At 44.1% G+C, this 144,179-nt stretch overlaps 1 protein-coding gene across 1 annotated transcript; it reads right to left on the reverse strand.

Annotated features, from left to right (window-relative positions):
* Positions 1–3,019: 3,019 nt before the first annotated feature.
* On the reverse strand, positions 3,020–104,873 carry OTULINL (OTU deubiquitinase with linear linkage specificity like). The gene is made up of 8 exons (XM_075828491.1): positions 104,623–104,873; positions 57,112–57,253; positions 56,989–57,026; positions 56,811–56,902; positions 46,395–46,544; positions 42,362–42,490; positions 10,431–10,700; positions 3,020–4,503 (listed from the first exon to the last, which is right to left on the reverse strand). The coding sequence occupies exons 1-8, from the start codon at positions 104,762–104,764 to the stop codon at positions 4,324–4,326; spliced, it is 1,143 nt and encodes a 380-aa protein (XP_075684606.1). The 5' UTR covers positions 104,765–104,873; the 3' UTR covers positions 3,020–4,323.
* Positions 104,874–144,179: the final 39,306 nt, after the last annotated feature.

Below are 144,179 nucleotides of genomic sequence, written 5' to 3' on the forward strand. Positions count from 1 at the left end.
TGGTTTCCGCACTCTACACTCCACAGAAACTGCCCTTACTAAAGTCTCAAATGATCTCTTGGCGGCTAAATCGGACGGTAAATCCTCTCTCCTGATTCTTTTGGATCTCTCTGCAGCCTTTGACACTGTAGACCACAAACTCCTACTTAACATGCTCCACTCTATTGGCCTCAAGGACGCGGCTCTCTCTTGGTTTTCCTCCTATCTCTCTGACCGCTCATTCAGTGTGTCATTTGCTGGTTCCACTTCTTCTCCTCTTCCCCTTGATATCGGGGTTCCTCAGGGATCAGTCCTAGGTCCACTCCTCTTTTCTCTCTACACAGCTCCTATTGGACAAACCATCAGCAGATTTGGCTTCCAGTACCATCTCTACGCTGATGACACCCAATTATATACCTCTTCCCGCGACATCACCCCTGCTCTAATACAGAACACCAGTGATTGTCTGTCCGCTGTCTCTAACATCATGTCCTCTCTCTATCTGAAACTGAATCTTTCTAAAACTGAGCTCCTTGTGTTCCCACCATCTACTAACCTCCCTAAACCTGATGTCTCCATCTCTGTGTGTGGCACTATCATAACTCCTAAGCAGCACGCCAGCTGTCTCTGGGTTATTTTTGACTCAGATCTTTCCTTTACTCCTCACATACAATCACTTTCACGCTCCTGTCATTTTCACCTCAAAAACATCTCCAGAATCCGATCTTTTCTTACGGAGGAAACTGCCAAAACTCTCATTGTTGCTCTGATTCACTCTCGTCTTGACTACTGTAACTCATTACTAGTCGGTCTTCCCCTCACTAAACTCTCCCCTCTCCAATCTATCCTCAATGCAGCAGCCAGGCTCATCTTTATGACCAACTGCTACACCAACGCCTCTAATCTGTGCCAGTCACTGCACTGGTTGCCCATCCCCTTCCGAATAAAATTCAAACTTATTACTCTCACCCACAAAGCTCTCCACTGTTCTGCACCTCCTTACATCTCCTCCCTCATCTCTGTCTACCACCCTACTCGGGCTCTACGTTCTGCCAACGACCTTAGATTAAAATCCTCCATAATCCGAACCTCCCACTACCGTCTCCAGGATTTCTCTCGTGCTGCACCCGTCCTCTGGAATGTGCTACCCCAGACAATCAGATTAATTCCCAATATCCACAGTTTTAAACGTGCCCTGAAAACACATCTATTTAGACAGGCCTATAACATTCCCTAATCTGACTCCTTTCCATGGCCCTCCATTTAAATTAGTCATCAGAATAAGATTCCCTCACACTCCTTCTCTTCATGTCCGTCATACACGGATACTGGCTTGTGACCGGCTCATGCAGCTTTATGTTACCACCGCATGTGTATAAAAATGGCCGGACCATTGTACAGAACAAACACTATTACACTTTGTGTCTCCCTTATGTCCTCATAGATTGTAAGCTCTTGCGAGCAGGGTCCTCACTCCCCAGGTTTGAATTGTAAATGAACTTTGTCACTATGTAATGTCTGATATTGTTTGTTTCATGTTCCCTCTAAATTGTAAAGTGCTGCGTAATATGTTGGCGCTATATAAATAAAGATTATTATTATTATTATAAGGAGATCTTGGACATTAAAAAAGTAAGAGGAAGAACCTTTTATTTAGTAGATTGGAAGGGGTTTGGTCCAGAAGAGAGGTCCTGGGAGCCAGAGGAGAATCTCAACGCTCCTACCCTCTTTAAGAGCATTCTCTATCATTCTGGTCCCAAGAGAAGGGGGCATAAGAGGGGGGGACACTGTAACGTCCGTGGTCGCTTACCTTGGACTCCTTCCATCCAGTCGACGCCCTTCTCTCAAGAGATGTCTGCACATACGATCGTCCTGCTCCTCAGTGACCACCAGGGTGCGCTCACGAGCTCAGTCCAGACTTAAGAAGCCAGAGCGCACGCATGTTGGTGATTTGAGATAATTGCTCCAGAGCACCCTGGGCTATAAGAAGGTCCCAGCCCCATCCTCCCATGCCTGAGCTTTGTTGTTGTATTCCAAGTCTGTCTTACAAATGGTCCCCTAGTGTTTCCTGCTCCCAGTGTTTCCTGTTCCTGTAACCTGTATCCTGATCTAGTGCCGTGCTGAGCTGTAGCCGTGCTGTATACCACACCTGTCCTGCTTCTCCACGCATGAAGTCTACCTGCTGTCTAGTTCCTGCCAAGCCTTCCTTGCTACTGTCCGAGCTGCCACAGGTACCTTATATAAACTATAGACTCTGACCTGCGCCCTGTTGGCCAGCTGCCATACCGCCAAGGCGTTACAGTTCAGTGGGTCCACGAACCCTACGTGACAGCTGTATTTGTGCTGGTGCTGTATATATGTAATGAGCTTGGTTCTGGGGCTGTATTTATGTACTGAGCACTATTCTGGTGTTGTGTATAGAACTATATTGCTTGTAAAATGTACAAATGTTTTTATGCTCGAGTTACATATAAAGAAATGTGGAAAATAAATCGTCGATTGGTAGAGAAAACAAACATGGCAAGGAGGAAGGAGATGTCGGGAAAGAGGTATGGGGGGGGGGGGCAAACTGAATCTTTGCCCCGGGTGCTGGAGAACCTAGCTACGCCTCTGGATGAGGGAATAGCCCATGCAGCCCATTAAATAGCTTTTGAGATAATATTCCAATTACCTTTGGTCCCTTGAAAAAGAGGCAGCTACATATTAAAGATCTGTAATTCCTAAACCCTTCCTCAAATTAGGATGTGAGTACCCTCAAATTAAAGCTGAGAGCCTGCACTTTGAACGCATATTGATTATATAACTGTATATTTAATATATCCTGACTAAAATGCCAAAAATTGTATCACTGTCCAAATAATTCTGGACCTAACTGTGTATGTGTGTATATATATATATATATATATATATATATATATATATATATATATATATATATATATATTTATTATCCTTGTTATATAATAATAATTATTACTTAATATTACCATAGTTTGAAAATAGACAAAAGTCCACCAAGGTTAATCTTTTATTCTGCAGCGTTAATCTAGTGAAAGTCAAACTAACCTCTATGAGGCAGAAGCTAATTTTCCTCATATAAGGGGAAAAAAGTCCTTCCCAACTCCAAGTATAGCAAACAAGATCAGTGACCCCTCTTCAGTAATCTAGTACAGATTACCTGAAAATATTAAGCTGTTTAAACTCTTTTAATGAAGCAATCATCATAACATTCTGTTCTATAGTTCCAATGCTCTTACAATAAAAACCCCTTCCATGTTCATTTTGAACCCTTCTTTCCACCGGACATGCTTGATTAGTAATATATTAGGGCACATTTATAAAAAGTGTTATTTTGCCAACAGTGGTTTAGGAAATTTCTCATTTCCAATGGTTTCTTTACCTGAGCGACCGTTTTTCGAAATGGAAAATGTTGCACATGTTTGGCACACACTAGTGAAACATTAAACCTCACTCAAAAATGAAACTCGAAACATGAAGAAAACATGCAATAAAAGGTGGTCAGGTACTATATAAATATGGGGAATTAGTGTGCGTCATTTTCAACTCTATATCTAAATGTTTTTTTAAAAAATGTGCCACATTATATATTTTTTCAAGTGTAGTCTTTATTACAGTCCAGATCTGGGGATTAAGGGCTAGTTAATTCTGCCTAAGGGCTCTTTATATTTTAATTCCAATGTTTATGAAGTGATTTAGTTACTATAGTTTTATCACCTTTATGCTCAGGTATTGAGCCCTTCTGGTATTTTCTAGGCTTCTTATTTGCAGTCCTTGTATAAAAATTTTCACACATGTACTAAGGCACTACTGAAAAACAAATATCAACCATTTATATACATTGTTTGCAGTGCCAATTTAAGGCCAGAATCACACACGGTTTTGTTGCAGTTTTTGTGGTTTTGTTTTTTTTTTGTTTTTTTTTAACAAAACACAGAAGTGGACACAAAAGAAAGGAAAATGTATCCGTCTTTTCTTTAATTAATTCTGGGTTTGCTTTTGGCTTTGACTGAAAAAACTTGCCCAAAAACTGCCATAAAAACTGCATCAAAACTATCTGTGTAATCCTGGCCTTAAGCATATTTTGTCAAGTATCATGATTTACAGATTTTATACTAGATGTCAAGTGTATATATTTCAACCAAACATTATCTACCTGTTGGTAAAATAGGAAGTACATCAGGACAGTACAGTTTTTGTTAGGAGTTTATACCCCATTCAGATATATAAAGCTCTTGATTTTTGGTAAATGGTCTAGAATAAACCACTTTCTAACCAATTTCTAACAGGTGAAAATGTCTCTCTTGAAAACTAGTGGTAAATGATTTATTTGACAATAACTGGTATGTTACAGTGTAGATCGTCGTCCGTCATTAAAGTAATCTCATGCCAGTCTCGTTTGTGATCCGCAGGATAAATAATTTCAAAATCTTCTGTGTTAAATTTAGTCAACTGCAAAACTTTTATCTTAACTTCGAGAGCATAGCCCACCAAACATAGCTCAGCCTAGAATAAAGAGAAATAAAGTTACATAGTACATAACATACGGTTGAAAAAATACATACTTCCATCAAGTTCAACCTTGGATGAAAAGAAGATGAAAGGTAGGGAGAGGGGTAAACTTTACAACTTTGTTTAACTCTATTGATGCAGAAGAACATAAAAAAAAACATCATAAGCCAAGTGGCGATCAGACTAGATCAATATTCCAAGCAGATTATGTGCAAATAAACAATAATTCACCACCATTGTTCTTGGAGTTGTTGGAAGTCCACCATAAATCAGCCCAAGAGCAAGTAATATCATATTTTATTAGATCACAAATAATCCTAAACATCTAGACAATCTACTAATGCACTGGCCAATATCAATATTTATTTCTCCACTAGCAGGTAAACACTGAAGACAAATGGTGTTCATCGGAGGAAAGTAAGGAAGAAGCAATCTCGCCAGAAAAATATGGTTGACCATGAAAGGCTTGGTAATCACCAAAAAACTACTGGAAGAATGGTCTGTGGATAAATGAGTCAACGCTGTTAATATCTTTTCTTAAATGAGATGTTATATTATGGCTTGAGGCTGTTTTATTGCCACAGAACAAGTATGGCTTACCATCATTTATTGAACTACTGTACAGCAATTCAGTATTGTACCTGTATGTAAGAGCGTCAGTTTCTAGTGTGTGTGACCCTTGTCCCTGATCCAGTACCCCACTCGATGATGGTACAGTACAGTCATTGTGAACAGAAAATAACTTTACTCCAGTTGGGGCAACAAGCATAATGGGAAAAACATGGCACACAGCTTGGCGGTTATAGTATGTAGTACACAGCGTATTGGTTACTGACACAAACAGACACAAAGCGTGGCGGTTACGGTCACAATTAGGCACAGAGTTTGGCGGCTGCAGTCTCAAAATGGGTACAGAGCTTGGTGGGTTTCAGTCTCTTAATGAGTATAGCACAACTCACTGCACTTGTGGTACACAGAGACTGCGTTGCTTTCTTCTGGATGAGTCTCTGGTCATTCTCTCTCTAGCATAGATCCATAGCCTCCACGTACCGTACCGTACCGTACCGTACAGGAGCTCTCTCCGTCTAGCAGTGGTCTGTAACCACTTTCAGCAGACACAGAACCTAGAAATCGCCAGGGCCCAAGTCACTTAGAGTAGCCAGGTCAGATCAAGGTAACTTGTGTGTACTGCCCAGCAGGATTTACGGGGTCTGCCTCTTCAGCGACGTATGCTGGCACAACCCAACTCCTCTCCGCAGATCTTCCTCGGTCTCCGCTATACAGTATCTCCTCGTTGCACCTGAAACTTTCTCCCCAAAATCACTATGGCTCTCTCTGTCATGCATACGGTAGCAACACCTTAACTAGACTTGCAACACTACGCTCAAAGGTGGTGGGGGCAGTAGGGGAGCCCAAGCTGAACATTTGCTCCAGAGCCTATATGCCTTTAAATACACCTCTGGCTATAGAAATTCCCCGTGGATCAGGACCTCAGTTTTTGGCAGCGCATAAGTGTCTTTCAATCTCATGCAGGGCCCGGCATTCCTTCTACACGTCTTCTGCAGGTAGCACTAACTGCTATACTTCTCTTTGTTCTCTGGACACCCAGGCTCGTTAGTATAGCACCCTGCCCCGCGCAACCAGGCATTTTTGTTATTTAGCTATACTTCTGTCGTCTCGAGGTCAGCAGTTCCCTTTGCTGGGCAGTTGGCCAGCACCCTGCTTTCAACCAACAATATAACTGTTGAAGGTCACGATCAGCCCACTGCTGATCACTTCTCCAGGGTGTAGAACTCCCGTTAAGCAAGATGTTGTCCTGACAGGCTGGGGCTGGACAGTTCGGGGGATTCTCTACCCCTTCTACTTTTCTATCTTTATTACCCACAGACAGGGCCATAGGCTGACTCGACAGTGCATGGGCATTATTATCATTATTGCTGCCTGATTTGTATCAGATGACATGATAAAACGGGCAAGGCGGGCCACCCACCACTCTTCCAGGGCAACTAGTTTAGCCATGCTAAAATAAGCCAAGGGGTTGTAAATCTCTACCTGACTGCCAGTGAGATATTCAATAAACCTCCAGTCAATACAAGAACTGTGGTTCCACAATTAAATATATATTCAGCATGTTTTACGGCTCCAAGTGTAACGCTTAATACAGACACTATTATAGCAATAGCAAGAGACAACAAATGCACTTAGTTTTAAATACTTTAAATGTTTTTATTTTGTTAACTAGTGTCTCTATTCTTTTTTTTTTGGGTAAGCCCTTGCCAAAGATGTATCCACCATCTTTTTTGCATTATGTTCATATAGACGTTCGTTACTACAAATTTGTTTCATTCGCAGTAGCCTATTAATTATAAGCAGTGCATGAAAGCTCCGATAATAAAGCATATTGTTTATGAACTGTTGTTTTTTTTAAACAAATTCGGTTCCAATCCAGACTATGTTTTTTGAAATTTTTGCATCCAAAAGATTAATGGTGGATTTGTTATATTCTAAATGAATTTGATAGTATCATGAGAGGTATTTAATGTGTTATTGAAAAAGTATAGAGCCAGTAGCTAACAAAATCAAAACATATAACCCACAAGGGAAACATAACAATGTGAGTGAAAAAAGAAAAACTCGTATTTGTATCTAACTAAGACAGTCATGCAAATTTACTAAAATATTTAAATGTGCTAAAACATGAAGAAAGCTGGGGCGGACATACATTGGTGCAACCTGTGCAGCTGCACTGGGGCCCAGTAGATAAGGGGGCCCACAGTAACCTTAAAGCAGCCTTCTTCTGTCTGTTAGATTGCATGTAAATGCCTGAGATGATGAATTTAATGGCTAACAATTAATGATGGATTGTTAGAGAGACATAAGCGGTGATTTATGATTAAATATTGTAGAGCAAGGGGCCCATATACTGTTTCTGCACAGGGTCCCTCAGCTGTCTGTGTCCACCACCGGATGAAAGATATGGTAAAATTTGGCTGATTTAAAAGAGTTCTCTGAGAAAGAATTCAGAGGCGTGGCTTGAAGCTCCTGGGTCCCAATGCTAATTTTGTAACAGGGCCCCACCTACGATGTGCTAGATATAATACTGGTGTCTTCTTATGCGGCATAGGGACTTTTGGGCCCTCTCACTACGGCCTGGGGAGACTGCTATTTTTGCGCCTGCTATAGCGACACTCCTGAACTTATTTATTTTTTAAAATCTGCTAAAACGATCTCTCACAGGTACGAAAAAACAATCTTTGTGATATACTTATTTATATAATCCTGCACTATTTTTCCCTGTCTCATGTGACCGCTCTGCTCTGGGTGTTTATTGCATAGTAATCTGTTGCCCATGAAATCATCAATTTTTGGGAATGCAGGGGCCAGTCATCGCTATGTGCCCTAACATGACTAGAGAAGTAAACACCTGGTACAGCAAAAGAAATGGGAGGTGGAAATTATTAAGGCAAATATATTACATTTTTTTTTTACCTATGGTGAACCCCTTTAGAAGCTCACAGAGATCTGGTTTGCTTACCTTTCCAGACATTTAATGCTAAAATCAATAAATGAATGAAAAAGTATATGTTTCTGCATGTTACTTGATTTATTTTTAAGACTTAGGTAAGGAGAAATGCAAACCTCTTAAAATTTGCTTTGCCATAGAGAAAGTCTCTTACAAGGAAATGTAGAATATACACATACCATATCTACAGCAATAAGTAAAACTCTATACACAACCCACTCCTGATGAAAATGAACACTAGTGCTGTTTCCATTTTATGCAAGTAGGAGTAAGGGTATGTTCACACGGCTTATTTTCAGCAGTTTTCAGTCCGTAAATGCCCCGATAAACGGCTGAAAATACGGGGGTTGAACGCCTCGAAACATCTGCCCTTCTATTTCAATGGGAAATACGGTGTTTCGTTCCCACGGGGCGTTTTTTTTTCGCGGCCGTTTGTAAAAACGGCGTGTAAAAAAATGCCCCGTAAAAAAGAAGTGCATGTCACTTCTTCAGCCGTTATTGGAGCCATTTTTCATTGGGTCAATAGAAAAACAGCTCCAAAAACGACCGTAAAAAACGCAGCAAAAAACGCCCGATGCATAAAAAACGGCTGAAAATCAGAGGCTGTTTTCCCTTGAAAATAGCTCCGTATTTTACAGACATTTTTTGTTTGCCATGTTCACATACCCTCAGGATCAGGGGTGTAGCAATAGGGAGTACAGAGTTAAAGTTACACCTGGAGCCTGAGGGGGTCCAAAGGTCCTTCAATTTCATAAGAAGACACCAGTATTATAAATGGCACACAGTAGGTGAGTGCTCTGTTACAAATTTTGCATTGGGATCTGGAAACTTCTGAACAGAAGTTACACCTCTGAACAGAATCTGGGTGACAATTAATTATGCTGTATATAATACACCCTCTGTGTGAAGTACAGCAGATGTGGGTGTTGGTGTTAAAGATGGAAATAGTAGTGGCTTTTGGTAATAGTTAGGTTTTGCTCAGTTTATGTCACAGATACGGCCGACCGTTCATCAAGTATCCAGACATTCATTTTGATGAAAGTATTTATTTATTTTTTAAGGCTGGTATTGGAAAAAAAATATTTTTTTAAAAAAATAACTGTTTGGTTTAAAAATGGTACACCTTTAAAAAAAACATATTTGGTATCGCTGCAATTGTAACGAGCTGCAGAATAAATGTATTTTATATTCATTATATTAAAATTTTATTTATACATAATTTGAATGACAAAAAAAATTGCATAACTGCAGTTTTTTTGCCCTATTTTTTTTTTTCTAAAACTTAATTGATACATTATACATATTCCAAAATTGAGCAGTAGAAAAATAGAACTCGTGGCACAAAAAAAAAACACCACTTATATAGCTACTTCGACTAAGAGAAAAAAAACGTTATGCCTCTTGAAATGGGACAATGAAGAAACGCAAAAATGCGTTTTAAGGCAAATTGCCTCTTCAGATAACATATAAGTCTTTCTTGCAGTATCAAGTAGAAATAATTTGATACGAAACACGTTTTTGAAAAGATACTGAATAAAATTTATAAATATAGAACTAGAGATCTCATTCTGGTGTATGTCCTGCCAATTGTCCCTTTCTTGCTACAACATTGATTGTTCAATATGATGACCCAGGGTAGTTCAAAGCGGGATTGACCAGGAAGATTGCTGCTTTAACCTCTTGATTTTCCCATGAGAGAGTCATTTATGACATATGCAAAGGATATGTCATAAATGTCAAATAGATGCGGGTCCCAACTCTGGTACCCGCACCTGATTCTGTAACGGCCCCTAAACCCCGTTCTGCCGCTCTGTGTTGCGGCAGGAGCAGGAGAATTCCGACCATGAATTAGGAAACAGTAAGTCCCATTGAACTGAATTGTACTCACAGAAACAGCGTAGCTCGCATGCTACGCTGCTTCTGTAACTGCCATTCACTACTATGGGAGTTATGGAAACAGCGTAGCTCAGCATACTGCACTGTTTTCATAACTCCCGACCATATAGTCAGGAAGTGGCCAGGGATGCAGCTGCAGCAGAAAAGGGTAGTACAGGGTTTAGGGGACCCGGTTCTAGAGATAGGTGCAGGTCCCAGAGGTGGGACCCACATTTATCTGACATTTGTAACATATCCTGTGGAAAACCCCTTTAAAACAAATTATTTTTAGCAAAAAAAAAGATAAGAAGCTATAATAGAAGCAAAATCAGCAGAACAAATTAGAAATATTGCTTTAGTAGGAGCCACCTGCATTTTTCCCCTAAAGTATCCAGTGTATTCTATAGACTGGTAAAACCACAAAATCAGGCAAATTAAATTGCTCATCTCTTCAGATAAAATTCATAAAACCTCATACTTATTTGTGTAAATATGCCTGAAAAAAAAATCACCACAAATGTACCTGTTCCAGATCTATGGTATCGCCAACCATGTTCAAATGGTTCATCATGTAGCTTAGAGGATCAGGAGACGTGTCTTGTGAAAAGAGAAACGAGTAGAAGCTGGGAATTTGTTCTTCAGTCTTCATGTTCTCTTGAGCTTCAATAACTAAGTACAACATGATGAATTTTAAAGCTTCATACACTTTATTCTCTTTGGTGTCATCTGAAAAAAATGACCTGCACATGTTTTTCCTTTCCGCTCGATCCTTGGTAGTGTAAAAATCTACCCACTAGAACAGAGAAAAAGATGGCAATCTTATTTATTGTAGAATCTACAGAATGCAACAATATTAGGCTCTGTTCACATCTGCGTTGGGGTCCCTTTCGACTACGCTATTGCTTCCGGCAAAACTACTGATCCGGTGCACAAAAGAGACAAACGGAAACTAGGGGCACCGGCTCCATCACTATTGAAATCAATGGTGATGGAGACGGAAACCTCTGGTTTCCGTCGGTGTCAGTTTGTGTCTGCTCGGGTCCCGTTCTGATGGAAACCTCCGCAGATGTGAACAGAGCCTTATTGAGACTAGGTTAACTTCACATTTTGGCTGACGTAAACATCTAATGTGCTCAAAGTCCAAAATCGAATGAGGTGATATTACAAGGAGGCTAGGCTTTACATTATCTGTATATATAGGCAATGTTTGTAAATAATAAAGCTTTATATAACGAGAGAGCCACGTTTCAAACGGAAATAACTGGTAAATCAGGGGTAATGCTAATATTACAATTTACCATTTATTAAAAGGCTATTCCAAATGTTAACATCTAGGTCTATAGGAGACAGGTCTTTCATAGGGACACCAGGTTTTTCATAGACTTGGAAAATAGAGTGAATGCACTACTTCTCTGCTGGCATGGTAACTAGCACCCCGTTTCAAAATCAGTGGGAGTCAGAGTACCTAACCTCCATTGATCAGACTTTTATGGTACAAGTTGATATGCCATAAACGTTTGTGGTGAAACTTATTCAAACATATTTATACACTAGATACATTCATGCATAGCGTGAGTGGGAGACAACGATGGATCTACTGTACATACTCATGCACAGCACTGGAGAGAGGGTTCCTATAAGAAACACAGTTATACACTACTCAACATTGAAATTGCAACACCATGAAGAAAAATGTTTGGAATTGTGGAAGTCACAGGATCGATAGAAATGTTAATGATATACAAATGATAAAAAAAATGGAAACAAAAAATGGAAACAAAATATTCAGTATCGAGTATGAGCGCCACACGCTGAAATACACGCACTTACACGCCTTGGCATGCTATCAATGAGGTTATTAATTGATTGTACTTGAGCATGCAAATCATCAAGATCGGCTGCAGGCAGCTCCCTTTGCAATTGCCAACCAATGATGTCCCAGATGTGCTCGATGGGAGACAAGTCCAGGGATGCTGCATGGTACCACGTTTAGGCCACGCAGGCTGCTCACAGTAACACGAGCAACATGCTACTTGGCGTTGTCCTGTTGAAAAACGACTTCTGGTACACTTCAGAGAAATGGCCGTACCACTGATCCCACTACCCAATCAATGTAATGCTGAGCTGTAAGTGTACCTGAAAGGGAGACTAGAGGGGTCTGGCTACCGTACATTATGCCATCCGACACCATAATCCCAGGAGTAGGACCGGCGTGACGTTCCCTTGTGAAGGCCTCTTCATGGCATTGCCCACGTGGCCAATCTACGGCTAATCTCCAGATATCATTGCGTCCAAGACAAAAGCTGAAGATGATAGACCTCTCCATTGTTGTTTTGTGCACCATGATAGCCTCGGACTGCCTTTCTTCGTATCCTGTTAAGCCCTGCCTCTGTATTGCAGTGTATTATAGAAGTCCCTAGGGGGACTAATAAAATGTATAATAAAAAAATTAATTAAATTTTTAGTAGTGTAAAAACAATATTAAAAGTAAAAAAAAAAAACCTTTTCCCGTTTTTACTCTGAAGTATTGGTATCGCCGCGACCGTAAAAGTCCGAAAATATAAAACGCTAGAACGTGTAATGACTGAGGGTAGGGAAACAGACAAGTGAGCCCTAATCTACCCGCCACTCAGTCCCTGCCTACTTGCAACGACCCGCCCTAGGCGACGGGGTACAACTGGGCGATGGTCCCTACGCTCAGTAAGTGCACGACAGACAAACAGACAAGGGTACACAAAGCTAAGGGAAATGGGGCAGTTGCCCACGGCAACACCGTGAGCAACAAGAGTGGTGAACGAGCCGAGTCAAACCAGGAGTGTACAAGGTACCAAACGCAGAGCAGGAGAGTAGTGAACAAGTCGAGTCAAACCAGGAGTGTACGAGGTACCAAACGCAGAGCAGGAGAGTAGTCAGTAAGCCAGGGTCAGTATGAAGCAGGGTCAAATAGTTCAGAAGCGGCAGCAGGGCCAGGAAACCAAACGAGAAGAATCACAAGCAAGGAGGAACAGGAAAGGCAGGTATAAATAGACAGAGGGCGGGAGCTAGCTCCGTCTGGCCAGGCTGTGATAGGCTCCCCCACTCCTAAGCCTGCCATCCTGAGTGGTGGAAGATGGAGTCAGTCTCACAGACATAGAAGCAGGTGCAGACTGATTACCTATGGGCGTTGACACAGAAGTTGTGCCTGGCAGATCCTTTACAGTACCCCCCCTTTTATGAGGGGCCACCGGACCCTTTCTAGGTGGACCTGGTTTATTGGGGAAACGAAGAAGGAAAACCTCCTGACCAATACCCCAGCGTGAACATCCCGGGCGGGTACCCAAGTCCTCTCCTCAAGCCCGTATCCTCTCCAATGGACCAGGTACTGGAGGGAGCCTTGGACCATCTTGCTGTCCACAATCTTGGCCACCTCGAATTCCACCCCCTCAGGGGTGAGAACGGGGACAGGAGGTTTCCTCGAGGGAGCCAAGGACGGGGAGCAGCGTTTAAGGAGGGAGGCATGAAACACGTTGTGTACTCGAAAAGATGGGGGCAACTCCAGTCGGAAGGAGACAGGATTGAGGACTTCAATTACCTTGTATGGCCCTATAAACCGGGGAGCAAACTTCTTGGACGGGACCTTAAGGCGCAAGTTCTTAGACGATAGCCACACCAGATCCCCGACCATAAACAAGGGGTTAGCAGAACGTCTTCTATCTGCCTGAGTTTTTTGTATGCTCTGGGACGCCTCTAGGTTCTTCTGAACCTGGGCCCAGACTGTGCACAGTTCCCGATGAACGACCTCTACCTCGGGATTGTTGGAACTACCAGTTGAAACGGAGGAGTACCGTGGATTAAACCCAAAATTACAGAAAAAGGGGGAGACCCCTGACGAGTTACTGACCCGGTTATTAAGGGAAAATTCGGCGAGGGGAATGAATGAGACCCAATCATATTGACAGTCAGAGATAAAACACCTTAAATATTGTTCTAGAGACTGATTAGTCCTCTCAGTTTGGCCATTAGTTTCAGAATGGAAGGCAGAGAAGAAGGACAGATCAATCTCCAACTTTTTACAGAAGGCTCTCCAAAACAATGAAACAAATTGTACCCCTCTGTCCGAAACAATATTGACAGGGACCCCATGGAGACGCAGGATGTGTTTGACAAACAAGGTAGCTAACGTCTTAGCATTGGGTAGTTTCTTGAGGGGCACAAAGTGGCACATCTTACTGAAGCGGTCTACTACAACCCACACCACCGACTTGCCTTGAGATGGAGGCAAATCGGTGATAAAATCCAAGGAGATATGGGTCCAAGGTCTCTGAGGAATGGGCAAAGAACGTAGTAAGCCCGCTGGTCGGGACCTGGGAGTCTTGGACCTAGCACAAACCTCACAAGCGGCGACGTAGGCCTTAACATCTTTAGACAACCCAGACCACCAATAGTTTCTGCCAATGAGGTGCTTGGTACCCAGGATGCCTGGATGACCAGATAGTGTGGAGTCATGATTTTCCCTAAGTACCCTTAGCCGGAATTGCAGGGGAACAAACAGATTGTTCTCAGGAAGGTTCCCGGGAGCTGAACCTTGATCAGCCGCAATTTTAGTGACTAAATCAGAATCAATAGAGGAAATGATTATACCTGGAGGCAAAATACAAGCAGGATCTTCCTCCGAAGGAGGGCTGGCCATGAAGCTACGCGACAGTGCATCAGCCTTAATATTTTTAGACCCAGCCCTATAGGTAACCAAAAAGTTGAATCTGGTAAAAAATAACGCCCATCGAGCTTGTCTCGGGTTTAGCCTCCGGGCAGATTCTAGGAAAACCAGATTCTTGTGGTCGGTAAGGACCGTTACCTGGTGCCTAGCCCCCTCCAGGAAGTGGCGCCACTCTTCAAATGCCCATTTAATGGCTAAGAGTTTGCGGTTGCCAATATCATAGTTACTCTCAGTGGGCGAGAACTTCCTGGAGAAGTAGGCACAGGGACGGAGATGGGTGAGGGACCTGGTACCCTGGGACAAGACAGCCTCCACTCCCACCTCGGATGCGTCAACCTCCACGATAAATGGCTCCATTAGGTTGGGCTGAACCAGCAACGGGGCCGAGATAAAGCACTTCTTAAGGACCTCAAAAGCCTGGACAGCCTCAGGAGGCCAGTGGAGGAGATCAGCACCTTTGCGAGTGAGGTCCGTAAGAGGCTTAGCGATGACCGAGAAGTTAGCAATAAATCTCCTGAAATAATTAGCGAACCCCAAGAAACACTGTAACGCCTTCAGGGAGGCAGGATGGACCCGTTCCGCCACAGCCTGGACCTTGGCGGGGTCCATGCGGAATTCATGAGGAGTGAGGATTTGACCCAAAAATGGTATCTCCTGCACCCCAAACACACATTTTTCGGTCTTCGCAAACAGTTTGTTTTCCCGAAGGACCTGGAGCACCTTCCTGACATGCTCAATGTAGGAGGACCAGTCCTTGAAAAACACAAGTATGTCATCAAGGTACACTACAAGAAATACCCCCAGGTAATCTCTTAAAATCTCATTTATGAAATTCTGGAAGACCGCGGGAGCATTACACAACCCAAAGGGCATGACGAGGTATTCGAAATGACCTTCGGGCGTGTTAAACGCAGTCTTCCACTCATCCCCCTCTTTGATGCGGATAAGGTTATACGCCCCCCGTAGATCAAACTTAGAGAACCATTGGGCCCCCTGAACCTGATTAAAGAGATCAGGAATCAAGGGAAGGGGATACTGGTTCCTTACAGTGACCTTATTCAAGTTACGGTAGTAAATGCATGGCCTAAGACCACCATCCTTCTTCCCTACGAAGAAGAAGCCAGCACCTACCTGAGAAGTAGAGGGGCGAATGTAACCCTTGGCCAGGCATTCCTGGATATACTCTCTCATGGCTTCACGTTCGGGACAAGAGAGATTAAATATCCTACCCTTAGGGAGTTTAGCTCCTGGTACCAAATCGATGGCACAATCGTATTCTCTATGAGGAGGTAACACTTCGGAGGCCTCCTTAGAGAAAACATCAGCGAAGTCCTGAACAAACTCAGGTAGCATGTTCACCTCCTCAGGGGGAGAAATAGAATTAACAGAAAAACATGACGTCAAGCATTCATTACCCCATTTTGTAAGCTCCCCAGTATTCCAGTCAAACGTGGGATTATGCAACTGCAACCAGGGAAGGCCTAAAACCAAATCGGACGATAATCCCTGCATCAACAGTACAGAGCACTGCTCCAAATGCATGGAGCCAACAAGGGGCTCAAAAACAGGGGTATGATGTGTAAAATAACCATTAGCAAGAGGAGTGGAGTCGATACCCACTACCGGGACAGGTTTAGGCAAATCAATCAGAGGCATAGCTAGAGACATAGCAAATTCCACAGACATGATATTAGCAGAAGACCCTGAATCCACGAAGGCACTGCCGGTAGCAGACCTACCACCAAAAGAGACCTGAAAGGGAAGCAAGATTTTATTAAGTTTCATATTTACGGGAAATACCTGTGCGCCCAAGTGACCTCCCCGATGATCACTTAGGCGCGGAAGTTTTCCGGCTGCTTATTCTTACGCCTAGGACAGGTGTTCACTTGATGCTTGTCATCCCCACAATAGAAGCAGAGACCATTCTTCCTGCGGAACTCTCTACGTTGTCGGGGGGACACGGAGGCCCCGAGTTGCATAGGTACCTCAGAGTCTTCCGTGGAAGAGCGAAGCAATGGGACCTCGGGAGGCATCATGGGGGAGTCAGAGGGGAAAACACAAAAACGTTCAAGTTGTTGTTCCCTGAGACGTCGGTCAAGTCGTACCGCTAAAGCCATAACCTGGTCTAGGGAGTCAGAAGAGGGATAGCTAACTAGCAGGTCTTTCAGGGCGTTCGACAGACCCGACCTAAACTGGCACCTTAAGGCAGGGTCATTCCACCGAGAAGCTACGCACCACTTCCTAAAGTCAGAACAATACTCCTCAACAGGTCTCTAACCCTGACGTAAGGTCACCAGCTGACTCTCGGCAAAGGCAGTCTTTCAGTCTCGTCATAAATGAGTCCGAGAGCAGAAAAGAAAAGATCAACGGAGGAAAGGTCGGGGGCGTCAGGAGCCAAGGAGAAGGCCCATTCTTGGGGCCCTTCCTGGAGCCGGGACATAATTATACCCACCCGCTGGTTCTCAGAACCTGAGGAGTGAGGCTTTAAGCGAAAATAGAGCCTACAACTCTCCCGAAACTAGAGAAAAGTCTTCCGGTCCCCTGAGAACCGGTCAGGCAACTTGAGGTGGGGTTCAAGAGGTGAGGTGAGGGGCACTACCATGGTAGCGTCAGGCTGGTTGACCCTCTGAGCCAGGGCCTGGACCTGTAGGTAGAGGCCCTGCATTTGCTGAGCCAGGGTCTCAAGGGGGTCCATAGTAGTGGGAGGGACCAGGGTAGACTAGGTATATGGGCTTGTGATTATGTAATGACAGGGGGTAGGGAAACAGACAAGTGAGCCCTAATCTACCCGCCACTCAGTCCCTGCCTACTTGCAACGACCCGCCCTAGGTGATGGGGTACAACTGGGCGACGGTCCCTACGCTCAGTAAGTGCACGACAGACAAACAGACAAGGGTACACAAAGCTAAGGGAAATGGGGCAGTTGCCCACGGCAACACCGTGAGCAACAAGAGTGGTGAACGAGCCGAGTCAAACCAGGAGTGTACAAGGTACCAAACGCAGAGCAGGAGAATAGTGAACAAGCCGAGTCAAACCAGGAGTGTACGAGGTACCAAACGCAGAGCAGGAGAGTAGCCAGTAAGCCAGGGTCAGTATGAAGCAGGGTCAAATAGTTCAGAAGCTGCAGCAGGGCCAGGAAACCAAACGAGAAGAATCACAAGCAAGGAGGAACAGGAAAGGCAGGTATAAATAGACAGAGGGCGGGAGCTAGCTCCGTCTGGCCAGGCTGTGATAGGCTCTCCCACTCCTAAGCCTGCCATCCTGAGTGGTGGAAGATGGAGTCAGTCTCATAGACATAGAAGCAGGTGCAGACTGATTACCTATGGGCGTTGACACAGAAGTTGTGCCTGGCAGATCCTTTACAGAACGGCTATTTTTTGGTCATTTCATATCCCACAAAAAATTAAATAAAAAGTGATCACCAAGTCTCATGTAGCCCAATATAGTACCAATAGAAATTACAGCTCGTCCCGCAAAAAATTAGCCCTCATACCGCTCAATCGAGCGACGGAAAATGAAAAACGTTTTGGCTCTCACAAAACACAAATTTGGCCAAAACACAAATTTTATTCTTAACACTTCGTTTCTTCCTTGTAAAAGTAGTAAATCATAAAAAAACTATATAAATTTGATATCGCCGTAATCGTATTGACTGGTAGAATAAAGTTAACATCCCATTTTTACCGTATGGTAAAAGCCATATATAAACGAAAGCCCTCAAAAGATTGAGGAATCACTTTTTATTTTCCTAATCCACCCCACAAAGGTTTTTTTTTTTTAGTTTCCCAATACATTATATGGTACAATAAATGGTGCCGGGAAAAACTATAACTCATCCCGCAAAAAAACAAGCCCTCATATGGCTTTATTGATGGAAAAATAAAAAAGTTATGGCTTTTGGAAAGTGGGGAGGAAAAGATTAAAACGAAAATCCCAAAAATGTCTGACAGGGAAAGGGATAAAGCAATTCAAAATATTTTGATGACATGCTATTTGAGTCTGAACAGTTACCACTTTTTAAATATTATTATTTATTTATTTTAAAGGTCCATTAATTCCAGGGCACTATACATATAAAAAAAAGGTTTAAATACATGACATAATAAAAACTAGTATAATAAACATGTGCTTAATTAATGGAAAACTGGTACAGAAGGTGAGAGGACCCTGCCTGCGATGGTTTACAATCTACAAGGAAGGAGGAAGGAAACAGAAGGTCAGGGTAGAAGCTGCAGTAGAGTAGTGGCACCAGGGTTATTGGAGGTTGTGAGCTTTTCTGAAAAGGTGGGTTTTCACGTTGCTTTTAAAGGTTTGGACGGTGGGAGAGAGTCTGCCGGGTTAAAGAGATCAAAAGTATTAGAGATGAACAGGAAAATCTTTTATGGACGATGATGTGAGGAGCAGATAAGAGAAGAGCAAAGCAGAAGGCCTTATGAGGACCAGAGATAACGTGTAGGGAGGAATCGGGAGATTAGGGCAGGGATGTATGGAGTTGACAGGTTGTGGACAGCCTTGTATGTCATTGTTAATATTTTGAGCTAGATTCGCTAGGCAATAGGTAGCCAGTTGATGGATGGGCTGAGGGGAGAGGCAGAGGGGAAATGAGGGGAGAGGTAGGTTAACCTGGCAGAAGAGATGAGGGTGGATTGAAGGGGTGCAAGAACGTTAGATGGGATGCCACAGGGAAGGATGTTGCAGTAGTCTAGGCGGGAGATAATAAGGGCATGTACTAGCCTTTTTGCTGATGTGAGAATGAGGAAAGAGACAATTAAGTAAATGTTTTTGAGGTGGAGGTAGCAAGAGATGGTAAGGGCTTGGATATGCGGTTTGAAGAAAGGGCGGAATCTAAAGTTATCCTGAAGCAGTAGACTTGTGAGACTTGGCAAAGTGTAAAGCCATTAAGGGTAATTGACGGACGTATTTCGGCCGCAAGTACCGGACCGAACACAGTGCAGGGAGCCGGGCTCCTAGCATCATACTTATGTACGACGCTAAGGCTGGGTTCACACGAGCACATTAACGTCCGTAATGGACGGACGTATTTCGGCCGGAAGTCCCGGACCGAACTCAGTGCAGGGAGCCGGGCTCCTAGCATCATAGTTATGTACGATGCTAGGAGTCCCTGCCTCTCCGTGGAACTACTGTCCCGTACTGAAAACATGATTACAGTATGGGACAGTTGTCCTGCAGCGAGGCAGGGACTACTAGCATCGTACATAACTATGATGCTAGGAGCCCGGCTCCCTGCACTGAGTTCGGTCCGGGACTTCCGGCCGAAATATGTCCGTCCATTACGGACGTTAATGTGCTCGTGTGAACCCAGCCTAAGAGTCCCTGCCTCGCTGCCGGAGAACTGTCCCGTATTGAAAACATGATTACAGTACGGGACAGTTGTCCGGCAGCGAGGCAGGGACTCCTAGCGTCGTACATAAGTATGATGCTAGGAGCCCAGCTCCCTGCACTGTGTCCGGTCCGGTACTTGCGGCCGAAATACGTCCGTCAATTACGGACGTAATGACCTCGTGTGCACAAACCCTAACTGTGATAGTTCTTGTACGGGGGTTCAGTGAGATGAGGGAAAGATGATGAATTCAGTTTTCTTTGTGTTGAATTTAAGGAAGGGAGAAGAAGAAGTATAGCTGTCAGACACTCTGGAACTCTGGAAAGCAGAACAGTAACATTGGGATTAGAGAGGTAAATTTGTGTGTTGTCAGCATAGAAGTGGTACTGGAGGCCATGAGCTGTCCTGTGCCAAAAGTGTACTTGGAGAAGAGCAAGGGTCTCAGGACAGAGCCTAGAGGGACACCAACATAGTGCGGGTGAGATACAGAGGTTGTGTGTGAGTGGGAGACACTAAATGTTCTGCATTTGTGTAAAAGGAACCAACTATACAGAGCAAAGCAACCACAAGATACATATCTAAAAAACAAGACACCGATAGAATTATGCCATAAAGTTTACACTAAACAAGCCAAAACTAAACTCAGCTCTACGACATCGGTTCTGTAAGGTTGCTTATTTTGAGTTTTCACCCTTTTCAACAAGCCATATAAAAATATTTGAACTATGGTTAATTTATGTTTACATTTATTTACATGAATGATGCAACTAGAATTACTACTCACAATAAATAGTGCTTCGGGCTCATGCACATGTATAAAATAAAATCTGTTTGTTAGCTTTTTGTCTGTGAACACGATTCAGATTATTTTGAACGACTGAAGCCAGGAAGAGTTTAGACGAAAGAGACATAGCAGGGGTCGGGGGAATAACAAGTAGGTAATGGTTAACTGGTGTAAAGGGCATGTTTCTTACCAGGATAGGTGGGTGGGGTTGATCAGGCAAAGATATGGAAGAGTAGTATTCTTTACATCTTCATCATTATGGAGGGAACAGCTTTTCTTCTTTGCTCCTGTTCCCTGAGGAAGGAATGGCAGACATGGGTGATATAATCTCCCTTTTAACCCAAGTCAAGGCTGCTGCTCAGCAACATGGAGCTGAGCAGCTGAAGGAGCAGCTTGGTGCTCTCTTGTGGTGTGGGCAAACGTTTGCAGCCTCCTCCCTGCCCAAGTAACATTTGCAGGTCAAGGCCTCCTGAGCGCCCAATGCACACCCCAGGATACGCTGTCATTATGGTAGCCCCATCAGGGACCCTTCACCTGTGGCCCGGCAAGTGTTCACTGGCTTCCTAATTTTCTAGACCTGGGAGGGATTTCCATTCACGACTGGATCCTCCCTAGCCACATGTCCTGTCCCGATACCTTATGATAGGCCGGTTGCAGTTCCAGTGTTAGTATCCATGATAGCCATTTCACTAAATGAGGTGACGTCTTATGAGGAAGCCTGACGTGGAAGTCGTGGAGGCAGGCAGGTCCGAACTACTCCGTGGGAAGTGGAGCGCAGTGCAGGCACAGGATGGAGTCTGTGTGGAGGCCATGGGGATGAAGGTCTAGCCCTTTCAGCATTTCCTAGTAATCGGTAACAAAGGTCGGACTGTATTGCGATAGCCTGGCACAAGGGAGTCTTCCACAAGGTGGTAATTCCTCCTCTCCTATGGCTCCAGTTGGTGGGGCTGTGGATTACCCTGTGGATGCAGTTATTGGCTGCTCCAAGGGCACCGGGGCAGCCCTTTCATCGGGGTATTGCCAGTTCCTCTGGAGCAAGAGGATTGTTGTCCTACTCTCATAGTTGTTTCCGCTGGTAATTCAATGAGAGCCAGTAGAAATACAAGCACAAATGCTCCAACGGTGGGGGAGTCAGCATTTCAGACAAGAGGGTGGCAGTGCTTTTGTTGGAAGGGTTTAGAGTTGGGTTTCGTATTCCTAGTACAGCGTCGCCCCACCTCTCCCTAGTTTTGCAATGGAACTTGAAGTCTGTCCTGGGGGGTGTCATGGAAAAGACTCTTAAAGAGGTTTCTGTGGGTAGAATGGCAGGCCCTTTAATTCTTTCTTGCTAGAGGGGCTGAGGTTAATCTCTGTTAGGGGTGATGCCTAAGAAGGAGTCTAACAAGTTTCATCTTATCCATCACCTTTATTCTCCGGAAGGTGCGTTAGTTAATGACTGGATTAGTCAGGATTTGTGTTCTGTCTCTTTTGCTTCTTTTTATGACACAGTGGCCTTGGTGCTACGTTTCAGAGCAGGGATCTTGATGGCTAAGACTATCATTGAGTTGGCCTTTGCTGCCAGTGCACCCTGATGGACTGTTGCCTCCCCATGGGCTATACTATTCCCTGAATCCTATTTGAAACATTCAGTCTGTTTCTTGAGTGGGAGGTGATGGAGGAATGCAGGTTGTGCTCGATACTGCCATACCTTGATAAATTTCTCTGCGTTTATCCTCTGGGGTCGAGAGTTTGTAGGAATTTAATTGCAACAGTACAGGGAATGTTTGTCGCTTTGGGGTCTCCTTAGTGGTAGATAAAATGGAAGGTCCATCAACAGTGAAGACATTTTGGGGGATTGTTATTTGATCAGAATTGAGCTTAAATAAGAGTTCAGGAGAGAGAAGGAAAGGAGACAAGTTGACAGTAAGCTCGTCTGACGAAATTGTCAGTGAATGGCATATAGCAGCTTGTAATGTAATGAAATACTGTGGAGCAAGATTTTTAACTAAACCAGTTACAATAATGTTTTTTTTTAGCAAATAATACATGCAATTCATTGAAAAAAAAACCCACACATTTTGATCCAATGGTGTCCATAGCCTTTAAAATTCTCATGCCACATCATGCCAATGGGGTGGGCTTTCTGCAGGCGCCTAGCTGCCGCTATATCAGGGTGCGGCTTCCAATCATTTTGTGCGATTGTCGATAGATCTGCACGTGGATTTAGCAATGTGGGAAGTTTTTCTCGAGCAGTGTAATGGGAGGTTGGTGTGAATGGGTCCAGTAGTGGCGACTCATGCCACTTGATTTATACATGGATGCAACAGAGTTGTAGGGTTTTGGTGAGTTTTATGATGTCAGTGATGTGTTGCAGCTTGGCCTGTTTAGTGGGAAGAGGCAGGTTTCCTTCGGAATCTTCCACTGTTCAATTTGTTCCCCATCATTGTTGTGTGGGAGTTGTGGAAGGAGCGATTGTGTGACAGGATTAGGATGGTAAGATTTCATTGTGACAATATAAATGTGGTTCTAGCAATTAATAGGCATCGTGATCTTCTCCACCCGTGGTGTACTTAGTGCTTTATTTGGTGTTGTTTTGTTTGTTTGAATAGTTATGTGATTACTATTTATGATTTTGTTGTGTGAAACGAGGTTGCTGATGCCTTGTGGATTCCAGTGGGACCAACTCCAAGCGTTGAATCAAGTGCCCCAGTCGGCTGTGTAGGTTACCATTGAAGTGACAGAGGATCTCACTGGTCGATCTGTGAGCAGGACAACTTGGGTAGCCTACAGCAGAGTCTGGTAGGACTGGGATCTGTTTGTCAGGAGCGTTGACATTTTGAGTCACCTTTTGCTATATATTATAGGGTCTGAGTATGCTAAGGAAGTGGCAGTTGTCATGATAAGTAGGAAGTTTGGCAGCGCTGTCCTTTTTGTTTAAATTGAGAGGTTAACAGTACTGATTGAAGTCCTTTTTAGTTAAGCAGTGGATGAAAGGTTTTTGTAATGAGTGTGTTGTTCAGCGCAATAGCAGGAGGACAGTGTCTTATGACCTTTTGGGGCGTTTGGGGCAGATGCCTGAGCCAGCATGTGTCTCTAGGTACGAGGTGACTCTTTTTCATTTAGTTTTTTCCTTTGCGTTTTTGGTATGTGTTGGATTTACAATCTTGTTTTGCATGATAGGCACTTTCAGGGCGGTCTGCAGCATACGGATGTGTGCAAAAGGGGTAAGAAAGTGGTGTATGCCTTGAGGATGTTAAAGAGGCTCTGTCACCAGATTTTGCAAACCCTATCTGCTATTGCAGCAGATAGGCGCTGCAATGTAGATTACAGCAACGTTTTTATTTTTTAAAAACAAGCATTTTTGGCCAAGTTATGACCATTTTTGTATTTATGCAAATGAGGCTTGCAAAAGTACAACAGGGCGTGTTTACAGTAAAAGTACAACTTGGCGTGTATTATGTGTGTACATCGGGGCGTTTTTACTTCTTTTACTAGCTGGGCGTTAGGAATGGGAGTGTATGATGCTGACGAATCAGCATCATCCACTTCTGTTCGTTAACACCCAGCTTCTGGCAGTGCAGGCACACAGCGTGTTCTCGAGAGATCACGCTGTGACGTCACTCACTTCCTGCCCCAGGTCCTGCATCGTGTCGGACGAGCGAGGACACATCGGCACCAGAGGCTACAGTTGATTCTGCAGCAGCATCAGCGTTTGCAGGTAAGTAGCTACATCGACTTACCTGCAAACGCCGATGCTGCTGCAGAATCAACTGTAGCCTCTGGTGCCGATGTGTCCTCGCTCGTCCGACACGATGCAGGACCTGGGGCAGGAAGTGAGTGACGACACAGCGTGATCTCTCGAGAACACTATGTGTCTGCACTGCCAGAAGCTGGGCGTTCTGAAGAGAAGTGGATGATACTTCTCGTCAGAACGCCCAGCTAGTAAAAGAAGTAAACACGCCCAGATGTAACACACATAATACACGCCCAGTTGGACTTTTACTTTAAACACGCCCAGTTGGACTTTAGCAAGCCTCATTTGCATAAATACAAAAATGGTCATAACTTGGCCAAAAATGCTCGTTTTTTTTAAATAAAAACGTTACTCTTATCTACATTGCAGCGCCGATCTGCTGCAATAGGAGATAGGGGTTGCAAAATCTGGTGACAGAGCCTCTTTAAACAGATTAGTTGGGGAGAGGAACTCATGTGGTTTGGTTTGCCAGGGGTTCAGATGTGCCTGTTTGGTGTTTTGATAACTTTGTCGGGCTTTGGCAGTATGTGAATGGATCCTTGCTGTTGCACGCTGATGGTAAGGTGCTGTCGCCCTAAGGGTATGTTCACACGGCGGGGGTCCGTAACGGCTGAAATTACGGGGATGTTTCAGCCTGAAAACATCCCCGTAATTTCAGCCGTACCGGCATGTGCAGGCGCTTGAACGCCGCGTCAATTACGGCCGTAATTAGCGCTGCTATTCATTGGAGTCAATGAATAACGGCTCCAATTACGGCCAAAGAAGTGACAGGTCACTTCTTCTACGCGGGCGTCTATTTACGCGCCGTCATTTGACAGCGGCGCGTAAATATACGCCTCGTGTGAACAGACAAACGTCTGCCCATTGCTTTCAATGGGCAGATGTTTGTCAGCGCTATTGAGGCGCTATTTTCGGGCGTAATTCGGGGCAAAAACGCCCGATTTACGTCCGTAAATAGGCCGTGTGAACATACCCTAACAAGTGTTTCAGGAGTGTCTGAGAAACTTGGGTTAAAAGGGGCTCATCCCTGGCCGTTATTAACAGGAATAACAATCCAACTTGCCATACAGGCAGCCTAGTAGTACTACAAGGCCCAGCATTCCCTGAGTGCACTGCAGCGAGGCTGATTGAAATTCTCATTCATTGCCATTTGCCAAGCCAGTGTCCGTGTGTGAATACGCTTTTAAAAGGGGCTCATCCCTGGCCGTTATTAACAGGAATAACAATCCAACTTGCAATACAGGCTGCCTAGTAGTACTACAAGGCCCAGCATTCCCTGAGTGCACTGCAGCGAGGCTGATTGAAATTCTCATTCATTGCCATTTGCCAAGCCAGTGTCCGTGTGTGAATACGCTTTTAAAAGGGGCTCATCCCTGGCCGTTATTAACAGGAATAACAATCCAACTTGCCATACAGGCAGCCTAGAAGTACTACAAGGCCCAGCATTCCCTGAGTGCACTGCAGCGAGGCTGATTGAAATTCTCATTCATTGCCATTTGCCAAGCCAGTGTCCGTGTGTGAATACGCTTTTATAAGGGGCTCATCCCTGGCCGTTATAACAGGAATAACAATCCAACTTGACATACAGGCAGCCTAGTAGTACTACAACGCCCAGCATTCCCTGAGTGCACTGCAGCGAGGCTGATTGAAATTCTCATTCATTGCCATTTGCCAAGCCAGTGTCAGTGTGTGAATACGCTTTTAGAAGGGGCTCTGAAATGTCTGGGAGAAAAAAGGTTGTGAAAGGACGGGGTAGAGGAAAAAACACCCATGCCGTCTCCTCTTCCAGTCCAAATGTTGGATCTGTTGGTGCCAGACCCAGTAGCAGCATTTGTGGCACAAGACATGTGCCCAGTTCCACTAGTAGCAGCTGCCATGTGCCTGCTCGTAGTAGTATCAGCAAGCCAGACTTGTCCATCTCCTCCGGTGGGCGGGTTACTTTAGACAATACGGCCATTGTGGACTGGTTGGCTGGCTCGCGGTCATCTCAGCAGGAAGACTCTGACGATCTGGCTTCAAGCCAGGTTTCGTTGTATTCCAGATCCTCTACAGTTCCTTGGCACGGTGACAGTAGTAATATAGGTATTTCTAGCGTTTCCATTCCATCATCTATGTCTTCGCTCCCCCTTCCTAGCGGGAAGCCATCTTTCCTGAGAGTCCTAAGAGACATCTCCTCGGGTGCGAAGGAAGATACTGAACAACATAGTGATGATGATGATGATGATTTTTTTTCCGCGAGTCAGCCAACGGAGTGTGTTGCGGCGGTGGTGGAGGTGGAAGCGGTGACCGAGACGCATAGCTGCGGTAGTGGGGGTGTTGGTGGTGGTAGCCGTGGTGGCAGACGCAGTAATGAGGGGGGGCATGGAGCCCGCCATGATGTCACATCACATTCACAACACAGTGACAGAAGTGGCGGGGATGATGAGGAAGGCTATGATGATGATGTTGTTTTAGACAGGACGTGGGAACCAGGTGACGAGGTGATGACGGCGTCAGAGGAGGAGGGTAGTAGTGGCGGCACTGGATGTGATAAACAGCCAAGCCGAGGTAGGGGCAGAAGTCAATCTGCAAAACATTGCAGCGGTAGGGTCAGCTCAGGAGCCGGTGACGGCGACACAGATGCTGGTGTAGGCTCCCGAAAAAAGCCTGCCAGACAAGGGGCAAGCTCGGGTGGTTGTGGTGGTGGTGGTGGTGGACGTGGTACTACCTCTTTACAGTACTCTGCCGTGTGGCAATTTTTCTGTACCTTCCCGGAGGAGGAAAACATGGCACAGTGCCGAATCTGCAAGCAGAAAGTAAGGCGTGGGCAGGGCAGCAATGTAGGAACTACTGCTCTACGTAAACACATGGAATGGCATCACAAGGCCATGTGGGACAATCAACATGCCCCACCACCATGTACATCTAATGAAGACCCCTCTTCCGCTGCTGCTGCTGCTCCGAGTCCCTGTCATCTAAGTAGTAGCCAGGCCTTATCCACCATGTCGTTGTCATCATCATCATCACTGTCATCTAGTGCTCCTCCTATGTCCCGTCAGTTATCCATTACGGAATCGTTGTCCAATAAGCAACAATATATACCCAGTCATCCACTTGTCGTGCGGCTTAATTCACACCTGGCTAAGTTGTTGGTGGTGCAGTCGCTGCCGTACCACCTGGTCGACTCCGCCGGCTTCAAGCAATTGATGGCGTGCGCTCAGCCTAGGTGGCGAATACCTAGCCGACATTACTTCTCCAAAACAGCTGTCCCTGCCTTGCACAAGCATGTGGAGGAAAAGGTGTCCAAGTCCTTGCAATTATCCGTGTGCAGCAGGGTACATGCCACCGTCGACACGTGGAGCAGCAACTATGGGCAGGGACAGTACATGTCTTTCACGGCCCACTGGGTCAATATTTTGCAGTCCGATGCACCACCGCAGCAATGCCAGGCATTACCAACTCCACGCTTGTATGTTTCTAGTTCAACTCCGGACACCAGGCACCTACCATCCTTCTCCTCCTACTCCTCCTCCTCCTCCTTGCCTTCCTCCTTGGAGGTCTTCCCGTCCCCGACAGGACACAGCGTATCTTCCACTCCTCCTCCCTCCTCTTTTCATAGGTGCAAGGTGAAGCGCCACAACGCTGTCTTACACCTGCTGAGCCTGGGCGAGAAAAGCCACACAGGGCAGGAGCTGCTGCTGTGCATCAAGGAGGAAATCGCACGCTGGCTGTCTCCTCTGAAACTCACACTGGGCAATGTTGTCTCTGATAACGGCAAGAACGTTGTGGCTGCACTGCGTCTAGGTCACCTGACACACGCTCCTTGCATGGCACATGTGATCAATCTGGTCATAACACGCTTCTTAAAGTCATATGTTGGTTTGAAGGGTGTGCTGGCCATGTCCAGGAGGGTTTGCGTTCGCTTTAGACGTTCGTATGCATTTAAGCACGCCCTCATGGACTTGCAGCGTCAAAACAATCTCCAAGAACACAGCCTGATTTGCGACGTTCCAACACGCTGGACTTCCACCCTGCACATGTTGGACCGTCTGTACGAACAGCGGAAAGCCGTGAATGATTTCCTGATGCAGCAGACGGGCAGCGTTTGGAGCCAGTGTAATTTCGAGCTCAGGCACTGGCAGCTGGTTAGAGACGCATGTCGCGTTTTGAGGCCCTTTGAAGAGGCCACACGATTTGTGAGCCGTGACGTTAGCGGAATGAACGATGTTATGCCGCTGATATTCATTATGGAGCAAACGCTCACAGCGATGATTCAGCAAAGGATGGAGGAAGGATCACATCTGGCTATGGATGTTGAGGAGGAGGAGGAGGATGAGGAAACAGGACCTGAAGAAGAGCTGGATTTGGAGATGGAATCACAGGAAGGGATAGGGGACGAGGCAGCCGCACAACATGACAGTGATGGTGGTGATGACGAGTCTGACGACGACCTTGATGATGGACAACCATGGCAGTATGGGGCGGAGATGGAACCAACCGGGCCCTCTGAAACGCTGGCCAGGATGGCGAGCTGTATGCTTCGTTACTTGCGCGCTGACTGTCGTATTGTTAGCATGAAGCAAAGAGATGACTACTGGATAGCCACACTTTTAGACCCTCGGTATAAAGCCAGAATGGGGGAGTTTTTTGCGCCTTCCGAGAGGGAGGCAAAATTGGCTTATTATAGAGAGAAGCTATGCAGCCAGCTTGTCACGGCTTTCAAACGGCAAACACCCGCTGCAAGCATGTCTGACCGGGGGGCCACTCTCCGCTCCCCACTGTCTCATCGTTCCACCGCCTCTGGCAGAGCTACCTCTGCAATAGGCGGCAGCCGCGGCAGCAGCGGCAGCAGCAGCAGCAGCCAATTCAGTTTGGAAAATATGATGACAACATTTTTACATCCAATACCCCGACCTGACACACATCGTAGTACTAGTCACCAAAGGGATGTTCACCATCTCCAGGTGCAGCACCTAAACAACCAGGTTCACTCGTACCTGGACTGTGCCCTTTCTCCGTCAGAAATGCTGATCCCAGACCCCATGGACTTCTGGGTCAGCAGATTGGATCATTGGCAAGAACTGGCCCAGTTTGCCATGGGTGTACTGTCTTGTCCACCCTCCAGTGTAGCGTCAGAGAGGGTATTCAGCGCAGCAGGGGGCTTCGTCACCCCTAAGCGAACAAGATTGTCCGCCAACAGCTTGGAAAATCTCACGTTTCTGAAAATGAATCAAGCGTGGATCGGTGAGGATTTTAAAACCCCTGTGCCTGATGCCACTGATTAGATCTGACATTGCTGCTGCTGCTGCCGCTGCCGCCTGCTACTGCCGCCTGCTACTACGGGATTCTGTCCTGTCCACTCTTTTTTTAATGTGCCGCTGTTGGTGCTGCAGCTGCTACTACTTCTACCACCAATCCACCCCAGTGCCGTCTGCTACAAGCAGGCCTGCCCCACCAGAGGGCTTTGTCCTGTGACTCTCCAGTCTCTTTTTTTAATGTGCTGCTACTACTGCTACTACTGCTTGCACCCTTGCTGTCTGTGTTGGCTACCTCGACTACTACCACCAATACACCTCCACTGCCGCCCGTCTGCTACAAGCAGGCCTGAGGCCTGCCCCACTACAGGGCTTTGTCCTCCTGTGACTGTCCAGTCTCTTTTTTTTAATGTGCTGCTACTACTGCTACTACTGCTTGCACCCTTGCTGTCTGTGTTGGCTAGTACCTCTACTACCACCAATACACCTACACTGCCATCTGCTACAAGCAGGCCTGAAGCCTGCCCCACTACAGGGCTTTGTCCTCCTGTGACTGTCCAGTCTCTTTTTTTTAATGTGCTGCTACTACTGCTACTACTGCTTGCACCCTTGCTGTCTGTGTTGGCTACCTCGACTACTACCACCAATACACCTCCACTGCCGCCCGTCTGCTACAAGCAGGCCTGCCCCACCACAGGGCTTTGTCCTGTGACTGTCGTCCAGTGTCTTTTAATGTGCTGCTACTACTGCTACTACTGCTTGCACCCTTGCTGTCTGTGTTGGCTACCTCTACTACCACCAATACACCTACACTGCCGTCTTCTACAAGCAGGCCTGAGGCTTGCTTGTTGCTTTTACATCCATGTATGGAAGAACCCCGGCAGGCATCTGCCAATAAAAAGGGTCAATTTTTGGAGGGCTTGTCAAAAGCCATTGCTTGTTGCTTTTACATCCATGTATGGAAGAACCCCGGCAGGCATCTGCCAATAAAAAGGGTCAATTTTTGGAGGGCTTGTGAAAAGCCATTGCTTGTTGCTTTTACATCCATGTATGGAAGAACCCCGGCAGGCATCTGCCAATAAAAAGGGTCAATTTTTGGAGGGCTTGTGAAAAGCCATTGCTTGTTGCTTTTACATCCATGTATGGAAGAACCCCGGCAGGCATCTGCCAATAAAAAGGGTCAATTTTTGGAGGGCTTGTCAAAAGCCATTGCTTGTTGCTTTTACATCCATGTATGGAAGAACCCCGGCAGGCATCTGCCAATAAAAAGGGTCAATTTTTGGAGGGCTTGTGAAAAGCCATTGCTTGTTGCTTTTACATCCATGTATGGAAGAACCCCGGCAGGCATCTGCCAATAAAAAGGGTCAATTTTTGGAGGGCTTGTGAAAAGCCATTGCTTGTTGCTTTTACATCCATGTATGGAAGAACCCCGGCAGGCATCTGCCAATAAAAAGGGTCAATTTATGGAGGGCTTGTGAAAAGCCATTGCTTTAATGCTTTTACATCCATGTATGGAAGAACCCCGGCAGGCATCTGCCAATAAAAAGGGTCAATTTTTGGAGGGCTTGTCAAAAGCCATTGCTTGTTGCTTTTACATCCATGTATGGAAGAACCCCGGCAGGCATCTGCCAATAAAAAGGGTCAATTTTTGGAGGGCTTGTCAAAAGCCATTGCTTGTTGCTTTTACATCCATGTATGGAAGAACCCCGGCAGGCATCTGCCAATAAAAAGGGTCAATTTTTGGAGGGCTTGTCAAAAGCCATTGCTTGTTGCTTTTACATCCATGTATGGAAGAACCCCGGCAGGCATCTGCCAATAAAAAGGGTCAATTTTTGGAGGGCTTGTCAAAAGCCATTGCTTGTTGCTTTTACATCCATGTATGGAAGAACCCCGGCAGGCATCTGCCAATAAAAAGGGTCAGTTTTTTGAGGGCTTGTGAAAAGCCATTGCTTGTTGCTTTCACATCCATGTATGGAAGAACCCCGGCAGGCATCTGCCAATAAAAAGGGTCAATTTTTGGAGGGCTTGTCAAAAGCCATTGCTTCTTCTTTTACCACCTTATATGTATGAACCCTGGAAGGCATCAGCCGCCTAAAATGGTTAATTTTTGTACCTTTTTTAACAATGCATTAAGCATACAACATGCACAAGTGCAGTGGTTTCTGTTAGTTATCTCAGTGTCCCATCCGTTTTCCTAGAGCCATACATGTTGGCGTAACTTTGACACTAACTTTGCATTAAAGACAGCTCAAAAGTACTTGGATACACGCATGGGTGACCTAAGAGTGTTATACAGGGCTTCTAGGGCTTTAAAACAGTGTTATACACGATTTTTAGGGGCTTTCTTGGATTACAGGTTCGGTCTGAACTAGTTCGGTCCGAATCGAACTTTTGCACGAAATTCGGCGAACTTGCCGAACCGAACTTTTCATAAGTTCGCTCATCTCTACTAAAGAGGTAAGAAACACCAAACAGATACCTTAGAGCAGGGGTCTCAAACTCGCCGAGTAAGTGGGCCGCACATAGAAAAAATGTGAAGTTGATGGGCCTGTATTACTTTCAAATTTTATAAAATACAAAATTATCGTTAATCAATTAGTTATTTGAGCTACTCTAACAATACTACATTACTATAATAATACCGCTAGGTTTTAACTTACAGGAAATTTGTGTGTTTACTCCACGTGCTTATTTTAACAACCCAGTTTTCCAGTTTAAGTGTCACTAAATGCAGTCTGGCTGCTCAGTTGGCAGCGTTTGGCAGACAAAAGAATGTCAAGATTGGGCAGCCCCTTTTTAGATAGTGCAACAGTGCCCTCTGTAGATACTGCCACCACCCCCCGTAAATAATGCCACAGTGCCCTCTGTAGATAATGCCACACTGCCCTCCTTAGATAATGGCATAGTGCCCTCTGTAGATAATGCCAACCCCCGGTAGATAATGCCACAGTGCCCTCTGTAAAAGGTGCCACCCCCCTAGAAAATGCTGCAGTGCCCTCGGTAGATAATTCCCCAATGCCGTCTGTAGATAATGCCACACACCCCTTTGCAGATAGTGCCACACACACCCGTTTGCAGATAGTGCCACACACCTCTTTGCAGATAGTGCCACACACACCCCTTTGCAGATAGTGCCACACACACCCCTTTGCAGATAGTGCCACACACACCCCTTTGCAGATAGCGCCACACACACCCGTTTGTAGATAGTGCCACACATATTCCCCTATAGATAGCTCCATTGGGGCTACCTCTAGGAGTGGAATCCCCAGCCAAAGCGTTGCCGGCACTTTGGCTGGGGATTCCTCTCCTGGAGTAGCCCCTAACGTCACTGTCTATTTATGGACAGTTACGTCAGAGGCCTCGTCTATCAGCAGAATTCCCGAACAGTGCATCGGCAACGCGCTGACCGGGCATTCCAGTCCAGGAGGAGGCACTGACTTTATTGTCCATATGGACAGTTACATAAGAGGCCTCGTCTATCAGCGGAATCCCCGACCAGAGTGCTCTGACTGTGGATGCCACTCCTAGAGGGAGCCCCAATGAAGCTATCTATAGAGAGGGGGGTGTAGCACTGTCCACAGGGTGGGGGTGTGTAGCGTGGCACTATCTACATGGGGGTGTGTGCGGCGCTTCTCCTTCGGCCTGCTCTCTGCTCTTCCGCTGTCAGCGTGCCACAGATGACAGCTTCAAGGGCCGCATGCGGCCCGTGGGCCAAGTGTTTGAGACTTAGAGCATCATGTAGATGATAACACTGCTGCCCAAGCTTCCTTACAGCAAGATATCAAAGACACAAGTAAGCGAAATATCCATTTGCAAAATAAATTTAAAGGACTGAGACCACGCTAGGGGAGGTAATTTGTACATCAGGGGCCTACCAGAACATACTACAGATGTATAATCCACTGTGAAAGCTATATTGCAGAAAATAGCCCCTAATATTCCGCTGGAACGACTGTAAATAGACATCAATCTTTGACCGTCAGAAAGGAAGGTGGGGCCATCCCTGATATAATGGCTAAATGTCACTAATACTGCACCAAAGAACAACTACTGCAAGAGACTCATACCGCCGACTCCTTGTCCTTCCAAGGACAAACATACCAGCTGTTCTGTGACTTGGCTCCTCCCACCATAGCCAAACAACAAGCATTAAAACGCCGTTTCTGAAAATTGTACAAGCAAAAAACATCAAACACCGAAGGGTGTTCCCCTTCAAGTTAACTTTAATGTACATAGACAAAATCCACACCGTATTGTCACCAGAAGACAATCGGAAGTGCTTTGCCCAACTAGGCTTTGAAGACCCCTCCTTAGCTTCTAGTTCAAGCCCTCATCGCTCCCTATGGGATGCTGATCACGCCAGTTAGCCAAAGAGAGACACGTCACAACTATATCTTCCCCTGATAAACAAGAGCTTGTTTTTCTTTTTGACACATCTAAAGATTTCAGGACTCTGTTCCTTTAGACACTTAGCAATTGCTCTCGTTTGACTCCTACTAAGTCTCTTATGCCGTGAGTTGCCAACTGTATTATTTGACACCTCAAGTTTATTCCCTCCTTCCTTTCTTTTTCCTTTCCTTCCTGCCTGGTCGTCAACCATGGAAGTTGAATAGCTACACTCCTCATCCAGGACTGACATGATCCTCATACCTCTGAATAGGGACTTGGAAAGTTAAGATCACCATCTGGACTCCGTGTAGCATTATTCCTACATCCCCTAACCATAATTATAATCAATGTTATGGTTTCTCTTCTAAATTATGTCTTATCTAACAATATGTCAACACTTGCATTACTACATTCGCCTACTGCATTTATTTACTATTACAAGTGCACCTAATCTGCCTCTATCCTCCTGAGATAGTCATGCTCACCCTTCAGACTAAGGAGGTTAAAGTAATAACATAACTAGATGCTGATGCCAAGGCTTTTCACCACGACCCCTCAGTGTGCGCTTCTCCCACCAGAGCCCGGGTAGAACTTGACTTGTACCTGACTGAGATAACTGAGAGCCAACTGCGCTGGTCTTATCATCTATACCATATTCTGTGGATTTTGTGGAAAACCTACCACCCCTCTGGCGAGAAGACTGTGCAATGTTTCCTTTTGCCCGTCTCCCTTCACACTCTGGACAAGACCTGGGTATCACTACTGCTAACACAACTACTAATGGTATAACAATTCTGCCATAATCTCTCTAAATTATAAGACCTGGCCTCAGCTGATGTTTCTTCCATTCTGTCTATCTCTGTACTTTACACCTTCTTTCAACATTAACAGACTCCCTTGGCTCAGATGTTGTCTCTTAAAACGAACATATGTCTGGTCCCAGAGGGCTTTACACTCAAATATTATAAGAAATTTCTGCTCGTCCCCCACATCAATAAATATATTTATGCTTTCAAATTAGAGTCTCCGCTCAATCCCACTACCCTACTGGAAGTCATTTCAATGATCCTAGAAAGGACAATACCCAATTGACCAATTATCAATCTTCTTTGCAAAATATTGGCCACCCGCCTCAACACATTCAGACATCATTTTCACACCCGATTTAATGCTGCAATACCTGAAAAATCTGGCCATACTCCTGTTCTTGAGATGCACAAGGCCTTAGATTCCCTGTCTTGGACTAAACTCTTTTCTGTCCTATACTATTGAAGCTTCCCTGATGAGTTCCTTATATGTGTTTGTGCCTTATATAGCTCAATCTCTTACTTTGTGGATGTAAAGTTAACAAAACAAAACCTTGGGACATACTTTGCCCACTAGCACAGTGGCAACACTAAAATCCTCTTTTCCATTCCTCTGGTCAACTTCCTCATTAGTATATTTAGGAATCCGCTTTACAAACGATATATCTTCATTTTATGCTATCAATTATCCCCCACTAACTACTTTTTTAAGGAAGTTACTCGATGATAGGAGCAAGTACCATATTTTGTGACTGGGCCAGATTGCTGCAGTCAAAATGATGCTACTCCCAAAATTACTATACTATTTTCGAGTTCTACCCAATCTCATCCCAGGGCATTATCTATGCACAGTCCAGAACATCATACTGAATGGCATAGCTCTATATCTGGAATCAATAGATCCAACTTACATAGACATCGTTTCAAGGTTAGTCTTGGGAATGCAAATCTCACAAAATATCATAATGTGGCCCAGCTGGCTCCCTAGTAAATTATCAAGCCACTTCAAAGGTTCCATTATGGCTTGCTTCAGAAGTGCCGGAGTGTGCCCCATCTGTTTAGTTTTTTTTTATGTTTTACTACTTTTACAAGGAAAAACCTAATTGTTAACCGTTTCCCAACCGCCGCTGTGTATTTACGGCTGGCGGTCGGGGTACTTAAAACCCGCTCCATAGACCATTTATGGTGCGGGTTTTAGCTTGCTGCCCGTGTGACTGCCGGGGACCCTGAGGAGAATATAGAAGCAGGTTTTGCTGCTTTTATATTCTCGAATCTCTTCTACACAGTGCTCAATGAACGATGTGTACATGAATAGAGGCAGCGGCAGGGGCTGCTGTCTCTATTGGTCCCGGTGTTCATGTGACTAGTCACATGATCGCCGGGCTGCCATTAGTGGCAGACTGCTGCTGGGTCTAACTAGATCCAGCAAAGCCCTATTAGTGACAATATAAGAGGGCTGATTTCCTCTGTAACTGGGGCTGCTGTGCAGCCCCAGTTACAGTGGAAACACATGGTGTAAAAGAAGAAAAAAAAATATCTAAAGTACCACAAAGGTCTCTTCTAACCTTTGAGGGACAGACCATAGTGATGATAAAAAAAAAGCAAAGTAAAATACCCACCCCAAAAAAAATGTTCCCCCGCCAATCATTGTCGTAACGCTAGCGCTGACCCAATTACCCTATAATAGACATGTAATCTATCAAAATTTACAGTAGACAATGACGATCACAAACAAAAGGTCTATTTTAGGGTAAAACTATGTTATTACCAGAAAAAAATAGCTAAAACATAAAAAGCTTATTTTTTTACTATTATTTTCAAACTTTAAGCCTAAAAATTCTAAAATAGCAGAAAGATGTGTATAAAAAAGTGATGAAAAAAGAAACCTGCATTGTCTCTAGAAAAAAACATCGCAAAAATCACGTCACTAGCCCAACAAATAAAGTTATAGCCATTTAACTAACGAGTGCTAAAAAGGGCTAAACGGTGTCAGGTCCTGAAGGATCAAAATAGCCCGGTCCCAAACCGGTTAAAAATAAAATGTGCGCTTTGTCATCATATTCTGAGAGCAATAACTTTTTGTTTTTTTCCGTTGATTGGTGGGATTTTTTTGAATATTTAATATTCAATCTTTTAATATTTTTCCTTTTTTTAATAAATATTAAAAATGCTATTACGGTATTTAACTTGCTTGCATGTTATACTGCAATACTAATTTATAGCTGTATATTGTTATACTGACAGTCTCCTAAGAAGAAGCGGGAAGCAGGGCTTCATAGGAGTACAAAAATGTCAGAGCTATGGGGCTTCATTAGGCAACCAGGGTGCCATAATGTCATGGCTGTGGGATATGAGGACCCACTGGGCTGCTTCGCCGTAGCGGAGTAGCAGCTGATCAAAGGAGAGTCCATAATAGTCTCTGGGATAAGAGCGCTTGGGTGGATGACTTGTGCAGGATAATCATAATATGGCTTGTGCCAGACTATCAGAAGCTGGCTTTTGCAGGACTATCAGAAACTGGCTTGTGCCGGACTATTGGAAGCTGGCTTGTGCCGGACTATCGAAAGCTGGCTTGTGCTGGACAACAGGACTTGTCTCGGACACCGAACACGGATTCTGAAGTCATCACAGACACTGGACTTGGCACGGACACCAAACACGGACACTGAAGTAATCACGGACACTGGACTTGGCACAGACACCGGACGCGGATACTGAAGTCGTCATGGACACTGGACTTACAGGATACGGGAAACAGTATACGGGATACAGGAAAACACTTGGGAATCTTTGCAGACCAACACAGGGGAGATACAACATTGCTCAGGCAATGTGGAATTGGGCAGTGTTCTTCTTAAAGTCCTGGGTGTGTTGGGATTGGTCAGGGACAAAGTTCCTGGTTCACACCCTACGGTCTTCAGCAGGAGAAGAGAGCAGTGTGCGTCGGCGTCTCTAAGGAAGGAGACATTGGCTAGGTTTTAGAGTCCTGCGGTCACGGTTACCGGTAAGTGGGAACGGCCGGAGGTCAGCGACCACGAACATTACACATAACAACCATCGGCACTCCGCGATCACAGGGGGGGGGGCGATGGCACATTGCAGAAGGCTGCCCCCCCTTATTTTAACGACTTAGATGTCGCGGTTGCTATTGACCGTGGCATCTAAGGGGTTAAACGAGCGGGATATCGCCATTGAACGCGGCATCTAAGGGGTTAAACGAGCAGGATGCCGCTCATTACAATGAAGTGTTGACTGTATGATACAGCCGACACGCTCATTCTATGGAGCAGGCACAGCCTTTGAGCGTGCTCTATAAACCCCCACCCGACGTGTGCCGAATATATACAGCGGATGACAGGAAGGGGTTAAAAGCAATAGCCTATCACTTTAATTACTTTAGAATTATTGGAAAGGCTACGTACAGCTAAAATATTTACAAAGCTTGCTCTAAGAGGAGAATATAACCTTTTTCGAATCCATCCTGGGGATTAATGGAAGACACGGGATGTATAGACACTTTGAGTATCTTGGACTTTATAATGCCCTAGCCACATTCCATCATTTTATGAATGATGTTTAAAGGGATTTATTGGAAAAACTTTGTAAATTTGCCTACCTGGATAATATCTAATTTTTTTAGACAATTTTGAGGAACATCACAAACATGTCTGTACTGTACTATAATGGCCTTAAGAACATTGCTACATTCATACATTAAACTTGAGAAACGTGAGTCTGAACAGACAACAATTAAATTTGTGTGATTCATTATATCTTCAGAAGGTCTGAGTATAGACCCTAGTAAAATCAAGGCTGTTGTTGGTGAGATTTTTTTTCTAAAGAATGTTAATTTAACACTTGTTCAAGATCATTGCACCATTTACTTCACTCACAAAGAATAATGTTTGTTTTACTTGGAAACCTGAGGCCCAGGATGCTTTCATTAAATTACAAACTCTCTTTATATATGCACCCATATTAATTCATCCAAATCCAGAGTTACCTTTTACTGTTGAGGTTGATCTGATTCTGCAGGAGTGGTAGTCCTGTCTCACCAGAAAATATTTTGTTGCACCGTTGTGTTTAAGGTTTTGATTGCCCATCTGGCAATTCTGGCAAATGCTAGTAGTGGGCCACTCAGTCAGTCACTTAGCCCCTGGAATCTCCTCTTTCTTCCTCCCCACAGGAGGACAGTGCTGTGCCTGCCGAGGAGAGGAGATATGGCCCCTCAGCATAAAGATCATCCCCAGCACTGGCAAGATAAGGAATTCTGGGGACTGCCCTCCTGCACAGGCTGCCACTGTGACCACACATCACACCAAGAATAGGAGAGCCCTGCTGTTCTGCTGTGCTGTGTATTTATTTATTACTAGGTTATGCTGGGACCTGTAGTTCCTCAATGCTCCTCTGTATACATATTTATTTATTACTATGTTATGCTGTGACTTGTATTGCTTCAGTGCTCCTCTGTGTTAGGGCCGCAACGTCCATGAGGTGAGGTAAGCTACTCGCCTCAGGCGACGGCCTGTTGCCTCTCTGAGGGTGGCGGCGGCGCCACTGAAAACAATCACCACCACCCCATCCTGCACTATAATTTTATCTGCGTCTATAGGAAGCAGATACAAAAACATAGATCACTAGCAGTGAATGGAAAAGGAACATTAGTTCCTTGCCCTGCCATTCAGCGCCTTTCAATGACTCAAGTGGCGCAATGACGCTATTGTGCCGCTTTGGTCATTGAAAGGCAATAAATGGCAGGGCAAGGATGTTCCTTGCCCTGCTATTCAGCGCTCTTCAACAACGCGAGAGACACGATGATGTAATCGTGCCACTTCTGTCATTGAAAGACCCTGCCATTTCAGCACCTTTCAATGACGCAAGCGGCGCAATGATGTAATTCTGCTCCAGCAGATATGGTCAGTAGAGACCAGGCCTGCATTGCTGGAGGACGACACAGAAACGGGATTAGGTGAGTATGTAAAGTTGTTTTTTTTCAGTTACCAATGTGAGTGGCATTATCTACAGGTGGCTCTATATCTACATCTACTACCTATCTACTATCTATATCTATATCTACATGGGTGCTTTATATACAGGGGAATCTGGGGGCGCATCATCTACATTTGAATCTATGGGGGCCGCTAACTATGTAGGGCTCTATGAGGGGCACTAACTACAGGGGGCTCCATGAGGGGCACTATCTACGGCGGGCTCTATGCGGAGCAGTATCTACAAGAGGCTCTATAGGGGGCACTATGTATGGGGGTACTGTCTACAGGGGGCTCTATGTGGGGTACTGTACAGGGGGCTCTATGTAGGGCACTGCCTACAGGGGGCTCTATGTAGGGCACTGCTACAGGGGGCTCTATGAGGGGACACTAACTACAGTGGGCTCTATGAGGGGGCACTATTTACAGGGGGCTCTATGAGGGGGTTTTATTTTTTGCATTACTTTAGAGGAAAAATGGGAAAAGGTTTGTTTTTTTAACATTTAATATTTATTTTTTTCACAACTAAAAACTTTATTTCACTTTTTTTTTACACATTTCAACAGTCCCTGTAGGGGTCTTGAACAAGCGATCTTTAGATCGCTGGTACAATACACTGCAATACTAACGTATTGCAGTATATTGTCATTTTTACAGGCATCTGTTAGCATTTTAGGGGTTAAACAGCCAGGAACAGCGTGATCGCTGTTCCTGGCAGTTTGTCCAGGGTATCGGCTGCAAAAAACTGACATATGTGAACACATAAATCATAGGGCCCAAAGGCAAAAGTTAGTATCTACCCTCCCTCGAGATCTCTAATACATTTACAAATTTTTCAATAAGTTAATGTTTTTGATAATTTTACAACAAATCTTTATAGAGGTTGAAGCTCTTGTTTTTTAGACATAGGAGGAGATCCGTAAATAGTGATGCACCAGGCGAGTGGCTGGTACTTCTCACCTGTGCAGCGTGTAACAGATTCAGCAACAGGGTGCATGCCCTGTTGATAAATCTGGCTTAGGCTAAAAACGTTAGGTCAGACCATTCCCAACACTATTGTGTTGAGGTACAAAAAGTTAAGGATTTTTTTCCTCAATACGTATGTAGGAAAAACTGGAACAGATACTTCATAAATTTTTTGATCACTTTTTATTAAATTTTTTTGGGACCTAAGTTGACCAAAAAACAACGATTTTGGTGTTTTAAATATTTTATTTTTTAAGGCGTCCACCGTGTGTTCAAAATTTTATGCACGCAGTGATACCAATTTTGTTAACTTTTTTTATTTTTTGCATTACTTTAGAGGAAACATGGACAAAGGTATTTTTTTAAGTTAATATTTATTTCTTTTTTTCACTACTAAAAACTTTATTTCACTTTTTTTTTTACACATTTCATTAGTCCCTCTAGGGGACTTGAACCAACGATCGTTAGATCGCTGGTACTATACACTGCAATACTGATGTATTGCAGTATATTGCCATTTTTACAGGCATCTGTTAGCATTTGAGGGGTTAAACAGCCAGGAACAGCGCGATCACTGTTCCTGGCAGTTTGTCCCGGGTCTTGGCTGTAAAACACAGTAGTCACCGGCAGCATATGGAGTGTGCTCAGCGCGTGAGCGCGCTCCATACATTTCCCCACCGCGCTACGACGTACCAGACACATAGTTTTGCAGGAAGGGGTTAAGGGCCACAATAGACTGGTCATTAAAGGGTCAAATTTTATCTGTGTTTTTAAAGAGATTGTGACACATTAATAATGTCTTCAAGTCTGAATAATACGATTTTAATTGATAAAAACAAAAAGCATATCCAATCCTAACGGGCTTTAGAAAGTCAAAATAGATTTCACCTCTAATTTTTTTTATTTTGTAGTATAGTGTAACAGGCTGCTCTTTTCTGCCTGCCAAAAACCTGTGGGAATGAATGCTGACTGAAACCAACTCAGCTATTGTAATTCTAAGCAACATCCAAATATCTACTGTATAAATAGATATGTGGCGCACGTCCTCAGTTGGGCTTTGTCTGTCCCACCCTTTGGCTCAATACTAAAAAAATGCTTAAAAAAGGCTTACATAGCTGAAACTTTGCATGACTGGGTAAGCAGTCAGACTTTGACTTGGATCACATGAGTGCTGTCTCATGTTTCCATGTTTGATGCCAACTAATGGCATAAATATTCCATTGAAATCTATGGGGCCACTAACTAGATCGGTTCTCTGTGTTTTTCTTGAAATAACAATGGAGAAGAATAGCGTAGACATCAATACAATGGTTAAACAAAGCCTTACAGTAAGCGAGTGAGTGTTATTACACTCATAAAACTTATTTTTACAGTTTTTTTACATGTTATTTTCCACGCTAGAATTACACAAAAACTGTTAATGAGCCAGGAAAGTAAATTAATAAAAAATAGGTGTTTTTGTATCAACTGGATTCAATTAAATTGTGATGTTTTTCGTTCTGCTATGTAATTACCTCATTTTTTAAGAGTTCTAGGCAGCTGCGTAATTTTCCATAGACTTTTGGGCCAGCATATTTTTCTGGTCCAAAGCTGAATTGCTGTATCCAGTTACATCCTTGTGAATATAGGAGCTTTTCAGGAAGCTGTAACAACAAAAAATATCTATATCAAATAACATGGAGAGTATTTCTTTATTGTTTTCTTACCAAATACAGCCCATATCTCACCTAATCTGTTGTAAATGACCCAGTGTACAATTTGCGAGCCACTTTAGCCCAACACTTTTGACACAATTTGGGTAAAAAAAAAAGAAGAGCTTGGTGGTTTGGTAAATATAATACTCAACCCATTCTTATCAATACATCTATGCCAGAAACTCGTGTATTTTTATTGATATTTATGCCCTAATGTATGTAAATTGAGCCCTATAAAATCCATAATATTTAGAATCATAAACAGTTCCATAATACAGGGCAGTAAGGTTATGTTCACACTGTTGCAGAATTTTCTACGAATATCCCATTCATCTGAATGGGATTTGCAGAAATCTATTCATATGCTGAAAAAACAACCCCATTCACATGTAAAGAATTGTTTTCCATTTGCAGAAGTTTTCTGCAAAAAGCTAAATTTAGTAAGTGTGCCCCCCCCCCAGATATCTGATATATTTACTAATATTTCAATAAGTTACTGTCTACGGTAATTTTATAAAAAAATCTTTATAGAGGTTGAAGCTCTTGTTTTTTTAGACATAAGAGGAGATCCGTAAATACTAATGCACCATGCGAGCGGCTGGTACTTCTCACCTCTGCAGCGTGTAACAGATTCAGCAACAGGGTGCATGCCCGTTGATAAATCTGGCTTAGGGCCGGTTCACATCAGCGTTGGCTTTCTGTTCAGGGGTTCCGTCTGAGGTTTCCGTCAGGTGAACCCCTCAACGGAAAGTCAAACGGAAACCTTAGCTACCGTTTGCATCACCATTGATATCAATGGTGAAGGAAACATTGCTAATGGTTTCCGTTTGTCACCATTCCGGAAGGTTTCCGTTTTTGTGACGGAATCAAAAGCGCAGTCGACTGCGCTATTGATTCCGTCGAAAAAACGGAAAAATAAAAAAAATCCTTTTTCTTCAATAAGACCTAGCTTTAGCGCAAATTTTTTAATTTTCTCAACAGATAAAGGAAAAAAAGAAACCCACAACTTCTAAAGCAATTTCTCCCGAGTACGGCAATACCCCACATGTGGTCATAAACTGCTGTTTGGGTATGCAGTAGTGCTCAGAAGGAAAGGAGCGCCATTTGGTTTTTGGAGTACAGATTTTGCTGGATTGGTTTCTGGGCGCTATTTCACTTTTGCAAAGCCCCTGTGGAACCAAAACAGTGGAAACCCCACAGAAATGACCCCATTTTGGAAACTACACCCCTCAAGGCATTTATTAAGGGAGCATTTTCACCCCACAGGTCTTTTCCATAAATGAATGCGCTGCGGATGGTGCGGAGTAAAAATTTAAATTTTTCCCTAGATATGCCATTTCAGTGGCAAATATGTCGTGCCACTGGAGAGACACACCCCCAATTTTTTTTTTAAAAGGGTTCTCTTGGTTATGGCGACGCCATATATGTGGAAGTAAACTGCTGTTTGTGCACAGTGTAGAGCTCAGAAAAGCGGCAATGCCATTTGGCTTTTGAAGCATAGATTTTGCTTGGTAGTAGTTTTGTTTGGAGTTTTACTGGTATTTCAGTTTATAATGTGGGGGTACATGTAAGCTGGGCAGATTATGTTATGGACATAGTCAGGTGCTATAATGATGGGGTAAAAAAAAACAATAAAATAATCTATAGATGCGTGTTACGCTGTGAAGCAATCCTTTATGCACAGGCCGGTGTCACACTTATAAATGGTGTTGTTTCTTATCCCCTTTTGGTACACACTCTGCACCTTTACAATTTGGGGAATTTTGCTGGGAAGCGTTGTCCTGGTATTATACGGGCACCCCCACATCCAACAGATATGTTTGGGCCCTACCCTTGCTGGTTCCCTAATTTTAGGGCCTTGATATATCGCCTCTTGAAACAGAAGAAATGTTCCCCTCGGGCCTGCTCAACTGCATATTCTTTATTTCCTGACTTATTGGAGCCTTAACTAATTACATTTTTTTCATACACGTAGTGGTATGAGCGCTGTTTTTTTTTTTTTTTGCTGGATGAGCTGTAGTTATTATTGGTACCATTTTGGGGTACATGCGACTTTTTGATCACATTTTATCCTATTTTTTGGGAGGCAAGATGACCAAAAAAACAAACAAACAGCAATTCTGGCATAGTTTTTTTTGTGCAGCATACACCATGCGTTATAAATTACCTGTTAACTTTACTCTGCAGGTCAGTATGATTCCAGTGACACCTAATTTATAACACTTTTTTATGTTTTACAGCTTTTTGCACAATAAAATGACTTTTGTAAAAAGAATGAATTTTTTCTGTCGCCATGTTTTGAGAACCATAACTTTAGACATTTTTGTCGACGGAGCTGTATGACGGCTTGTTTTTTGCGAGACGAGCTATAGTTTTATAGGTACCGTTTTTGGATACATGCAACTTTTTGATCACTTTTTATTCCAATTTTTTTAGGGCAAAGTGACCAAAAAACTGAAATGATGGTATTGTTTTTTACGGGGTTTCACCGCTTGTAATAAACAACTTAATATTAAGTTCAGGCCATTACGGTCGCGGCGCTACCAAGTATGTATGTTTTTTTCAATAATAAAGGACTTGATAAGTGAAAAAGGGAGATTGTGTTTTATTTTATTACTTGAAACTTATATTATATGTTTAACAACTTTGTTGACACCTTTTTTCACACTTTTTTTTAGTCCCACTAGGGGACTTGAAGGTCCAACTGTCTGATTTTTTTTCTAAAACATTGCACTACCTTTGTAGTACAATGTATTAGACCTGCCATCATTCGCTGACAACAAGTCGATTAGGCTTCGCCTCTAGGCAAGGCCTATTCGGCCTCTGTAATGGCAGAGCAGGAAGCCATTGTTAGGCCTCCCGTTGCCATAGTAGCAGTTGGCAGCCCTGCGATCGCATGGCAGGGCGGCTGATCTGCTACCAACCTCTAAGATTCACCGATTGCTTTCGATCGATGCATCTAAGGGGTTAATGGCAGGGATCGGAGCTAGCTCCGGTTACTGCCGTTACAGGTGGATGTCAGCTGTAATATACATGTAACGGGCCCTGGAAGGCTTCCCCACTAGGCAGACCGGGAGGCCAGTATTAGGCCACCAGTTGTGTTGTCATTGCAGCCAGCGGCACCTCGGAAATTTCATTGCTAGGGTGCCGATGAGCAGCAAACCGGTTAAATTCACTGATCGCTTTTGACCGCTCTGTACTAGGGAGACCGGGAGGCCAGTATTAGGCCTCCGGTTGTTATTGCAGCCACCGTCACCTCACAAATTTCATTGCTGGGGTGCCGATGAGCTGCAAACCGCTTAAATTCAGCGATCGCTTTGACCGCTGCATTTAAGGGATTAATGGCGGGGACAGAAGCTAACTTCGGTCCCCGCCATTACATCAGGGTGTCAGCTGTAACATGCAGCTGACACCCGGGGATGGTGGCACTGACTCTGAGCCATTGTCCACAATTTGTCGTATGGATACGGCAAAATGTGGGAAGCACTAGCTTTCCATGACGTATCCATACAACAAATGTCGGGAAGGGTTAAATCTGTTCAGTCTAATGTCAATGAAGCGTATTTATTGTATTACTATGTAACGTTCTAATATACAAACTGTTCCAACAAAAGTGTCAGTGTCCTTAGCAACCAATTACTGATTTATTTTTTCAGGATAGGGTTGACCTAGCTCAGAGGCACCGTCACCAGACTCAGAGGCCCCGTCACCAGACTCAGTGGCCCATTCACCAGACTCAGAGGCCCATTCACCAGACTCAGAGGCCCATTCACCAGACTCAGTGGCTCACAGCTTTTCTCACAGCATAAATAATTATTGAAATAATTGTATGAACAGTATGGAAATGCAGCACCTTTAGGATATCTTTCTCTTTCATCCAACCAGGAAAAGGAATTGCTTGATTGAAAATCTGGAACATGACAGCCCTAAGTATACAGTAGTTATCTTCTTTTACAGGCTGTAGGTTCTTGATGTTATGTTTCCAGTACACATCTTCATAAGCCTATAACATTATGCACAGGTTGATTACTTAGCACCAATATAAAATGAACACATATATATATTAACAGCCAAGTGATTGCAGATAGCTAGTTACACTGGAGACCAGTACACCAGTCTTAATAAATGATGCTTTGATTGCTATACATTCCTGCTGATGATTTCTCAGGGCAATAGATTTTCCACCGCTGTCCTCCTCAATTAACAGATCACTCCCATTAATAAATAATGGAAGTGATGATTACTTGGGAATTGCCACTGGTATATGGGGATTCAGAGGTAGCAGTCACATATGGGCCCTGGTGCCACATAAGAAGTCACCGGTATTATAAATAGGGCATGATTGTTGGGTTTGGCAGCCCTGTTACACATTTTGCACTGATGACTCGAAACCTCAAGATACGCCTTTGTGAATTGCATTTTCACCTTTAAATTAAGCATAACCCAGTGTAACACAAGGCCTAACTACATACTTTACTATAGTGAGGAAATCTGTCAAAAAACATGCAAGCCCATATAGTACAATTCTACCTGGTTTTAGAAATATTTAGTGCTGTAATAAACATGTTCTGCTGTGTAAAACACACAAGACACAAACTTTGTTAACTCTTTGGCGACATTCACCATACTATTACATTGCATGTACGCTATCACAATATGGCGCAGGCTTAGGAGCTATGTGAGCCTGCACAATAGCCTGCGAGTGTTTGTTGTTTTAAACAAATGACACCTGCCTACAATGGCAGGGATCGGAGATCAGATGCCTCGCTCAATGCTGCGTGGCTCCCTTTGTACCCTGATCGGCCCCCTGCGATGAAATCGCGGGGGGGGGGGGCGATCGGTTGCTGTGGCAGTCAGAGGCCTATTGAAGGTATGTCTTCTGTTATCTATTACTAAACCTTGCCGGCGACAAGGCTTAATAGTAGAGCACGGATAAAGGCAATACACAGCAATAGATGCAGTGTAGTGCATGAGCGCTCCAAAGATCACATAAGAGGACTAACAAAACGTTAGAAACTTTTTAATAACATTTTTACAAATATGAAAAAAAGAAAAATAACTAAAAGTAGAAAAAAACCTTGTCTGATTTTTCACAAATTATTATGTAAAAAATAAGAAAGTAAACATAATTGGTATTGACTCGACCGTAAAAGTCATAACTAGTAAAATATCACATTATTTAACCTGCCGGATGAACATCGTAGAAGAAAAAAATCACGCAAGCATTGCAGATTTTTGGTCCCCTCGCTTTCCAAAAATTTTTTCATTAAAAGTGATCAGAAAGTCGCATATGCCCCAAAATAATACCAATAAAAATGAGATCTTGCCCCTCAAAAAACAAGCCCTCACACTGCTCCATCGACTAAAAAAATAACACAGAACAATTTTTTTTCTAACAAATAGCTTTTTTTGGGAAAAGTAGTAAAACATAAAAAAAATCGATAAATCGATAAATTTGGTTGTGTTGTAATCGCATTGATCCGCATAATAAAGTTAACATGTACTTTTTACCGCTCAGTGAACACCGTAAAAAAGAAACGCAAAAAACAATGGAGGAACAGCTGTTTTTTTCTCGTTCCACCCAACAAAGAATTTTTTTTGAGTTCCCAGTACATTATATGTTACATTAAATGGGGCCATTAAAAACTACAACTCGTTCTACAAAAAACAAAGCAGAAAAATAAAAATGTTATGGTTCTTGGAATATGACAATGAAAAAACTAAAATGAAAATTGCCTGCGTTTCCAAAGGGTTAAACTATATAATTGCAGTTAAAGTTGGTTCTATATTAATACATTTGAGAGATTGTCACGACTCTAAATACAAAGGTCAACATGGGCAGTTTCCAGAAAGGGGAAGGCCTCCCCAGTCCAGTAAAAATAGCAATCTAGAAAGCTTCGCCTATAAAAGCACTGAATGTTTGGTGACTAGTTATATTACTGATATTGATCCACTGCTGGTTGTTTAACAATAAAGTTGTTTATTTGATACGTCACATTGTTATTGGCATTGCTTTTTGCAAAAGTGCTTCCCTTAATAAGAATGCCCTTTTTTGTAAAGGCCTGTTCACATCAGAATTCGGGTTACATTCGTCTGTTCCGTTCAAACTTTCTGTCAGAGGAACAGTTGAACGGAAACTATCGCTTCTATTTGCATTACCATTTATTTCAGTTCCGTAAAGTTTCAGGGTTTTTTTCACGGAAATAATAGCGTAGTCGACTACGCTATTGTTTCCGTGGAAAAAAAATTAAACTTTACTAAAACAACCTGAAACAAAAACATTACCATTGAAATCAATGATGTAGGTGGGGATTTCGCACCTGGAGGAGCCCCTGGCATCACTACCCATATATGGACAGTGACTTCAGGGTCTGATCCAGGAGCGGAATCCCCAGCCAGAGCGTCGGCAATGCTTTGGCCATGGATGCCGCTCGCATTGGGAGCCCTAATGATAGTAACTAAAAGAGGGGGAGCGCTATCTGCAGGGGGGATGTGTGTGGCACACTCTACAGGGTGTGTGTGGCGCTATCTACATGGGCACTGAGGGCAGGGCACAGGAGGGGTGCGGGTTCTGAGTGACATCACGTAATCAATAGCGCAGACGACTGCGCTATTGATTCCGTCAAAATAACTGAACCCTTTCACAACGGTGACAAACGGAAACCATTAGCAAAGTATCCGTCACCATTGAGATCAATGCTTGAGAAAGGCTCATTGCACAGAGCCAAAACGTCGCACGAGGGCTATTAAAGCAATTTTTTTCACCTTGACATTGGAGTGCTGCCTATCATTGGATGTTCATTGAGATCAATGGTGATGCAAACAGAAACTAAGGTTTCCATTTGCTTTTCCGTTGAGGTGTTCCCCCGATGGAAAGCTGACGGAACCCCTCAACGGAAAGCAATGCTGATGTGAACCCAGCCTTAGTTAGCTGTGTAAAGGCAGGTTTTAGAATTAGAAATACAACGGAGTCTTAGTTTCTTTCAGCAATTTGTCTTGCTGAGACTTATAGCTCTACAAGAATGGGTCCAAGAGGAGGGGGTGATGAGAGGCAAGAATCAGCTGATTAGAGCACGTGGGATTGGAAAGAAGGAATGTGAAATATTCTTGAAATATACAATTGTGAAAAATAGCTGTTCTAAGAACTGCCCTCAGTAACACACTATAGTGAGAGGTGCTCCATCTTGCGTCTGAAGGATAAAGCCACTATTGTCTCAACCATGATCTCATCATCATGGTCTCACATGCTGATAGTTAAATTCTACAACAATCTCAGACCAAGTATTTGTCTGCATAAAAGTTTGACTACAAATGTGGACTGCTGGAAATATAGCGCTAGGGATGAGGTGTCTTTACCAGTGGTGGGTGCTAGGCTAGACTCACTAAGTATGAAGTCTCACTCCTTGCATATTCACATGTTATTATCAAACGTTGTAGTGTCTTGAACCCATTTACATTGTTTCTGCTGGGTCCAAAAGTATGGGTGAAAGAGAAGGAGAATACAGATATTGAAGATTCTGACTCTTCCCATGATTGCTTAGAAAAATGAATAAACAGTGACACACATTGTCTTGAAAACGTAGGTACAGACCAAACACCTGTCTGCAGCCCGCCTCACCAATTATGAGGTTGCCTTGCTCACCCCACACAACCTCACTATACAGAGATGTTCAGTTGTGAACCCTGCTACATTACTTCCGCAAGGGTCCAAAAGAGGGGAGTAGTGACAAGACTGATCAGTTACATGTCAGTGAAACACCGCACAATTGTGTTGAATTAATGCACTAGAGCTAGGAGGTCTACAAAATGTGTATGAGACACCAATAAGTAACCCAGATTTTGAGCTTTTTGTAGATGGTTCCAGATTCCACCATGAAGGCACCTACAATACAGGATACGCGGTAGTCACGATGCACAAGGTAAATACCCAAAAACCACCCCACCTCCTTGTACCACCCAAGAAGCGGAGCTGGTGGCCCTCGCTGAGGCTTGTAACCTGGCAAAAGGTAAGACGGCCAACATTTACACTGACTAGGTACGCTTTTGGCATCGCTCACGATTATGGGCTCATCTGGCATAGTAAGCACTTTTTTTGGATCATCGGGTTAGTCAATTAAGAATGCGAGACCAGTAGCCAAAGTGTTACAGGTCCTATTAGAACCCAGCCAAGTAGCCGTAATAAAGGTGCAAGCCCACACCAAGGAGACCACACCCGAGGCAGTAGGCAATAGAAGTGCTGATGAGGCTGCCAAAGTGGCTGCAATGCTGCCCCTGGACAGTGGAGGAGGGGTTAGGACGTTTATTAACCTGCCGCATACAGGAATGGAACTCCAGGTGTTGAATGGTCTCCAGGCACAAGTAGATAAGGTGGAGAAGCACCAATAGCAAGAGAAAGGGGCTGCCATGAAAGAGGATAGTTTCTGGGCTGTAGGGTCTAAGTTATGTCTTCCCAGGTCTCTATACCTAATGATGACACAACTGGCACACGGGTGTACGCACCTTTCCAAGTTGAGTATGTGCAGCCAGGTATCAGCGAATTGGCTTGCCCCTGGATTCAATAATGTGCCACTAGGTTTGTAGCAGCTGTATGGGATTGCTTATGGACTTGCTTATTTTGTGTCGAGCAGTAGCCTGTATTTAAAGGGGTTGTCCGGGTGGTTTTTAAGCAGGATTGGTTATCAGTATATGATCGGTGGGAGTCCGACACCCTGCACTAATTGACTGCTCCGGCTGCCGCCAGGCACCTGAAGTTATGCAGCGGCCAGTGTAGGAATCAGATGGCTCCGTACATTGTATAGCGGCCGTGCTGGGTTATCGCAACTCTGCTCCTATTCACTTCAATAGGAGCAGAGCTGCAGTACTTCAGCACGGCCACTATACTGTGACCATGAATTTCATTGAATGCTAGAGAGACCCTAGTAGTTGGCAGGTATATGATTAATTAAAAAAAAAACTGATGTGCCTAAGGCACACTGAGACCCAATTTCCCGAATACTAACTAAACAATAATAAAATATAACTTTTAATATTAAGCTATTAAGATGTCCATGGAGAGACAAACGACACACGCAATGAGTTAAAATTTCTAGCCAAAGTCAGCTGGGACACGATCTATATGGACTATGCCTTCACTGTGGCAGGATAGAGTATGACGAATACGAAAGTATAAATGTTTAGAACAGCAGCTGCAGACTGCTGAACATATGTAGGTATTGCAAATGATCATGATATAGAGGCTAGTCTGACATGGCTGTTAAAAGTATCTTAGCCCCCGACATGTTTCGCTGTAAACACAGCGTCCTCAGGGGATCAAAATGAGGCAAGTGAGCGCGCGTTCTGATTTCTCTTCCTTTAAAGTCACGGGTGTATAGCACACAGGAATCACCTGTGTGGGGACCAATAAGATTGCCTGTCTAGGGACGAGCCTCCGTACAACAAGATTGGCATACAAATTAGCCAATCAGGAGAATGTACACAGAGTCCAATCGATATGCGTGGGGTGCGCATGCGCATAGTGTCCCAGGCTGAACTTAGCCGATTTTTGTTGTTCAGGAGGCAAGTGCGCATGTCTGGGCACTTAGAATCTACGATGCTGAAATTATTCCACTGAATTCCAGGTAAGTAATAGGTAGATGCCAATGGGGACAAGTACCTGATTGAAATCTAAGGTACCATCTTTACAGATATCAAAGTACCTTTGAACTTAAGTAAGCCACGTAGTGTCTTGGGTTAATGATAATCTTTTAATGTTGTATTAGTACGTAAACACTATAAATCATTAATTATGTTCCTGAAAGAGTGAATATATTAGGCTCTATATGTTCCATAAGACGGTCCATTTGGCACTGAATTGGGAAACTAGTATCCAGTAGACAGGTCCTGTTACAGAATATCTAAATTTAATGTGAGGAAGAGGAACAACGACCCACATGGACATATATAATGATAGCAGGTAGCTTGTATATAAAATGCACAAAGATACCACATTACTTTTCTAGTGGTGATATAGTTAAAGTTATAGTGATTTATCGACATTACGTTAATAATTGGAGTAGGTTGAAGATTGTAAATGAGTATACAGATACAAGAACTATAAGAAGGCTACAAAGATAAAATCGTCATTTAACCCATTAGGGCTTAGGGAGCTTATTCTATGAATCCATCTGGCTTCTTCTTGCAATAACTTTTTATCCAAATTTCCAGCTCTGCGGCCCAATTTAACTTGGGTAATGCCCCAAAATTGAAGGGCACTAGTATTACCCTGATTAAAGGATCTGATATGTTTGGAGAGAGGTGTATCTTTGGTGTTGATAGTACTGATGTGTCTAGAGATTCTTCTTCGGAGCTGTTGGATAATTTTGCCCACATATAATTTCGGGCATGGGCATTGGGCAGCATAGATAATGCTACTGCTTTGACAATTAATGAATTGTTTGATGGTAAAGCTCTTTCCATCAAATGGGTTAGAAAACGTCTTGGTCGTGGGCATAAATGGACAAAAAGAACATCTGCCACATGGAAAGGATCCATGTGTGGGGGGTGGAAGCCAACTGCTTCGCTGGGTAGATGGTCTGGAATAATGGCTATGTGTAAGGTATTTCCGAAGGTTCTTGCCTCTCCGATACGTAATATTAGGAACACTAGAAATTGTATCACACAAATCCAAATCTGCTTGTAAGATGAACCAGTGTTTTTGTAGGATATTTTGATTTGATGGGAACAGTTGTCAAAGTTCCCTATGCATCTGATAAGAGAGGATTTTTTACCGTTGTCATGATTGGACTTCCTATTCTCCTTTCTAAAATAAAGTAAATCATCTCTTGAGGTTGCCCTGGCTCTGGCATAGGCTCTATGCAGAGTCTTCTTTGGATATCCACGTGCTAAGAATTTTTTATATAGTGCGTCACATTCAAATTGAAAGGTAGTTTCTTCAGAACAATTCCTTTTCGCTCTTAGGTATTGTCCGTTTGGGATACCTTTTTTAAGAGCCGGTGGGTGAAAGCTATCCCAATGTAGGAAACAGTTTGTAGCTGTTTCTTTTCGAAAGATGTTGGTTTGGACAGCCCCACCAGGATCCAAGGAGATTTTGAGATCAAGGAAATTGATTTCATGCGTGTGGATGGTATAAGTAAATTTCATCCCAATGTGGTTGTTATTGATATCCATGAAATCAGAAAAAAGGGCAGTGTCACCGTCCCAGAAAATGAGTATGTCGTCAATATATCTGCCCCAAAAAAAAAAGGGACATGTGAAAAAAAGTAAATCACCATTAAAAATCAAAGTGTCTTCCCACCACCTTAAAAATTTATTTGCATATGTGGATGCACAGACTGTGCCCATGGCAGTGCCTTTAAGTTGTGATGTATGTTCACCTAAACTGCTGCACTGTAACAAATAGGTGATAAATCACAGAAATCGGTGTGTCTGTCACTACTTTCTGTTGCAGGGCAGCATAAGAAGGTGACAGATCCGTTTTCCATACACTGCGGGTGTCAACTGTGTATTACAGCTGACACCCAGGACTAATGGCCAGGAACAGCGTTCACGCTGTTCCTGACCGATTAACCCCTCAAATGTTGTGGTCAATCACGACCGCAGGAACTGAGGCGTTTCAAAATAGGGGGCGGCCCCCTCCGACAGCTCATCACCCCCCTGCCATGCGATTGGTTGGCGATGATTGCCCCAGTTCTGCCTTCACTCTGCCTCTGTTAAGCCGTGCCTCTGACAGGGCTTAACAGTAGCCTGTAAAAATTACAATATACTGCAATACATTAGTATTGCAGTGTATTGTACCAGCGATCTAATGATTGCTGGTTCAAGTCCCCTAGAGGACCTATTAGTAGTGAAAAAAAAAGTTAAAAAGAACCCCTTTTCATATTTTTGCTCTAATGGAATGTAAAAAATAAAAAAAATAAACAAAATTGGTATCGCTGCATCAGTAAAAGTCTGAACTATTACAATATACCATTATTTAACTCACAAGGTGAACGCCGTAAAAAAAAACGAAAACATTTAAAACGCCATATCTTTTGGTCACCTTAGCTGTGAAAAAACTTTAATAAAAAGCGATCAAAAAGTTGTATATACCAAAAAATTATACCAATAAAAACTACAGCTCGTCCCGAAAAAAATAAGCCCTTGCACCGCTCAATCGACGGAAAAAAAAAAAGTTATGGCTTTCAGAATGTGGTGATACAAAACAATTTTTTTTTTTATTAAGTAGCCTTTCTTTGTAAAAGTAATAAAATATAAAAAGGTGACAGCTATATAAATTTGGTATCACCGTATTCGTATTGAGCCGCAGAATAAAGTTAAGTTGTTGTTTCTACCGCACATTGAAAGCCTTAAAAACGAAACCCAAAAAACAAAGGAGGAATCAGTTTTTTCCAATTTCAGCCTGCAAAAAACATTCAGTTTCCCAGTATATTATATGGTACTTTAAATTATGGCAATAGAAACAAAACAACTCCTCCCGCAAAAAAATAAGCCATCACACCACTCTATTGATGGAAAAGTAAAAAAAAATATGGTTCTTGGAAGGCAGGGACTGAAAAATTTAAATAAAACAAATTAAAAAAATGTCTCAGCCCTGAAAGGGTTAATGACCAGCTAAATTTTTTTAGTTTTTACCTCACTGCATTTCAGCAGCCATAACTTTTTTATTTTTTCATTGACATGGCTTTATAGGCTTTGTTTTATGCGGGAGAAAATGTTGTTTTTTTTCGCAGTCTTGGGGTAGAAAAAAATAATTTTTACGGCGTGAATATAGGAAAGAGTGATTCTTAGCATAGTTTTTCTTGGTTATTTTTATACCGTTCACATTTCACGCTAAATAACCTGTTAGATTAATATTTCAGGTTATTACAGTCGTTTAGATACCTAATATTTAATGTAGGGGCAATAAAATATATTTTATGCAAAATAATGAAATTTTTTTGGGACATTTTTTTTATTTACTTCTTTTTTTGTAACTTTTTTTTTTTAATCCCATTAAGGGATAACTTCATTTACAACTTTTTTTTATACTTATAATGTATTAGCATACTCTTGTATGCTAATACATTATACTGTGTCACTATGACACAGGCTGTTGTTAGGGCTGCACATAGTGTGCCCGAACAGCAGGCAAACTGAACAGACAGCCCTGGGGTCCTTTGTAGGTCCCCAGGGCTGACTGCAGAGATTCCCTGCTCTTTGATCACGTCACCGGTTTCCAGTGACGCGATCAAAGAGGGGAGTTCCCTTTGATCATGCCACGGTCATGGACTGCGTCGATCAAAGCGTTAAACAGCTGGGTCCAAATGTTGTCCAACCTGAGCTGTATTTAACAGGCTGCTCTAAGATTTGGAGCTGTAAGTTACAGCTCCTGTTTAGGAGCGCTCATCAGCCTCTTCTACAGCAACGCCAAAAGACGTCGCTTTAGACTAAGCACCTGCGCCGCCTGCCTTCAAAAGACGGTGGGCGGTCGTTAAGGGGTTAAGGCCTTTCCAGGCCCGTTCATTAAGGGCTTAATGATGCTTAAGTCTTCTTATGTGACAAATGGGCTTTTAGACTCACACAGGCACCAGGGCCCGGGTGTGATTGCTGTATATGCACCCCCTATAGCTACGCCCTTGACTACAAGATACGTAATGCAGTTTATTTACAATTGTGGATTAACCTAATATATAAGATGCAAAATGGGGCTCAGTGTTCAGTGCTGGGGTCTATGACGGCAGGGTTGCAGGCTTTATTTACATGCGCTCTTGCTGGGTTGATTGATTGATTGATTGATTGATTGATTGATTGATTGATTGATTGATTGATTGATTGATTCCTCTCTGATTTGAGGTGTCATGCACAAATAAATAGTATACATCGAATGAGATTTATCAAAACTGGTACCAAGCAATCTGATTCCTACTTTCATTTTTCATCAGTCCGTTTTGAAAATAGAAGTAGCAACTTGCTAAGGGCAAGTGTTCTACTTTTTCTATGCACTATTTTCTATACATCTGAACATTGTGTCAGATTGTTCAGTGCTTCACCTTGAGCCAATTCTAATTAAAATTTAGTGTTTGAACCAATACGATTGTTGATCCAATAACAGTATGGAGAAAAATAATACAGCATTTCTGATCTATAATCGACAAAATATGTAGAAGCATTAAGAAAAGCTTAGTCTGTGCCTTCACGTGTGACAGGAGGTAGTTCTTACATTTTTATTCTTTAATTTGCTGCTATTATACAAGAAGAACAATGCAAGAGAATATGGAAGCATAATGTTTACCTTCCTCATCTGCTTAGCATTTAGGGCTTCCCCTTTCCATTTTTTAGAACAATAAGCAAGCACATCGACTTCTGCATTCACACTCAGGTTTCCTGAACAGAGATGTAAACAAGAACAATAAGATTTCCCAAAACACACATTTCACTTACATTCATCCAAAGAGAAATTGGATACTTACTTTTATTTTTAGAATGTCCTTGGCATGAAATACTACACCTAAAATGAAGCATATAAAATATTGGAAATGACTGTAAAAGATGAACATGTGGAAATTGCCCAGATGCAGGAAGGAATAACATACCACGATGAAATGAAGGCTTTGAAGTGTTTCCACATCATGAACAGCGCGGCCACAGCTAGAAGAAAACACTGGCGTACTTCACTCCATGCCTTATTTATAACCTCATGAATGAAGGACATCCTTGAAGGCATATCAGGGGTCTCTAAAAGAAAAAAAAAATCCAATGTCATCTCTACTCTAGATGAAAACAATACTCACATTTCTATTCCAAGCACAGCAGCAGAAAATATAGGACACCACTGATCACACTGAGTTATTTCTTATGGTTGTGGATTGTAGTTAGAGGGTTGTCATATGATCTTACCATTTAATAAACTACAATTCCTTTTTTTGTGTTTTATGGAATTTCTACTGTAATATTCTAAAAGATTAGTGTCGATTATGTAGACTCTAAATTTAAAATGTACCTATTTACTTTATACAGTACCATTCTTTCCAACCTAGCACCAGGCATGAGGTCTTGTACACTCCTTTGATCAGTGTGCTGGATATATTATATGATCGAAAAAAAGCCATACTTACAAATGGACACACACAGGTCAGAAACGCTGATGAAGGAGAGTGAACAGGTGCATTTAAATAATAATAACCACTCCCACTAGTCTTGAAGGGAGTGGCGTGTGGTGCATAAGATGTGTAGTAAAAAATAATAAATGAATAGTGTATGTGCAAGTGATAATAATATAAGTGAAATATAGGGGGCAGTAATGAGTAAAGTGCCTAAATGAAAATAAATGAATAATGGGGTGCAAGTGAGTGAAACATGGAGGGATAGTGTGTGATTGCGAGCTTGCGCCTCATGACTTACACACTATCCCTCCATGTTTCACTCACTTGCATCCCATTATTCATTTATTTTCATTTAGGCACTTTACTCATTTCTGCCCCCTATATTTCCCTTATATTATTATGACTTGCACATACACTATTTATTTATTATTTTTTACTACACATTTTATGCACCACACGCCACTCCCCTCAAGACTAGTGGGAGTGGTTATTATTATTTAAATGAACCTGTTCACTCTCCTTCATCAGCGTTTCTGACCTGTATGTGTCCATTTGTAAGTATGGCCTTTTTTCAGTGCTTTTGTGTATATATGTCCTCTTGTTTTTATCTGTTCGTTTTATATATTATATGATCACAGTGGGCAATATCGCAAACAGAAATGTTTTATGTGCTCATAATGTATATATGGGGCAATGTTTTGTCTCACTACCTGTGAAGGATCTGCCAGACACAGCTTCTGTGTTGACGCCCGTGGTTAATCAGTCTGCATCTGCTCCTAGGTCTGATAGAGTGACTCGATCTGCTACCACTCTGGCTGGTAGGCTGAGGAGTGGGAGAACCTATAACAGCCTGGCCAGACGGAGCTAGCTCCCAGCCCTCGGTCTATTTATACCCTCATTTCCTGCTCTTCCTTAGCCTGTGATTCTGTCTTGTTTGCTGGCTCTGCTGTTCCTGCTAGTACTATTGACCTCTGCTTCAAATTGACCCTGGCTTTACTGACTACACTCCTGCTCTGCGTTTGGTAACTAGTACACTCCTGGTTTGACTCGGCTCGCTCACTACTCTTGTTCATCACGGTGTTGCCGTGGGCAACTGCCCCATTTCACTTAGCTTCTGTGTACCCATGTCTGTTTGTCTGTCGTGCACTTATTGAGCGTAGAGACCGTCGCCCAGTTGTACGCCGTCGCCTATGACGGGCCGTGCAAGTAGGCAGGGACTGAGTGGCGGGTAGATTAGGGCTCACCTGTCTGTCTCCCTACCCCGATATTACACTACCGCTGTCATGTTCATGCATTGTTAGAATGCAGAGCGACACTGTGGACTGCTTCTAGCAATACAGGACTGAATTGGGGGAAGGAGAGCGAAAGATGATTAATCTTCTATATTTAAAAAAAAAAAAAATATGTAAATGTTAGATATAATCAATCCAATGGCAGATGTACAACAGGAATAGAGCAACAACTATTCGTTACAACTTCTCAGAATGGCAGCTGCTAAATTTAAATCAATTTGCTAAACGATAGCATTGAAGGGAGTGATATGCAGACCACATGTAAGGTGTGGCCGGAGGCCTCCTTTAAAGATGTTGTTGCGAAAGTATTGTTCCACCCCTTTTGAGAACTATATATGTTAATTACCTTTAGTACTGTAATGCAATGTGTTGTTTTAATGTATATATATATATATATATTTATTTATTGTTATGTTGAGGCCTTGTGCTAAAAGAAAAAAAATCAAGTTTTACCCCAAAATTCTGTACTCAATACCCCATAATGACAAAGGGAAAACAGAAAGTTAGTAATCTTTGCTAATTTATTAAAAAGGAAAAACGAAAATATTGCATTAACATAATTATGTGTTTTGTTGTCTTGGCTGTGTGCTTAGGGTCATTGTCTTGTTGGAAGATGAACCTTCAGCCCAGTCTGTGGTCCAGGGCACTATAGATTAGGTTTTCATTAAGAACATCTCTGTACTTTGCTCCATTCATCTTTGCCTCAACCCTGACCAGTCTCTCTATCCCAGCTGCTGATAAACACCCCCACAGCATGATGCTGCCACCACCATGCTTCACTGTAGGGATGGTATTGATCAGATGATGAGCAGTGCCTGGTTTCCTCCTGACGCTTAGAATTGAGACCAAAAAGTTCAATCTTGGTTTCATCAGACCGCATAATCTTGTTTTTTACAGTCTGAGAGCCCTTTAAGTGCTTTTTTTGCAAACTGCATGTGGGCTTTCATGTGTCTTTTACTGAGAAAAGGCTTGTTTGTGGCCACTCTGCCATAAAGCCCAGATTGGTGGAGTGCTGCAGTGATGGTTGACCTTCTGGAAGTTGCTCCCATCTGCACACAGCATCTTTGCAGCTCAGCCAGAGTGACCATTGGGTTCTTGGTCACCTCTCTTACCAAGGCACTTCTTCCCGATTACTTAGTTTGGTGGGGTGGCCTACTCTAGGAAAAGTCCTGGTTGTTCCAAATTTCTTCCATTTAAGATTTATGGAGACCACTGTGCTCTTGGAAACTTTCAGTGCAGCAGAATTTTTTTTGTACCCTTCTCCAGATCTGTGCCTCCACACAATCCTGTCCCTAAGCTCTACAGGCAGTTCTTTCCTCCTCATAGGTTGGTTTTTGCTCTGATATGCATTGTCAGCTGTGAGACCTTATATAGACAGGGGTGTGTCTTTCCAAATAATGTCCAATAAATGAATTCACCACAGGTGGACTCAAATCAAGGTCTAGAAACATTTCAAAGATGATCTAGAGAAATGGGAGGCCCCCAGAGCTAAATTTCAAGTGTCATAGCAAAGGGTATAAGGGAAGGGCTGCTGATGCTTGTGATGGCATCCGGAGGCCAGGCAACGGCCTTCGGGTCTGCCATGTATGGAAGCCTACGAGGACCAGCCTCTGGCTGGTCTTCATAGACTTACTGTCAGAGTGACTGTGACGTCACACTGAAAGTTGGAATACGTTACACTACCTAGGTAGTGTGATGTATTCCAGCAGCGATCAGTGTAAAAAGTTTTAAAAAAGTTAAACAAAAAAATAAAGTGTAAAAAGTAAAAAAAACGTAATAAAAATGTTTTATAAAAGTGTAAAAATAAAAGTTTGTGTTTTGCTATAAGTCATTTATTATAGGAAAAAAATGAAAACGTTAAAAAAGTACACATATTTGGTATCACCGTGTTCATAACGACCCAAACTATGAAACTATAATGTTATTTTTTCCGCAAACAATATTAACGGAAAACTATGTCAGCATCGCTATTTTTTGGTCACCACCCATCCCAAGATATAGAATAAGAAGTGATCAAAAAGTCTAATTTACCACAAAATAGTACCAATAAAAACTACAACCCGTCCTGCAAAAAATAAGACCTCCCACAGCTTTTTTGAGGAAAAAATAAAAAAGTTACGGCTCAGAATAGGGTGTCTCAGAAAATAAATAATTTTATAGAAACATAATTTTATTGTGCAAACGCTGCAAAACTTAAAAAAAACTATACACATATGGTATCCCCGTAATTGTACCGACCCGCAGAATAAAGTGAAACGTAATTTATTGCGCACGGTGAACGCTGTAAGACAAAGAATTTAAAGCGACAAAATCGCTGTTTTTTGGTCACCTTAGCTCTAAAATAGATGCTCACTATACCCCTAGAAAAATTCCTTGAGGGGTGTAGTTTCCAAAATAGGGTCACTTTTGGGGGGTTTCCACTGTTTTGGTCCCTCCGGGGCGTTGCAAACCAGACATGGCACTGAAAACCAATCCAGCAATATCTGCGCTCCAAAATCCAAAAGGCGCTCCTTCCCTCCTGAGCCCTGCTGTGGGTCCAAATATCAGTTTATGACCACATATGGGGTATTGCCGTAATCGGGAGAAATTGCTTTACAAATGATGGCATGCTTTTTCTCCTTTATTCCTTGTAAAAATGAAAAAAATCTATGTTTCCACAGAAAAAAAGGTGATTTTCATCTTCACAGACTAATCCCACTAAAGTCTGCAAAAAAAACTGTGGGGTCAAAATGCTAACTATACCCCTAGAAAAATGCCTTGAGGGGTGTAGTTTCAAAAATGGGGTCACTTTTGGGGGGTTTCGACTGTCTAGGTACCACATGGTGCCTAAAATATATTCCTAAAAAAAGGAGGCCCAAAAATCCACTAGGTGCTCCTTTGCTTCTGTGGCCGGTGCTTCAGTCCATTAGGACACTAAGGCCACATGTTGGATATTTCTAAAAACTGCAGAATCTGGGCAATAAATATTGAGTTGCGTTTCTCTGGTAAAACCTTCCGTGTTACAGAATTTTTTTTCATTACAAATAAATTTCGGCAAAAAAAAAATTACATTTGTAAATTTCACCTCTACTTTGCCTTAATTCTTGTGAAACGCCTAAAGGGTTAAAATACTTTCTGAATTTGGTTTTGAATACTTTCAGGGGTGCAGTTTTCAAAATGGGGTGATTTATGGGGACTTTCTAATATAGAAGGCCCTCAAAGTCACTTCAGGAATTAACTGGTCCCTGAAAAAATAGCCTTTTAAAATTTCTTGAAAATATGAGAAAATTGCTGTTAAAGTTCTAAGCCTTGTAACGTCCTAGAAAAATAAAAGGACGTGAATAAAAACGATGCAAACATAAAGTAGACATATGGTAGATGTTAACTAGTAACTATGTTGTGTGGTATTACTATCTGTTTTACAAGCAAATACATTTAAATTTCGAAAAATGCTAATTTTTGCAAAGTTTCGCTAAAATTTGACGTTTTTTACAAATAAATATTGAATTTATCGACCAAATTTTTCACTAACATAAAGTACAATATATCACGAGAAAACAATCTCAGAATCGCTTGGATAGGTAAAAGCATTCTGGAGTTATTACCACATAAAGTGACACGTGTCAGGCTGTGTCCTAAAGGGGTTAATAGCTGCCTGTGTACTATCAGTACTCAGGCTAATGTGCTGGCATATAGATATATGCCAGTAAATCAAAATGTAACTAAAAATTAAAGATCACCCTATGGAATTAAAAATTATATATATGAGATATAGGAGATAAAATAAATTGTAAAAAAAAGAAACACAAATAGACATTTTTTTTACAATAATTAAGCTTTATTAAATGTAAGTTCCAAAACATAAATTAATATGCACATGTTTGGTATCCTCCCCACCGTTACAACCTGCTTCATTTATGATAACCGGTGTATGCTGTAAAAAAATAAAACTGAAAATTGCTGCAAAACACCCTTTTTCTGCATTTTTGCAAAAATAAAAGTTTATATAAATTGATTGATAATGTAAATGTACAACAAATGGTATCTCCATAAAGTAGAACTTGTCCCACAAAGTACAAAGTCTCATACACCTCGAGCGAAAAATAAATAAATAGTTATGAGTGCTGGGATGCAAGGAGGAAAAATCAAAATAAAAATCTGTTCTATCTAGGCAAAATTTGCCTGTGTTTTTAAGGGGTTAAGTGACCCTCAAACATTTTTCCCATGATGGATGTCAAGCTTACGGGTCCATAATTACTTGGGGAAAACCTAGAGCCCTTTTTAAAAATGGGCATCACATCTGCCCTGCACCAGTCCCTTAGCACTATACCAGTCACTAGAGAATATCTAAATATGATGTCGATTTTAACCCCTTAAGGTGCCTGTGTTCGCCTAAAGGACCAGACTATTTTTTGCAAATCTGACATGTCAGTTTATGTGGTAATAACTTTAGAATGCTTTCATTTTTTTAAGCGATTCTGAGAATGTTTTCTCGTGACATATTGTACTTTAAGTAAGTGGTACAATTTGATGGTATACATTTAGTGCTTATTTGTGAAAAACACAAACATTTTTAGAGCATTTTTCTAAATTTTAATGTATCTGCTTGTAAAACAGATGGTAATAACACAAAAAATAGTTACAAGTTCACATATGCCGTATGTTTACTTTATGTTTGTATAATTTCTTGAACATTCTTTTATTTTTCCAGAACGTTACAAGGCTTAGAACTTTAGCAGAAATTTCTCACATTTTCAAGAATTTTTTTTTTTATGGATCAGTTCAGTTCTGAAGTGGCTTTGAGGGCCTTATATATTAGAAACCCCTATAAATCACCCCTCAAAGTATTCAAAACAGCATTTATAACGTTTCTTAACTCTTTTGGTGTTTCACAGGAATTAAAGCAAAGTGGAGGTGATATTTACAAATTAAATTTTTTGTGCAGAAAATCTGTTTAATTTCATTTTTTTCTCTAACACAGAAGGTTTTACCAGAGAAACGCAACTCAATATTTATTGCCCAGATTCTGCAGTTTTAGAAATATCCCCCATTTGGGAAACTGCACCTCTGAAGGAATTTATCGAGGGGTATAGTGAGCATTTTGACGCCACAGGTTTTTTGCTGAATTTAGTGGAATTAGGCCATGAAAATTAAAATCTAAGTTTTTTCTAATAAAATGTAGGTTTAGCTCAGATTTTTCAATTTTTACAATAGATAAAGGAGAAAAAAAGCACCCCAACATTTGTAAAGAAACCTTCTCTGAGCACGGTATAACCCATGTGTGGTGATAAACTTCTGTTTGGACCACGGCAGGGATAGAAGGGAAGAAGCGCTATTTGGTTTTTGGAGCTTACAATTTGCTGGAATGGTTTGCGGTACCATGTCCCATTTGCAAAGCCCCTACGGGACCAAATCAGTGGAAACCACCCAAAAATAACCCCATTTGGGAAACTACACCACTAAAGGAATTTATCGTGAAAAAGCACCCAAACATTTGAAAAGCAATTTCTCCCGATTACAGCAACACCCCACATGTGGTCATAAACTGCTGTTTGGACACATGGAAGGGCTCAGAAGGGAAGAAACACCATTTGGCTTTCGGAGCTCAAGTTTTGCTGGGCCATTGTTAGGCCTCCGGTCCACCAGAGCAGACTCTGGTTGTGTCTCTTCCCGCATTCACCATGTGTACGTTATATCCCATTTGATAGCCTACATCAACTTTCTCATATGTTTCCTCCTTCAGTGTATATTTGACCATTTGTATGTTCATTGTGTTCATGTTGCATACCGTTACACTTGTGTATTTATAAGGCGCTGACTATATATACAGTTTACTAAGCATTGCTCTGTATAGAGTGCACACATGGTTTAACAGTATTTTGCATACACTAACTGTGTCTATGTAGCTTAGTGCTACATTCATATGTGGTTATTACACCACGTGTACACTATTTGATGGGTCACATCTGTACTTGCAAATCCATTATCAGATGACTTATTAGCATTTCTACACACATTTATTGTGTTCATGTAACATACCGATACATCCACACATGGTCACTTTACTATTCGTATATATTTTTTTCTGAAGGGTAATCATGAATACAAACCTGTAATTCATGATCATTTGGTAGATACACAGCCTAGTGTCCCTTTTTAACTGTTGGTCTATGGATTTTTCATTTTTATTCATTGTTTATTGTATTGTATCATGTATGTTAATAAAGTATTTTTCTATTTTTCATAATTTTCTTGTCTCTTAGCATTTATTTCTTCTATGTTATAAATAATTTGTTCTCAGTCCATCTCTTGACGTGTAGCCCTCAATCTGGGAAAATTGGGTTTCTTAAAATTAAATGCTTTTGCCCTCACAGCCTGTTTGTTATTTAACAGTATAGGTAAAGTGAAATTATATTTTGGTTAATGTTACCAAGGTTTTCACGAACAGTGAAATTCCCAACAAGTTCTGCATTGTTAGAAATCACCAGATCCAACAGAGCATTACTTCTAGTCCGCTCTTCCACATGCTGGGCCATAAAATTATCCTACAACAAGTTGAGGAAGTTTATCGCCATTGCAATTGAAGCCGAACCATGACACCAATTAATATCCCGGTAATTAAAATCTCCTATTATTACTACAGTACCAGCCAGTGCAGCCTGCTCCATTTGTTTATATATCTGACCTTCCACATCCTCAGTTATATTGGGGGTCTATAGATTATACCCCCAAAATTTTTTCCAGTGTTTACTTCCCTTTGTAATTCCACCCACAAGGTTTCAATCTCCTCACAATCCTCACCCACTATTGCCTCTTTCACACTCGCCTTCATATCACTTCTGACATACAGACATAAACCACCGCCTTTCCTATTTGTCCTGTCTTTCCGAAACAGTGTAAAACACCGTAGATTTACAGCCCAGTCATGTGAAGAGTCTAGCCATGTTTCAGCAACACCAATTATATCTATATGTTTCTCCAGTACCAAAGACTCAAGCTCCCCCATTTTGCTTGCTAGACTTCTGCCATTTGTGAACATACATTTTAATTTGCCTTCCACTTTTCACATTCAGTATCAGGAATGTAATTTTATAAAATTTGTGGCCATATTTATCTTTTGTAACAAAATATCTCCTTATTCTGTTGCTTAATCCTCCTACAGTCTATATCTCCACCCACCAATATAGTCTGACCCCTCTCTAACCAATGTACCACTTTATTTTCCCTTTATAAACCCTGGCACCACGGAGTCAGCAAACCATTTGGTTGAGGCAGTCTTCGTGACAAATTTTTCTGTCTTCCTGATAATAGAATCCCCTATAAAGACTAATTGTCTTGCCTTACCTGCATTACCCCCCCCCCCCCCTAGACTACTAGCTGGGCTGTCCTCCTTGCTTTTAGTGCTATATCACAAACAAATAGTACTTCTATACCGCACACATACATAATACTGCACACACATTTCACCGGTACATTGGAAGCATATATCGTATATGATACACGCATACATACATACACACACATACTGTATATACAGAATACATATAATCATAATTACATACATACACATTTAAACATAAACATACATACACATTACATACACATACTGAATATATGCATTACACACACAAATACACATTACACCATTACACACATACGTACACACACATGCAGATACAGAAGTTTATCTTGAATCTAACTTGCTGCTGCGTGATATCACAATAAAAGCCATTGAAAAGCCACTGAAAAAGTCAAGTTAAAGTCTATTTCCACTGTGTATTTACTGAGTTAAGAATCAGTATAAAGATGGCTACATCTGTACATATAAATTAAATACACATGCATTTCAAACACATACACTTAATATTTACACACATTACACACACACATACATATGCATTATACACACATATAGTTACACACATTACATACACATATGTAGTTACACACATTACACATGGAGCCGCACCATCCATGACGAGAGATACGTTTCTTGCCTCAGGCGGCGACCTGCTGCCTCTCCAGGGGGCGGCAGTGCCACTGAAACCAGCCGCCGCCACCCCCTACAGCACTATAATTGTATCTGTGTCTATAGGATGCAGATACAATTACATGCATAAGTGCTAAATGGCAGGGCGCCCTTTTATTTAGCGCCTTTCAATGACGCCAGCAGCGCGATAATGTCATTGCGCCCTTTGCGTCTTTGAAAGGTGCAGATTGGCAAAGCAGAATGACTTGCTCTGCCATTCAGCACCTTTTAGCGTCGCAATCGCCACAATTATGTCATCGCGCCGCTTGCGTCTTTCAGCCGCAGCAGACCTGCTCAGAAGAGAGCAGGCCTGCATTGCAAGAGGACGCGCGGGAACGGGATCAGGTGATATGCAAAGTTGTTTTTTTTCTCTTAAAAGTGTGAGTGCCATTATCTACAGGGGGGCGCTATCTACAGGGGGCACTATCTATAGGGATGGCTATATGTAGGCCACTATCTTCAGGGGGGCTATATGTAGGACACTGTCTACAGGGGAAATATATACAGGGGGATCTATGGGAGAACTTTTGACAGGGGGCTCTATGGGGGGCACTATTTACATGGGCTCTATAGGGGCACTATCTACATGGACTCTATGGGGGCACTACCTACATGGGGCTTTATGGAGGGCAGGATCTACAGTAGGCTCTATAGGGGGCACTATATGTGTGGGGCACAGTTTACAGGGGGCTCTATGGGAGGCACTGTTTACAGGGGCCTCTATGTGGGGCACTGTCTACAGGGGGCTCTATAAGGGGGCACTATATGCAGGGGACTCTATGAGGGGGCACTATCTACAGTGGGCTCTATGGGGGGCACTATCTAAAGGGGACTCTGTGTGTGGGGGGACACCTTGTTTGGTGTTATTATAATCTGGGACACAGTGTATGGCGCTATTATAGTTAGAGGTGCAGTGTATGGCGCTATTATATATAGGGGCATAGTGTGTGGCACCATGGGAATTTTATCTTCGTTTAAAGTGCAGAAATATTTGAAAAGTGAGAAGCTGAAGACATCTGAGCGGCAAACTGCAGAAATGGGCTGTGGCCGGGAGAATTCATCATAGAGGTCTGGACCAGAGGGAGAAGAAAAGAGAAAAAGAACAACTAGAATCTGAGAAGACGTCAACTATGAGTCACTCAATGTAAATGTTTATTCTGCCTCTAATCAATACTGTAGTCATTGTATGATTTGCAGCGAGCTGACGGGTGGTACGTTTTTTTTTTTTTTTTGTGAAACAGCGACTTCCAGCATATCCATACCATTGTTTGGGCAATGCTGGGATCTGTAGTTTTACGCCATACAAACCTATACGGTAGGGTTTGCACTAAATTGAGCTGTATTTGTGCTGGTGCTGAAATTATGTACTGAGCTTTGTTCTGGTGCTGTATATATGCACTGAGCTTAGTTCTGGTGTTGTATTTATGTACTGATCTTGGTTCTGGTGTTGTATTTATGAACTGAGCTTGGTTCTGATGCTGTGTTTAGGTACTGAGCTTTGTTCTGGTGTTGTATTTTTGTACTGAGCTTTGTTCTGGTGCTGTATATAGGTATTGAGCTTGGTTCTGGTGCTGTATTTATGTACTGAGCTTGGTTCTGGTACTGTATATATGTATGAACTTGGTTCTGGTGTAATTATATAGGATATATTTATAATAACAAAATTGCATGGCAGATAGAATTGTTTTTAATTCATAGTATATTTAATGGCAACCTGTCTGGTAGTTTTAACCCCTTGAATTGCCACCATGAAGTAATACATGACCTGACAATATTTCCAAACATTCCCTTGTAAGGTTTTTTCAGATGCAGCAAAATCTATAAAAACAAATTTTAAAACGGCGCACACTGTATGCTAATTACTCATTAAAGTGTCACAGGGCGGTGTCACTATGCTGAAGAGTCACATAGTCCTGCCTCCAAACCCATCTTTTCATGCTTGATTGACATTCCCCTGGCTGTTACACATGAGTAGCAGAGTCCTCCAACTTTCTCGGATGCGCCATTGCCTTGTACTACTTGGGCTTGCCCTGTGCAGCGAGGTGTACTCTGCCTGGCTTCATCACTGCACTGTGCATGACAGGGAAGTACAATGCAATGGTGCATCCGCAAGAGTTGGAGGAGGTTGGTAGGGATGTAGAACAGCCAAAGGGATGTCAATCAAAATCTAGGGGGTGCCATTTCAATTTTCAACTCAGGCGGTAGAAATGCTAGAATCGGCCCTGATTATAAATATATAGTATACATACCTCCTTTAAAATGCTGTCACATAACAGAAAGGGATAGGAAGTATTGGGGAGCAGAGCATTCTTTTAGCCTGATCTGCGCTCTGCACTCCCTCCCTCTCCGTCTTCTGCATGGATTAAGTTACAACAACCGCAAGAAGCTCCTGCTGTACTAATTTTCTGCAGTACAGACAGAAGATGGAGGGGAAGGCAGACCTTTTAGAGACCCTTGTCCTGCTCCCACCTAACCATCTCTCCCTGACTATGCCCAGAGTATGTGTGTCAGCTGCCCCTCGCTATGCCCCTGCCCCTAGTGGACATTTACGCAATACCACTTACAAGCAAAACAAACTTGTTTGCCTCAAATCTGGGCTACTGTCATCACTTGCGACTAATTTACCTTACCAATAACTCAGCTTAACATACATTTATCATAAAATTGTATCTGACATTCAACTACACAACTACAAAAGACATGAAATGTAAGTAATTTTAATGATTTTATGTAATCATATGATTTCAGGTGATATGAACATATTGGCTATATGCATCCCATTTCATTCAAAGGCCTACAGAGGTTTATCTGTCAGATTCATATGGAATCCAACTGAAAATAATAAACTGTGCCATGTTCCATAGAATGCTAGATGTTCTCTATTACTAGAAGTTGTAGACATTTGCCTTGCTGTTTTCTACTTGACTTCGCCTTTGATTAAAAAGAATTGTAACTCTAAGAGGAAAAAGTTGAATTACTACCTTCGTTTGTACACGTAGGTATTCCTACTTCGAGGTAGGGAAGTGTCTGTGTATGCTTGAATGCAGGTGGATGATTGGATGATTAAATAGAGTTTACTATAGCTTCTAAAGTATATTAGGAGTTTTGCGTTTTTTGTATATATTAGAAAAAGTTACTTTGAAATAATTACCCACCTTCCTCCTGGCACTTTATGAAGGACTGTAAGGGCGGGTTCACACATGGCGGAATTCCACTTAAATTCCGCTGCGGACACTCCGCAGCGTTAATCCGCAGCGGAGCCGTTTCTCCATTGACTTTCACTTTAAATTAGCAGTGTTCGTTTACACGATGCGTACAATTCCGCTGCGGAGCATAGGCTGCGGAGCGGAATTTGGTGTCCGCAGCATGCTCTGTCTGTTGCGGAGCAGTGGCGGACTCATGGCGGAATTTCTCCATTGACTTCAATGGAGATTCAAAGTTCCGCAATGAAGTCCGCAGCTGTCATGCACATGTCATGTGTGCTGCGGATACGTCTTGCTTTTTTAACTTGACATTTCTTCATTCTGGCTGGACCTATGTATTTCTAGGTCTACAGCCAGACTGAGGAAGTCAATGGGGCTCCCGTAATGACGGGAGCGTTGCTAGGAGACGTCTGTAAATAGTCACTGTCCAGGGTGCTGAAAGAGTTAAGCGATCGGCAGTAACTGTTTCTGCACCCGGGACAGTGACTACCGATCCCAATATACATGTATCTGTAAAAAAACATATAAGTTCATACTTACCGAGAACTCCCTGTTTCTGTCTCCAGTCCGGCCTCCCAGGATGACGTTTCAGTGTAAGTGACGGCTGCAGCCAATCACAGGCAAAGCACAGGCTGCAGCGGTCACATGGACTGGCGCGTCATCCAGGGAGGTCGGGCTGGATTCCGAAAGAGGGACGCGTCACCAAGACAACGGCCGGTAAGTATGAAAATCGTTTCCTTTCACTAGGGAAAGTGCTGTCCCTTCTCTCTATCCTGCACTGATAGGGAGAAGGGAAGCACTTTTCCCGCAGTCTGCAGCAGCTAGTCCGCATCAATGTACTGCACATTTTGTGCAGATCCGCTGCAGAATCTGCAACGCAGATTCTGTGCGGCATCGATGCGGACAGTTGCGGAGGAATTCCGCCATGTGTGGTCATGCCCTTAAACTGCTGCGAGACCGTCAGGACACCTGATGTGATGATGTCTTATAAATACGCTATTTTATTCTTGTTGCTTCCTAGAGGAGGGCAGAACACGATGCTCTGCAGCGCCGCCTATTGCACGGTGCCGTTATCAATAGAAGGAGTGAAGCCTTCATGGAAATGGTAAGAAGGGTGGAGGAATGCCAGGCCCAAAAAATAACATGGTGCTTGCAAGAGGTGAAGCATGGTAATTCTTATACACTGCACCACCACACAGAGGGAAACGGACAGAGCGGAGTCCATATAAGGCCCCATGCACACGACCGTAAAATCGCCCGTAATTACGGTTCGTAATTATGTTTCGTAATTACGGGCCCATTCATTTCTATTGCCGACGGACACCTTCCCGTATGTCTATGGGAGTGTGTCTGTGCTGTAGAAACCTGCCGTAAAAAATAGGACATGTCCTATTTTTTTATTTTACGTACCGTGCTCCTATACTTTCTAATTGAATCCCTGTAGGGAGGCAGGGAAAGGCTGGAGGATGCAGCTGTTAGCATAGATACCCAGAGGGGTGATGCTGGCCTATTCATAGTTGGAAGCAGAGACTGCTGATTGCAGTGAGCCGGTCCTTGGCAGAATAAGCAGTGAGGCTGTTTTGCCAAGTAAATCCAAGCAGTAGATGTCACAGAACAGATGGTAAGATATTAGAAGACTTTTACAATCTGAGACTCACATAGGCAGGCTGTGTAAGAGGGTGAATAAAAGTTATGTTTGAGCCATGGCTGAAGCCATGCAGATGACAGAGTATTGTTAGCTGGACTTGTGGCTCTCGGAAGTCTGCTGGGGCTGTTAAGATAGTCAGTCTAGGAGTGGGAACCAGTGAAAAAGTGAGCGGGACTGTGCTTGAACCCTGAGTTAGTCTGTAGTGAGACTTAGCAGGGGAGTGTGAGGAACGCTACAGTGGGGACTGCTTTCCCTGTAACCCTGAGATATAGCCTAAGGGTTGTAATCCTGGGAAAGGCTGGACTACTCAAATAGTCATTAGGAAAGATATCAATGGGTAACTCTTGAGAGTTAGGGCCCTAGTGGAAAGGCTACCCTCATCCTGTGTTGACTGGAATTATAGGAGGAGACCTGAGATTCTGGAAACCTCCTGGTGGAAGTGCCCATTGGGCAGGACTGGAATAGAACACTGGTTCCCAAGAGATCTTTTAGAGGCAGAAAACCCTGACTGGGACCATGGAAGCAAAGGGTCAGCGACACAGGAAGGCCCTAGAGGTTAGGGCCTAGTTTATACAAGAAGCAAGAGAGACATATGCCTGACAAAAAGGCGGGAAGTCTGTGAAGGAGGCAGGAGGATGTGTGAAGTAACACAGTCTGGGTGTAGCCTCTGGAAGACAAGAAGATACCTGGAGTAAGAGATAGGTTTAAATGATAAAGTGTTTATCTGGTTAGACATTTTAGTAAGGTTTAAGAGATTGCGCCACTTTAAGTATTGTAACCATAAAGCTTGCTGTGCTTCATAAAGAAAAAGTAACAATGTACTTGTGTGGCACTTAAAAAACAGTTGTGTTCAGTAAAGAGAACTTGTTCAACATTCATTTAGTCTGCATTTGTGTATTATTACAGAGGAACTCCAGTAACACTGCGTTATAGAGTAGTTCTGCTGCTCTAACAAGTAAAGTATTGAGAGGCATTTTAAAAATGAAAGAAGTAAAATCACATAATGCTCTGAAAACGTTATACATAAACAAAAGCCAGTTTACAACGACATGAGAACACACAACATTACCTGACTCCCACATTACGGTGGAAAATGTTAAATAAGGGGCTTTCAATATTAAACAGTGTTACCACAAACTAACATCTACAAACTAACAGTCTGGAAAAGAACTGCATTTAGTTTTCAGGCATGATGCCAGGCACAACATATGATGCATGAAAGAGGAAGCTTTTGGTTGCTGGAGAGCAGTGTCGGACAGGGTTTCTTTGCGCCCACCTGAGGAAATTATTCTGGGAGGGTCTAACCTTTATACATACAGAACATGTAAATGTCCACTTTTAGTTGCATCATAAACTTTTTTGTTATCATTCAACATGTAGGACATATCATCAATAAGGTCAAATAGGTTATTTGTGAATCAAACCCGAAGAAAATGGCCCTAGCGGCAGATGATTGGCTTCAAAGTCAAATTGTTATCGCTTCAAATGCCATTGTCTTCTGCTGGAACTTTGTTCTCCATTATAGTGTCAGAACATGGGCCCACCAGAGTATTTTCCAGTACTATGACTGGCCAGTCTGATCCTGCTAGTGAGTAAAAAGCAGAATCTACTAAATAGTTAGGAAATAATAGACATGAGCTTCTTACTAGTCCAAATCTGTTCATACAACCTTCACAAAAACCTTATAGAGAGAGAAAAGTGTGGTACATCGATCAACAAGCCAGACAACAACACATTGCTGAAAGACTTATATAAAATAGTTGTTTATATATTGGTGCAAAATTGATCAAACACTTCTGCCCTCAAATACCAACAGCACTTCAGAGACAATACATTTGGATTTAGAGCTGCCAGCCAGGCATCTCCCCTGCTGTGGCAACTGCTAAAGAAATGCAGTGCTCTATGGCGGCCATTAGGATGAATATATGGACTTATTGAGTCTGCCAAAACGGGAGCTGCTCTTACAGAGCGGCTCTCCATTCTAGCTCATAGAGGGGTGTTCCATGCTGGGGACCTCCCCTCTATGATATCCAAATATCCAAATAGGACATATGACTCCAACTGCCATGGTTTTCATTAGAGAACCCCTTTGAAAAAGGGATGTGGTTAATCTGATGAAAATTATTCACTAAATTTACCAAGCTATAACAAACATGGCTTTGCTTAAAGCATGTTTGCATTCATCATATTCTAGCTTTGAGCATGCAATGCAGTGTGATAAACAGCCGTACACAGAGGATCCCCAAAATTAAATCCCTTTCAGGTACTACTTAAAATCACGGAAATACTAACCAGACACAACTTGATGTCCTGGTATACCATCCCCTTTTCATTACTCTTCACAAGTACGTTTTCTACTTCCTTATATCTCCCATGCTGGATTAAAGTTTGGCAGCCACTAACTGCCAGGCAATGTCCCCTTAAGGGAATTACCCGGCAGAAAGAGATCTGTGGGATTTGTTTCATTCGCTAGGAGAAGGAGAAGTACATATTGGTGGTGGTCCTCCCATCCCAATAAAACTCTTGGGTGGAAGGTTCTTCTTCTTTGGCCTCCCTCCAGCTAAAGGAGAATACCACCGCCTACCCATCCCTTTGGTGTTGTATCACATGCTTAGTTTACAAAATTGTTGTACATCCGTTATGTTTGTGCACCTGTGCAATGGTATATATTAAAATTTCTGTTACAAATATCACCGCTGATAATAGATGCCTACCGCAGCTGTTGTCCTGGACATGCAAGGTGATGAGTGAAAGAAGAACTTAATATTAGTAACTACTTACCGGACAAGGTTCCTCATATTTTAAAATAGAGCTGTGGCCTACCCCTTTTACCCACAATGAAGTCTCTGTGTCTTTATTGGTTATAAAGTGTTTACATCTGAACACAGAATGGATTTATCGGTCACGGCAGTCCTGTTTGCTAGCGTTGCAGCAACTCGGGATACCACATCCATGTGCAGGCTCCCACCCCCATAAAAATCGGGGAGAGACTAACTGGGAATGTAACCCCTTTCTCCAGGGGCCCCATATAAGCGGCATCAGAGTTTGACCTTCCTAACAAAAGTACAATGATACAAGAAAGTCCCCTTTTATTAACACTATCAAAGAAAAAAGGAAGCAGAATACAAATTCAATGTGAAATGATTATTGTATTATAAGGGTATTAATGTACCTATTTTACAATGCAAATTTATATTTTAATGGACAGAGGACAACATGCAAACCTGAAAAACTATAACATGCAAATATCAACATGTTAATAACTACTATACAAACACATACCTTGTAAAACCAAATTCAGAAAGTATTTTGGTTAACTGACCATAAGTACAGTATATTGTCAGCTATTTTTATTTGTATGGAGATCATAATTTGGTAATGAAAATTGGGAACATGAATGTTTCTCATGACCAGTCTAATTTTCCACTTTCCATAATGCAATGTAGCTGACAAATAATTGAATTGGTAATACAAGAATCATCTCATTTTGTTTAATTGGATCATATGTAGGAATAGGCAAATCCACATTTATATTCTTCTCCCAGTGATTATTTGCTCACTATTAATACAAAAGTATAATGGCATATAATTTACTTACAAATACACTGTGCTATTATTTATTTGATTATTTTCACAATAAACTTATCCTGTGAAAATAAGGAGGTGGGGAGGACACATTTTAGGATCATTCTACTAAAACCTAATGAGAGCCATTGAGCTTTTAAACACTGATGGAAAAAAACAGTCCTCAGCACATATATATCCAATGAGCAAAACTGCAAACAAGTAAAAAGCAATCTGTATATTCTTTTATATTGTAATGAAAGGAAACAAGGTGCATAAAACATGTGTTATGGTAATTTAAAGACTTATATGCCATAAATGTCTGATAGTTGGGGATTCCACTTCTGATTCCGATATCTATTGGGGAAATGGAAATTAATGGAGCGATGGCCACGCATGTGCAAGCCTGCTCGGCTGTTTCTGTAATACCCAAAGACAATAAAAAATAGAGCTGTGCACAGCCTCCTCTTCATTCAGTCTCCTTAATGACATGCCACGTACATGTACTTAACAGCCATCAAGGGGAAGCATGGAGAGGGCTCAGGGGCTGAGAGCGCTCCATACTTAGCCGATGTCGATTGTATAAGGCCTCATTTACACGAGCGTAATATACGCGCGTGCGACGCGCGTGTTTTTCACGCGTGTCGTACGCACCTATATTACTCTATGGGGCAGTGCAGACAATGCGTGGATTTTGCGCAGCGCGAGTGCGTTGCGTAAAACTCACGACATGTTCTATAATCGTGCGTTTTCGCGCATCACGCACCCATTGAAGTCAATGGGTGCGTGAAAACCACGCATGCCGCACGGAAGCACTTCCGTGCGAACTGCGTGATTCGTGCAAGAGCTGTCAAACTGAATGTAAACAGAAAAGCACCACGTGCTTTTCTGTTTACAAACATCAGAACGGAGTGTCTTAGAGATGAGCGAACCGAACTTCACCGGGTTCGGCCGAACTCGTTTTGACCGAACCCGGCAGGAGACAGTCACTGTCCAGGGTGCTGAAAGAGTTAAACTGGTTCAGCACCCTGGACAGTGACTCCCGATCCCAATATACGTGAACGTGTAAAAAAAAAAAAAAGTTCTGACTTACCGATAACTCCTGGCTTCTTCCTCCAGTCTGACCTCCCGGGATGACAATTCAGTCCAAGTGACAGCTGCAGCCAATCACAAGCCAAGCACAGGCTGCAGCGGTCACATGGACTGCCGCGTCATCCAGGGAGGTGGGGCCAGATGTCAAGAGAGGCGCGTCACCAAGGACGCGTCACCAAGGACGCGTCACCAAGGCAACAGCCGGGAAGTTCTCGGTAAGTACGAACCTCTTTTTTTTTAAACAGGTTACTCGATATGGTGATCGGAATTCACTGTCGAGGGTGCTGAAAGAGTTACTGCCGATCAGTTAACTCTTTCAGCACCCTGGACAGTGACTGACGTCGACTAGCCTCATCTCTATGATGGCGGCTGCGCGAAAATCACGCAGCCACGCATCATACACTGATGACACACGGAGCTGTCAAGTGCCTTTTGCGCACGCAAAACGCGGCGTTTTTTTGCGTGCGCAAAACGCACACGCTCGTGTAAATGAGGCCTAATACAGCCGACACCTTACTGCAATGGGCGGAATCAAAGATCACTTTGATTCCGCCCATATAACTACTTAGATGCCGCGGTCAATACTGACTGCCTATTTGGAAGCTTACAATCTAAAAAAATTGGCAACAGGTAAAAAACTCTTACATTATAAAGGTATACTAGCAACATGTAGATGATGGGACTGTGGCATTGTTCGCACTAGGAACCAGGGGCATGGGCCCTAGGTTTTCTGTCTGGTGCCCTGAATCTCCGGACACCAGTGATCACCACATTTATTTAAATCTGAGTTTTACTTTTCTGGTGCCCCATGGTGCTACAGGTCATAACTACCACTGCAGCAGCCATAGCGGCTGCTACGGGGCCCGCGGCATCACGGGGCCGGTGCCACACACCAAAATGGCCCCCCATGCCAGGTGGCGCCGCTATAGCAGCTGCAGCAGTACTGAAGCCACATTCAATAGTATCTGCGTCCTTAGGACGCAGCTACTATTGTACACTACGGCAGAGTAGGGAGTCATCTCCCTGCTCTGTCATAGGCTACAGGACACGTTCAGCCTATCAGGTGCAGGGGCAGGATCCCTGCGCATGCCAGCGTGATGATGTCACTTAATCATACCGGCCTAGGCAAGGATTCCATCGGCGTTGTGGAAATGCTACGTTCGTTGCGACTGTCTAGAGAAGGGGCTGTATAGCACTGTCTACAGGGGGTCTGTATAGCACTGCCTAGAGGGGGGCTGTATAGCACTGTCTAGAGGGGGGATCTATAGCACTGTCTATAGGGGGGCTGTATAGCACTGTCTAGAGGGGAGCTGTATAGCACTGTCTAGAGGAGAGCTGTATAGCACAGTCTAGAGGGGGGCTGTAGGGCGGTATAGCACTGTCTACAGGGAGGTCTGTATATCACTGTCTACAGGGAGGTCTGTATAGCACTGTCTACCGGGGGGTCTGTATAGCACTGTCTACAGAGGAGTCTGTATAGCGCTGTCTACAGGGGGTATGTATAGCACAGTCTACAGGTGGGCTGTATAGCACTGTCTACAGGTGGGCTGTATAGCACTGTCTACAGGGGGGGCTGTATAGCACTGTCCTCAGGGGTGCTGTATAGCACTGTCCTCAGGGGGGCTGTATAGTACTGTCTAGAGGGGGGCTGTAGGGCTGTATATCACTGTCTACAGGGAGGTCTGTATAGCACAGTTTACAGTTGGGCAGAATAGCACTGTCTACAGGGGGGGCTGTATAGCACTATCTACAGGGGGCTGTATAGCACTGTCTACAGGGAGGACTTTAAAGCACTGTCTACAGGGAGGTTATATATCACTGTTTACAGGGGGGTCTGTATAGCACATTCTACAGGTGGGCTGTATAGCACTGTCTACAAGGGGGGCTATATAGCACTGTCTACAGGCAGGGGCTGTATAGCACTGTCTACCGGGGGGTTGTATAGCATTGTCTATGGGGGGCTGTATGGCACTGTCTACAGGGGGGCTGTATGGCACTATCTACAAGGGGGCTGTATGGCACTGTCTACAGGGGAGGCTGTATGGCACTGTCTACAGGGGAGGCTGGATGGCACTGTCTACAGGGGGTCTGTATAGCACAGTCTACAGGTGGGCAGAATAGCACTGTCTACAGGGGGGCTGTATGGTACTATCTACAGGGGGCTGTATAGCACTGTCTACAGGGAGGGCTTTAAAACACTGTCTACAGGGAGGGCTTTAAAGCACTGTCTACAGGGGGGCTATATAGCAATGTTTACAGGGGGTCTGTATAGCACAGTCTACAGGTGGGCTGTATAGCACTGTCTACAAGGTGGGCTATATAGCACTGTCTACAGGGAGGGGCTGTATAGCACTGTCTACCGGGGGGCTGTATAGCACTGTCTACCGGGAGGCTGTATGGCACTGTCTATGGGGGGCTGTATGGCACTGTCTACGGGGGGCTGTATGGCACTGTCTACGGGGGGCTGTATGGCACTCTCTACAGGGGGGCTGTATGGCACTATCTACAAGGGGACTGTATGGCACGATCTACAAGGGGGCTGTATGGCACTGTCTACAGGGGGGTTGTATGACACTATCTACAGGGGAGGCTGTATGGCACTGTCTACAGGGGGCGCTGTATGGCACTGTCTACAGGGGGGCGCTGTATGGCACAGTCTACAGGGGGGATGCATGGCAGTGTCTACTGGGGGGCTGCATGGCAGTGTCTACTGTGGGGGCTGTATGGCACTATCTACAGGGGGCTGTATGGCACAATCTATAGGGGAGCACTATCTACAGGGGGAAATTATGTACAAGGGGGGGGGTTGTGTGGCCCTTTAATAGCTGGGATAAGCGCGGGCACCCTACGGGCATAGGCCGGGAAGGAGGAGAGAGCAGAGTGCACTAAAGTGGCCCTGGGCAGGGAGACGCCGGCGATGCAGATAAGCAAGCTGACGGACACTGAGGTAAGTGAGTCCTTTGGCCCCCAGCGCTACACTTAAAGGGGTTGACCACTTTCTGAATACTGAAGACCTATCCACCATATAGGTCATTAGTATATGATCGGTGCGTGTCCAACATCCGGACCCCGCACCGATCCGCCACTCTGGCTGCCTCCAGGCAGATGGCTCCGGTCAAAGAATAGTGGCCTAGCTGCAATATTGCAGCTCTGCTACTATTCAAGTGAATAGGAGCACAGCTGCAGTTCTGCCGAACGGCCACTATGCAGTGGTCGGAGCTATCTGCTTCCGGCTCCAACTACTGCATCCCGTTCCAAACATCCGGGTGCACGGAGGCAGCCGGAATTGGGGATCGGTGCGGGGTCCATGTGTCGGACATGCACCGATCATATACTGATAACCTATCCTTTGGATAGGTCATCAGTTTTCAGAAAGTGGACAACGCCTTTAATATCTGAGAAAGAAACTTTAGCTATATGAAAATGGATGATACAACAACTGAAATGCATAATCTACCAGCTTTTCCCCCTGAACACCTAACAGGACTGAGAAACATCACGGTGAGGTTTTTTTTTTTAATACGTTTATGGACAATATGAGTCATGAATGCATGTTTTCTACATTTAAACTACTGGCAGAACAGCAAGTCTATAAACTATGACAGAATATTACAAATCTACAAGCTTAGAGGGTTTACATATATAAATTGTTGAGATACGCTTATTTACCCAACTGAATACAGTTTATATGAAAAAAAATGGCTCCAAGGAAGGACGACAGTGTTTTTAAGTGCTATAACTGTAATGGTAACTAGCACACGCAATATGTATGTAAGAGTCAAGTATCCAAACTTAGTATTTCTAAAATTCAAGTTGTTCTCTTTGTTTAACAACCTCATGACTGGGGTTGGTCTTCTTTTGTTTAATGACCAGATAGCTATTAGAGACGTTAACCTCTCTTTCTATATGCTATACAGTTGTTTTAAAAACTATAACTTTATTTTTTTTATTTTTACATCTATCATTCTTTATAGCTCACATTTTTATGCAGATAGTCTTTTCTCTGTTAAAGTTAGATATACAACAATTATAAAAAGTTTTATACCTGCTCCCATCAATGGCTGTAAAGGGAAAACCTGTTTGGGGCTACTGTAGTGTGCAGTCAACCAGGTCAACAACTGCTAGTGCTGTCTACCAGGACAATAACTGCTACACTACTTCAGTCAATCAGGTGCGGTCTACCGTTACCTCCAACGTCCCTCAATGTAGACATAATTATAATTAAATGATAATTAATTTAAGATAACACATAATAGATGATAATAAATGTATTATAAAGAAAAATAAATAACAAATCAAATAAATACATATTAAATAAAATAAATACTTATTAAATAAACAAACAAACAAATAAATATTGGGATTTAAACCTTTTCCTGCTACAGCCACTATTGACCTTCCTGACAGAACCTTCTTTTTCAAATCGGACATATCTCAGTTTATATGGTAATACCTTTGGAATGCTTTTACCTATCCAAGCGCTTCCGAGATTGTTTTCTCGTGACACATTGAACTTTATGTTACTGGTAAAATTTGGTCAACACATTTAGTATTTAATTGTGAAAAACAACAAAATTTAGTGAAAAATTGCAAATATTAGAATTTTTAGAAATGTAAATGTATCTGCTTGTAAGACAGGTAGTAATATTACAGAAAATAGTTGCTAATTAACATTTCCCATATGTCTACTTTAGATTGGCATCATTTGTTGAACATTCTTTTATTTTTCTAGGACGTTACAAGGCTTATAACTTTTGCAGCAATTTCTCACATTTTCAAGAAAATGTCAAAAAGCTATTTTTACAGGGGCCAGTTCAGTTCTGAAATGGCTTTGAGGGTCTTATATATTATGAAACCCCCATAAGTCACACCATTTTAAAAACTGCACCCTCAAAGTATTCAAAACAGCATTTACAAAGTTTCTTAACCCTTTAGGCGTTTCACAAGAATTAAAGCAATGTAGAGGTAAAATCTACAAATTTCTTTTTTTTTGCAGAAATCCATTTTTGGAAACTACACCCCTTGAGGAATTCATCTAGGGGCGTAGTGAGCATTTTGACCCCACAGGTGTTTCATAGTTTTTATTAGAATTGGGCAGTGAAAAAATAAAATAAGACATAGCTTTAGCTCAAAATTTTGCATTTTCTCAACAACTTTTTTTGTCCTGGTTTAATACGAACACCTTCGCTTCCAGAGGATATGTTGGGGCCATCCCCTTCCTGTTTCCCTTATTTTAGTGCCTTGATAATCGCCTCTTGAAACAGAACTTCACCTTGGGCCTGCACAACTGCATATGTTTTCTTTCCTGACTTATGCGAGTTTAAACTTATTTTATTTTTTCTTAGATATAGTATGAGGGCTGTTTCTTTGTGGGATGAGCTGTAGATTTTATTCTTACCATTTTGGGGTACATGCGACTTTTTGATCACTTTTTATCCTATTTTTTGGAAGGCAAGGTGACAAAAAAACAGCAATACTGGCATAGTTTTTTTTTTAAAACCGCGTTCACCATGCGTTATAAATGACGTATTAACTATATTCTGCGGGTAAGTACAATTCCGGCGATACCTAATTTATAGAATTTTTTTAATGTTTTACAACTTTTTGCACAATAAAATTACTTTTGTAAAAAGAATGTATTTTTTCTGTCACGATGTGGTCAGAACCATAACATTTTAGTTTATTCATTGGCGGAGCTGTATGAGGGCTTGTTTTTTGTGAGACGAGCTATAGTTTTTATAGGTACCATTTTTGGATACATGCGACACTTTTATCACTTTTAATTCCAATTTTTGGAAGGAAAAGTGACAAAAAAACAACAATTCTGGCATTTTTTTTTAGGTTTTTTTTTAACGGCATTCACCACGCGGGATAAATAACAATATTTTTATATTTCAGGCCGTTACAGATGCGGCCATACCAAATATGTATGGTTTATTCATTTTTTTTAATAATAAAGAACTTGATAAGTGAAAAAGGGTGATTGTGTTTTATTTTTTTACTTGAAACTTGTATTTTATGTTTTACAACAGTTTTTGACACTTTTTTACATTTTTTTTACACTTTTTTTTTGTCCCACTAGAGGACTTGAAGGTCCAATTGTCTGATTTATGTTCTAATACATTCACTACATATGTAGTGAAATGTATTAGAACTGTCAGTCGTTCACTGACAGCAAGCTGATTAGGCTCCGCCTCCGGTAATGGCAGACCAGGGCTGCCGATGTGTTACAAACCACTAAGATGCAGCAATCGCTTTCTATCGCTGCTCCGGTTCCTGCCATTACAGCAGGGTGTCAGCTGTAACATACAGCTGACACCCGCCGCTGATGACGCAGGCTCAGCATCTGAGCCCGCACCATTTGCCATCGGTATGGGAAGCCTTTTAGGACTCGCCTCCAGGCGGGGCCTAGGAGGCTTACATAGTATGCATACCGGGAGACCAGTGTCAGACCACCGCTTGCCTTTTAAACCATTTCGTCGCTGCGGTGGCGAGTAACTGCAAACATCTTAAATGCAGCGGTAGCTTTTGACCGCTGCATTTGATGGGTTAATGGCGGGGATCGGAGCTAACTTCGGTCCCCGCCATTACAGCAGGGTGTCAGCTGTAACATACAGCTGTCACCTGGGGATGATGGCATGGACTCAGCTTCTGAGCCCCTGCCATCTACTTGTCGCATGGATACGGCAATTTGCGGGAAGCACTGGCTTTCCATGACGTATCCATAAGACAAATGTCGGGAAGCGGTTAATGATATGCACTTCATATATCATTCAGGTATACCACAAACAAATCTGCGCATCTTTTATTTAGCACTTTCCAGCAAATGTGATCATTGTGTGATTGAAACAGCTCACTGCTAATGACTAATTTTCTTTAAAACACAAGTTTTGGGATCCAGCCATGATAGTTCATTCGCTTGAGTTTTTGCTTTTGTCACTGGATCAACAAAATTTTCTTCATGGTTCACTGTAAAATGGCAGTAACCAATGGCATTTAAGTCTCCATACGCAGGCCATTCAACCGAATGAATCACTGAACCTGTTTCACATTCCTGCACAGTGATGGGTATCAGAGTTTTACATAAAAATATTGACAATCAGAGCATTGTTTGAGACCAAATACCCAAGTCCCATTAATTTAAGGTCAATGTCTCCTGTTGTTTTCTTAAAAATGTTTTTACATTTTACACTACCTTTGGAGAGGAACAGTGTCGCCATTTAGCTTTTTCCCCACAATTACATTTCTGTTGACCAGCAAATCCTGATTCGTCAATTTGGATTGGGTTAATGGCCGTGCCAAGCATTTTAACTCGTGCACAATGAGAAACAATGTCTCCACACACCTCTCGGCACATTGGTTATAGTATTGTAATAATTTCCTGTTTAGAGTGACTCTTGGGTTTATGGGTATTTCCAATACAAAAAAGAACAGCAGTTCTAAAATTTAGCACAAACTCATAGTACAGAGCAATTTGTTCTCGATGTCCATATAATGGAAGAATGCGTTTTTTTGTGGTTTTTTTTTACGAACAGAGCGTGACGTTTGGCACCCTTTATGAGGACAACCAAGTACAGGTCTGTATTTTCCATTCCTGCCATTTAATTTTTATTTTTTTTAATATGACACTACATCATCGATTTGTTGCATCAAGAATATTTCTATAAGTGCAGTTTTTTCTGCCAAGATAACACTTCTAAAGAAATAAAAGTATTATAGTAGGTAAAATGTGTTAGCTTATGTTTACACACAGTTTCTGTGGATTTTTCATCTGGACTAGTGTATCACGGTTGATAAGATTTAATAAATCTTATCCACATGCTGCAGAAAATATCTATGCAGAAATTGACCAGCAATACGGATTTACAAATGACAAACATTGCGGTTTTTTTTGTTTTTTTTTGCTGTGGAATAGCTGCATTTCTGCAGCAAAAATCGCAACTAGACAAAAAAATTATGTCTCACTTTAAATTTAAAAAAAGAGACCATACTTACCTCCGCTTGCACTCCTGTAGCGACAAGTCCCTGTTCCAATTGGCTGGTCTGTGTTGATTCGGCCTCCTGGGATGACGTTTTGAAGACAATCACAGGCTGCAGCATCACATGGGACAAAACGTCATCCCAGGAGGCCGGATCAACACAGACCAGTCAATAGGAGCAGTTATGGGAACGCCAGGGGAAGCAAGTATGGTTTATAATTTTTTTCTTAATACGCTTTTCTCTGCAGCAAACAAATTTGCACCAATTGAAACACCATTTGGTGCGAACTTTCAGCCAGCATTCCCTGCGGAATCTGATTAGGTTTTTCTGTAGTGTTTTCCACAGCAAATCTATGTGTGAACATAGCCTTACAATGATGAGTAAAATGTGTTACACTTTTAAATGCATTTAAATGCTCCAAACGAGGGTTACGTACTTTTAATAGCTAGCAGTTATTGCCATGGTAGACTGCACAAGTGAGGCTGGAGGGTAACGGTCGATTGTACCTGTATGGCTGAGGTAGTGTAGCAGTTATTGGTAAACTGTACCTGTGTAGCTGAGGGAGTGTAGCAGTTATTGGTAAACTGTACCTGTGTAGCTGAGGGAGTGTAGCAGTTATTGGTAAACTGTACCTGTGTAGCTGAGGGAGTGTAGCAGTTATTGGTAAACTGTACCTGTGTAGCTGAGGGAGTGTAGCAGTTATTGGTAAACTGTACCCGTGTAGCTGAGGGAGTGTAGCAGTTATTGGTAAACTGTACCTGTGTAGCTGAGGGAGTGTAGCAGTTATTGGTAAACTGTACCTGTGTAGCTGAGGGAGTGTAGCAGTTATTGGTAAACTGTACCTGTGTCGCTGAGGGAGTGTAGCAGTTATTGGTAAACTGTACCTGTGTCGCTGAGGGAGTGTAGCAGTTATTGTCCTGGTGGATTGCAAGCTATAGTGTAAATGTCCTGGTAGAGTGCACGTTACAGTAGCACCAACTGTTCTTTGTTGTGAAATTGTCAATAAGTGCAATTTGGGTGACATGATTGATAACATATGACCCTGCATTAATAAAAGACTGTCTGAACATAAATTAGATGGATTATACAGAACAAGTCAAGGAAATATGCCTTCATGTTGCCTTCTCTTTTTTGAATATTTCACATAATTTACATTATAGTAAATGGTCTTCAAAATTTGCCTAATTGATTGTGAAGACCCTTTTGTATTTTGGTACGCCATGGATTGCATCAGATCATGTAATGTTCCAGTATAGTTTTGCAATCCATGGTTTTCTTCACTATGTTGAAATACCAAATGTAATACCAGTTAGCAAAAGTAAAATATTACATTAACTTACATATAGTCAATGCAATTCAAAAAGGAGATAAGGGTATGTAAACCTTTGAGCACATATTTATTTTTATAAAAACATATTTAAAACAACTTTTCTATTGTTTTTTATGAATTTTTTTTACTTTTTGAGATACAGCTTCTATGTATTTTGGATACATAGAAGCTGTATCTTGTGCTCAATCTCGGATCCGTGAGGTCAGCGGGACTGACAACTTTGGTGACAGCAAGATCTGCGTGGATCTGACATGCAGGATACAGCTGTTATCGATCACATCTAAGTTCATAACCTGGTGGATTTGATTATGCGCAAAATGCAGCTTCTGTGCTTGAAAGTTTGTGAACCCCTCGGAATTTTCTATATTTCTGTATGAATTTGACCTAAAACTACATCAGATTTTCACACAAGTCCCAAAATTAGATAGTTCATGGGTGGAAACATAACAGAGTTAAAGCTGTTTTGTATGGTGGAATGGGCTAAAGTTTTTCAAGCGGATGTGCGGGATTAATTAACAATTACCGGAAATGTTTAGATACACAAGGGGGTCACACCAGATACTAAAAGAAAAGGTTTTCATACTTTTGCCAATCACAGATATGTGATATTGGATAATTTGCCTCAATAAATAATTGACCAAGTCTAATATTTTTGACTCGTGTTTGATTTCATTCTTTTTATCTACTTTTCAGACTTGTGTAAAAATCTGATGTAGTTTTAGGTCAAATTTATGCAGAAATATAGAAAATTCTGAGGTGGTTCACAAACTTTAACCCCTTCCCGACATTTGACGTAGCCATACGATGGTTGCTATGGCTGCCTGGTGGGCCAAAAAAAAGGCCATCTTTGTGCTCCTATTAAGCCCTGCCTCCGGCAGGGCTTATTAGAGCCCTGTCAGAATAACGATATACTGCAATACATTAGATAGCTGGTTGAAATCCCCTAGGGGGACTAATAAAAAAAGTAAAAATTTGTAAAATAAGGTTTTTTTTATGTAAAAAAAAATAAAAAATGTAAAAAGTTAAAAAAAAACCTTTTCCCATTTTCCCCCTAGAGCATAGTAAAAAAATAAATAAATAAACATAATTGGTATCGCCGCGTCCGTAAAAGTCTGAACTACTATAATATATCCTTCTTTAACCCGCACAGTGAACGCCGTAAAAAAAACTATTATAAACCCCAGAATCTCTATTTTTTGGTCACCTCATCTCCCACAAAAAATGAAAAAAAAGTGATCAAAATGTCGCACGTACTCCAAAATGGTATAATTAAAAACTACAGCTTATCCCGCAAAAAAATAAGCCCCCATACCACTTAATAGATGAAAAAATAAAAACGTTATGGCTCTCGAAATTTGGTAACACAAAATAAATATTTTTTTTTACACTTAGGTTTTTACTTGTAAAAGTAGTAAAATATAGAAAAAACTATATATATTTGGTATCGCCATAATCGTATTGACCCACAGAATAAAGTTAACATGTTGTTTTAATTGCACAGTGAATTCCGTAAAAACTATGCGCAAAAAACAATGGAGGAATCATAGTTTTTTTCATTTTCTACCCCACAAATTATTTTTTTCCCGTTTCCTAGTACATTATATGGCACAATAAATTGTGCTACGAAAAACTACAACTTGTCCCGCAAAAATGAAGCCCTTATAGGACTATATCGACGGAAAAATAAAAAAGTAATGGCTTTTGGAAGGTAGGGAGGAAAAAACGAAAATGAAAATCTAAAAAAGGGCTGTGGCGGGAAGGGGTTAAAGCACCTCTGTATGTATCCAGGAATAATGGAAGCTGTATTTCAAAAAGTTTTAAATCCTCTAATACGTTTTATTTTTTAAAAAAATGTGCTTAAAGGTTTACATAGCTTTTAATGTAAATGATTGTGCAGTACAGTATTTGGAAAAGTGTGCTTATTCTATGTCAGGTCTTGTATTTCTTTTTATAAAATATGCAAAGTAGTTGAAATTTAACCTTGGGTATTCCCTTACAGATTTTAGTGCTTTTATGAAAAATAGCACTTTAAAAACAAAAATGTTACGTGATCTCTTGTACACCTGCACATACGGTCAATATTGCTGCAGCGAAAAAACAATATATTATTTAATTACATCAGCGTTTTTTGGAACCTGTTAAAGGGTTCCCCAGAAGACAGCAACAAGCCAAGAGTTGTAACTTTTAGGGTATGCCCAGACGTGGCGGAGTTCTGCATACACTGTCCGCATCAATGCCACACAAAATGGGCATTAAATTGATGCGGGCTAGCCGTTGAGTATTGAGGGGAAGAGGGCTTCCCTTCTCTCTATCAGTGCAGGATAGAGAGAAGGGACAGCCATTTCCCTAGTAAAAGTAAAAGAAATTCATACTTACCCGGCCGTTGTCTTGGTGACGCGTCCCTCTTTCAACATCCAGCCCGACCTCCCTGGATGACACGGCAGTCCATGTGACCGCTGCAGCCTGTGATTGGCTGCAGCCGTCACTTGGACTGAAACGTCATCCCGGGAGGCCGGACTGGAGGAAGAAGCAGGGAGTTCTCGGTAAGTATGAACTTCGATTTTTTTTTTTACAGGTTGATGTATATTGTGATCGGAAGTCACTGTCCAGGGTACTGAAACAGTTATTGCCGATCGTTTAACTCTTTCAGCACCCTGGACAGTGACTATTTACTGACGTCGCCTAGCAACTCTCCCGTAATTACAGGTGCACACACGTAGTCACCCGTAATTACGGGAGCCCTATTGACTTCCTCAGTCTGGCTGTAGACCTAGAAATACATAGGTCCAGCCACAATGAAGAACTATCATGTTAGTAAAACCAATACGCTCCGCAGCACACATAACATCTGCGGACTTCATTGCGGAATTTTGACTCTCCATTGAAGTCAATGGAGAAATTCCGCAATGAGTCCGCCACAGTCAGTGTATGCTGCAGACACCAAATTCCACACCGCAGCCTATGCTCCACAGCGGAATTGTCCGCAATGTGTAAACGAACCCAACTAAAAAGCTGTGGAAAGCTATGGAGAAACATGTACGCTGTGGATTTCAGCTGCGGACTGTCCGCAGCGGAATTCCAGAGCAATTCCGCCACGTCTGGTTATGCCCTTACAGTAAGGCCTTATTCACACGAGCGTGTGCGTTTTGCGCGCGTTGCACTTCCGTGTGTCATCAGTGTTGGCTGCGTGGTTGCGTGATTTTCACGCATATGCCATGCTTATGACACGCGGTTTTGAAGTGTAGGAATAGAAATTAAAGAAGTGCTTTTATTTTTTCCTTCATTTCTTTATCTACTGTTGTGCGAATCACGCGCGACACACGGAAGTGCTTCCGTGTGCCGTGCGCAATTATCACGCACCCATTGACTTCAATGGGTGCGTGATGCGCGAAAAATGGCCAAGTATAGGGCATGTCGTGATTTTTACGCAGCGGACATGTCCGTTGTGTTAAAATTACGGACTGTCTGAACGGCCCCATTCACTAACATAGGTCCCTGCGACGTGATTTTCACGTGCGTATCACGGACGTAATAGACGTTCGTGTGAATAAGGCCTTAGGATGAGGTAGTTGTAGAATTTCAGGGAACTAGGAGAGAATTACAAATATACAGAAATGTAATTGATATACTACTGTGCCAAAATATTTCAAACCATTGGACAGGGAATACTCAAACCCTGGTTCTTGAATTCAAATACATGGACACACTCTAAATGCATACAAAACCAATTAATCTCAGTATGTTGTTTTTTTTCAATTTGGGGGAGACAACCAATTTGTCTTGAGGAACCTCATGTAAAGATGAGCAGAAACCATACATTGTTAATACTAAGCAAGTTACCATTCTGATCGATATACAATATGTAGTATTTTCTTTGACAAACAAAAATATATTACATAAAATACAGTTCATCCTCCATTTTAAAACTCATCCTTTTGCTACATTAGGCAGAAACAGACCAAATATCACCATACTGTAACTAAACAAAACACAATATCACCAACAAAACCACAATACAAGAGACAAATAATACTGCCACACCCTGACCACATATTAACACCACATAGTAACTGAACAGTACCACCATACTGTTACTAATTAATACCTCCACACCATGACCACATACTACCAACATATAGTGACTGAATAATACCACCATACTGTTACTAAATAATACAGGCACACCATAACAATATATTACCAACACATAGTGACTGAATAATAGTACCATACTGTTACTGAATAATACTTCCACAACATGACCACATTTTACCACCACATATTGACTAAATATCACAATACTGTTACTGAATACAAACCACTATACAAAGACCAATATTATACAGTTACCATATAGTAATAGATATCAGTTTTACACAGGTGCTCTCTAGACCATATAAGTAAATACAGTACAGATACATTTAGTGACTCACTGGTGATTTCTTCTTTGGTTGGAGTCATTTCCTTAACATTTATTTTTCATTGCCATGATGAATTCTTCCAGTCACTACTCATCTCTGCAGAATTAGCAGCACAGACATGTTTGACATCTTGATTTTCCGTCACCTTTCCCACCTATTCCCAACCCTCTACACAAACTCACCAACCATGGAGCCCAACATGGTACGGCGCAATGCAGTAATGTCATCCCGCTGCTGGAGCTGGAACATCTCCTGACCTTAGGCTAACATCCTCCTGCATTAGGCCTAATACAGCTTGTGGCTTGCCAGACTAAGTGGCGAGGCAGGGTGGATGCTGCACCACAGAAAGCGGCGTTCGCCTGGGGCTTCTGGTGGGCCCAATGTGTAAGAAGGCTGAGGCAGTGATCAGCTGTTCTCTTTCACTAATAGAGGCGTCCTGGCTTCTGTTAATGAAAGGGAACAGCTGATCGCTGCGGTAGCCATCTGCTCTGTGTTCTGGGCCGATAAAGGGGATGCAGGGAGCAGGGGCCCACCAAAGGATTCACCGGTTCCCCGGTGGGCCAGTTCGAGCCTGCTTGGCAGTACAGAATGAGAAGGCAGGTTTACTGTTTGACGCAGGTTGATTCACAGCAGTAGACAGGCATGAATCAGGAGAATCATTGTTCAGTCATAGTTGGCATGTTAGATTCAGGTCAGGATCATTAGAAATCAGAAGCATGGTTAGGAAACATGCCAGGTGGGAAACAGAATGGCAGGCTGAACAAATAGCAGTAGCACTCCTTTGCCATTCACATGGAGTAATGGTAAGCATTACTGCTCAGGTTCCAGAGTGCTATCCTGAGCGAAAATATATGAGAAGGCAAAATTATTAACCGTACTTTGTATCAGGATTTTCTGTATCCTAGATATATATGCACTAAAATTAGTATTTCCGTCTAAGAATATTTGTGTTATATCACTAAGATATTCCATAACATTATGAATGGTGGAGGTCCCCAATTAATAGAATGAAGAGAACGAGGTCCCAACAGCTTATTCCTTACACAGCAGAGCTCCTGGACACCCGCTGTGGAGCCCAGCCCCATTCTAGTGGATGGAGCTTTGCTGGAGCATCCACCTGTTCAGGGAAAATCTGTAAAGAATCAGTAGTGCTTAACCATTGCTGATGCTTCTGTATTCTGGGGCTTTGTGGGAGTTCCCGGCAGTTAAACCCCCACATTCAGTAAGTGTTGCCGTATGGCATCCCTTTCTATAGTGGGTAAACCCCAAACTATTTTTATCAACTTTAAAAAAAATGCTACAAAACTTAAAGAGGCTCTGTCACCAGATTTTGCAACCCCTATCTGCTATTGCAGCAGATCGGCGCTGCAATGTAGTTAAGAGTAACGTTTTTATTTAAAAAAAACGAGCATTTTTGGCCAAGTTATGACCATTTTTGTATTTATGCAAATGAGGCTTGCTAAAGTCCAACTGGGCGTGTTTAAAGTAAAAGTCCAACTGGGCGTGTATTATGTGCGTACATCGGGGCGTTTTTAATACTTTTACTAGCTGGGCGTTGGGAATGGGGGTGTATGATGCTGACGAATCAGCATCATCCACTTCTGTTCGTTAACGCCCAGCTTCTGGCAGTGCAGAGACACAGCGTGTTCTCGAGAGATCACGCTGTGTCGTCACTCACTTCCTGCCCCAGGTCCTGCATCGTGTCAGACGAGCGAGGACACATCGGCACCAGAGGCTACAGTTGATTCTGCAGCAGCATCGGCGTTTGCAGGTAAGTCTATGTAGTTACTTACCTGCAAACGCTGATGCTGCTCCAGAATCAACTGTAGCCTCTGGTGCCGATGTGGCCGACACGATGCAGGACCTGGGGCAGGAAGTGAGTGACGACACAGCGTGATTTCTCGAGAACACGCTGTGTCTGTGCACTGCCAGAAGCTGGGCGTTCTGAAGAGAAGTGGATGATACTTCTCGTCAGAACGCCCAGCTAGTAAAAGTAGTAAACACGCCCAGATGTACGCACATAATACACGCCCAGTTGTACTTTAACTGTAAACACGCCCAGTTGTACTTTAGAAAGCCTCATTTACATAAATACGAAAATGGTCATAACTTGGCCAAAAATGCTAATTAAAAAAAAAAAAAAACGTTACTCTTATCTACATTGCAGCGCCGATCTGCTGCGATAGGAGATAGGGGTTGCAAAATCTGGTGACAGAGCCTCTTTAATGAGGAACCAGTGCCCACGAAGAAGCTGCTGGTATAGACTGATCTTTAGGAGTTTAAACTTGACAGTGTAAGGTTATCTCATGTAAGTAAGATGGCATGTATATATTAAGTACCAGCAGACAGGCAATAGTGTTCTAAGGGTCTTTGAGCCCCATCGTGATATGCTGATGGGGTTTCTGTTGGGTTTTCCCACCATAAGTGTACTATGAAGGAGGGAGGTAAGCAACAATGTAGAGAGTTGACTGGCTGCAAGTATCAGTCTTGCTGCATACACCATTCAGGCATAACATTAAAACCACTGACAGGTGAATAACATTGATTATCCCGATACAATGGGTGGAACATATTAGGCAGCAAGTGAGCAGACTGTTTCTGAAGTGGATGTGTTGGAAACAGAAGAAATGAGCAAGCGAAAGGATCGGAGTGTCTTTGACAAGGGCTAAATCATGACTACTAGACAACTGGTTCAGAGTATCTCCAAATCAGCAGGTGTTGTGGGGGTGTCCGAGTGATCCGATCACACAGAAGAGCTACTGTAGCCCAAATTGCTAAAAAAAAAAGTTAATGCTAGCTATGATAGAAAGGTGTCAATTCACAGTGCTTTGCAGCTTGCTGCATTTTGGCTACATAGCCACGGATTTGTCTGAGTGCCGACGATGGAAACTGAAAACTTGGGAACTGGCATTAATGTAAATATTACTTTGACACATACCACTTACCTAAACATTGTTGCAGACAAAGTACACCCCTTCATGGCAAAGGTAATACCTAATGGAAGTGGCTTCTTTCTGCATAATAACGCACTCTGACACACTGCAAAAATTTCAGGAATAGTTTGAGAAATGTGACAAAGCGTTCAAGGTGTTGACTTGGCTTCCAAATTCCCAGATCTAAATTTGATTGAGAATCTGTGAGATGTGCTGGAAAAACAAGTCTGATCCATGGAGGCCCCACTTTGCCACTTACAGGACTTAAAGGATTTGCGGCTGACATCTTGGTCAAAGATACCACAGTAAACCTTCTGATGTTTTGTGGAGTCTATGTCTCAACGGGTCAGAGGTGTTTTTGGGGGCATAAACAATATTAGGCAGGTGGTTTTAATGTTATGGCTTAACAATGTACTCACAGTCTTAGATTAAACAGGACTGTCCCAGATTCAGGTCCCAGTCCCATTATCACAGGTGCCACCTCTCCTGTCCAACTGTGTCTAAAAGGTGTGTCCTGCGTGCTGGAGACCTATCAAGAAAATTCTATATTTTTTGTGAAAATGCAATGTTTCCTGTTTTTTCCTGTTTTAGAGGAAACATATTCAGTGCTGCCAGCAGGTGGCAGCATCACTAAGGAGGTGAGTGTTCTATATGGTGGGAAGCTGCAACCTAAGGGGACATGTGTGTGCAATGTACAGTCCTGACCAAAAGTTTTGTGACTTTCACAAAGTTTGCTGCTTCAGTTTTTATAGTGGCAATTTGCATTAACTCAAGAATGTAATGAACAGTGATCAGATGAATTGCAATTAATTGCAAAGTCATTCCTTGCCATGAAAATTAAGTTAATCACAAAAACCCAATTTCCACTGTATTTGAACCCTGCCACAAAATGACCTGCATCACATAATTTCATGGATCTTTTCGTTAGCTCAGGAGAAAGTGTCAATAAGGACAAGGCAACTGATATCACTCAGTCATGCTGATTGAATTATAAGAACAGACTGGTTACTTTAAAAGGGGGATGATGCTTGAAATCATTGTCTTCTCCTGTTAACTATGGTTACCTCCAAGGAAACATGTGCAGTCATCATTGCTTTGCATCAAAAGGGCTTTACAGGCAAGGACATTGCTGCTTGTAAAATTGCCCCTAAATCAACCAATTGGTGGATCATCAAGAACTTCAAGGAGAGAGGTTTAATTGCTGTGAAGAAGGCTTCAGGGCGTACAGCAAGTGCCATGACCGTCTTTTAAAGAGGATTCAGTTACGGGATCAGTTCAAAACCAGTTCAGAGCTTGCTCAGGAATGGCAGATGAGCAGGTGTCATTGCATCTGCACGCACAGTGAGGCAAAGGCTTTTGCAGGCTGGCCTGGTGTCAACAAAGAAGCCCTCTCCAAAAAAAACATCAAGGACAGACTGATATTATGCAGGAAGCACAGGGATTGGACTATAGAGGACTGGAGTAAAGTTATTTTTTCTGATGAAGCCCCCTTCAAACTGTTTGGGACATCTAAAAGAATGATTATTCGGAGAAGAAAAGGTGAGCGTAACCATGAGTCCTGTGTCATGCCAACAGTAAAACATCCTGAGACCATTCATGTGCTTTTCATCCAAAGGAGTGGGCTCAATCACAATTTTGTCTAATAACACTTCCATGAATAAAGAATGGTATCAAACCATCCTCCAAGAGCAACTTCTCCCAACGATCCAGGAGCAATTTGGTGATGAACAATGCTTTTTCCAGCATGATGGAGCACCATGTCACAAGGCAAAAGTGATAACTAACTGGTTCGGTGAACAACAACATTGACATTTTTGGTCCATTGCCAGGAAATTCCCAAGATCTCAATCCTATTGAGTACCTGTGGTGAATCCTCAAAAAGCGGGTGGACAAACAAAAACAGTTGCCAACAGTCAGGATTTGGCCCAGAAGCTGATATCCAGCATGCCAGAGCGAATTACAGAGGTCGTGAAAAAGAAGGGTCAACACTTTAAATATTGAGTCTTTGCATAAAATTGATGTATTTGTAATAAAAGTTAAAAAAGTTATGAAATGCTTATAATTGGTCTTCAGTAAAACCAAAATTTGTGTCCGTTTTAAAACTTTTGGCCAGGACTGTATAAGAGAGGCATATGGCACTTATGAGGCCAATATGACACTGTATATGGGAAGCTGTGGCAGGCACTTTGCATGGAGGAGTGTCACAACCTTCGGAGATGTGGACCCACTGGGCCACTCCACTGTAACAGAGTAGCAGCTTGCCAAACAAATATATATCAGCCACTTGGTCAAGGGAACCTGGATGGCAGGTTGGTGCCGAATAGCTGGATTATCAGAAGCTGGCTTGTGCTTGATTCTCGGAAGCTGGCTTGTGCTGGATTATCGAACTGTCACAGACACTGGACACGTAAACTGAAGTCATCATGGACACGGATACTGAAGTCGTCATGGACACAGAATTTGACACGGACCCCGGACATGGATACTGAGTTGTCACGGACACAGGACTGGACATGGACACCGGACACGGATACTGAACAGACTATGGAATCTTTGCAGACTAACACAAGGTTAGAACATCATTGCTCAGGCACCGAGGAAGTGGGCAGAACTCCCTATAAAGTCCAAGGTGTGCTGGGATAGATTGGGAGCAATATTTCTGGTGTGCGCACTGGCCCTTTAAGACCAGGGACGAGTGCGCGAGCCCTATCGGCACAGGCCGGAGAAGAGAACAGAGCACGCCGGCGTCCCTGGGGAAGGAGACATCGGCTGAGATCCAGAGTCCTGTAATCACGCCTGCCGGTAAGAGAAGAATGCCAGCGTTCAGCGGGCATCACAGTACCCCCCCCCCCCCCGCTTACACCCCTCTTCTTAGATCCGGAGCACAGAAGGAACTTCTTGATGAGAGCTGGGGCATAAACATTTTCTTCAGGCTCCCAAGACCTCTCCTCAGGACCAAAACCCTTCCAATCCACTAGATAAAAGGTCTTCCCTCCTTCTTTCTTGCAATCCAGAATCTCCTTGACCTCGAAGATATCTGAAGAACCGCTGGGAACAGTTGCAGAACTAGGAGACTTACTTGACCGGTTGAGGACTACAGGCTTCAGGAGGGACACATGGAAAGAATTGGGAACTTTGAGAGTAAAAGGTAGACGTAGCTTGTATGACAGGATTGATCGGTTGCAAGACATCAAAGGGTCCTAGAAATCTTATTTTTGAAGATAACCAGACATTAACTCTGAGAAGAAACTGGGGAGGAGGCCTTCTCTTGTTATATACTTCTACATGCGATTCACCGCCTGCAGGATAGCAGACTTGGTTTGCTGCCGGACCTGAAGAAAACCCCCAAAATAAACATTAAATGTAGGCACTTGATTGAGATGTAGCAGGTACAGAAAGGAGGTGCTGTGGTTATGAATTTTTGTAAATTCAGTAGCTGAAATTGTTAAAGTAGTACAAAAAGCACAGATGAAAGCAGAAAACATACTTTGCCACAGTGCACTGCATTCTCTTCAGGCTGATGTCTCTCTTTTGTCTGTCTGAAAGTTGAAAATAATAGTTTCTGTGTGATGCTATGGTGCAATTCCTCCCATTTTTATATTGGGAACCTCTGAGACCATTTTGTCGAATCCTGGGGTTTCCCGGAAAACAGTTTTAGAAATACTGGTTTAGAGGAAAGGGCAAGGCAAAATCAGAGTTGCAATGACAGGAGAGACACAATGGAGTCTAGACACAGCTAGGGGGTACCAGCCAGTAAGGTGATGGCTAACTAATTAAATAGCTAGTCTAAGGGTATATGCAAAGTCCAGAGTAAGGGCTTGTCCATACACAACGGAATAGCTGCAGAAAATTTCTGCAGCAATTCCATTGGAAAACGCAGATATTCTGCTGCATCATTTCATGCGGTTTTTACAACAGAAAATAGTGCGTATTTTGCTGCATTTTTCACAATGTTAGGAGATGGAGACATCTCCTCTGAAAAACGCAGCAATTCTGGCCACTTTCCGCAGCAGGAATTGACATGCTGCAGTACGAAATATACGCACTGTAGGTCAATTTTCTGCTTGGAATTTTTACGTTTTTTAATGTTAAATCTCATCCACTATGCTGCTACTGTATTCTGCTGCGTTTTTTTTCGTCCGAAATTCCGGCCAGAAAAGATTCCGCAGCGTGTGGACGAGCCCTAAAGGTGGTTGTACACAGGCACCTATTCGCCCAGGTTTGCAACGTATTAATAAGCGCTGATCCATAATACAGCTTGTCAATCAGCTCTCATTTGATCCATTCAAACAGAGCCATGATCGGGAGTACGGGGACAAATGATTGTAACTACAATTGTTCATCCCCATATATTTGTATGTTGTCAACAGCACATCCCTTGTTAACACTGAAACATGTGCTGCCGACTAGAAACCATTTTTATGGCCACAGACAGATCTGATAAGCCGATGAACGAGCGTTTCGTACGAACGCTCGTTCACCTGATCATTGCCACGTGTAAATGGGCCTTAACAAATTTGCATAAATAACAGCAGAGTTGTAGGAGGCCATTAATTCAAATCTTACCAGGAGGACATCTGCATTTATATTTTACACAGTCGAGTCACATTATTATGATCACCTCCTACTTTCAATGTCGGCAGCGCGTAGCCCATGAAGCAAGTGATGTGTTGTGGGCTGGCTTGTTGGGTATATAAGGTGTGCGACAGGCTCTCTGAACACATATCACTCGCTGTTGCCATGGGTACAAGGGGCAATTTATCAGAGATAGAGATAGGGATGATTATTGGCTTTCAGGTAAAGGTTGGCAGTACTTCTCAAACAGCGCAGTTTGCGACCTGTTCGCATGCTGCTGTCGTGAAAGTGTATCGTGAGTGGACAAATGGCACCATTAGGATTAACCGACTTGTAAACTGTGGAGCACCACGTGCTATTGATGTGTGAGGTGAACGTCAGCTACGAAGGAGCGTGGGGGCCGAACACCACGCTACAGTGGAGCAGCTCACAGTGAAAATCAACCAGGTGGCTATCAGACATGTGTCTAAAACAATAGATCAGCAGACCATACTGCATATGGGGCTCCGAATCAGACAGATGGTCACTGCTCCTATGCTAAAAAAGTTGCATCGGAAAAAAAAGGCTTACATTTGCACAGCAGTATCGGAATTGAACCACCGATGATTGGCAAAGCGTTGCCTTCACTGATGAGTCATGTTTTCTGCTTCATTGAACAGATGGACGTTGGTGTGTCAGGCGAGAAACATCAGAGAACAAACACCCTACAACCATTGCTGGAAGTGCACAAGCTGGTGTTATGGTCTGCGTAATTTTTTCATGGCATTCTCTGGGCCTACTTATCCATGTGGAAGGCATTCTGGACCGATTTTGGTATGAATCCATTGTTGCAGATCATGTCCACTCATACTTACTTTTAGTCTTCCCTGGACCATATGGAATCTTCCAGCAAGACGATGCGACATGTCACATTGCTAGAAATGTCCGACAGTGATTGGAAGAACACAACCAAGACTTCCAAGTACTTCCCTGGCCCCCTAATTTGCAAGAGTTGAACCCAATTGAGCATCTGTGGGACCACCTCAGTCGTCTTGTTCACTCTATGGATCCACCCCATGCACCCTCCAGCAAATGTGGGATGCAATGCAGTCAGCATGGCTCCAGATACCGGAGCCAACTTTTCAGCACCTTATTGAGTTACTCCAAGCCCATCTAGCTGCTGTCTGTGCTGCACACGGCGGTTACTCTGGATTTAGCTGGTGGCCATAATAATGTGACTCGACTGTGTATATTCTCCCTCCAAGCTCCATAGCATTAAGCTATCATATGTGTGTATATGCCCGAGATAGGGACATCCGAATGTAAACCCTTTTGAGGACAATGCCCAATGTTTTTGAATAAACTGTTAACAATATTACAGAACGTGGCAGTACTACATAGGTAATGGGTAGTAAATAATAAACTTATTTAATTTAATAATTGGAATATTTATATTATCTGCAGTAGTTTATTTCTGTGTTTCAGGCTTTGTGGTCATGGTTTTTTTTTTTTTTTTTATAAAAAGGTGTATCTGTGTGTTTTGTGTAGCTCTGTATATATTTTTACGATTTTTTTTTTGCTTTTTTAGATACAGCTGCTCTGTATTCTCTATACAGCGCAGCTGTATCTAGCGCTATTCACTGAATCCGTCAGTCCTGCGAACCTGGCGTGTCCAGTTACTGACATGCAGGATCCATCTGTAAGCTATCACATCTAAGTTCCTAACTATCGCATCTAAGTTCATAACTTAGATGTGATAGTTTACAGCTGGATCCCGCGTGTCAGGGACATGCAGAACCCGCCGACACTGAACCTGTCAGGGCTGCGGGACTGACGGATTCAGTAAATAGCGCTGGATACGTCTGCTCTGTATAGAGAATACAGAGCAGCTGTATCTATGAATTTAAAATAATTTTTAATAAATAATATTATTAAAAACTTTGCTTTTCAAAGGTTTAAATGGCCTTTAACCATGTCTGCTGGTTCATTCACTAGTTTTTTTCATTTATATACCATAAGAAGTGATTAAATACTTCAGAGGCTTTATCATCATCAAGATTCCATGCATACTATACATAAAACTATCACCAGTAACTGAGGAGGTACATTTCATCACCACAAAAAAAAGTAGTGTATAGTGTATGGGAAAATATTTCTATATAATATAAATGTTAGCAAATTCATATTGTGTCTTTCGTCCTTTTCACATCAAGTTTTTACACTACATTAAGCGTGTACATCGGGAAAGCTCGTCCATAGGGTTCCATTAGCCCGACAGAGGCCAAAAGTGTGTTCTTTTAGCCTCCGTCAGGCTGGTATATGTTGTTATACCTTTTTTTGGGGGGATGAAATAACATAGTATACTACAAAATTCCATCATGACGGATTCCGCAAAAACAACGTATACCCCGAGGTATGTTTTTTAACATGGGAGCCTATGTGTGACTGTATGGCATTTGTTACAGGTATACGTTAAATGTATACCTCGGGGAGCTTCCCCAGAGCATCAGATAGCGCTCATTCCAGGCATTCCGTCCCAGGGGAAGCCCCTGACATCCCTGTCCATATATGGACATTGATGTCAAAGGGCTTTCAATTACAGAGTCCCATGCCAGAGCATTTGAAGCACTCTGGCCAGGGACTCTGAGAATGGAGGAGCTCGTGATGTCATTGTCCATATATTGACAGTACTGTTGTAATGCCGGGGTAGGGAGACAGACAGGTGAGCCCTAATCTACCCGCCACTCAGTCCCTGCCTACCTGCAATGGCCCATCCTAGGCGACGGCGTACAACTGGGCGACGGTCCCTACTCTCACTATGTGCACGACAGACAGACAGACAAGGGTACAAGGAAGCCAAGGGAAAAGGGGCAGTTGCCCACGGCAACACCGTGAGCCACAAGAGCAGTGAACGAGCCGAGTCAAACCAGGAGTGTACGAGGTACCAAACGCAGAGCAAGAGAGTAGTCAGCAAAGCCAGGGTCAATATGAAGCAGAGGACAAATAGTACAAGCAGCAGCAGAGCCAGGAAACAAGCAGAATCACAGGCAAAGGAGAAGCAGGAAATGAAGGTATAAATAGACAGAGGGCGGGAGCTAGCTCCTTCTGGCCAGGCTGTGATAGGCTCTCCCACTTCTCAGCCTCCCAGCCTGAGTGGTAGAAGAAGGAGTCACTCTATCAGACTTAGGAGCAGGTGCAGACTGAGTAACCATGGGCGTCGACACAGAAGCTGTGTCTGGCAGATCCTTTACAACGGTCAGTGCTTCTCCAGTCCTGTAGTCCCCAGCCAGAGTGCTACTGATGCTCTGGCCAAGGGACTTCTGGGACTGGAGAAGCCCTGATGTTACTGTCCATATATGCAACACTGTCAGCTGCCATTATTAAAAACTCCTGAAACAACTTCTAAAATGTATGGCAAGCCAAATAATGTAGAAGATTGTATGTGAAAGAGCCAAGAGACAAAAGGGGTATTCCAAGCTTGTACTGTTATGGCAGATCGTTTAAATATATCACATCATTACAATTGATGGGGTCTGACCTCTGGGACTCCTACTAATGCTGAAAACAAAGGGAGACATGTTCCTACCAAATTTAACCTGCACAGCAGCGCTCTGAGCCACCGCTGTGCAAGAAATTGAAAACAGCTCAATTCATGTAAGGGGGGTTTTGCTGCAGCTCCATGCACTGTGTGTGGCTGGAAATGTCACTGTGCAGGATAAAAACTAAACTAATGAGCGCTATGTGCCCTTCATTTTAAGGAGCTGTCCATGTTCTGGTAGTCGGACCCACACCGATCAGAAAGTGGTGGCATAATCTAGGGATATGCCATTAGTATCTGTGGTTGGAAAACCCCTTTAAAAGCTATGTAAACCCTTAAGCGCATTTTTTTTTATTATTAAACAACGTAATAGAGGATTTTTGACAACTTTTTAATTGTTTTTTATTTATTTATTTTTTACTTTTTGAGATACTGCTTCTATGTATCCTGGATACATATGTAGAAGCTGTATTTTGCGCTCAAACCCAATTTATGAGGTCAGCAGACATCTTGGTTTCGGTGACAGTGGGTCCTGCGTGTCTCTAACACGCAGGATCTACCTGTTATCGATCATATCTAAGTCATGAACTGCTCAAAGGTTTACATAGCCTTTAGGTACTTGCATTCTGGGAAATTACTATGTAAAACATATATAGCAAAGTAGACATCTGCCAATAGATAGCTCTGTCTGTGCATTTCTTGACAAATTAAAAGTCCTAACCTACTCAATTTAACAGCCAGAATGATGTGTGCAAGGTAATATGTGGAAACAAAACATTGTATAGGAATTGCCTCCCCTTTTTTGTAAAGAAAGAAAATATAATAGCTAAAAATTAGAGGTAAAGGATTCAAATTGTACTGCTAGTAAAGGATCAGAAACAATAGCAAAATCTACTGTATGATACAGTGGACAAATTACAAACTATACAAAGCACAGATAATACCGTCTTAGGCCTCATGTACACGACCATAGCCATCCGTGATCATGGCACAGATGGCCCGAGGAGTGTCAGACTGTGCGCACACAAGATGACTAAAAGGAGCCCGGACCGCAACTGTGGACTGTAAAATACACCTATTTTTTTGTGGTCCCCGAACAATGCACGGACCGTGAAAAAAAACGGTCTTGTGCATTGGCGCTTAGGATAGACTGTGTCCTATACTATCTGCAATTGCAAATTGGGGATAGTATGGGGTCGCAAAACTACGGTCATGTGCATGAGGCAAGACACTGCGCCAAAAGTTAAACTTTGCCAGAACAGTACCAGTATGAAATGAGAACGTAACATTGACATACTGTGCCCAAATAAAAACACCATAGAGTGCTTAAATAACTGGTATGCAGTGCTCAAATAACCAGCGTTGGTCAAGACTGTCTTTTGTGATGCAGCAGTAGTCAGAGCCTGGATGGTGGAGGACCAAGTGCACTTGCCCCTTTTCCGCCTCCTATTTTCCAGTCCTGCAGGGTAGAATCAATGAATAGTTTACTCTCTTACGTAATTCCTACATCTGTTGGCGCAGGGATTATGGTGTCAAAGGTTTTCCACTAAAAAGAATTATGGAATGATATTAAGCCTTGTGTTAATTACTAAATTAAAGGGGTTGCCTGGGACATTTAAAAAATAGGCAGGGGATGACAAAATAAGTAATACTCACATGGTAGATCCCCCGCCACTCCAGTCTCGTCACTCCGGTGGTCCCCGCTGTTATAACACATCCCCTGCCTGCAGCCAGCATTTTAAATGTCCTAGAAAACCCCTTTAGGCTACATGCATGCTTTGCGTATTTTGCTGCAGGAAATACACAGCAAAACCGCAGGAAATTGCAACAAATTTGCAGGAAAAAAAAAACACCTGAAGATGCGTTTTTTTTATGCATTGTTTGGTGCGGTTTTTACATTTTGCTGCGTAAATCGCTGCGTTTTCATGATGTGGGTTTTCTGCGTATATCTGTAGAACTACAGGGATACAATTCCCAAGCGGAATCACAAGATAAATTGATATGCTGCGGTTTCGAAAATACGCACCGTGGGTCAATTTACGTCCCGAAAAATACTGCAGCGTGTACGTGAGATTTCCTGGAATCTCATTGACTATGCTGGTACTGTATTACGCTGCGGTTTTGACGCACGCAAATACGTGCGGAAAAAATAAAACACGTGATATGCATTGTATACATTGACCTTTAACGTGAACCTGTCAGCTCCTATTTGCCTACCAAAATGGTCCTAACGTTTCATAGGTCTTGTAAAATGATGTGCCCAGATACCTCTTGATGCTTTGTATTACCTTGTTTGTCCAGATAAACAACTCTATTGTCATATACAAATCACTCTGCAAGTACCACACAGTCCATTTCCATGCACGTGCTCCTGTTCTCGCCATTTTAGACTGTCCAACTCCACCCCCCCTCGTTCAGGATTGACGTCGGCACGCTATGGCCATGTCACTCTCATCCTCACAGAGGCGGTTGAGTTAAGCAGGCTAAAATGGCGAGAACTGAAGCACTTGTGGGAAAACGGACCGCACGAGTGGCACTTGCAGGGCCATTTGTATATGGCAATAAAGTAGTTTATTTGGAAAAACAAAGTAATACACAGCAATCAAAAGTTATCTGGGCACATAGTATTATAAGACCTACCAAACACTGGGACCAGTTTGGTAGGCAAATAGGAGCTGACAGGTTCCCTTTAATGTCAATATTATGATATTTTTTTCCTGTTATTGTTTCGTTTTAGAACACTGAATTATAAAATAATATAATACGTTATAGTAAATATTCTAGGTAGGAATAATCCAACTGTATAAAGATAGTATTCCTGATATTATAAAAATACAGTTTTGGTATAAAAAAAAAAAAAAGACAGCGGTGGACAAAGCACAGAGTTGGCATATATATATATATAAGCTTGAGAAAGGTCCTGCTGAGAGGACGGAAACGTAGCAATTTTTTACACGGGTTAAATAAATCACAATTCGTATTTCAACTACTCCTGGAGTGCTGCGTTTATTTCTTCGGTGCTATATCTATCTATCTATATGTATATGCACACACACACACACACACACACACACACACACATATATATATATATATATATATATATATATATATATATATATATATATATATATATAAATATATATATATATATATTGCCATTTTTCGATGTTCAGTACGATAAACATTTCATACCTCAAATCAGCCTCATATATATCGTAAGTGTAGAGCAGCTTGACTGGATGTGCAAATGTCAACAAATATTTCCCTCCTGCATGCACTGTCTTCAGTATACCAACTGAATTTTAACAGTCTACATGAGAAAGCTATATCACTGCATGTTCTCTGTAAGTTTACAAATATTCACTTATGTTATCTATATAAAATATTATAGGGGAAATAAAAAGATTTTGCTGTAAAGGATTTGTATGTGCTCACCTGTTGATGTGCTTGGCAGATGGGTGTGGAGGTCATGCTGTTCTCGTGTACCCTGGTGCTGGTCTGGAGAGCCTGGTGCTAAGTGATGGCGTCGATAGGGCATCTCTTTATGGTTATTGTTCACTTTACTAGGCGTCGCCATGTCCTAGTGATTGTGAATGTAATATACACTCAGATGTTTTCAGCAAGTCAGGTTGAAGCACTTATTTAATTTCCTAAGTTCTAAATTTGTGTTCTCAGCCCTCTCATACAGTACATGTAGCATAAAACGAGCAGGGAGCGAACTTCCTACTTGTATTTTCTCTTCACTCATTACCTTCTTTTGTTTTGGTTTAAAAGCCAATCGCAAGGTTTTGGGCTGGCACCTTTTATGCAACGCCCCGCAATTATGTCCACTTTTTACTGGTGATATAGTAAAGAACAAGTTATCTGGCAGGAAGCTGCAGCTCGGCTGATTAAGAACTGCACATTCATTTTCCTGGCAAGGATCACAGGACTTGTTAAATCATGACGGTTTCTGTCTATTTACTCTGACAATGTGGAGACATGCTTTGTGCCAGTACATTAGAGTAAGAAAAGCACATTTCTAAGATGTGCTAGAATACGTCAAGGAATAGCATGTACACGGCAAGAAATTGTACTGTTACTTGTGGATCTTGCTGTTAAAAAGCAAGACTTTGCAAATACATTTATGTTGGAAAACTGGACATGTCGCTTCTGTGTAACATAGCATTAACTACTCAATAATATATAGTACTGTGCAAACGTTTTAGGCAGTTGTGGAAAAATGGCACAAAGTAAGAATGCTCGTAGTGAGCTAGTTTTGGCTTCCGTACTGTAGACGATAGCCCAGTAGGCAGAGCCGGACGCTCCTTCTCCTACAGTGTAGTGCGCAGCATGGACGACGGCCTGCCCCTGCTGCAGTTTGACATCAAGATATTGTTGCCTTGAAGCACTGGGGTCCTGGGTTTGTATGCTCTCCCTGAGTTTGCGTGGGACTACGCCGGGGTTCTTTGATTTCCTCCAACACTCCAAAAACTTACAGATAGGGAATTTAGACTGTGAGCCCCAATGGGGACAGTGAGTGATAACAACTTCTGTACAGCGCTGCAGAATATGTTGGCACTATATAAGAAACAGAAATAAATATACCCTGTATACACAATGATTTAGAAAATACAATTATATTACAAACTCCTGCAGTATAATCATTTTTCTTTTATAACTGGAGGTATGCTTTAAATAAATTCAGACCCCAGACCAGATACTATAAAAAAAAAATCAGACCGCAGACTAGATCTTCTAAATTATTCAGAACTCAGACCAGACCCCCTAAATAAATCAGAACCCCAGACCAGAAGTTATAAATAAATCAGAGCCCAGACCATACTTCTTAAAAAAAATCAGTGCTCAGATCCTTAAATTAAATTAGAACTCAGATACTCTAAATAAATCAGACCCAAGGCCAGACCCCCTAAATCAATTTAGACCATAGACCAGAGTCCCTTAATAAATCGAACCTCAAACCAGACCTATACATCCTAAATAAATGAGACCTCAGACCAGACCCTCTAAATAAATCATACCCCAGACCAGACCCTCTAAATAAATATAGACCCCAGACCAGTGCAAAAAAATAAAAATTTAGACCACATGCAGATCATGGTGGCGTTTAACTACTGCACCTTATAGCGTTCATGGTCCCGCGACCTTCCTTTTACCTTGGATGCCCTCATCATGTTAGCCACTCGGGTTGACATGAGGATCCGGGAGTGCACTCAAGAGGTTTGACAGGAGAGCCGGGGTCACAGACCATCACCCTTGGTTCAGAGACCACTATTGCCTTCCCCTAGTGCACTACCTGAAGATCCCATGCAGGTAGGCAGAGTCCGGTTGTCCGAACAAGAGAAGCAGCGCAGACGCTCCTCTGGATTATGTATGTAAGGGTCATACCTTAAGGGTCATTTTGTGTGCCAATGTACACAGAAACCGGGAAACTCCAGCACCTAGGGTTGGTTGGAGAGGCAACTCTAGGTGGGACGTCTCCAAACATCAAAACCTCTTCCAAATTATCGATTCCTGTGGCCAACGTCTCCGGAGAGATGTCACATCGCTCCTCTGCCTATCTTGACTCCAGAGCAGCTGCTAATTTCATCCAGCAGGATCTAGTGGATCACTTACATCTACCCACAGTTCTTCTGAAGAGACCTCTGGCTGTTGTGTCTGTGAATGGTCTGCCATTACCCGATCCGATTGTGTTCATCACGGAAAATTAACACTACAAGTCGGAGCTCTTCACTCGGAACAGATCACCTTCCTGGTATTACCCAAAGCTATCAATCCTATCCTGCTGGGTTTGCCATGGCTTCACCTACACGCTCCAGTTCTTGACTGGAGTTCCGGAGAAGTTCTTCAATGGGGTCCCAGATGCCATTGCCATTGCCTGTCATAAGTTTGTCCTGTTTTGCCCCCTCTGTCCCAGTCACTCTCCGATCTACCTTCCCAATATGCTAGTTTTGCGGATGTTTTCAGCAAGCGAGAAGCTGAGAAGCTGCCTCCACATCGGAATTATGACTGCCCCATTGAATTGGTTCCGAATGTTTCTCTTCCCCGTGGACAGGTATATCCTCTCTCCTTGCCAGAGACTCTATCCATGTCAGCCTATATCAAGGAGAAGTTGGAAAGGGGTTTCATACTAAAATTTTCCTCCCCGCCCGGGGGCCGGGTTCTTCTTCGTAAGAAGAGAGACGGATCTCTTTGACTACCATGGTCTCAACCGGATCATGGTCAAGAACAAATACCATTGCCACTTATATCCGAACTGTTTAACCGTATACGGGGAGCCAAGATTTTTTCAAAATTAGACTGGTGTGGGGCTTATAATTTGATCAGAATCTGTCAAAGGGACAAGTGGAAGGCGGCGTTCAACATCCAAGACAGGCACAATGAATACCTGGTGATGCCCTTCAGACTGTGTAACGCTCCCGCATTCTTTCAGGAATTCTTCAATTATATCTTTCGAGATCTCCTCTATGTCTGTGTTGTAGTCTATCTCGATGATATTTTGATTTTCTCCCCAGATCCAACGACTCATCGGAGGCATGTCCGTAAGGTTCTTCTGCGATTAAGGGAGAATCGTTTATATGCCAAGTTGGAGAAGTGCGTCTTTGAAAAGCAGTCTTTGCCCTTCATTTCGGATCAAGGTCTCAGATAGATCCTGAGAAACTAAAGTCTGTCCTGGAACGGCCACTTCCTCAAGGCCTGGGGCCATACAGCGTTTTCTGGGATACGCCAATTTCGGGCAGTTTATCCCTAACTTCTCATCACTGCCTGCCCCCATCTCTACCGTTACAAAGTAGGGTGTGAACGCCAAGGTGTGGATTCCAGAGGTAGAATCTGCATTTATTTGCCTCAAGAAAGCCTTCACTTCCGCCTCAATCCTCCATCATCCTGACGTGTCTCGGCAGTTCTCATTGGAGGTGGACACTTCTTCTGTTAGGGCAGGTGCACTTGTGGCTATTTCTCAAGATTCTTTCTTCTGCAGGGCGCAACTACTCTATTGGGGATTGGGAGCGACTGGCCATCAAATTGGCTCTGAAGGAGTGGAGAAATCTGCTAGAGGGCACAGCTCACCCCATCCTGATCTACACCGACCACAAGAACTTAACCTATCTCCAGTTGGCCCAACGGTTGAACCCCCGTCAAGCCAGGTGGTCGCTGTTCTTCACCCATTTCCAATTTGTGCTCCACTACCGTCCCGCTGACAAGAATGTGAGGGCCAATGCCCTGTCCAGGTCATTAGAGCGGATGACATGGTGGAGTCCCTTCAAATATCATAGACCTGTCCTGCATCGTCACTGCCAATCCTTTGCAGGTTAGAGACATCCCTACGGGGAGGACTTTTGGCAGACAGGAGAAGAATTCTCCGCTGGGGACTCAGTTCTAAACTGGCTGGGCATGCTCGTGTTCATAAGACCCGAGACCTGATTACTCATCACTTCTGATGAGTGAGATTGATTTGTTATCTTGATATGTTATCTTCTGGAGAATACTTTTCTTCCAGATCGTCTGTGCAGACTGGCGCATCCTCACTTGTTATAGACACTGTATCTAGAAGATTGCATGTGTTACGTACTACTATAGACTTTTGTATAGACTGTGACTGTGACTGTGAATCAATGGTGATGGAAACGGAAACCTATGGTTTCAGTTTGTGTCAGTCAGGGTCCTACCCCGACGGAAAGCTCAGTGGAACATCGGAACGGAGCCCTGACGCAGATGTGAACATAGCCTTCGCTGCAGGTACTTGAGATGTAGCAGGCACTGGAAGAGGAACACGGGGATGTTGTCTGTATATGATTAAGAATGGAGTAGAGGCAGTAGATTCACTCATGTGGTTGTTGTAGGAGAACTCGGCCAAGGGAAGAAGATACACCCAGTTGTCATGCTAAACAGAAATGAAATGATGACGGTAATTCTCCAATATTTGATTAATTTTCTCAACTTGGCCGTTAGACTGAGGATGTTAGGCAGAGATAAAGTTCAATTCTACATCAAGGAGTTTACAGAGGGCTCTCCAGAATTTCGAAGTAAATTGTACCCCCCGATCTGACACAATATGGAGAGGCAGTCCGGAAGATATGCTGTATGAAGAAATTTTCCAGACGAGTAGCAGAAGGAAGACTTGTTAATGGGATGAAATGTGCTATCTTAGAAAAACGGTCTACGCCCACCCAAACAGTAGTGCATCCAGCCGAAGGAGGAAGGTTAGTAATGAAGTCGATTTCAATATGTTGCCACGGGGCATCAGGCACTGGCAGGGGTTGGAGTAGGTCAGCAGGTCTGGAGTAAGCTGTTTAATTAGAGGCACAGGTAGTACAGGAAGAGACAAAGTCCACAACATCCTTACGTGTAATGTCCGTGGCTGCGGGCTGTCAGCTCCGCTCCTCCCCTGACAGCCGCAGCCACGAGTCGGCAAGCGCTGGCCCCAGCCTCCTTCTCAGGAGACGCCAGTGCTCGCATCCACTCACCTCAGCCGGATCCCGTAGGGTGCGCGCGCAAGTTCATGCCCGCTCTTAAAGGGGCATCGCGCTGACCGGAACTTGTTAATGAACTTTGACCCATGAGTACCCTGGACCATAAGAAGGGTTCAGTAGTCTCCATCTCGAGTGTTGAATGCAGTCTTCCATTTGTCAACTTGGCGGATCCGGATCAGGTTGTAAGCCCCGCGTAAGTTCAGCTTGGTAAAAATCTTGGCTTCACGAATGCGATCAAAGAGCTCCGGGATCAGCGGCAAGGGATACTGGCTCTTGACCATGATTTGGTTAAAATCGTAGGCACATTTGAACAGGGCTTACTGCTATCCTTCACCTAACATTCATTCCTGTACTCTGCCACAGAACTACTCTATATAGTGCTATTATTTTTACCTTTGTTATACCAATAAAATTGGAACAGGAGTTCCTTTTTAACGCACACCCAGCGCTGGATCTTGGTTCTGTTTTTTCTTCCTACTCAATATAGGGTCGAAGAGATTCATCTTTCTTTTTAACGAAAAAGAACCCGGCTCCGGCCAGAGTAGACTTCCGGATGAACCCCCTCTCAAGGTTCTCCATGACATAGGCCGACATGGCCTGGGTCTCTGGCAAGGAGAGAGGATATAGCCATCCACGAGGAGGTGAGACGTCTGGGAGCAGTTCAATAGGGCAATCGTAGGAACGATAAGGAGGAAGAACTTCTGCCTCCTTTCTACTGAAGACGTCTGCTAAACCAGCATAGTGTGTGGGTAGTCCAGAGAGTGACTGAGGCAGAGGAGACAGGATAGGAAAAACCTGTGGCAGGCAGCGGGGAGACACTTGGAGCCCCATTGGAGGACCTCTCCGGAGTTCCAGTCGAGAACTGGAGCATGTAAACGAAGCCAAGGCAGGCCCAGCAGAATAGGGTTGACAGCTTTAGACAGGATGTAGAAGACATTATGTTCTGCGTGGCAGGATTCCGACTTGAAGTGGTTTTGTTATGAACAGTATAGGATCGGGCAGAGGTTGCCCATTAACAGAAGTGACTGCCGGGGGCCTTTCTAGAGGAACCGTGGGCAAATGGAGACGATCTACTAGATCCAGCTGAATAAAATTTGCAGCGGCTCCGGAGTCCAGATAGGCAGAGACATTATGTGATTTCTCACCAGTAACAATGGTCACTGGACAGTTTGGGAGCGGATTTGGTAGTTGGCGTCGTTCCACCTAGGGTTGTCTCTCCAAACAACCCTAGGTGCTGAAGTTTCTCGGCTTCTGTGGACATCGACACAAAAAATGGCCTCCGTCGTTGCAATATAAACGTAGTCCAGAAGAGCATCTACGCTGTTTCTCCTGGTCGGATAATTTGATTCAATCCACTTGCATGGGTTACTCAAGTGGAACAACAGAAGAGAGCAGTAGAGGTTGCTGGAACTTGGGTGCCAGTCTGGGGAGGTTTCTGTCTAAGCGGGCCTCTTGAGCCCGTTCCTAGATTCTAATGTTGATCCGGGTCGCCAACAAAATGGGGGCATCCAGGGAGGTTGGGAGGTCACGAGCGACAAGCTCATACTTTGTTTGCAGGGACAATCCTTGTCAGAGGGTAGCAACTAAAGCCTCATTGTTTCAGGCAAGTTCTGCTGCCAGGGTACAGAACTGGATAGCATATTCCCCAACTGTGGTTTCTCCTTGACAAAAGGTTCAGAAGAGATGTAGCTGGGGAAGATGTCCAACCAGGCTCCTCAAAGACAGTGTGGAAAGTTTGTACATACAACTGCAAATTGGAGGTCTCCGGACCCCTCACGTTCCCATATGGAAATAGCCCATGCCAGGGCCTTGCCATAGAGGACGGAGACGATGAAGGCGATTTTGGTCTAATCGGAGGGAAACAGACTTGCAGCTTGAAGTGGATCTGGCATTGGTTAATGAAACCTCTGCAGGTCTTTGCATCAACCCTGTCGTACAAAGGTGGTTGCGGCAGATAGATTCTAAACTCAGCACTGACAGGAGGAGCAACAGGAGGAGGTACCATGGCGATTGCAGCAGGAGCATCCAATCAATGTGCGATGGAGCTTACTGCCTGTAGGAGTTGATCCTGCCATGACCGAAGGTCTCGCATATACGCTTGCATCGCTTGGAATGCCATCGTGGTTTTGGGCGGACCAGCGGGGTTCATGGCGTGAGTGTACCCTGAGCGTACTGTCACGCCTGTGGGGTATGTGGACCCACTACGCCGCTCCACCATAGCGGAGTAGCAGCTGGCCAAACAACAGTTAATAACAGTTTCTCAGATAAGTGTACCTGGGGAGATGATCTGTCAGATACCCGAAGTAGCAGACACGTGGCACAGATGATGCTTGGCGTGGCAGATGACATCAGATGTGGCAGATGACATCAGACGTGGCAGATGATACCAGATGTGTCAGATGACACCAGATGTGGCAGATGAGGAACACACGACTCCAACAACAGGCTTAGGCTCAGGAACAAACACATCAACAGAATACAGGATCTGGGGAGCAGGATACGGGAAAAATGGGAGCAAAATTCAACTAAGGGACCATTTGCATGGACGAACACAGGAATACAAACAACGCTCAGGCAAGAAGAGGAACGGCAGAGCTCTTTTTAAAGTCAAGGGTGTTACTGGGTTGATTGGTAAACTTTAGACAGGTGCGCGCAGACTACAGGACACAGGAGAGCACTGCAGGCGGGTGTGTCGATGTTTCTGAGGAGGGAGACGCCGACATGAAGATACAGGCCTGCGGTCGCGGCTACCGGTAAGTGAGACATGCCGACATGTCAGCGACCGTGGGCATAATGCTCCCCAGTATATAGCGACACACCCTGCCCCCTGAAGGCAGTGCCACACAGCCCCCTGTGGATAGCGCCACACACAGCCCCCTGTAGATAGCGCCACACACTACCCCCTTGTAGATAGTGCCACACATAGCCCTCTCCTGTAGATTGTGCCACACAGTGCCCCCTCTTGTACATAGTGCCATAAAGCCCTGCTTTTCTAGATAGTGCCACACAGCCCCCCATCTTGTAGAAAGGGCCACACACACCCTCTTGTAGATAGTGCCACACACACCCCCTCTAACGTAGCAGCTCCACAGACTCAAGAAGGGACTCTGGCGTAGGCCAGCGTGATCCAGTAACGTCATCATGCGGGCCTGCACAGGGATTCTGTCCCAGCTTTTATAGGCTGCAGGCCACGTTTGTATTGAATTGTATCTGCGTCCTAAGAATGCAGATACAATTGAATGTGGGAGTCGCTAGCATTTGGCCCCCTTCTGCTAGCAACACCACCTTGCATGAGGGGGCTCGTGCCGCTCAAGTCCATAAATGTTATGTGGTGTGCAGCGCGGGCCTCCTCATGCCGCGGGCGCTATAGCAGCCGCTATGGCTGCTAAAGTCGGGAGGGAGCCCTGGTTTCCCCCCTTAGCTCCATCCCTTAGTGTCAGCGGTTTCTGTGTGTCTCTGAGTTATGAACTTAGATGTGATGGATACCAAGTGGATCCTGCGTGTTAGAGACACGCAAGACCCGTCCCGCACACCTGACGGGTACAGGATGCATTAAATGATACAGCTGCTCTGTATACAGGATACAGAGCAGCTGTATCTCAAAAATTAAAAATATTTTTTTTAATAAAAACGAATTTGAAAGTTGCACCAAATAATCACTTTTGAAGGTTTACATAGCCTTTAATTCTGAATACCTAGATGAAAAATGCCTTTTGACTCCACATGAGGGCACTATAATACCAACATCAACATTTTTATGTGGAGAGCAAAAAATTACATTCAGTATGCAGGATATATACAGTATATACCTATAGACTTTCCAGGATTTTTCATCAGTGAATAAACTAAGAGATTCCTTATTTTGCTTAGGTTTCAATGTGATGCATTTCTTTTGCATTTTAATAAGTTTGCTACATATTTCAGGAGTGATATTATTTTTTATTTGCTTTTTTCTTAGTTTTACATATGCAAATTTAAAAGAGTTTCCTGGCATATAGTTGTAGCGTCCATGGCCGCGGACCGTCGGGTTTACTCACCCCCGGCAGTCGCAGCCATAGATCTGTGAGCGCTGGCTCGCATCTGCTTCCCAGGAGACGCCAGAGCTTACTTCCGCTCCGGTCCGCTGTGTCCCGTAGGCCGCACGCGCACACTCGTGCACGCCCTTAAAGGGCTAGCGTGCGCACAAATGCAAAATTTTGCTAAATTTATTGGAACTGGTCTGTGAAAATGAAAATCTACTTTTTTTCTGAAAAAACATACAATGTTTTAGTTTTTACAAGGAATAAAGGAGAAAAAGCACCCCAACATTTGTAAAGCAATGTCTCCCGATTACGGCAATATCCCATATGTGGTAATAAACTGCTGTTTGGACCCACGGCAGGGCTCAGAAGGGAACGAGGGCCATTTGGATTTTGGAGCGCAGATTTTGCTGGAATGGTTTTTGGTGCCATGTCGTGTTTGCAACGCCCTGGAGGGACCATAACAGTGGAAACTCCCCAAAAGTGACCCCATTTTGGAAACTACACCCCTCAAGGATTTTTTTTTAGGCGTATAGTTAGCATTTTGACCCTACACGGTTTTTGCTGAATTTATAGGAAATTTGCAGTGAAATTGAAAATCAAACTTTTTTCTAATAAAATGTAGTTTTAGCTCAGATTTGTTCTTTTTTACAATAGATAAAGGAAAAAAAACATCCCAATATTTGTAAAGCAAACTCTTCTGAGTACAGCAATACCCCATATGTGGTAATAAACTGCTGTTTGGACACATGGCGGAAGTTAGAAACGACGGACCCCACAGTTTTTTTTGCTGAATTATTGGGATTATGCAGTGAAAATGAAAATCTACATTCTTTCCACTAAAATGTTGAATTGTTTTCATTTTCACAAGGAATAAAGGAAAAAAAGCGCCCCAACAATTGTAAAGAAATTTCTCCCGAGTACGGTAATACCCCATATGTGGTCATAAGCTGCTGCTTGGATACACCGCAGGGCTCAGAATGGCAGGAGTGCTACTTGGCATGTAGATTTTGGTTGATTGTTTTTTGGGCGCTATGTCGCATTTGCAGAGTCCCTGAGGTACCCGTACAGTAGAAACCCCTCAGAAGTGACTCCATTTTGGAAACTTTACCCCTCAGGGTAATCATCTAGGGGTGTACTGAGAATTTTGATCCCACAGGTGTTTCATAGATTGTATTAGAATGAGGCAGTGAAAATGAAAAATTATTTATTTTCCCAAAAATATGTAGTTTTGCACCCAATTTTTTTTCCCACAAGGGGCAATAGGAGAAAAAACAACACATAATTTGTTACCCAATTTCTCCCGAGTACGGCAATACACCATGTGTGGCCCTAAACTGCTGTTTGGGCACATGGCAGAGCTCAAAATGGAAGGAGTGCCATGTGGCTTTTAGAGCGCAGATTTTGCTGGACTGGTGTACGGGCGCCATGTCGCATTTGCAGAGCTCCCTTAGGTACCAGAGTAGAGTGTAAAACCCTGAGAAGTGACCTCATTTTGTAAACTACACCCCTCAAGGCATTTATCATTTGCCTGGACATATGACAGGGCTTAGGAGTGAAAGGCGCATGTGAGACCTATTTTGGTGATTTTCGCAGCATTAGCCCACAATGGCAGAGCTCTGGGGTCAAATAGTAAAACAAACCCCCAAGTAGTGACCCCCATTTTGGAAACTGCACACCTGAAGGCATTTTGACCACACAGGTTTTTTTTCTTCTATTAGAAATGAATGCTCAGTGGATGGTGCAAAGTGAAAATTGCAAATTTCCACAGGTATGTGCCATTTTAGTGCACAATATTTTGTGCCCAGTTCGTGCCACTGAAGACAAATACCTCAAACTTTTAAGAGGGTTCTTCCGGGTATGGCGATGCCATATATGTGGACATACACTGCTGCTTGGGCACGCTTCAGGACTCAGAAGGGAGGGAGCGCCATTTGGCTTTTGGAGCGTGGATTTTGCTCGCTAGTTGTTTTGTTTGGGGTTTTGCTGGTATTTCAGTTATGATGTGGGGGCATATGTAAGCTGTGCGGGTACATCAGGGCATAAGAGGCAGTAGATTCACTCATGTGGTTGTTGTAGGAGAACTCGGCCAAGGGAAGAAGATACACCCAGTTGTCATGCTAAACAGAAATGAAATGATGACGGTAATTCTCCAATATTTGATTAATTTTCTCAACTTGGCCGTTAGACTGAGGATGTTAGGCAGAGATAAAGTTCAATTCTACATCAAGGAGTTTACAGAGGGCTCTCCAGAATTTCTAAGTAAATTGTACCCCCCGATCTGACACAATATGGAGAGGCAGTCCGGAAGATATGCTGTATGAAGAAATTTTCCAGACGAGTAGCAGAAGGAAGACTTGTTAATGGGATGAAATGTGCTATCTTAGAAAAACGGTCTACGCCCACCCAAACAGTAGTGCATCCAGCCGAAGGAGGAAGGTTAGTAATGAAGTCGATTTCAATATGTTGCCACGGGGCATCAGGCACTGGCAGGGGTTGGAGTAGGTCAGCAGGTCTGGAGTAAGCTGTTTAATTAGAGGCACAGGTAGTACAGGAAGAGACAAAGTCCACAACATCCTTACGTGTAATGTCCGTGGCTGCGGGCTGTCAGCTCCGCTCCTCCCCTGACAGCCGCAGCCACGAGTCGGCAAGCGCTGGCCCCAGCCTCCTTCTCAGGAGACGCCAGTGCTCGCATCCACTCACCTCAGCCGGATCCCGTAGGGTGCGCGCGCAAGTTCATGCCCGCTCTTAAAGGGGCATCGCGCTGACCGGAACTTGTTAATGAACTTTGACCCATGAGTACCCTGGACCATAAGAAGGGTTCAGTAGTCTCCATCTCGAGTGTTGAATGCAGTCTTCCATTTGTCAACTTGGCGGATCCGGATCAGGTTGTAAGCCCCGCGTAAGTTCAGCTTGGTAAAAATCTTGGCTTCACGAATGCGATCAAAGAGCTCCGGGATCAGCGGCAAGGGATACTGGCTCTTGACCATGATTTGGTTAAAATCGTAGGCACATTTGAACAGGGCTTACTGCTATCCTTCACCTAACATTCATTCCTGTACTCTGCCACAGAACTACTCTATATAGTGCTATTATTTTTACCTTTGTTATACCAATAAAATTGGAACAGGAGTTCCTTTTTAACGCACACCCAGCGCTGGATCTTGGTTCTGTTTTTTCTTCCTACTCAATATAGGGTCGAAGAGATTCATCTTTCTTTTTAACGAAAAAGAACCCGGCTCCGGCCAGAGTAGACTTCCGGATGAACCCCCTCTCAAGGTTCTCCATGACATAGGCCGACATGGCCTGGGTCTCTGGCAAGGAGAGAGGATATAGCCATCCACGAGGAGGTGAGACGTCTGGGAGCAGTTCAATAGGGCAATCGTAGGAACGATAAGGAGGAAGAACTTCTGCCTCCTTTCTACTGAAGACGTCTGCTAAACCAGCATAGTGTGTGGGTAGTCCAGAGAGTGACTGAGGCAGAGGAGACAGGATAGGAAAAACCTGTGGCAGGCAGCGGGGAGACACTTGGAGCCCCATTGGAGGACCTCTCCGGAGTTCCAGTCGAGAACTGGAGCATGTAAACGAAGCCAAGGCAGGCCCAGCAGAATAGGGTTGACAGCTTTAGACAGGATGTAGAAGACATTATGTTCTGCGTGGCAGGATTCCGACTTGAAGTGGTTTTGTTATGAACAGTATAGGATCGGGCAGAGGTTGCCCATTAACAGAAGTGACTGCCGGGGGCCTTTCTAGAGGAACCGTGGGCAAATGGAGACGATCTACTAGATCCAGCTGAATAAAATTTGCAGCGGCTCCGGAGTCCAGATAGGCAGAGACATTATGTGATTTCTCACCAGTAACAATGGTCACTGGACAGTTTGGGAGCGGATTTGGTAGTTGGCGTCGTTCCACCTAGGGTTGTCTCTCCAAACAACCCTAGGTGCTGAAGTTTCTCGGCTTCTGTGGACATCGACACAAAAAATGGCCTCCGTCGTTGCAATATAAACGTAGTCCAGAAGAGCATCTACGCTGTTTCTCCTGGTCGGATAATTTGATTCAATCCACTTGCATGGGTTACTCAAGTGGAACAACAGAAGAGAGCAGTAGAGGTTGCTGGAACTTGGGTGCCAGTCTGGGGAGGTTTCTGTCTAAGCGGGCCTCTTGAGCCCGTTCCTAGATTCTAATGTTGATCCGGGTCGCCAACAAAATGGGGGCATCCAGGGAGGTTGGGAGGTCACGAGCGACAAGCTCATACTTTGTTTGCAGGGACAATCCTTGTCAGAGGGTAGCAACTAAAGCCTCATTGTTTCAGGCAAGTTCTGCTGCCAGGGTACAGAACTGGATAGCATATTCCCCAACTGTGGTTTCTCCTTGACAAAAGGTTCAGAAGAGATGTAGCTGGGGAAGATGTCCAACCAGGCTCCTCAAAGACAGTGTGGAAAGTTTGTACATACAACTGCAAATTGGAGGTCTCCGGACCCCTCACGTTCCCATATGGAAATAGCCCATGCCAGGGCCTTGCCATAGAGGACGGAGACGATGAAGGCGATTTTGGTCTAATCGGAGGGAAACAGACTTGCAGCTTGAAGTGGATCTGGCATTGGTTAATGAAACCTCTGCAGGTCTTTGCATCAACCCTGTCGTACAAAGGTGGTTGCGGCAGATAGATTCTAAACTCAGCACTGACAGGAGGAGCAACAGGAGGAGGTACCATGGCGATTGCAGCAGGAGCATCCAATCAATGTGCGATGGAGCTTACTGCCTGTAGGAGTTGATCCTGCCATGACCGAAGGTCTCGCATATACGCTTGCATCGCTTGGAATGCCATCGTGGTTTTGGGCGGACCAGCGGGGTTCATGGCGTGAGTGTACCCTGAGCGTACTGTCACGCCTGTGGGGTATGTGGACCCACTACGCCGCTCCACCATAGCGGAGTAGCAGCTGGCCAAACAACAGTTAATAACAGTTTCTCAGATAAGTGTACCTGGGGAGATGATCTGTCAGATACCCGAAGTAGCAGACACGTGGCACAGATGATGCTTGGCGTGGCAGATGACATCAGATGTGGCAGATGACATCAGACGTGGCAGATGATACCAGATGTGTCAGATGACACCAGATGTGGCAGATGAGGAACACACGACTCCAACAACAGGCTTAGGCTCAGGAACAAACACATCAACAGAATACAGGATCTGGGGAGCAGGATACGGGAAAAATGGGAGCAAAATTCAACTAAGGGACCATTTGCATGGACGAACACAGGAATACAAACAACGCTCAGGCAAGAAGAGGAACGGCAGAGCTCTTTTTAAAGTCAAGGGTGTTACTGGGTTGATTGGTAAACTTTAGACAGGTGCGCGCAGACTACAGGACACAGGAGAGCACTGCAGGCGGGTGTGTCGATGTTTCTGAGGAGGGAGACGCCGACATGAAGATACAGGCCTGCGGTCGCGGCTACCGGTAAGTGAGACATGCCGACATGTCAGCGACCGTGGGCATAATGCTCCCCAGTATATAGCGACACACCCTGCCCCCTGAAGGCAGTGCCACACAGCCCCCTGTGGATAGCGCCACACACAGCCCCCTGTAGATAGCGCCACACACTACCCCCTTGTAGATAGTGCCACACATAGCCCTCTCCTGTAGATTGTGCCACACAGTGCCCCCTCTTGTACATAGTGCCATAAAGCCCTGCTTTTCTAGATAGTGCCACACAGCCCCCCATCTTGTAGAAAGGGCCACACACACCCTCTTGTAGATAGTGCCACACACACCCCCTCTAACGTAGCAGCTCCACAGACTCAAGAAGGGACTCTGGCGTAGGCCAGCGTGATCCAGTAACGTCATCATGCGGGCCTGCACAGGGATTCTGTCCCAGCTTTTATAGGCTGCAGGCCACGTTTGTATTGAATTGTATCTGCGTCCTAAGAATGCAGATACAATTGAATGTGGGAGTCGCTAGCATTTGGCCCCCTTCTGCTAGCAACACCACCTTGCATGAGGGGGCTCGTGCCGCTCAAGTCCATAAATGTTATGTGGTGTGCAGCGCGGGCCTCCTCATGCCGCGGGCGCTATAGCAGCCGCTATGGCTGCTAAAGTCGGGAGGGAGCCCTGGTTTCCCCCCTTAGCTCCATCCCTTAGTGTCAGCGGTTTCTGTGTGTCTCTGAGTTATGAACTTAGATGTGATGGATACCAAGTGGATCCTGCGTGTTAGAGACACGCAAGACCCGTCCCGCACACCTGACGGGTACAGGATGCATTAAATGATACAGCTGCTCTGTATACAGGATACAGAGCAGCTGTATCTCAAAAATTAAAAATATTTTTTTTAATAAAAACGAATTTGAAAGTTGCACCAAATAATCACTTTTGAAGGTTTACATAGCCTTTAATTCTGAATACCTAGATGAAAAATGCCTTTTGACTCCACATGAGGGCACTATAATACCAACATCAACATTTTTATGTGGAGAGCAAAAAATTACATTCAGTATGCAGGATATATACAGTATATACCTATAGACTTTCCAGGATTTTTCATCAGTGAATAAACTAAGAGATTCCTTATTTTGCTTAGGTTTCAATGTGATGCATTTCTTTTGCATTTTAATAAGTTTGCTACATATTTCAGGAGTGATATTATTTTTTATTTGCTTTTTTCTTAGTTTTACATATGCAAATTTAAAAGAGTTTCCTGGCATATAGTTGTAGCGTCCATGGCCGCGGACCGTCGGGTTTACTCACCCCCGGCAGTCGCAGCCATAGATCTGTGAGCGCTGGCTCGCATCTGCTTCCCAGGAGACGCCAGAGCTTACTTCCGCTCCGGTCCGCTGTGTCCCGTAGGCTGCACGCGCACACTCGTGCACGCCCTTAAAGGGCCAGCGTGCGCACAAATGCAAAATTTTGCTAAATTTATTGGAACTGGTCTGTGAAAATGAAAATCTACTTTTTTTCTGAAAAAACATACAATGTTTTAGTTTTTACAAGGAATAAAGGAGAAAAAGCACCCCAACATTTGTAAAGCAATGTCTCCCGATTACGGCAATATCCCATATGTGGTAATAAACTGCTGTTTGGACCCACGGCAGGGCTCAGAAGGGAACGAGGGCCATTTGGATTTTGGAGCGCAGATTTTGCTGGAATGGTTTTTGGTGCCATGTCGTGTTTGCAACGCCCTGGAGGGACCATAACAGTGGAAACTCCCCAAAAGTGACCCCATTTTGGAAACTACACCCCTCAAGGATTTTTTTTTAGGCGTATAGTTAGCATTTTGACCCTACACGGTTTTTGCTGAATTTATAGGAAATTTGCAGTGAAATTGAAAATCAAACTTTTTTCTAATAAAATGTAGTTTTAGCTCAGATTTGTTCTTTTTTACAATAGATAAAGGAAAAAAAACATCCCAATATTTGTAAAGCAAACTCTTCTGAGTACAGCAATACCCCATATGTGGTAATAAACTGCTGTTTGGACACATGGCGGAAGTTAGAAACGACGGACCCCACAGTTTTTTTTGCTGAATTATTGGGATTATGCAGTGAAAATGAAAATCTACATTCTTTCCACTAAAATGTTGAATTGTTTTCATTTTCACAAGGAATAAAGGAAAAAAAGCGCCCCAACAATTGTAAAGAAATTTCTCCCGAGTACGGTAATACCCCATATGTGGTCATAAGCTGCTGCTTGGATACACCGCAGGGCTCAGAATGGCAGGAGTGCTACTTGGCATGTAGATTTTGGTTGATTGTTTTTTGGGCGCTATGTCGCATTTGCAGAGTCCCTGAGGTACCCGTACAGTAGAAACCCCTCAGAAGTGACTCCATTTTGGAAACTTTACCCCTCAGGGTAATCATCTAGGGGTGTACTGAGAATTTTGATCCCACAGGTGTTTCATAGATTGTATTAGAATGAGGCAGTGAAAATGAAAAATTCTTTATTTTCCCAAAAATATGTAGTTTTGCACCCAATTTTTTTTCCCACAAGGGGCAATAGGAGAAAAAACAACACATAATTTGTTACCCAATTTCTCCCGAGTACGGCAATACACCATGTGTGGCCCTAAACTGCTGTTTGGGCACATGGCAGAGCTCAAAATGGAAGGAGTGCCATGTGGCTTTTAGAGCGCAGATTTTGCTGGACTGGTGTACGGGCGCCATGTCGCATTTGCAGAGCTCCCTTAGGTACCAGAGTAGAGTGTAAAACCCTGAGAAGTGACCTCATTTTGTAAACTACACCCCTCAAGGCATTTATCATTTGCCTGGACATATGACAGGGCTTAGGAGTGAAAGGCGCATGTGAGACCTATTTTGGTGATTTTCGCAGCATTAGCCCACAATGGCAGAGCTCTGGGGTCAAATAGTAAAACAAACCCCCAAGTAGTGACCCCCATTTTGGAAACTGCACACCTGAAGGCATTTTGACCACACAGGTTTTTTTTCTTCTATTAGAAATGAATGCTCAGTGGATGGTGCAAAGTGAAAATTGCAAATTTCCACAGGTATGTGCCATTTTAGTGCACAATATTTTGTGCCCAGTTCGTGCCACTGAAGACAAATACCTCAAACTTTTAAGAGGGTTCTTCCGGGTATGGCGATGCCATATATGTGGACATACACTGCTGCTTGGGCACGCTTCAGGACTCAGAAGGGAGGGAGCGCCATTTGGCTTTTGGAGCGTGGATTTTGCTCGCTAGTTGTTTTGTTTGGGGTTTTGCTGGTATTTCAGTTATGATGTGGGGGCATATGTAAGCTGTGCGGGTACATCAGGGCATAATAAGAGTGTATAATAATTGGGTAAATAAATAATTATCCACAGATGTGTGGCCGGTGTCGCACTGATAAATGGTGCCAGATCTTATCTGCTTTTGGACACTCTGCACATTTTGCATCGCCATATTCTGAGAGCCAAAACTTCTTTATTTTTTCTCCACCGGAGCTGGGTGAGGGCTTATTTGTTGCGGGACAATCTGTAGATTTCATTGGTACCATTTTGGGGTACATGCGATTTTTTGATCACATTTTATTTCATTTTTGGCAAGCCGGGTAACCAAAAACCTGCAATTCTGATGTTTTTTATTATTAATTTTTTTACGGCGTTCGCCATGCGCTATGAATGACAATTTTACTTTATTCTGCGCGTCGGTACGATTATGGCGATACCAGATGTATATAGGTTTTTCTTATGCTTTGCAGCGTCTGCACGATAAAATCACTTTTGTTTCAAATAATTTATTTTTTGTGTCCCCATATTCTGGAAGCCATAACTTTTTTATTTTTCCGTCAAAAAAGCTGTCGGGCTTGTTTTTTGCGGGACGGGCTGCAGTTTTTAATGGCATAATTTTGGGGTACATGCACCTTTTAGATCCCTTTTTTTATTCTGTTTTGCGAGGGGTAGTGACTAACAAACAGCGATTCTGGAATCGTTTTTTATTTCATTTTTTTACGGTATTCACCGTACGGGTAAAATAGCATGATATTTTTATAGTTTGGGTCGTTACGGACGCGGGGATACCCCATATGTGTACTTTTTTTTATGTTTTTGGTTTTTCCTATAATAATAACTTATTATAGGAAAAAGGCTGTTATAGTGTTTTTTAACATGAAACGTATTATTTTTTACCTTTTTACAACATTTTTAATAACTTGTTTTAACTTTTTTTTTGTCCCACTAGGGAACTTGAAGGCATGAAGCCCTGATCACTATTCTAATACACTGCACTACCTACATAGTGCAGTGTATTAGAGCGGTCAGCTATTCACTGACAGCAAGCCTATTAGGCTTCGCCTCCCGGCGGGGCCTAATAGGCTTCCTTACTAGGAAGCGATTGTTAGGCTACGGTTGCCATAGCAACCATCGGAACACCCGCGGGTGCCGATGGTTGTCATTAGCAAACATAGGGTACGATCTAAGGGGTTAATCGGCCGGATCGGAGCCTAGCTCCAGTCCTGGCCGTTAGGGCACGATGTCAGCTGTGACAAACAGCTGACACCCACGCCCGTGGCAACCATCGTGGTTGCCGACAGGCTACAAGACACTTCGATTCATCGATCGCGTTGATCGATGCATCGAAGGAGTTAATCGGCCGGATCGGAGCCTAGCTCCGGTCCTGGCCGTTGCAGAGGGGTGTCGGACAGATGATACCCAGTGGTGATAGCGCTGGCTCAGCTTGAGCCAGCGCCATCACATACACCACGTCATGGAGCTGTGATTGGTCAGTCTGCTTTGACTGACCAATCACAGCGATCGCCGGCAGGAGACCGCTGTTATTGGTCCCCTGCCGTCTTACTGTGCCGATAAACTGTCATAAACAGTTGACGGCACAGTTCTGTCACCTTGTCCTTTGACAGGGTGACAGTATTTAGCCAGGCCGCACCGGTACGCCCTGGTGCCTTAAAGCAATTCAATGCAGAGCGTCCTGGTGCGGTAAGGGGTTAATGTTAGAGTCGTGTCCCACTGCATTTGCTATTGTCTGCCACGTCCAGTCTCTCCTGCCACATCCAGCGTCATCTGCCACGTCCAGTGTGATCCGCCACGTCTGGCGTAAAATGCTGCACCTGCTGTCATCTGCCACGTCTGGTGTAACCTGCTTCATCCACCACCATCTGTGCCAAAGCCTCGGCCACTGTCTGGACTATTCAGGTACCCTAGTGCAGGACTTTGTATTGCTGGGGTGCTCTGTTGTTTGGCCAGCTGCCTCCCCACTACGGCGGTGCGGCCTAGTGGATCCACACTCCCACAGACAGTGACATGACCTGCCTAGGTAGAGTCGTGTGTTAACCTTAAACCATACTATCCCCCACCCCCATTTAGTAACGACACATGACACCGAGGTTGGATGTGAAATGGCCACAGCAGCCGTTTATTAATTTCACAGTTTTATAAAAACAATTTAAATCCGAAACATTCGGATAACTAGTTAGGAATCCACCAGAGAATTCCTCCTAATAATTCACATGACCCAACATGGGTCAGAATCATAAATAACAATTAAACGTTAACATTAACCCGAGCAGAGGAAGTCCTTGAAGCCCCTTCAGATGTTCCTTTCAAGAACACACCGAATTAGCCATCTGCAAACCACTAATTACCTCCAGCCGTAAACCAGCTCGGAAGCACCGTTCACCTCTGCAGATGGCTCCAACCACTAGAAGTCCACTTCAAGGGGATAACACCCGTTGAAGCCCTCAAGTGATATACCGACCACTAGAAGTCCACTTCAAAGGGATAACACCCGATGAAGCCTTCAAGTGACATACCTTCTACCAGAAGACCACTTCAAAGGGATAACACCCGATGAAGTCTTCAACCATGTACCTTTTTTGGGGGACGCATACCCCCGATGCGACCCCCCCACCATTTTGTACTGACTGGCCTCAAGGACTCCCCCCGCCAGCTGCCATGACAACAGAACCTACTCCGGAAAAAAGAAAAACATGTTAAATAAACACACAAAATAAAACACAACGCTCATATACGGACGTACAGAAGACCTAAGGAGTAACAAAACAAGGGTGGGAGGGTGGGAGCTTTGCTTCTTGTGTATTACTCCTCCCGCTGCTTCCGGCTCAATGCCGAGAAACAGCGGGAAGCGCAGTAACGGCCCCCCCGTCCCCCCTAGCTCCTCCCCGTCCCTCCTTCAGCTCCTTCACCTTTCCCTCACCTCTTAACATTAACCCTTTCCCTACCAGGACGGTCATGTCGGCTTCCCTCAAGCCTGCAGCTGCGTCCAGCCTCTTCTTGACCTGCCTAGGTAGAGTCGTGTGTTAACCTTAAACCATACTATCCCCCACCCCCATTTAGTAACGACACATGACACCGAGGTTGGATGTGAAATGGCCACAGCAGCCGTTTATTAATTTCACAGTTTTATAAAAACAATTTAAATCCGAAACATTCGGATAACTAGTTAGGAATCCACCAGAGAATTCCTCCTAATAATTCACATGACCCAACATGGGTCAGAATCATAAATAACAATTAAACGTTAACATTAACCCGAGCAGAGGAAGTCCTTGAAGCCCCTTCAGATGTTCCTTTCAAGAACACACCGAATTAGCCATCTGCAAACCACTAATTACCTCCAGCCGTAAACCAGCTCGGAAGCACCGTTCACCTCTGCAGATGGCTCCAACCACTAGAAGTCCACTTCAAGGGGATAACACCCGTTGAAGCCCTCAAGTGATATACCGACCACTAGAAGTCCACTTCAAAGGGATAACACCCGATGAAGCCTTCAAGTGACATACCTTCTACCAGAAGACCACTTCAAAGGGATAACACCCGATGAAGTCTTCAACCATGTACCTTTTTTGGGGGACGCATACCCCCGATGCGACCCCCCCACCATTTTGTACTGACTGGCCTCAAGGACTCCCCCCGCCACCGCGAAACAGGCCTTGACCACCTTAAGCCTGTGAGTTCCTCCACACCACCACCGCCCTTTCTATGCCTTCTGCTATAGCCAAGCTCCAAATATCAATGCCAACCTCGGTCAGATGAACCCCGTCACTCCTCCAGAAATTCCCCAATCCTGACTCCAAATCCCTATGCCTCACGCAAATGCCCCCGTTCTTTGCCACAAAACGGGACACCGCCCGGTTAACTTTTATCCGAGCCTTATTGACTCTCTCCACCGATCTAGCTAACCGCCAATGCTTCCTTGGGACTATGTCCGACCACACTACCACCAACTTGGGATAAGATACCCACAAACACAACAAATCATGTTTGATATCCCGCACCAACTCACGAAAAGGGCGGACTCCTAAGTCATTCCCACCCACGTGCAACACTAAAACCTCCGGAACCCTATCAAGCCGCACATATGTCTGGAATTCCGCCAACACCCTGTTCCACGACATACCTCTAAACCCCAGCCAATGCACAACCGCATCCTGTCGCGGAATGCGCAACTGGCGACCATCCGGGCGGACGTCCGCCCTCAAAGCCCCCCAGTGCACGTACGAATGACCCATCAACCACACCAGACAAGGAGGCGAATCTGAAACGGAAAACACAGTTAGGCACCACCATATAACATTTGCAAGCATAAAAAACAAAATTACAACATATGGGGGCGGACATAGGACTTAAACCTTTTTGACTCCCAACGACCAATACGCCTCACCCCCTCATCATCCAACCCCCAGCGCCCTGCTTCCGTTGCTGCGCCAATCCGGAAGGAATGAGATGAATATGAGCCTGCCGCAACCCCAACCGCCGTCAAACATTTTTTAAAAACAGCTCCAAACTGAAACCTGGACAAGAACGACCCGTCCACATGACGTAACAAAGGCAAATCTGGAGACCCCCTGTTTTTTGTAAAACCCCGCATGCACTCTACTGGGCACATGACCGACCCCGGGAGAGCGAACAAAACTATCAGTTTTCCCTTCCCTAATTGGTCAGTTTTTGATCTACGCAACCATACCTCCAACCGATCTGCAAAAAGGCTCACCTCCCCAGATCTCAGCCCCCCTGCCTGTTTAGTACTTGGCGACACCAACTCACCTATTCTAAATGCTCCGAAGAACGCCAACGAGAAAGCCAACCGAAACAAATCTATTTCATCTGAAGAACGACATACCGATGCCAATGAACCGCCCAACAAGCCCAGCAAAGCAAACGACACCGGCCTTCTACTATCCGCCTCCACCCTACCTCTGCGCAACCCCTTCAAAGCCTGCGATACCAGAAATTCCTTCGATACATCCCGCAAGCCCCGCAACTTAAGCCCAAACGCCACCGCGGATATAAACCGGTTCACCTTCGCTACTGAAAACCCCCCCTCCCAGGCATCCCCTAACCAATACAAAAGTGCCACCAACCTGTCTCTATCCGTATTAACATCACCCAACTCTCTTACCCACTCCTCCCACTGCCTCCAACAAGCAGCATAAGCCCTCCACGTCGTGCGCGCCAAAGACCTTTGTAACAGCTGCTCTACGGGACCGATACCAGATCCCATAGATGATCCGGACACGCCAAACCGAGACGTTCCGCTCCCGGGGCCAATTGCCGAAACCGGTCCCACTGCGAGCGAGAAAGAGCATCAGCAACACAATTCCGTACACCCGGGACATGCACCGCCACCACCCACGCGTTCAGCGACAAACACACCAACACTAAATGTCGCAACAATTGAACTACCGGAGGAGAGGACGCCGTGATGTTATTAATGGCAAGCACCACCCCCATGTTGTCGCAGTAAAAACGGACCTTCTTATCCCTGAGCCTGTCCCCCCAAATGGTAGCCGCCACCACGATGGGAAACAGCTCGAGCAGGGCCAGATTCCGCGTCAATCCACTGGACACCCAGCTAGCCGGCCATTGACCCGCGCACCACGGACCTCCCCCGTAAGCTCCAAAGCCACCCGCCCCAGCCGCATCCGTGAAAATATTCAGATCACTCGTATCCTGCGCTGGGGCCATCCATAGCGAGCGACCATTGTACTGGCCCAAGAAGTCATCCCAAACCTGAAGATCAGCTCGGTGCTCCTCCTTGAGCCTCACAAAATGATGCGGCGCCCGCACTCCCGCCGTTGCCGCCGCCAACCTTCTACCAAACACCCTCCCCATCGGCATAATCCGGCAGGCGAAATTCAACTTCCCCAGCAGCGACTGAAGCTCCCTCAGCGACATTTTCTTCCTTCTACAAGCCCGTCGCACCTCCAGCCTCAAAGAACCCAGCTTATCCGCCGGGAGCCGACACTCCATTGCCACCGAGTCAATTTCGATTCCCAAGAAACAAATCGTCGCTACCGGGCCCTCCGTTTTTTCCGGCGCCAAAGGGATCCCAAAATCCCTCGCCACCTTCTGCAGGGCATGAAGCAAGTTACCGCAAACCGGCGAACCCCCCGGGCCAACGCACAAAAAATCATCTAAGTAATGGATCAACGAATCGACCCCGGATACTCCCCTCGTTACCCACTCCACGAAGCTACTAAACGCCTCGAAGTATGCACAAGAAAGAGAACACCCCATCGGAAGGCACCGATCCACGTAAAAGGCCCCATTCCAAAAACAACCCAACAGCCGTTGGCTTTCTGGATGCACCGGCAACAACCTGAACGCCGCCTCGATGTCGGTTTTTGCTAGCAGCGCCCCCGGACCCGCAGCCCGCACTAACCCCACCGCCTTATCGAATGAGGTATAAACTACGGAACACAACTCGTGATCAATCCCGTCATTTACCGACGAACCTTTGGGATACGATAAATGTTGAATCAAACGAAACTTTCCGGGCTCGCGTTTAGGGACAATACCCAAAGGGGACACAACTAAATCTTTCACCGGCGACTCCACAAATGGCCCCGACATGCGCCCCAACGAAACTTCTTTTAACAACTTTTCCGACACGACTTCCGCATGCAAGTAAGCCGATTTTAAATTTCTCCGCGTAACCGGAACCTCATAAGGAGGCGGAGGAATAACAAAACCAACACTAAACCCTTCATAAATCAACTTAGCTGCCGCCCTATCCGGATACTCATTTAGATAAGGGGCCATCCTTTCCACCCTCACCGGCGACACCCCCTTGACCAGCCCCGTGCTGGTTCCCGGACCTCTTTTTCCGCAGACATTTTGCCGCCCCGTGTGATGCCCCATTACACTCGGAGCACACGTGCTTGAACTTGCACGTGGCCCCGAACTTGCACTGGCCTTCATTGAATTGCCAGCAAAACCCCGCCTTTCCCCCGCCGCTTGGTCCACTCTGACTAGTCTGGCCTCCCTGGCCACCGCTCCCGGGAAAGGGCTGCCTAACCGGAGCCGTAACCCGTAACCAGAGAGCAATATCCTTCTGGTCCCACCGAATCGCCGGCCGAACCGCCTTCCGCTGACGGAATTGCTCATCATATCGCAGCCACGCCTGACCCCCATACGCCCTATGAGCCTCCCCAATAGCATCAAAATAACAAAATAACGCCGAACAATTTTCCGGCGCCTTTTCCCCTATCACACTAGCCAATATGGCGAACGCCTGCGACCAATTAACGAACGTCTGCGGGATAAGCCTATACCGCCGCCGTTCCTCCTCGTCCTTTTTACTCTCATCCCGCTTGCTCTTATCCAAATTGAATTTAGCCAGCGGCAAGAGAGAAAAAATTTCAACATATTCATCTTTCCAGATCCGATCACGCACCTCCTGCTTTAAATGCGCCCCCAACGGACCCTCAAAACAAACATACACCTCCCCCCGAGCACGATCGTCCATGCGCACTCGATCGCCGTCCTTCTGTGCCTCAGTCTGCACCGACACCGCGACCGCCTCTCTAACCGCCACCACAGGACGCGCCTGCAACGATCCCACTTCCCTGGGGCCTTCCCAAACTACCGCAGGGGACACTTCCGTTACTACCGGCGCCGCGGCCCTATCCAGGCGCCCCACCAGCTCCCGTAAGCAACCCACTAAATCTGCCAAACCCGCTCCGTCGCGTCCGCCCGCGCCACTACCGGCCCCCGATGCTATGCTAGCAGCCCCCCCCGCCGACACCCGACATAAAAATCGCTGGATAAGACAATAATGGAGTTATACACTCACCGGGCTGCACAGGCGCTGTGTTCCCGTCAGCCGGACCATCCTGACCTCGACGATAGACGTCCAGTTCACCTTCCTCCAGTTCTTCTCTCGCCGACGACTGTCCCTCCCAACGACCTCTTCGGAAAGGGGATGAGGACGCGCTGACCGATGGGCCGGCAACCTGCCGCCCGACCGCCGGGACCCAGACTTCCGACCGGACCTGTTGCCTCGACGTCGCTGCAGATCTAGTCGTCCGTCTAGACGATCCTGACGAAGCCTGCCCCCTGGCCGGAACATCACCATGCGGGGCGGCCGTACCTTGCTCTCGACATCTTCCATCTGATGGGGGAGGGGTGACAGGGAGCCCGGCCTGCGACTCCCTGCTTACCGCCGGACCCCGTCGCGGCCTGGGATTCCTGCCAGGACGCAGGGCCTGGGAAGGGGCGGTCCTCCCAGCTGCCTGGCCTGCAGCGTCCGGGATCGGGCTCCCTCTGCGACGCCGTGTCCGCGGGACTACCTCCGGACTCAGGCGCTCTGGAGGTCGGGACCGCCGAGAGGGACGGGTCGACACAGCCTGCATCGCCGTCACCCCTGCTACCGCTCTCTGCCTGCCCAGCGCAGGAGCGGTTGTTGCCGACTCCCCCCCCGCCGCCATAGCCATGCTCGTAGGGGGGCCGGGGGAGGGGAGCCTGTCCCTTACAACAGACCCCGAACGCCGTGCCCGACGTGGCGAAACGGCGTCCGGGATCCGCGTTAATGCAGCCACGGTCTCCTCCAGCCATCCGGGACCGTGGTGCACAGCAGCGGCACGCAGCCGCTCTAAAATCAGGGCCTCTGCCATACTAAAAAGCCGGGCAACGGGGAGCTTTGCTTCTTGTGTATTACTCCTCCCGCTGCTTCCGGCTCAATGCCGAGAAACAGCGGGAAGCGCAGTAACGGCCCCCCCGTCCCCCCTAGCTCCTCCCCGTCCCTCCTTCAGCTCCTTCACCTTTCCCTCACCTCTTAACATTAACCCTTTCCCTACCAGGACGGTCATGTCGGCTTCCCTCAAGCCTGCAGCTGCGTCCAGCCTCTTCTATAGTCCTTTAATTGCATGATCAGTACGGGTCTGATCCCTGGAATCCCACCAATCTGCAGAATTCTGCCCCCTCATTGTTTATCTAGGTACAGCCATGTACAGTGGCGTAGCTATAGGGGTCGCAGCGGTCGCAATTTCCCCAAAGCCAGGGGGCCTATGGCCCCCCGCACCACATAAATAAAAACTTACTATAGTAACTGGGGCCGCGGGCCCCTGTTACTATAGTAACTACAGTACTTACCTTCCTGCTTCCGGAGCGCAGCGGAGGTCCTGACGTCACAACGCTATGCGCCGTGCACAGCATCCTGATCCTGGATAGAATCAGGACATCCGCTGCGACTGAAGAGGAGGGTAAGACTAATATCCCTGTCTGCTGAAGTTGATTGGCGGGGTCCGTCTCCCGGGAGCACGCCAATCAGCTGTTTTGAAGGGGCCGCAGCGCTCGTACGACAGCTGCTTCCCCTTCATTCCGGTCACTTGCTCACACTGTGAATCTGTGTCAGCGATTCACAGTGTGAGCGAGTAAGTGAAATGAAGGGAAGCAGCTGTCGTAGGAGCATTGCGGCCCCTTCAAAACAGCTGATTGGCGGGTCCCGGGAGACGGACCCCGACCCATCAGCTATTGTTTAGGGACTGGTGAACCCCTTTAAGCCTACGATGTAGCAGGCTTAGAGGGCCCATGAGACAGGATCACAGATTGTGTGATGCTGTCTGCTGGGCCCTGTATCTAAGCCAATCACATGGTAGGCTTAGATACATGGCCCATGTGTGATGCTGTCTGATGGGCCCTTTATATAAGCCTACCACATTGTAGGCTTATATACAGGGCCCTGGCAGACCGTAATCTTATACTGTATAACATTACTGTCTGCTGGGGCCCTGTATCTAAGCATCTTACATAACCACATGGTAAGCTTAGATACAGGGCCAATATGTGAAACTGTCTGCTGTACCCTGTATCTAAGCCTACCTTGACAGACAGTATCACACATGTGCCCTGTATCTAAGCCTACCACATGTGTTACTAATAGTTTTTGTTGTGCTTGTGTTTTTTTACAGGTTCGGTCGTTGGACTATGTCTGATTCGACTACTTTGATGACGGCTTTTTTTATTATCAATAAAATAGTTAATGAGAGTTGTGTGGTTTTTTTTTTATTTCAATAAAATATTTTTTATATGTCTTCGTGGTTTCTTGTTTAAACTATATTACTACCGCCTTATTAATGGCCGCTGGCTAAGTGACAGCATCCATTACTAAGGCGGGGCTTAGTGTTAGCCTGTGCAGAGGCTAACATTAACCACCATTATTACCCCGGTACCCACAGCCACCAGGGTTGGTGGGAAGAGCCGGGTACGATCCAGTACCTGACCATCTGTAACGACGGTAGGCCACCGGGGTGGCCGCAGGCTGGTATTATCAGGCTGGGACAGGCCAAAAACCGTGGCCCTTCCCACCCTGGTAATGCTAGGCTGCTGCTGCTTTATTGTATCTGGCTGGTTATAAAAAATGGGGTGGACCCCACGTCATTTAAAAAAAAATACAAAAAATTGGAAAGAACGATGTGGGGTCCCCCCCAATTTTCATAACCAGCCAGATACAACACAGCAGCAGCCTAGCATTACCAGGGTGGGGAGGGCCGCTGTTTTTGGCATTCCCCAGCCTTTTAATACCAGCCTGCGGCCGCGCCGGTGCCGGCCATCGCTACAGATGGTCGGGGACTGGATCGTACCCGGCTCCTCCCAGCACCCCTGGTAGCGGTGGGTACCGGGGTAATAATGGGGGTTAGTGTTAGCCTCTGCACTGGCATAGCATTAAGCCCCGCCTTAGTAATGGAGGTTGTCAATCAGCCAGCGGCTATTACTAAGGCGGTAATAATAACGTTTAAAAAAATACAAGGACATAGAAAAAATATTTTATTGAAATAAAAAAACACACACAACCCTCATTAACTATTTTATTGAGAATAAAAAAACCGCTGTCATTGAAGTAGTCCTCGAATCCGATGTAGTCCAACGATCGAACCTTTAAAAAAACACAATAAAATAATTAGTAACACATAAAAAAGCAAAACAATTCTAAGGGTATGTTCACACGCAATGTTTTCAGACGTAATTCGGGCGTTTTACACCTCGAATTACGCCTGAAAAATGGCTCCATTACGCCTACAAACATCTGCCCATTGTTTTCAATGGGTTTTACGATGTTCTGTTCCCACGAGGTGTTATTTTACTCGTCGCTGTCAAAAGACACCCGTGAAAAAGAAGTGCATGTCACTTCTTTGGACGTTTTTGGAGCCGTTTTTCATTGAAAAACAGCTCCAATAACGTCAGTAAAATACGCTGCGAAAAACGCGAGTAGTTACAAAAACGTCTGAAAATCAGGAGCTGTTTACCCCTGGAAACAGCTTCGTATTTTCAGACGTGTTTTGCTAAGCCGTGTGAACATACCCTTATACTTACCTTTCCTGTGTCCAGCACTGGAGCCGCAATGTCAGTGAGCTGGGCCCTATATCTAATCCTATCATGTGTGATACTGTCTGCTGAGCCATCGTATCTAATCCTATCCATAGTTTATAGGGTCGTAGTGCTATAGATATGCTGTCTCATATATACACACACACATTTTTTGGGGGGTATATGTATTGGGGCTATTTCCTCTGACATTTTAAGTCCTTAGTGACGACCCTGGCTGCTAGTGTTGCATTATTGGGTCACTTAGGGGACCCAGCGATGCAGCTGAAAGCTGCTGCCCGTCTGCCATGAGAAGTTTGCAGGGGGGGGCCCAATAAGAACTTTTGCATCGAGGCCCATGAGACTTTAGCTATGCCCCTGGCCATGTACAATACGTACAAGTATGGCTGTGCCTGGTACTGAACCTCAGTCCACTCAAGTGAACAGGGCCAAGCTGTCGTTTCAGCCACAGCCATACTCGCATGGACGTTCCTTTGATCTGTGGGAGTCCCGGGGATTGTACCCTAACCGATAAATACATTTATCCAGGAAAAGACATTTAAAATATAAATCTATTTTTTCAGCCATTTAAAAACCATATTAGAAACTATATTAGATAGCTGTATGAATATAACATTATTTTAAGAGATGCTGCATATTATCCTTTATTGACTGCACATCCAGAATGCCTCAGAAGTAAGGCGAGATCTCTTTGACCCCTGAAAGAGCAAGCAACTCACCTACACATCCAGACTACACGTACATGACCCATTAAGCTTAAATATGGTGTTTTCATACCTATAAACCATAACCCAACCAGTAAAACATCAACATAAATAGTCAGAAAGAAATACACATAAGACAATCTTCTTGGTTTAAAGTGGAAGGCCACGGCTTAATTTGAATAAAATTGAATACAAACAATCATGCCCAGCAAACCTGGGCAGCCTGCTGTCCCGGTACGTCCAAGCACTGCCTTGCAGTAGACATGTGTATCTCGCATGAAGGCTAAACCGGCTTGCTAGGCAGCCAAAAACCCGCCAGCTGTGACATCAAAACTACAAAATGAAAAGACAATAAAAAATACGCCACATTTGCCATTACAAAATCCCAACATAACCCCCACCCCCCTTCCCCAGCGATGGAAGAAGTACACGTGATCCATTGCAAAGAAGGAAGGTAGGGCAACTCTGCTGGATCAAACCGGAGAGATGTTAGACTAGTAAGATCAATGAACTATATAGATACTATACCCCACCCCTTTTGCTGCATAACAACAACAAAGAAGGGGTTGTGAAGAAGGGGTAAGAGAAAAATAGTACTCTCCCCTTGGCTTGTATATGCCCTTTTAAACATCTGTCCTGTAGTCCAAGGCACCTTCCTTAGACAGCATGGTGCCTGCTAGGAGACGGACCAGTCTATTCTATATCTTACCTGCTGGGTAAATAACTGGAAGAGGGAGTGAGAAATGAGCATAGTGGGACAAAGCTGCACATGAGAGTGGCCAGCATCAGGGCGTTATGTGTGGTGGTGCCCAGAGCACAGGGTTTAGGGCTGCCAACATTTAAGGGGACCCATTGCTGCTGCACCGTTTGCCCTATCATTAAGACGTCCCTATGATTAAAAGGACATTTCTGCATATCTCTGCATAATAGAAGCTTATGGACACGTTATAGTACATACACTATATAGACAAAAGTATTGGGCCACACCTCTTAATCATTAAATTCAGGTGTTTCATTCAGTTCCATTACCACAAGTGTATAAAATCCAGCACCTAGCCATGCAGTCTGCCTTTACAGCCCTCCCAGACGAGTGGAAGCTGTTTTAGCTGCAAAGGGGGGAATTAACTCCATATTAATGCCTATAGATTTAAAATGGGATGTCATAAAAGCACCTGTAGGTGTAATATGTAGGTGTCACAATACTTTTGTCCATATAGTGTATCTGTGTATGTGGTATTTTGCATACAGACAAATACATCTGACGTAGGGTACAAACATAGTTAAAGTCTAACTCAAGAATGTATGTTGATTTTCACTGTGAAATAAGTTATTGTTTAATTAGAACATCGGTCATCAAGCTGTAGCTATCCTTTTTTTCATTTGGACTATAAGTTGTTGGTTTTTTTTTTGAGCAGTACAATAAAAGGAAATCATATATGCCATTACATGGGGTTCAGGTATGCACTGAAGTAGAAGCCAAATGTACACAAGAAGGCACAATGATAAGAAAAGGCTGAACACTTTCTACTGTATGTGTCAATTATTTTTTAAAAATGTATTACCTCTAGCACATTAGAGAGAAATATGCATATAATAGATATAAATGTGCATGCATGGGAAAAAGACAAATAAAAATAAAGTTAAACATCTAAACAAAACATCTTTGATGTAGGACATTTTTTTTATATTTTATGATAGAATAAATATAATGTTCATTTTGAGATGGTTGATTTACATTAAAAAAAAAGAAAATTATACTGAATTCAATACAGGGCGTGATCTATAGCAGCATGGGTTTGAAAATTCTGAACAATAAAGTAACATTAGTTACAGTGCTGTTAAAAAGTATTTTCCCCTCAACTGATTTCTTCTATTTTTGCTTTTTTGTCACATTTAAATGTTTCAGATCAATCAACTCATTTTAATATAAGATAAAGACAACATGAGTAAAGATAAAATGCAGCTTTTAAATGATGATTTCATTTATTGAGGATAAAGAAGAGGCTGGACGCAGCACGGAGGGCTTAGAGGGAAGCCTCCATGACGGACATAGGAAGGAAAGGGTTAATTAGTTAGAGAAGGAGGGGGATAAGGAGGAGTTGGGGAAGGGAGGAGTTAGAGGACGGTATCTGTTCTTCGGCATTGAGCCGGAAGCAGCGGGAGGAAGAACAAGTAAAAATCACAAGCTCCCTCTGCTACTGCGCTTACCGGTGCCATGGCGTCTGAGGTCTGCCTGTTGGAACAGCTGTGGTCGGCAGCTGAGTTTCACGGTCCGGGGTGGTAGGAGGAGACCGTGGCAGCACTGTCCAGGATACCGGAGGCTGGCTCGTCTTCACGCCAGGCCCGGCGCTCAGGGTCTGCTACGAGGAGGGACAGGCTCCCCTCCCCCGGCCCCCTCTCTAGCGCTGGTGACATGGTGGTGGGGGGGGGAGTCGACACCCGTTGCTCCTGCTCGGATGAAGCAGAGGGCGTCGTCGGGAGCGGCGGTGGCTCAGGCTCAGTCCCGAGTTGCCGTTGCTATGTCACGAAAATGGATCGTTTTTGTCCAGATATCAATTTGGCGCAGTATTTAAAAAATGTTTAGCTGCGGTCGGAGTCGGTTCGGGTCCTTACTCACCTCACTCCTTTCGGATTGGCGCAGCGACTGAGGCTGGGCGTTGGGGGTTGGATGATGAGGGGGTGCGTCGCATTGGCCGTTGGGAGTCCAACAGGTTTCGGACATACGTGCGCCCTCATTTGTTATGAGTCGTGTTGTTAGTTGCTTGTTTGGAGGTAAATGCGTGTGTGCTTGTCCTTTTTGCGTTTCAGATCAGCGCCCTTGCCTGGTGTGGTTATTAGGACACTCTTATGTGCATTGGGGGGCCCTGAGGGCGGACGTCTGCCCCGACGGCCGTCAGCTGCGCATTCCGCGGCAGGATGCGGTTTTGCATTGGCTGGGATTCAGAGGTATTTTATGGAGCCGGGTTTTGACCGAGTTTCAGACATACTCTCAGCTGGATAGGGTTCCGGAGGTTCTGGTATTGCACGTGGGGGGAAATGATTTGGGGGTGCGCCCCTTTCGGGAGTTGGTGCGCGATATCAGACACGATATGTTATGTTTATGGGCATCTTATCCATGCCTAGTGATAGTTTGGTCCGACATAGTTCCGAGGAGCCATTGGTGGCTGACACGGTCTGTGGAGAGGGTTAACAAAGCCCGCATTAAAGTGAACCGGGCGGTGTCACGTTTTGTGGCCAAGAACGGGGGCATTTGTGTGCGGCACAGGGATTTGGCGTCAGGAGAGGGGAATTACTGGAGGAGTGATGGAGTTCATCTGACCGAGGTTGGGATTGATTTGTGGAGCCTGGCACTAGCAGACGGAATTGAAAGGGCGGTGGTGGTTTGGCGCAACTCACAGGCTTAAGGTGGTCAAGGCAAGTTTCGCTGTGGCAGGGGGAGTCCTTGAGGTTGGTCAGTACGAAATGGTGGGGGGGGTCGCATCGGGGGTATGCATCCTCCAAAAAAGTACATTATTTGAAGACTTCATAGGGTGTTATGCCTTTGAAGTGGTCTTCTGGTGGTTGGAGCCATCTGCAGAGGTGAGCGGTGCCTCCGAGCTGGTTTACGGCTGGAGATAAAATAGTTGGTGGTGGTTGCAGACGGCTAACTCGAGGTAAACATATCGGAAAAATGACTTCAAGGACTTCCCCTGCTCTGATTTAGTGTTAATGTTAATTGGATGTACTGGGTCATGTGAATTATAGGAGGAATTCTCTGGTTGAATTCCTAAGTAGTTATCCGAATGTTTCGTATTAAATTGCATTTTATAAACAATGTAAATTAATAAACAGCTGCTGTGGCCATTTCACATCCAACCTCGGTTGTCAAGTGTCTTTTTTCTTGGGTGAATGGGTGGAAAAAAGGAGAAATAAAATGTTCAATAACACATGACTCTACTTAGGCAAGTCAAGATTTACTCAAAACCTATATCTATCATGTGAAAAGTAATTGCCCCCCAAAACCTAGCAACTGGTTGTACCACGCTTGGCAGTAGCAACTGCAATTAAATGATTGTGATAACTTCCGATGAGTCTTTTACATCACTGTGGACACATTTTGGCCCACTCTTCTCTGAAAAAGTGTTTTAATTTGGTCACACTGGAGGGTTTTTGAGCTTGAACTGCCTTTTTAAGGTCTTGCCACAACATCTCACTGTGATTCAAGTAAAGAATTTGACTCAGTTATTCCTAAGCCTTAATTTTGTTGCTTTTGATCCATTCAGACGTGGGTTTGCTTGTGTGCCTCGGATCATTGTCGTGCTGCATAACCCAACAGCCCTTGAGCTTTAGGTCAAGAATTGATGGACAGACATTCTTCTTCAGGATTCTCTGATAGAGAGAAAAATTCATGGTTTCATTAATTACTGTATAACAACTTGTCCAGGTCCTGCAGAAGCAAAGCAGTCTCAGACCATCACACTACCACCAACATGTTTGATTGTTGGTATGATGTTCATATGGTGTAATCTGGTGTTAGCTTTATGCCAAATGTAACTAGAGTAGAGATGAGCGAATTTCCTAAAATTAATTTCGGGTCCGATTCTAACAAAATGTATGACAAATTAGATTTGTTCTGAATAAATTAGATGCAAATTGAAAATTTCCCTATTGCCTGAACAGCAGAATTTAACACTCTAATGTTATTGAAGAAGATTTGTGAATAATGTGATGGAGATTGGTGATTCAAAAATTAATATAAGAATTGTATAGCTGCAGCAGCACTCACTCACAGCAATGGCTGCCTGTACCTGCCTCACTAAGACACTGACACTGCCTGACATTATCTCTCTCCAAATTTTTTCCCTCTATAAAATTATTTGAAGTCTTACTATCTATTTTCTTCTTCTCACTATGAAACACACTCACTGACACTAATTCACTATGTATCTGTCACTCTCTGTCTGATGTTCTCTCTCTCCTATGTGTATCCCCACAAAGCACCAGCATTTCTTGTTGGCCTGTTTAAGGTAGCTATGACTTTACATGACTGTCAAACACTGAGTCATCTGTGACTCACACCTATACTCCTCCTGATTGGCTCTGCTAGAGTGAGGGCTACCGGCAAGGCATTATGGGAAAGCGCATCGGGCTATCGCCCGAGGTCATGTTATCCTTCTTCTATGTCTTCTTGTCTTCTTGTGATCTGTAAAATGGCCACCGCCATTTTGTCCGATTCATGCGGGACGAATCCCAATAGTTTGTTAAATTTGCTAAAATCCGAAACTTTTAGGAGATTTGTAATGAATTTAATTTGTGTAGAATCGATTCGATCATCTCTAAGCAAGACCCATGTCTTCCAAAACGTTACACCTTTTATTCATCAGTCCATATTATACCAAAAGTCTTGGGGATTATCTAGATTTTTTTGGCAAATACGAGACGAGCCTTTTTGTTCTTTTTGGTCAGCAGTGCTTTGTCTCTTGCTACTATCTCATGGATTTCATGTTTGCCCAGTTTCTTTCTTATTGTGTAATCGTGTACATTGACCTTAACTGAGGCAAGTGAAGCCTGCAGTTCTTAAGATGTTTGTCTGGGCTTTTTTGAGACCTGGATGAATCATTGATACACTCCTGGTGAAACTTCGGTAGGCTAGCCACTCCTGGCAGGGGCATAACTAGGAAAGACTGAGCTCCATAGCAAACTTTTGACTGGAGCCCCCCTCTCCCCTGGGTGTCACACAACCCCCCCTTGTAGATAGTGCCTTTTTTACAGCCCCCCCTGTAGATAACGCCATACAGCCCCCCTGTAGATAACATCATACAGCCCCCCTGTAGATAACATCATACAGCCCACCCTGTAGATAACGCCATACAGCCCCCCTGTAGATAACGCCATACAGCCCCGCTGTAGATAACATCATACAGCCCACCCTGTAGATAACATCATACAGCCCCCCTGTAGATAACATTATACAGCCCACCCTGTAGTTAACGCCATACAGCTCCCCCTGTAGATAACGCCTTACAGCCCCCTTTGTAGATAACGCCATACAGCCCCCTCTGTAGATAACGCCATACAGACCCCTTTGTAAATAGCGCCATACAGCCCCCCTGTAGATAACGCCATACAGCCCCCCTGTAGATAGCGCAATACAGCCCCCCCCTGTAGATAGCGCCATACAGCCCCTCCTGTAGGTAATGCCATACAGCCACCACTGTAGATAACGCCCTACAGCCCCCCCTGTAGGTAACGCTATACAGCCCCCCTGTAGGTAACGCCATACAGCCCCCTCTGTAGATAGCACCATACATCCCCCTGTAGATAACGCCATACAGCCCCCCTGTAGGTAACGCCATACAGCCCCCTCTGTAGATAACGCCATACAGCCCCCTCTGTAGATAACGCCATACAGCCCCCACTGTAGAGAAATCCATACAGCCCCCTCTGTAGAGAACGCCATACAGAGTCCCCCCTGTAGATAATGCCATACAGCCCCCTTTGTAGATATCTACAGAGGGGGCTGTATGGCGTTATCTACAAAGGGGGCTGTATGGCGTTATCTACAGGGGGGACTCTGTATGGCATTCTCTACAGTGGGGGCTGTATGGTGTTATCTACAGAGGGGGCTGTATGGCGCTATCTACAGAGGGGGCTGTATGGTGTTCTCTACAGAGGGGGCTGTTTGACTTTATCTACAGGGGGGGGCTGTATGGCGTTCTCTACAGAGGGGCTGTATGGCGTTATCTACACAGGGGGCTGTATGGCGTTCTCTACAGTGGGGGCTGTATGGTGTTCTCTACAGAGGGGGCTGTATGGTGCTATCTACAGAGGGGGCTGTATGGCGTTCTCTACAGAGGGGGCTGTTTGACGTTATCTACAGGGGGGCTGTATGGCGTTCTCTACAGAGGGGGCTGTATGGCGTTATCTACACAGGGGGCTGTATGGCGTTCTCTACAGTGGGGGCTGTATGGTGTTCTCTACAGAGGGGGCTGTATGGCGCTATCTACAGAGGTGGCTGTATGGCGTTATCTACAGAGGGGGCTGTATGGCGTTATCTACAGAGGGGGCTGTATGGCGTTATCTGCAGGGGGGTCTGTATGGCGCCATATTCAGAGGGGGCTGTATGGCGCCATCTACAGAGGGGGCTGTATGGTGCCATCTACAGAGGGGGCTGTATGGCATTACCTACAGGGGGGGCTGTATGGCGCTACCTACAGGGGGGGCTGTATGGCATTACCTACAGGGGGGCTGTATAGCGTTACCTACAGGGGGGGCTGTATGGCGTGCTCTACAGGGGGGCTTTATGGCGTGCTCTACAGGGGGGGCTGTATGGTGTTCTCTACAGGGGGGCTGTATGGCGTTCTCTACAGGGGAGGCTGTATGGCGTTACCTACAGGGGGGCTGTATGGCGTTATCTACAGTGGGGGCTGTATGGCGTTATCTACAGAGGGGGCTGTAAGTAATGCTATACAGCCCCCCTGTAGGTAACGCTATACAGCCCCCCCTGTAGGTAACGCTATACAGCCCCCCTGTAGGTAACGCCGACCTACAGCGTGTCCTACAAAAGACATGTATCCCCTATCCACAGGATAGGGGATACATGTGTGATCACTGCCATTGATAGGGAGAACGGGGGACCGAAAGTCCCCTGAAGTTCTCCATGACTAACCTCTGACTTCCGGCGTCTGCGCAGCTCAATAAAAATGAAAGGAGCGCTGGTCACGCATGCTCACAAGCGCGACCGGTGCTCCATTCATTTCTACAGAGCTGCCGACACAGACCCCGGAGGTCCAATGTTTGTGATGGAGAACTTCAGGGGACTTTCGGTGGAAAGGGGATTAATGTATTTTGTTTAATGGCAGAGCGGGGAGATACCTAAAGGACCTGTGATGACGTTTTCAGCATGTGACCGGGACAGGAGGGGCGGAGTTTATCAGTGGAGAAACCTGGTGGATGAAGGACCTGTGATATCAAAATCACGTGACCACTGCATCATAAGGAGGAGGAGCTTAGAAGTGGGAATAATGAGCTCATGTCATGTGAAGAGGATCACGTGACATGAGGGTCGGATCTCTGTGAGGGAGTGGGGCTCCTGCGGTGTGTGAAAGTGATGATCACGTGACATCAGGGGGCGGGGATCTGTGAGGGGTGGAGCTCCTATACGCTGTAAAGTGATGATGATCACGTGATATGAGGTACGGCGCTCTGTCAGGGGACAAGGCCAGTGGCTGCTACGGCGGTAGTTACGCCACTGACTCCTGGGAAGGTTCACCAATGTTCAAAGTTTTTCAATTTGCAGATAATGGCCCTCACTGTGGTTCGCTGAAGTCCAAGAGCCTTAGCCTAGGCTTTGCAACCTTTTCCAGACTGGTAGATTTCAATGACAGCGTTTGGCATCTGTATTTGAATCTTTTTAGTTAGTAACATTATGTGCTGCTTTTTGAGACCTTCTACCTGCTTCACATTGCCAGACAGGTTCTATTTAAGGCCCCTTGCACATGACTGTGCCCGTAATCACGGTCAGTGATTACGGGCACGGCCGGCCGCAGACAGCCACCCGCATTTGAGGGCCGTGCTACCATATAAAGTATGGGACCACGGTCCATATAAAGAAAAAAATAGGACATGTCCTATCTTTTGTGGAGCCTTTGTACAGCACGGACACCTTCCGGTAAATATACGGGAAGGTCTCTGTCGGCCATAGAAATGAATGGGTCCCTAATTACGAACAAAATCTACGGTCGTGTTCTTGGGGCCTGAGTGATGTTTAGATTCAACAGGACTGGCAGTCATCATGCCTGGGTGAGGCTAGTTACATTAAACCCAATTGTCAATTGAATTTGGTTAACTGGTTGATTTAGTAGCTAAGGGGGCAATTACTTTCTCACATAGGGCCAGGTAGCGCTGAACAGCATCTTTCGCCCAGCTTCTGGCAGTGCACAGACACACAGCGTGTTCTCGAGAGATCACGCTGTGACGTCACTCACAGGTCCTGCATCGTGTCGGACGAGCGAGGACACATCGGCACCAGAGGCTACAGTTGATTCTGCAGCAGCATCGGCGTTTGCAGGTAAGTCGATGTAGCTACTTACCTGCAAACGCTGATGCTGCTGCAGAATCAACTGTAGCCTCTGGTGCCGATGTGTCCTCGCTCGTCTGACACGATGCAGGACCTGGGGAAGTGACGTCACAGCGTGATCTGCCAGAAGCTGGGCGTTCTGAAGAGAAGTGGATGATACTTCTCGTCAGAACGCCCAGCTAGTAAAAGAAGTAAAAACGCCCCGATGTACGCACATAATACACGCCCAGTTGTGCTTTTACTTTTAAACATGCCCAGTTGTACTTTTGCAAGCCTCATTTGCATAAATACAAAAATGGTCATAACTTGGCCAAAAATGCTAGTTTTTTTAAAAATAAAAACGTTACTGTAATCTACATTGCAGCGCCTATCTGCTGCAATAGCAGATAGGGGTTGCAAAATCTGGTGACAGAGCCTCTTTAAGGAAGGTATTGAACAAGTCAAAAAATTCACAGGTATTGCTGATTTTGAGAAAAAAGAAAGTACCTTGCCACAGGCAATTGAAAAATTCACAGAACATATTAAAGAACATAACACTTCCAGTATGTTCATGATACTACTAACTTCAAAGAGGGCAGGGTGTTTGATTTTGGTCCTAAATCTAGTGGTTATCAGGAGATCGATACTGAACTATCTTCCTCTGAGTCGGATGTGTCTGATTCGGATAC

Source organism: Rhinoderma darwinii, chromosome 5 (assembly GCF_050947455.1).
Source record: "Rhinoderma darwinii isolate aRhiDar2 chromosome 5, aRhiDar2.hap1, whole genome shotgun sequence".
NCBI classification, from domain to species: domain Eukaryota; kingdom Metazoa; phylum Chordata; class Amphibia; order Anura; family Rhinodermatidae; genus Rhinoderma; species Rhinoderma darwinii.

What these genes read in the sequence shown, in the direction of transcription:
- OTULINL (XM_075828491.1), bottom strand. Translation starts at nt 104,764, where the DNA reads ATGGCGACGCCTAGTAAAGTGAACAATAACCATAAAGAGATGCCCTAT. An exon ending in TCTGCCAAGCACATCAACAG is followed by an intron (nt 57,254 to 104,622) that starts GTGAGCACATAC and finishes TTTTTCTTTTAG; the next exon opens with AGACCCCTGATATGCCTTCA. An exon ending in AAGAGAAAGATATCCTAAAG is followed by an intron (nt 42,491 to 46,394) that starts GTGCTGCATTTC and finishes TTGTTGTTACAG; the next exon opens with CTTCCTGAAAAGCTCCTATA.